The sequence below is a fragment of the Chiloscyllium punctatum genome, chromosome 16 (assembly GCF_047496795.1).
Source record: "Chiloscyllium punctatum isolate Juve2018m chromosome 16, sChiPun1.3, whole genome shotgun sequence".
NCBI lineage: Eukaryota > Metazoa > Chordata > Chondrichthyes > Orectolobiformes > Hemiscylliidae > Chiloscyllium > Chiloscyllium punctatum.
The window spans coordinates 6083171-6227349 of NC_092754.1; the positions used below are offsets into that span (position 1 = coordinate 6083171).

Sequence of the window (144179 nt, forward strand, 5' to 3'; positions counted from 1 at the left end):
ACTGTACAACCTGTGCCCACACCTCCTCCCTCACCTCTATCCAAGGCCCTAAAGGAGCCTTCCACATCCATCAAAGTTTTACTTGCACATCCACTAATATCATTTATTGTATCCGTTGCTCCCAATGCGGTCTCCTCTACATGGGGGAAACTGGGCGCCTCCTAGCAGAGCGCTTTAGGGAACATCTCCGGGACACCCGCACCAATCAACCACACCGCCCCGTAGCCCAACATTTCAACTCCCCCTCCCACTCTGCTGAGGTCATGGAGGTCCTGGGCCTCCTTCACCGCTGCTCCCTCACCACCAGACGCCTGGAGGAAGAACGCCTCATCTTCCGGCTTGGAACACTTCAACCCCAGGGCATCAATGTGGACTTCAACAGTTTCCTCATTTCCCCTTACCCCATCTCACCCTAGTTCTAAACTTCCAGCTCAGCACTGTCCCCATGACTTGTCTGGACTTGTCCTACCTGCCTATCTCCTTATCCACCTATTCACTCCACCCTCTCCTCCCTGACCTATCACCTTCATCCCCTCCCCCACTCACCCATTGTACTCAATGCTACTTTCGCCCAACCCCCACCCTCCTCTAGCTTATCTCTCCACACTTCAGGCTCACTGCCTTTATTCCTGAAGGGCTTTTGCCCGAAACGTCGATTTCGAAGCTCCTTGGATGCTGCCTGAACTGCTGTGCTCTTCCAGCACCACTAATCCAGAAACTAACTACACTGCCACAGAGCAGAACTAAAAATGAATGTATTTGGGTCCCTAGTTTTAAACTAAAGGAGTCTTTTTTTTTTGGATGCATTGCAAAATTCAGTTGAATTATGGTATAGGCAATAGATGGCTTCATAGCCACAAGTAAATTTCTTTTCTATCACGATTGCCACAGGTGGGAAACAGAACCAAACAGAGGCTATATTGCTGCCAATGCAGTTGGATAGCTGCAAATAGATGAGCTTTATGGAATCACATGGAGTTGGGACACACCGGTCACTGATGCAGCTCTCATTTATTAGACTAAGCTTGGTATTCTTCATAAATTAAGGATTGCTGGTTAGGTCACATTTAGGTGAACGCAGCCAGCCCAGTTTTGCAAAAGGGACACCAAATATGCAGTGTAAGTAGGGGCTTGACACATTACAGGCACATGCACCAGACAGCCTTTCAAGATACCAATGGATGTCCGCAAAGCACATCACAGAGCCTTTAAACCTCAAAAGCCCCAACAGCTTTCCTGGGAATTATGGATATTTCCTCCAGAACATTTCGCTCATAAATTATACAGCATGTAATTTCTTTAGTGCTACTGGCAAGTTGTTCCCTATCCCTGACTGCATGGCTCTCTAGGTCATTTCAGAGTCAATCACATTGCTGTGGGTTTGGAGTCACGTGTAGGTTGGAAGATTTCCTTCCTTAAAAGACATCAGTGAACCAGATTTTTTTGGTGACAGTCAACAACCGTCAATGAAAATGGTCAGCATGAGATATGATTTTAACTGCAGATTTTTTTATTGACCTCACCATCTGCCATGGTGGGATTTGAACCCATGTCTTTCGAACATTAATCTGGGGCTCTGGATTGTTAACCTATTGACATTACCACTATACTATTACCTACCACTATACTATTATCTCTCAACACATACTCAGGGATAGTCCATCCAACAGGTCATAAAACGGTGTTAACTTGTCATTACTGAAAAGAAGCAATTTGTTGAAACTTTTCGCCATTAATTCCTCAGGCCACTTGCAAGAGTGCCAAATTTCAAAACCGTTATAACAATTTATAGTACAGGAGAAAAAGATGTTGATTGTTTGGAAGTAAATTCTGATTGAACAAGGTATTCAAAGTATGGCATTCCTGCATTTACCCGAAAAAGTGCAAGAGAAAAAACTTCAACAAAGGCGGCCTTTGTGTGGAGCTGCAGAACATGGGGGAAGATACTAAATGAATATTTTGCACCAGTATTTACTGTGGAAAAGGATATGGAAAATATAGACTGTAGGGAAATAGATGGTGACATCTTGCAAAATGTCCATATTACAGAGGAGGAAGTGCTGAATGTCTTGAAACAGTTAAAAGTGGATAAATCCCCAAGACCTGATCAGGCGCACCCAAGAACTCTGTGGGAAGCTAGAGAAGTGATTGCTGGGCCTCTTGCTGAGATATTTGTATCATCGATAGTTACAGGTGAGGTGCTGGAAGACTGGAGGTTGGCAAACGTGGTGCCACTGTTTAAGAAGGACGGTAAAGACAAGCCAGGGAACTATAGACTGGTGAGCCTGACCTCGGTGGTGGGCAAGTTGTTGGAGGGAATCCTGAGGGACAGGATGTACATGTATTTGGAAAGGCAAGGACTGATTTGGGATAGTCAACATGGCTTTGTGCGTGGGAAATCATGTCTCACAAACTTGATTGAGTTTTTTGAAGAAGTAACAAAGAACATTGATGAGGACAGAGCAGAAGATATGATCTATATGGACTTCAGTAAGGCGTTCGATAAGGTTCCCCATGGGAGACTGATTAGCAAGGTTACATCTCATGGAATACAGGGAGAACTAGCCATTTGGATACAGAACTGGCTCAAAGGTAGAAGACAGAGGGTGGTGGTGGAGGTGGAGGGTTGTTTTTCAGACTGGAGGCCTGTGACCAGTGGAGTGTCACCAGGATCAGTGATGGGCCCTTGACTTTTTGTCATTTACATAAATGGCTTGGATGTGAGCATAAGGTGTACAGTTAGTAAGTTTGCAGGTGACACCAAAATTGGAGCTGTGGTGAACAGAGAAGAGGGTTACCTCAGATTACAACAGGATCTAGACCAGATGGGCCAAGAAGTGGCAGATGGAGTTTAAATCAGATAAATGCGAGGTGCTGCATTTTGGGAAAGCAAATCCTAGCAGGACTTATACACTTAATGGTAAGGTCCGAGGGAGTGTTGCTGAACAAAGAGACCTTGGAGTGCAGGTTCATAGCTCCTGGAAAGTGGAATCGCAGGTAGATAGGATTGTGAAGAAGGCATTTGGTATGCTTTCCTTTATTGGCCAGAGTTTTGAGTACAGGGGTTGGGAGGTCGTGTTGCAGCTGTTCAGGACATTGGTTAGGCCACTGTTGGAATATTGCATGCAATTCTGGTCTCCTTCCTATCAGAAAGATGTTGTGAAACTTGAAAGGGTTCAAAAAAGATTCACAAGGATGTTGCCAGGGTTGGAGGATCTGAGCTACAGGGAGAGGCTGAACAGGCTGGGGCTGTTTTCCCTGGAGCGGAGGTTGAGGGGTGACCTTATAAAGGTTTACAAAATTATGAGGGGCATGGATAGGATAAATAGACAAAGTCTTTTCTCTGGGGTCGGCAAGTCCAGAACTAGAGGGCATAGGTTTAGGGTGAGAGGGGAAAGATATAAAAGAGAGCTAAGGGGCCACATTTTCACGCAGAGGGTGGTACGTGTATGGAATGAGCTGCCAGAGGAAGTGGTGGAGGCTGATACAATTGCAACATTTAAGAGGCATTTGGATGGGTATATGAATAGGAAGGGTTTGGAGGGATATGGGCCAGGTGCTGGCAGGTGGGACTAGATTGGGTTGGGACGTCTGGTTGGTGTGGACGGGTTGGACTGAAGGGTCTGTTTCCATGCTGTACGTCTCTATGACTCTAATTTGGCTCCCCTTTCAGCACGATGTAAGCTCTGTAAAATCAGGCAACAATAAGGTTACTGCTAACTTCACATAAAAATGAAATGATCCTTTTTTTTAATACCCACCAATAATTCCAAAAGGGACTAATTCAAATACAAACAGTTCCCTGCCATAAAGGAAAACAAGGACAAAACGTTCAACTCAAATTGAATTTAGCTAAAAATCACAACACCTGGTTATAGTCTAACAGCTTTATTTGGAAGCACTAGCTTTCGGAGTGCTGCTCCTTCATCAGACAGCCACCTGGTGAAGAAGCAGACCTGTAACCTGGTGTTGAGAGATTTTTAGCTTTGTCCACCCGAGTCAACACTGGCAGCTCCACATCAAATTGAACATGGGTGACAGTTTTCAGTGTGTCATCCATTGTCTCAGAGTTACGGTCCAGAGGATCTCACAACTCAAGCCATTCATAAAACAAGAGCAGTTGTTAATCAGGATAAGTTGATTGAAGTAGCAAACTCTGTGTCTCAAACTGGCATGAGGTTGGGGTAAATGGAGGATAGATTTACTGTGATTTTCAATAGATACAGCATACAACACAAAAGTCAGGTGTATCACAGGTGTTGAATTTGTAGAGTAATCGCACTAAAAATAAATTTGCCCGTGCTAATCAAGATATATGGAGAAAGAGATGACTGCAAATGCTGGAGATCAGAGTCAAAAAGTGTGGTGCTGAAAAAGCACAGCCAGTCAGGCAGCAACTGAAGAGCAGGACAGTTGACGTTTTGAGCATAAGCGGTTTATTAGGAATTCCTGTTAAAGAGCTTGTGCTCAAAATGCCCAATCTCCTGTTTCTCAGATGCTGCCTGACTGGCTGTGCTTCTCCAGCACCACACTTTTTGACTGTGACCAAAGCATAGCAGCACTTCATGAAAGGCAAACATTCCTGAAGCTTTGAAATATCCCCATCAGTTTAGAAACAAGCATTTTACTCAAAAGATTAGCTTGTATTAATCTGAAAATCTTAAGTTTTTATGCAGAAGTTTAATGTATCACTACCTTTGGGGAGGGAGGTGTTAGTCATTCTGGAAAGCAAGTTTTGACAGCATTGCAGCAAGGAATGGTGTTTCCTGAATCAGACACCTCTTAATATTTTGTTCTTTGCTGGCTTTTATTTGTAGGGGTGAAAAATCAATACATTTCCTTAACTGCAACCCAAGTCAAGGACAATACTGCTCAGAGCACAGCATCTGCCAGGGTATAACTAATTTGGAAGCACATAGCTTCAAAAAATATCTGGAGCGATGTGAATGTATTACCAGGCAATGGCATCCCAACATCAATTCAGCTGTCACATTAAAACACATATACACATGCAATACTCGTTTCATTCAGAGTAAGAAATACTAAAACTAAGACAGAGTCAAAATTGCAAACTGCTGGGCAGCTTGACAGGTACGTTGTAAAATATGAATGATTAAAACACAGCAAACTTTTACTTTGTGAACATCCACGCTTCACAAAGGCAATGAAATGGATGCTTGCGTTCTCCCAGGGTTGACGGGATAGGTTTACTCTCTAACTGTACCTTCGCCATTTTGAACGTTTAAAACTACATCTTTCCCTGATGGCCTGCTTCCCAAATGTTGCATAAATCAGTTTTTTGTCTTTGTCCACTCTGTGTGTTTGCAGCTAGTGTTTTCTTTTAGTAAACTGTTAGCCTGTGTGATCATTTTCCTTTAAAAACAGACAGGGGCCAAGAGAAATGAAAGTAAAGCACACAAGCTGTTTGATTACATTTTGGTCATGGCGTAAGATTTTGTTTAAAAATTTGTGCATGCTGCTTAACTGCTGACACAAAAAGAACAGATAACTAAAGCTAGTTTTAGGAGGTCCTACAACTTAAATTAATTTAACATTTCAAATTGTCCGAATGCTCTGAATGCTGCTGTTTCCAGTCTGTTGTGTTTATTATTCTGCTGTAAAGGATGTGCAATGTCAATCAATTCTCCACAGAGTCCACTGGCAAGGCTGGAAAATACTGCATCAGTGTCTACAGTGGGAGTGGATAAGTGATGCTTCAGTGCAGAGCACGAGGGACAGAGACCAGCTTTAATTAAACTGCATTTAGATTGCTCATGGCCTGCAGCACATGTATTTACAAAAAAAAATTAAATCCAACTCAAACAAACAGAAATAAAACAGACGGACAGTGCATCCTGCCTGCCAATCAAAAAAACCAAGTCTTTTTTTTCTGGTCGGTAGAGGCCGTCCTGATGAGCAACACTGGTTATCACAGATACACAGCTGTGATGTTGCAGCACATGAGGAGACTAGCAACTCATGAACACCCTGGAATCTTCACACACATTGTCGATAATCTTGCTGCCTGCTCCCAACCATCAGTAACGATTCCCCTTCACTGTCGCCTGTCCTCACTTTCTTGTCTGGAAAAGGCCATCACGACATCTTCTGCACCTGCAAGGGTTAAAAAAAAATAAGCAAGTTAAAATGGAGATACCAGTTAAAACTATTATTGAAATTATTTGCAGGTTCTATCTTACAGAACAAAGAGCGACCAGCTTGATCATGAAACATTTGGTTTGCACTTCTGAGTGCCTCGGGTTTTGAATTCACTGTCTTAACCTGCCAGCAATATACTGACTGGGATGTCGAGGGCCAGCTCACTTCAAAGATGCATTTAGATGCAGGAGAGTATGAGGAAAAGTCTTCATGATTACACTTTATGAGAAAGGCAACTAAAATTTAAATCAAACCATGATCTGCAATTGACAATAGCTATTCATTTCATCTGGAACAATAATTATCGGAACTCAGGGCCAGCAGTAGAGAATGTTCATTAAATAAGTCTCAATTCCAATGTCACCAATCTGCAGCAATCTTTCTTTCCCATGATTTCCTACAGATAGAAATGTAAAGTCATTGTACATTTATAGTTCACAATGATGCCTGTGCAGAATGACCAAGGCAGCAGCTCACCACTTTCTCTATGACAATGAGGGAATGAGCAATAAACACTGCTGACCTTCCCAATGATGCTCACCTCCCCATGAATGATGAAAAGTAATCGCCAGGGAAGCTTACAGCTGACTTCCATGGAGAGATACTTTAGGTCTACCACATGGTTGTGACAGATACAGGATTATGTTGTGCTGTCCAGCCATTTTATAATGGGTGAGGGGAGGAGGGAGGAAAGATGTCTAAATAAGTATATCATGAGCACAGAAGGCAACTTCGAGAAAAATGTTGGCTTCTGTACTTAAGAAGAAGACTGACTTAATAAGGCATTCAAAAGCAGTCAATTACTTTTTTGTAAAAAAAAACACTTGACATTTTTAAGTACAACTAATGCAGGATTGAGAGAGACGGAGCAAGGAGGGTCCAAGTGCTGAAAGCAAGTTTCAAATTGAACTCAAGTTGAAATTAACCTGAATAAAACTACCTGTTTGAATTGAGAAAAGATCAGAATTTTCAGGCAATTTGGACCATTTCAGATTGAAAGAATGAGTGCAATGTGGTGAGGGATTTTGTGTAAGCGCAATCTTACTGCAGCAAGAGGTCAAGTTTTTGGAGAGGTTCCACAGCCACTAGACTCTGGATTCAACTGCAAAGAAACTACCTTGTTGTTTTATGTGTAAATAGCTACTTATTTGTATTAAAATCTGTGTTTATCTTAGCAGGGTCAGTACCTTTGTGGTTGTCATTCTCTGAAATTCTACTGTAAATCTACATTTTCAATCATGTGATTGCAACTTTAACCCTTCTTATTGTGGTCAATACCAAATGTTTTTTAATAGATTCCCTACAGTGTGGAAACAGGCCATTTGGCCCAACAAGTCCACACCTACTCTCCAAAAAGTAACCCACCCAGACCATTCCCTTACCCTGATAGTCTTACATTTACCCCTGACTAATGCACGTAACCGACATATCCCTGAACATTTTGGGCAATTTCAAATGGCCAATTCACCTAACCTGCACCTCTTTGGATTGGAACATTAAAGAGTCACATTAATTATAAGTAGCGTTCATGTCTTTCAGGTAGAAGGTTGTGTGTGTTCCAGACCTGAAGCTTGAACACAAAGATCAAGGCGGACACTCCAGTCTAACACAGAGGGAATGGTGTTGCCCAAGGTGCCTCTTTCAGATGACGATAAATTTGATGCCCCATCCTGCTCTTTCAGGTGGACATTCTTTGGCAATATTTTGATAAGCTGCACGGGAGCTATCCCCAGCATTTTAGCACATATCCCTCGAACATTGCTAAAGCAGATTGTGTGGCCACATCACGTGGCTGTTTGTGGGAACTTGCTCTGTGCAAATTAGCTGCTACGCTTTCTCCTTTTCAATAGGGGCTTCACTTCAGAAAGTACTTCAACATCTATGTACTTTGGGATGTTCTAAAATGTGCATGAGAAAAGTAAGCCATACTGTTCTTTATAGATTCAGGGAGGCCAAAATAGAGGAAGCAGCTTGCTGGCTTGTATGGGCAGACTGAGAAAAGACATTTTTATAACCAAATGCCAAAGTTAGGAAAGGCTGATGTTTCCAACGTACTTCTGTAGCATCTACCAGCAAGTGCAATTCAAACTTGAACCAGAGAGTCAAAATCCAAATTCAGCATGCAAGTGCTGCCTTTACTGGCAGTAGCAAGCTGAGACTTCTTCAATAATCATTCATTTATATGAGGCCATAAAGGCTAAACTTCTGTAGTATCCTTGATACTCTTTAGAAAACGGAGTCTTCCCCTTAACTTTTTGGAAACTTTAGATTGGATGAATGAAAAAAACTAAAATCTCTCCCAACATGAAATGGAGTCCATTAGTATTTTTACAGCAATTTTATTTCTGCAACTTAGAAACAGTAACCTAATGCTGACAGAATAAGATATTTTCAAAATAGAATGGCTTTGTAAATGGAAGAAATTGTACAAGTGTTATCAGCAAAGCAGTACAGCAAAACAAGTGAAATTATAATCTGAAGGATCACAGCTGACAACCCACAATCCAGTTTTTGTGAATCTGCCATTGCGATATTAGCCAACGTATCATTGAGTCATACAACACAGAAACAGACCTTTTGGTCCAACTCATCTGCGTCGACCAATCATCCAACCTGACCTCGGCCCTTTTGCCTGCATTTGGCCCATATCCCTCTAAACCCTTCCTATTCACATACTCACCCAGATACCCCTTAAAATGTAGTAGTTGGACCAGCCTCCACCACTTCCACTGGCAACTCATTCCAGACACACACCACCCTCCATGCGAAAACATTAACTCTCCGGTCCCATGTAAATCTTTCCCCTCTCGCCTTAAACTTATGCCTTCTCATTTTGGACTCCCCCAGCCAAGGAAAAATACCCCTGGCTTTGCCCCTCATGATTTTATAAATAGAGTCATAGAGATATTCAGCACGGAAACAGACCCTTCAGTCCAACTCGTCCATGCCAACCAGATATCCCAACCCAACATAAGCTTCGATAGGGTCACCCCTCAGCCCCTGATGTTCCAAGGAAAACATCTGGAATTCACATTGGGATTTGAATGCCTATGTTCAATAGTCCAGGCTTCAGTAACATTACCACGATGTAGCGCACATGCACGTGCACACCCACACCCACCTATATTTGAAAAGGAATTGGTAAACGGAAATGACATCCATGTTATTACTTCAGATAATTTTGTTTGATTCTGCATTTCTGACCATTGCTGTACATCAGGCACTAATCCCTTCAGACTGAAGTGTGCCTCAACTTGCTCAACATCTGAACCATTGGTATCAAAGCGAAAGATTGAACAATGAATTCCTTCCTTGCTGCATTTAGAATCAAAATCACGCAGTGCAGATGAGGGCCTTTGGCCCATCAAGTCTGCACCACCAAAAATATACTATCTACATGAGCTCCACTTCCCTGCACTGGCCCCTAATAGTTATGACACTGCAACGGTGGTGGGCAAGCTGTTGAAGAGAATCCTGAGGGACAGGATGTACATGTATTTGGAAAGACAAGGACTGATTCGGGATAGTCAACATGGCTCTGTGCGTGGGAAATCATGTCTCACAAACTTGATTGAGTTTTTTGAAGAAGTAACAAAGAGGATTGATGAGGGCAGAGTAGTAGATGTGATCTATATGGACTTCAGTAAGACGTTCAACAAGGTTTCCCATGGGAGACTGATTAGCAAAGTTAGATCTCATGGAATACAGGGAGAACTAGCTATTTGGATACAGAACTGGCTCAAAGGTAGAAGACAGAGGGTGGTGGTGGAGGGTTGTTTTTCAGACTGGAGGCCTGTGACCAGTGGAGTGCCACAAGGATCGGTGCTGGGCCCTCTACCTTTTGTCATTTACATAAATGATTTGGATGCAGATGACACCAAAACTGAAGGTGTAGTGGACAGCGAAGAGGGTTACCTCAGATTACATCATGATCTGGACCAGATGGGCCAATGGGCTGAGAAGTGGCAGATGGAGTTTAATTCAGATAAATGCGAGGTGCTACATTTTGGGAAAGCAAATTTTAGCAGGACATATACACTTAATTGTAAGGTCCTAGGGAGTGTTGCTGAACAAAGAGACCTTGGAGTGCAGGTTCATAGCTCCTTGAAAGTGGAGTCGCATGTAGATAGGATAGTGAAGGTGGCATTTGGTATGATTTCCTTTATTGGTCAGAGTATTGTTGTGGCTGTACAGAACATTGGTTAGGCCACTGTTGGAATATTGCGTGCAATTCTGGTCTCCTTCCCATCGGAAAGATGTTGTGAAACTTGAAAGGGTTCAGAAAAGATTTACAAGGATGTTGCCAGGGTTGGAGAATCTGAGCTACAGGGAGAGGCTGAACAGGCTGGGGCTGTTTTCCCTGGAGCGTCGGAGGCTGAGGGGTGACCTTATAGAGGCTTACAAAATTATGAGGGGCATGGATAGGATAAATAGACAAAGTCTTTTCCCTGGGGTCGGCGAGTCCAGAACGAGAGGGCATAGGTTTAGGGTGAGAGGGGAAAGATATAAAAGAGAGCTAAGGGGCAACATTTTCACGCAGAGGGTGGTACGTGTATGGAATGAGCTGCCAGAGGATGTGGTGGAGGCTGTACAATTGCAACATTTAAGAGGCATTTGGATGGGTATATGAATAGGAAGGGTTTGGAGGGATATGGCCGGGTGCTGGCAGGTGGGACTAGATCGGGTTGGGATATCTCATCGGCACGGACGGGTTGGACCAAAGGGTCTTTTTCCATGCTGTATATCTCTATGACTAAGTGCTCATCCAAGTACTCTTTAAAAAGGTTGCTAGGTTACCTTCTCTCACAGGATATCTTGGGTGCCTACAGGCAATTGCATTTGATTTTGAAAGCCATCAAAATAAACATTTCGTAAATCTGCAGCTTATACACCAAAATGTTAATTTACTGAACACCCAATGAGGTACAAGAAGAAATAATACGTTAAGTCTGTAACTACTGAAGATCTGTAATTATCCTTCCTCAAAACAAACAAATGAACAGTTGCTACTGCTGTGAACTTGCAACAACAATGTATGTGTCCTCCAATAACATCCACAGTTACTAACCTGCCCTGGAGACTTGCTCTTTCTTTCAGGCTTGTGTTTCTCACGCTAACACCTTCAGACACATTACTCAATTTAAATAAGCCAGCCATAATTAAGGCTGATTTTTCTTTGAACTGTACTTGTCTCAATATTAACTGCCAACATTTAAAAAAAAAGCAGACAAAAGAAACTACATAGCTTGGTTCCTCCCTTGTGTACCTGTTAAGAGATATTATAATCTATAGCAATGTTCTCGAACACACAGCCAACCTGGGCCATTTTCAACAGATGAACCTGCTTTTCCATCCACCCAAATACAAAATGCTTAGGTTTGGTCACAAACACATACCGATTTCGTTCCTTACAGATAATTGCTCATTTTCCAGGATCAGGTTGAGACAACATGGTGAAACCCAGCTTGACCAACATAGCACCGACACTGAACTGTACTCAATACTCCGCAGCCCACTCCAGCTCAGGGAGCCTGTGCCACCAATACCCAAACCTCTCTCCCTGCCCCCGACTGCCTCCCAACAACAACTCTAATTGAAAGCACAGAGTGGAGAGTCAACACTGCAACAACTTGCATTTGTGTAGCATCTTAATCATCGTGTAACATCCCTACGTGCTTAGTCAGTGCAGAGACCTGTCTAACATCTATTTGACATACTGGCTTGGCTCCCTGGCATTCATATCATTTAAAGTATTTTTTAAAGCATTGTTCCTTTAGACTGTGCCGTAGCCAATATAAGTCTGAAGCGGTCTCTGGTCTTTAAGGTATTAGTATGTGCATCTTAACAGCACTCTCTTTATTGGCTAGCTGAGTCTCTTCTTAAAATTTTGCTTTCATTCAGCGATGTGGCATTCTTGGCTCAGCCAGCATTTACTTCCCATCCCTTCGTGCCCTTCGGAAGTTGGTGAGTAGTCTTCTTGAACAGCTGCAATCATTTGGTGTAGGTATGTGGAAGATGTTCCAGGATGTTGACAGAAAGTAATACAACTGGATGGTCAGGCTGGTGAGTGACTTGGATGGGTGATAGTGATCTCATGTATCTGATGCCCTGGTCCTAGTAGATGCTTATCTTAGGAGCCTTGGTGAATTTCTGCAGTGCACGCTGCACAATGTTTTGGAATACTCAGAAGTTGCCAAACTACTCGCACTAACTTTTTCTCATTTGGTGCATTGTTCTGAGACGAAGCTGCTATTTGTGAGATAGTTTCTTCAATTTTGTTCTTTGAAAATAAGCTTTCAAAATGAAGCTAGTCATTGCCTCCACACTAGTATTACTACATCACAATAGGCAGAACATTTCTACGACAAACTAAAGCGCTAAAAACGCCAGTCAACCATCAAACCTCCACGCTGGAGACCAAATCAGGATTAGTACAAGGACTGTGATTTGTTCTTCTTGTTCAACGTCTCATTCTCAAAACACTACACCCTTCAATATGAACACATCATGACAACACAGTCTGATTCAGAGGGTAAAAATCATAGAAATTTGCGAAACAGCAAGAGGCCTTTTGGGCTATTGTGTTCACAACAGCCAACAAAGAACCATCCAGTCTAATCACATTTCCCAGCTCTTGGTCTATAGTCTTATAGTTTAGTCAACTGTATTTTTCTAAGGTCTTTATAAAATGTTATGAGGATTTCTTGCTCTCCCATCTTCTCACCTTATTCCAGGTGAAAAGATTCTCCTTTGGAATCCCCCCTTAATTTTCTATCCTAAATCAATGCCCTCTGGTTATGAGCCCCTCAACCAAAGGCAAGACTGCCATCTGATTGACTTTCTCTTGATCTTTTATAATTGCACAGATTTCAATTAGGTCTCCCCTCAGCCTCAGTTCCAAAGAAAACACAAGCTTTTGTCAACTCTTCAAAAAACACAGTCAAATTAATGAGACATGATTTCCCAAGCATACAGCCATGTTGACTATCTCTAATTAGCCCTTGCCTTTCCAAATACACGTAAACCCTGTCCCTCAGAAACCCCTCCAACAGCTTGCCCATCACTGTTGTAAGGCTCACCAGTCTATTGTTCCCTGGTTTTTCTTTATAGCCTTTCTTAAATAATTAGCCAACCTCCAGCCTTTTAGTATCTCACCTGTGACTGATGATGATGAAAACATGTCAGCTTTTTGTACCATCCACAGCCACGACTGAGGTGTTGGAGGACTGGAGATTGGCTCAACTAGGGGGTGTATTTTTAAAGGTGAGAGGAGGAAGATTTTAAAGAGACTTGAGGGGCAGCCTTTTCACACAGGAAGTTGTTCATATGTGGATTGAATGCCAGAGGGAGTGGTAGACGCGGATACAATTACAACATTTAAAAGGCATCTGGATGGGTATATGAAAGGCTTTAGGTAGGGTTTAGAAGGATACAGGCCAACTCTGGCAAATGGGACTAGGTCAGATTGTTGTCTCTGGTCGGCGCAAACAAGTTCGACCAAAGGGTCAGCTTCTGTGCTGTGTGAATCTGTCCAGTCTTTCATCATAAGTATTCTCCAGTCTATGCAACAACTTCTGTACCCTCTCCTCCATACCCTCTCTAGTCCAACCACATTTTCACTGCAGTGTGAAGATCAGAATGGCACACAGTACCCTAATTGTTGCCTAACCAGTGTTTTATCCAGTTCCAACCTAAGTTATCAAAAAAACCAAGCAATTTGCAAAACATCATAATCAGTGATAAAATAGGGCACATAGTTAAAATTAAACTCCTGACTGCCAAAATCAAATTTTTGTTTTGCTCATACATTTGTCTCAAAGAGCTAACTGTGGCTGGGGTAGGGTTCCATGGGCAATGGGCACCCAAGGGGACATTCGTCAAACGTGAGCAGAGACAGTAAATGTTGCCAAAGTATTTGACAATGAATGATTTCTAAGTTGCACCAGAACCAATGCCTGTGTAAGTAGACCTCTGGGATAAGCTATTGGCTAGGAACCAGGAGAACTGAAGCCTAGCTCATTTTTCCACCTCCACAGTGCAAAGGAACTGAAGCCAGATTTTGGTGATCCATCTGCTACTGCAGATGTGATCAGCTAACTCCATATAAATCGGCCCCTGAAATCAACTTCATATGATATGCCCAATGGCACTCTGCAGGACTGACTCAGGCAATAACCGCTGACCCCGGTCTTCATCCAAACTAACTAATGGACATGGCCTTGGTACCTCAAACAATGGTACAAAGTGAACATTCCTCAATTTGTCTATTATGCACTCCAAGCAGACGTCACTAAGATCCTTAAAATTCTGATTTGAAAAGAATTTTACAAACAAACAATCCTCGTGAGTATGAATGTTTTCTCTAGCCGTTGCCATGACAGAGCTAAATTTATGAAAAAAACCTTTTGCAATCTGGCACAGGCTCAAGCCTTTTGCAGAGTCCAAGATTTCTTCTCCCCCTAGAATAAGTGCAGCATTCTGAACTGTCAATCAAGTCAATCCAAGGATCAATGCTTTCAGAGCAGGCCGTTAAAGTGCAAGAATTTTCTTGTTACCAGGGTTTGATCCCCTTGGTTGAGTGTGTACTTTAGCCAGGAGTAAATAAAGAGAGGCTGGATCGTTTCAGCAGATGAAGGGAATCCAATAACACACAGATTTTCCCTCGAGCCCTGACTCCAAACTTGCCATCACAAGTCGCTCACAGCTGATTCTTTCAGTTCATAAGCAGGATCGACGTACGGAAATCTAATTAAACCAACAGCTCCACCTGGTTCTCCAACTCTAATCAGAATACATACAGCCCTGAGTAGATGCAGTACCCAATATGTTTTTCTGACAAGCTGCCAACAAGTTCCTATGGAGATTGCTGGTAACCAGCTCATGTTGGTTACCTCCTCTCATTTCAAATTTCTAACATGGAGGAAGATGCTCTCATTTTGGAGCACAGATTTGTGACACAAAGCTTGCAATCCACTGAGCCAACAGCTCTCTCAATGCCTCTTGGTGGTCACATCCTCGCTGACCACCTACCCCATCCAGAAAACAATTCTGAATTAACACCATTTTCACAAAACGAATTTCCATTTTGAAGATTAACCCACACTTCCTGTGCTATATATCAGTTAGGAGAATGGCTCACTCAGCACTTCATATGATAGTGGTGTCGCAGTCAAGAAAACTGGGTTGTGGGAGATTGCTCCTCGTTTCTACTAGTCAGTTGTCAGTGCTCGCTCTCTCTCTCTCTCTCTCTCTCTCAGTTCAAGCATGTGTTTGCTCAGGGTTGCAAGTTGCCGTGTCTTTGTGTAACTGTGAGCACGCTGAAGCAGGATGGGTAATGGGATCCAGGGTAAAGGATCTGCTTTCTTTTCAGTCACTGCTCTGCCTCACCATTCAGGCTTTTGGGCTCGAAAGCATATGCAGCTTGTGGGACAGATTGATATCATTTCTGAATGATTACTACTTCAACTTGTGGACATCATGGTACCACCAAAACCTAAGCTGGGAATTATGACCCCAAACCTGTAATGACATACATGGAATACAACAGGGTCCAGCAGAATGACAGCAGAAGCGTTAAACATCAGGGTGGTCACTGGCTGACTGCTCGCCACAATCAGGGTGGTCAGCACCCAGAGCAGTCAACGTGGTGCAGACCCAGGGACAGGCTAATCAGGCAGTGGTTGTGCCCTGTGTATGGGACAGTGCTGTCACTGTGCACTGGAGCCTACTCTACCCGGTGAGTTCAACCTGGCTGCAAATGGCACTGCCACAGCCCACTTCCCAACCCTATTGATGTCTGCTCCTCAGTACAGCCTGGCTGCTAAGGGCTCCTTGCACCTGTCAGTGCGCAGTAAGGAGTGATCATGTGTGACAAAGAGTGCAAGTTGGAATGAGAGGGACTGAGTGCGTGAGACAGAGCATGAGCAAGTGTACGAGTGAACGTGTATGTCAGAGTGAGTGGTGTGTGTGGGAGAGAGTGAGAAAAATGTGTTTGAGAGAAAATGAGTGCAAGTATCTGAAATAGAGTGAGAATGTGAGTATGTTTGACAGTGTGATTGACAGTGTAGTGAGCATGTGCGAAAGAGTTATGGGTGAAAGAGTGAACAAGTGAGAAAATATGTGGCAGAGAAAGTACAAGTGAATTGAGTGTGAGAAAGTGAAAGTGAGAGTGACAGGGCGGGAAGTGGGAACACATGAGAAAGTGAATACCCTGACCTCCAAATCACAACTGACAGAGCAGAGCGAGTAAATTACAATGTACATTATATTATGCTAACACTTGCTCACAATAACCTCCATCCACTCTGACAGCTCTGATTCTGGCCTGACAATTTCAATCCTCCAAATGGGGTCACTGGGAAATAGGCTTGGGAAGTACAGGCCTAAGGGTTCCTTTGGAGAAAACAGCATTCTTAGATTGATGATACTGTTTAGCAGTAGCTCAATGTTTTTCATTCTGGGACCCACCAAGTAAATTACCAAGTTAAATAGCTCCTTTGAAGTCAATTGGGGTACCGTTCAGAGAGAGCCACAGCTTAGAGCCATTTCTCTGGCTTAATCCCCAGTCTACGGTGAATTAGTTGGCCGCAGCTGCAATAATATAATTAACATCAGTGTGCAAGGATGAGGGAGGTGCATATTGGTCATGGTCATTGATTCTGATTGCTATCCAGTGACCCCTGCCTGCACTGTTATATTTATGTGTGTGTGTACATTAATGCACCAGATGAGTGCACTAAACTTAACGTCCCAACATTCTTCAATCTGTGTTTCTGTAGATTTAAGTGGTCAATAAATAATCTGGCATGGTTGACGGCTTTAACTATTCAGTTACTGTGTTTGATGCTTGTAACCTGCTGAGCCAGTTGATTGACACAGGTCAAAAGATGCAACTACAGTCATAAAAATATTCCGGCTGCTGATGTTGGAGAAACTGTAAAAGTCTCTGCAGTATGTCCTTGCAAAGCATCTCCTTTAACACTGGAAGCAAGTAGTTGAAGACACCACAGAGCAATGCTGCAGGGAGCAAAGTCTAAGGGAAACATTAAGATCCATCTGATCAGCAAAGAGGAGTTTTTTTCAATATTGTTCGAGGGACATGGGCAATGTTGGCTGGGCCAGTGTTTATTGCCCATCCCTTGTTGCCTTTGAGGAGATGGTGTTGTGCTGCCTTCTTGAACCACTGTCATCCAGTGGTGTATGCACATCTGTAGGGAGATCCAAGATTTCAATCCAGTGACTCTGATGAAACAGCGATACATTTCCAAGTCAGGATGGTGACAGACTTGGAGGAAACCTTCAGGCATTAGCGCTCTCATGTATCTGCTGCCCTGGTCAAGGGGCTGGATGATGTTATCTAAGTGGATCCGACAGAAGAAGCCAGGAGTCCAAGTCTAAACCACAGAAACATGGGAAGGGAAGAAAAACCGGAATGGAATTCAGAGAGAGATCAAATAATGACAAACACAAAGGGAGACATACCTCTCAGATTCAAACTCTTTGGATGTAAAATAAAAATCCAAACTTGTTGAAATTTTCAAGTCATTATTAGGAGGATAAGGGCTTAGGAAAATGAGAGGGTGATATGTTAAGTAGGGAGACACATGCAATAAATGTATCTTTAAGTCAAAGGAAAAGATAGTGGGCTTGAACAGAACCAAAACTGACAAGGCAGATAAAGGAGATTGGATTACTGAGAGTGAGTGGATATTATTAGATTTGTGGGATAAGCCACAGATATGTAGAAAATGGACTGGTGCTCTTTGAGAATAATCATTAGGGATTAAGACTGAATTAGCCTAATATAGAACCATTTTAATGCTGAAGGTGCAAGGGGTAACTATTAAATATGGACGACCAATAGGTCAAAGGAAGAAAAATAACAGGAAAGTCAGGTCAATTTGATTATTTCACAGTATGTAGGTAGTGCTGGCAAGGCCAACAGTTTTAACCCATTCCTTACTGCCCTCAATAAAGCAGTGGTGACTCACTGTTTTGAACCACTGATGTCCACGTGGTGTAGGGATATCCACAGTGCCGTTAGGAAGAGTTCCAGAGTTTTGATTTGATGACAATGAAGGAACAGCAACATAGTTCCAAATCATGTGGCATGTGGCTTGGAGGGAAATTTTCGAGGGCTGGTGTTCCAATCTACCTGCTGCTCATGCTGCTTTAAGTGGAGAAAGTTGGAGGGCTTGGAAGGTGCTATAGGAGGAACCTTAGTGAATCGGTGATGTGCAAGTGGAGGGTAGACCCTGCTGCCACTGTGCGGTGGAGGTGGAGGAAGAGGAAGGATTTCTCCTATCACAATGAATATTAAAGCACTTCACTGACTGAGAATGACTCTGATGTCCTGGGGCTGTGAAACATTCTGAATAAATGCAAACCTTTTTTTAAAAAAAACTTTACCTCCAGAGCTCACCTTGTAGACCACAGATATTTGAGCTGAAACTAAATATTAAATGGTGTTAGCTGCAATGTAACACCATGAATTGAGGACTGGCTGACTGGCAGGAGAAAGAGAGTGGAGATAAAGGATCTTTTCAGGATGGCAGCTGGTGATTAGTGGAGTTTTGCAGGGGTCAGTGTGGAACCTAGTGGACGGGGAGAAGATGTTTTCACTGGCAGGAGAGACTAGGATCTGAGGACACAGACTCCAAGTGGAGGAACAGACCTTTAGAACTGAGATGAGGAGGAATGTTTCATTCAGAGACTGGTTAATCTGTGAATAAATTGCACACAAATTGTCAGCAGACCCGTAGAGGTTATGACAAATGTAACTGTTAAGAACGGTTTGAACTAAACCTTTCTTTCCTTTACTTCGGATTGTAAACTTAAAAAGAAAGGAGACTATGCTTTGAACTAAGGCTGTGGAGGAGTCAGTGTTGGACTGGAGTGGACAAAGTTAAAAATCACATAACACTAGGTTATAGTCCAACAGATTTATCTGGAAGCACTAGCTTTTGGAGCGCTGCTCCTTCAATGTATCATTTCAGTTGCGTGACATTGTAATCTTTTACTATAAATTCTGTGTCTTATGTTCCTGCTCCACACCTAACCGATGAAGGAGCCGCACAGTGAAAGCTATAGTCCAAAACCTGTTGGACTATCACCTGGTGTTGAGAGATTTTTAACTGAAACTAAAGGAGACTGTGGAAAGAGTTGGCTGCAGCTCTAAGAATCTGAACTGGATTCAAACGCTACCTCTTCCTGGAACATATAGAGCAAAAGCAGACCCCACAGAGCCAATGGCTTCTAACCTTAGTGAGATTATTGCTCGATAACAATGTATTGATTGGCTCCTGATCATCTAATGATAGCTTACGAGGGCCAGTGCAAGACAGAACTACCTAGTCTGCATAGGAGAAATACAGCAGGCGAGGCAGATCCGAGGAAAGCTTATTCCCGAAATGTCGATTCTCCTGCTCCTCGGATGCTGCCTGGCCTGCTGTGTTTTTCCAGCACCACATTTTTCAACTCTGGTACTTCAGCATCTGCAGTCCTCACTTTCTCCTGCATAGGAGAAATGTCAAACAATCTGTCTATCTCCTTCTCTCTGGTGTGAAGGCAACAGAAAGTCTTCAGTAACAGCTAGATGTTTTCCTTTCTCTGTAAATCCCTTGTTGAAGAAGGAATAAAACATCTTCAAAGACAGTGAAAGGACAATTTCTCGAGAGTGAATGAAAACATTGGTGTATAAATAATCTTGTATCAAAAGCACAGAACAAAACGGAATTGGGAGAAATAGGGTAAGACAACTCATCAATTCCTGTGGTCCAGGCCAATGTTATCAAACTGTGCTTCCCCAATGTCTGTTTCTTTTTTCATCCTTAAAATCCATGTCATGTCTGTCAGTGAAGGGGGAATTTAAGAAGGGATAGAATTTAAGTTATTTCACTATAAAAGTTAGCAATTCATAAATCCTAATTGTTATTGCTTAAAGTTAATTTGTTTATATGAAATAGTAATTTCTTGACAAGTACAGAAACCTGACGAGTGTTTTCTAGTAACTTGCTTTTGTCAGTATTTATTCAGTTTGGAAAAGAGCTGGATTCCAGAGCAGAGGTGAGAGCGACAGCCCTTGACATTAAGGTTGCATTTGGCTGAATGTGGCAAAGAACCCTCGTAAAACTGGATCAATGGGAATGAGGACAATTCTCCACTGGTTAGAGTCACACCCAAATCAAAGGAGGATAGCTGTGGTTGTGGGAGATCAATCATCTCAGCTCCAAGATATCTCTACAGGAGTTCCTCAGGGTGGTGTCCTAGGCCCAACCATTGTCAGCTTCTTCGTAGTGACCTTCCGTCTATCATAAGGTCAGAAGTGGGGACGTTTACTAATGACTGCATAATGTTCAGCACCAATCATGCCTTCTCAGATATTGAAGCAGTCCACATTCAAATGTAACAAGACCTTGATAGTATCCAGACTCAGGCTGATAAGTGGCAAGTAGCATACGCCCCACACAAATGCCAGACAATAACCATTCAATGGTGTTACTGTCATCAAATCCCCCACTATCAGCACCCTGAGGGTTACCAATGACCAGATACTGAACTGGACTGGCTATTTAAATACAGTAGCTAGCAATCGTGCAACAACTAACTCACCTCCTGACTACCCAAAGATGTCCACCATCTACAAGGCACAAGTCAGCAGTACGTTGGGATACTCCTCGCTTGTCTGATGGGATGGAGGGTCAACAACACTCAAGAAACTTGACACCACCCAGCACAAAACAGTCTGCTTGTTTGGCACCACATTCACTCCCTTCATCACAAATGCTCAGCAGCAGCAATTTGTACTATCTACAAGATGCACTGCTGAAATTCACCAAGCCTCCTCAAACGGAATCTTCTAAACCCATGACAACTTCCAGCTGGAAGGATCAGGGCAGCAGATACATGGGAACAACGTTCCCTCTAAACTGCACGAAGGCTCTGCTCATGGTGATCACTGTCAGCATGCTGACCACAGCACTCCACTCTGGTTTCAGAGGTTCCTGCTGTGTATGGGACTCAGCACTCACAATCCTGATCTGGATCTATAATCGCTGTTCCCTCAACATTGCTGGATCAAAATCCTGGAACTCTCTTTCTAACAGCATTATAGGTCTACATGTAGCACATGGACTGCAGAAGTTCAAGAAGGCAGCTCTCCATCACCTTCTCATGGGCAACCAGGGATGTGCAATACATGCTGTCTCTGCCAGTGACACCCACATGCCATGAGTGAATCTAAAAGAAAAAGAAGTAATTTGGGACTTTGGAAAGTTTGACAAAATCTTTTCACATTTGTGACGATTCCTGGAGCGGCACAGTGCCTCAGTGGTTAGCACTGCTGCCTCACAGCATCAGGGACCTGGCATCGATTCCCACCTCGGGTGTCTGTTCGTGTGGAGTTTGCACATTCTTCCCTTGTCTGTGTGTTTTTCCTCCAGGTGCTCCGGTTTCCTCCCACAATCTAAAGATGTGCAAGAGGGTGAATTGGCCAGGCTAAATTGTCCATAGTGTTAGGGGTATTAGTCCAAGGTAAATGGAGGGGATTGGGTTACTTTTCAGAGGGTCGGTGTGGACTTGTTGGGCCAAATGGCCTATTTCCACACTGGAGGGCACCTAATCTAATCTAATCCTGGAATATTGGGGTTTAATTCCAGGCGCACTACTCCAGTGAGTTGTTACGGAAGACTTGCATTAAACCTATGATCTATGTGAATCTGTTGAATGACTTCCAGAGAGAAAAAAAAACATTTTTCAATATCAAGTTATGGCAGTTGAACAAAAATGGGAGACAGATAGTACAGAAGATATTCAAACAAAACTCAACATTGAACTCTTCAACACAAGTTGTAAGGATCTAACGCTAGGCTCCTTCATGCTATAATCCTGACTTTCTCTCCTTAATTCTCTTTTGAAGCGTGTGATTTATATGTGTGGTATAGTGTTGTGAGGAGTTTGTGGCCATAGTTATGAGTTAGAGGGTTTTACTGAATTTAAAGTTCTTTCCTGATGCTGTGTTGATGCAAGACAAATGTTTCTAAGTGCATGATCACATACGCCATTGCTATCATACAAGCTATCACATAAGTCAGAGGTGGTTACATAGCCACATGCTTGGCCAGTGTGCCAATAATGAAAGCATCATATAAGCATAGTTGGCAGCAATATGGGAAGATTACTGAATAAAACAAACAGGAGATGCTGCTTCTAATCGATGTTTAACCAAGCTGCTCTAAATCCTTAAACAAGTAAGCTCTAAGTTGTGGTTTTTGGAATGCAATACCAAACCTGTCTGAACTATAAATTTTAGCCAATTAAAGATGCACAGATTTCATACTTTACTTTCATCTCCTTTGTTGCTTCACTTGCATTAGAAGTACGTCTGGTAACAAATGGAACTATTTCAAAACATTACAGCAAGATTAAAAACAAATCCCTAAAAGCTGTCTCTATCCCCCCAAGGGCACAGTAATCTATCAAAGCTTTTACTTTAACCCCTTAGGAGCTGAATGTTAATACTGATGTGAGAATGCAGCAGTCAGTCTTGTTTGGACCTATCAGATATATATCAAAACTGGTACCACAATGACTGCTGCAGTGATGAACTCATTGCTGAAGAGGACAACAAATTGTGTCATCCAGACATGCACCAGTTCTGTTACTTTGACTGAAACCCAGCACTGGGCTATAACCAAACTGGATGAAATGGCACAGTAGATCTGTGATCCAAATTTGTGTCAGTGGAAGGACCCATAATATCTCCCTTTTAAAACAAAACATGGGACGTAATATTCCTTACGTCATGCAGACCCGAAATTTATAAAATTGGGACTTCATTTCCAATTGGTGGAGTCAATGTCTTGAGGTCGAAACAGATTCTACACGAGGGTAAGTGTGTGCAAGGCACTTTAAACAAATATCATATTCATGGCATTTAATTTTGAATTTCAGATTAAATGCATATATGACCAGACTTGAAGCAAGCTAACAGGAAACATTAGCAAGATCAAAAAATATTATTCATTTCAGTACTTAACTCAGCACTGTGATTAAACACAAATTCTTGTCTCTGACACCCCCAACTCTGGCACCCACTCTCCCCTCTGTTTACCATTGGTGAATGAGTCTTCCATCATTTTCCCTCAATTCTAAACTTCTTTCCAAGACCCCTCCCCAAACTGTAAGCTTCACCTCCTTAAAACAACGCCAGAAACCCTGCTTCCCTGACTAACGCTCTGGCCTTCCCTAAATTCTATTCCTTTACAGTTCTGATTGAGAATCAATTTTCCTACCCTTGCCCTGGAAAATGCAACTTGTCTGCATATAAACATTAGAAGGGCAGAGCTCCACACATTACTCCCGCCTCAGGTGACTGTCTGTGTGGAGTTTGCACATTCTCTCGGTGTCTGCGTGGGTTTCCTCCAGGTGCTCCAGTTTCCTTGCAGAGTCCAAAGATGTGCAGGTCAGGTGAAATGGCCGTGCTAAATTGCCATAGTGTTAGGTGCATTAGTCAGAGGGAAATGGGTCTGGGTGGGTTACTCTTCGGAGGGCCGGTGTGGACTGGTTGGGCCAAATGGTCTGTTTCAACACTGTAGGGAATCTAATCTAATCTAATCAAATCTCATTCTGATATTTCAAAGAATGATTTGAGTATGGCAGGTTGGATTGCTACAACAGACCCAATAGACTTGCTGCTTACAAGTGGATGAATTAACAAGCTTCCTCTGCTATTTTCACTGGGACTGTAATTATAGACAGTTTACATGTAGTAGTGCCCCACAAAAGCTTATGCTGGGTTACAGAGGGTTTGTGGCAGCATGGCAATTAAACAAAGGGCACACAGATGAAAGCTGTCTGATTTTCACTCAGATTTTTGGGTCTGCTGATTTGCTGGTAAATGGCTCATAACTAAAAGTATTGCTACTCCTGCACCAAGGTAGGCTCGACACACCTCCAGCATGGAATTCCTACCCGGTGCTATGGTGAGGGGACGGGTGGAAAGCTGACCCCTAGAACTCTAATGTAGGGCTTAACTGCAGAATGCAACAAAATTGGAGGTGCAGTGGACAGCAAGGAGGTTACCTCAGAGTACAATGGGATGTTGATCAGATAGGCCAATGGGCTGAGGAATGGCAGATGGAGTTTAATTTAGATAAGTGTGAGGTGCTGTATTTTGGAAAAGCAAATCAGAGCAGCACTTACACACTTAATGGTAAGGTCCTGGGGAATGTTGCTGAACAGAAATCTTGGAGTGCAGGTTCATAGTTCTTTGAAAGTAGAGTTGCAGGTAGATAGGATCATGAAGGCAGCGTTGGTATGCATTCCTTTATTGGTCAGAGTATTGAGTATAGGAATGGGGGGGGGGGGGGGGGGGGGGGGGGTTGCGGGGAGCTGGGGGCGGGGGGGAAGTAGTATGTTCCAGCTTTACAGGGCATTGGTTAGGCCACTTTTGGAATATTGCATGCAATTCTGGTCTCCTTCCGATAGGTATCACAGAATCTCTACAAGTGTGGAAACAGGCCCTTCGGCCCAGCAAGCCCACACCAAACCTCCAAAAAGTAACCCACCAGACCCGTTCCCCTCTTATTCTACATTGACACTGCCTTTATTCCTGATGAAGGGCTTTTGCCCAAAACGTCGATTTCGAAGCTACTTGGATGCTGCCTGAACTGCTGTGCTCTTCCAGCACCACTAATCCAGAACCCAGACTTATGCACCTAACCTACATATCCCTAAACACTATGGGCAATTTAGCATGGCCAATTCACTGTGGATGGTACAGTGGATCAGTGTTTAGCACTGCTGCCTCACAGCATCAGGGACCCAGGTTCAGTTCCAGCCTCTGGTGACTGTCTGTGTGGAATTTGCACATTCTCCCAGTGTCTGCACAGGTTTCCTCCGGGTGCTCTGGTTTTGTCACACAATCCAAAGATGTGCAGGTTAGGGTGGATTGGCCATGCCAAATTGCCCATAGTGTTCAGGGATGTGTAGGTTAGGTGCATTAGCCAGGGGTAAATGTAGAGTAATAGCAGAATGGGTCTGGGTGCGATGCTCTTCGGATGGTCGGTGTGGCCTTGCTGGGCTGAAGGACCTGTTTCCACACTGTAGGGGTTCTATGATTCCTACCGGAAGGATGCTGTGAAACTTGAAAGGCTCAGAAAAGATTCACAAGGATGTTGCCAGGGTTGGAGCGTTTGATCTACAGGAAGAGGCTAAATAGGCTGAGGCAGTTTTCCCTGGAGCGTTGGAGCCTGAGGGCAGACGTCATATAGATTTACAAAATCATGAGGGGCATGAATAGGACAAATGGACAAGGTCTTTTCCCTGGGTTGGGGGAGTCCACCACTAGAGGGCATAGGTTTGGGGTGAGAGGGGGAAGATTTAAAACAGACAACTTTTTCACGCAGAGGGTGGTGTGTATATGTAATGAGATGCCAGAGGATGTGGTGGAGGCTGGTACAATTACAACATTTAAAAGGCATCTGCATGGGTATATGAATAGGCAGGGTTTAGAGGGATATGGGCTAGATTAGGCTAGGATATCTGGTCAGCATGGACCAAAGACTCCGTTTCCATGCTGTACAACTCTGTGATTCTATGACTCTAAAAGACTGGAGTGAACAAACTTTAAAAAGTTCAATAAAAAGAAAGCACTTCTCAATGTGAGAGACAGTGAATTGCCTATTACTATGGGAGAAAAGGACAGAGAGTAGAATGGAGCAAACAATTGGGTCATTGTGTCTTTTGGTAAATGCCTTGGAATGGAGATGAAACAATGATGACAACCCAACATCCAATTTGCCCCATTTCACTTCCCTAGTATGACCCAGTCCATGGAACTAATGCCCTTGGTAAAATCCCCAACATGATGAATAAACTTAGTATTTTACCTCAGTCGAATTATATAAGCATTTTAAATTTAACTCTGATTTTCCAGGCACTGATGGTCAGAATGAGAGTTTTACAAACATTTATAAAATATAACACACAAATATCAACAATCCAACATGAGCACCAGGATGTGGAAAATAGAAAATTAACTTGAAAATTAGCCAATCTCTTTCTAACAATGGCAACCCGTCTTGCTTACTAAAACACATCCTTGACTGTACTTCCAGTTATTAAGCTGTCAGACAATGCATAGTTACAAAAGCTAAATTTGAAAACAAAACACTTCACAATATCACACAACAAATTCAATATGGATAAAACTATCAGCCTCCTGAGCATACGGAGGAACAGGAGGTAGCCATTCAGCACCTCAAGCACGTTCCATCATTCAAGTAGATCACAAATATCAAGGACCTCAACTCCACTGACTTGCCTTCTTCAGATTCTTTGATATCTTTGACCAGTATAAATCTATCAATTTCAGTTTTGAAAACGTCAATTGACCCAGCATTCTGAGGAAGTGAATTGCAAACTTCTACTACCTATGAGAGAAGGCTCTTCATCATTTAAAAAAGCAAAATTACTCTAAGATGTGGAGGTGCCAGTGTTGGACTGGGGTAGACAAAGTTAAAAATCACATGACACCAGGTTATTAGTCCAATAGGTTTATATTGAAGTATAGGCTTGCAGAATGCTGCCCCTTCGTCAGGTAGCTAGTGCAGTACTCCACTAGCTGTCCAACAAAGGAGCAGTGCTCCAAAAGCTTGTATTTCCAAATAAACCTGTTGGGCTATAACCTGGTGACATGAGATTTTTTAACTTACTCTAATTAAGTACTATTATTCTGGATTCCAAGAGGAATCTGTTCTATCAAACTCAATTGTCATTTTAAATGTGTTTATTGTCATCTTTCAAAACTCAAGGAAATGTTTCCTGTGTAAAAGCAATGTACACAAAATTCAATTATCATCATCTTAATATCATTTTGATCAATTTGCACTGCAAACATTTAGGTCAATCAATATACTTTAACTATATCTGCACTATTTTGCTTTTTAAAAATTCCTTCAGAAGTTTTGTGCTCAACACCAAACTTCTTTGGGGTTGGACCAAGGATGTATACAATCTTAGCCTCACCTCATCACTGAGTCTTTCAGGATAAAGTTGACCAAAATTTGGCAATAACATCTTGTGCAGAACCTTATCAAATGCCACTGGAAGTCACATTAACACCATCTTTAAAATTCCCCTACCTAATTAGCTACCAAGCTCCTCAAAGAGAGCAGCATGTACATAAACAATAAAGGATCTCCATTAACATTACTCACGGATGCTATGAGTTCTACCTTGCAAGTTAGCAGAATTCATTACACGCCTGTTCAAGGGCCCCAACTGGAAGCTGCCGTTACTGTTTAAGTGAAGGGGCTATTTCAGTCTTGCATATCACTGAAGTTTTTACCATTTGGATTTAGTCTGGTGGATCCTCGAGACCATTTAGTGTGCATCGCCTGATGTTAAAAATCCAGAATTTAGTTACGTTTATTTTGTTTAGAGTTCCTCATCAATACCTGAATGTCCTTATGCAACTCCATTTTTTTTCCCCTATACTCCTTCCTTCAACACATTGGTCTCGAATCAAAATTCACTTTAATCAAAGCTGTTGCTGAACTCTTACCTTCTGAAATTGTATTTGCCTGTATCTGCCCTGGGATAATAAAACATTGCAGTGAGTGCTGCTTCTTCCCTAGAGATTCAAGTATGGACTAAAGCTTAGGTCAAGAAATCAAGTGGTAAAGTTGGTTACATTTACACTGAGTTTGTGTGTGAGAACCAATATTTTGGCTTATCCTCATAGTGAAGTAGACAAACACAGCATCCACAAATGCACTCTGGCAGATGCTTCCTGAAAGGAATGCAGATTGCTCTGAATACACAACACCAGGATATAGTGCAGGTTTATTTGGAAGCACTAGCTTTTGGAGCGCTGCTCCTTCATCAGCTGGTTGTCAGGTTGAGAGTGCTCCGAAAGTTAGTGCTTCCAAATAAACCTGCTGCACTTTAACCTGGTGTTGTGATTTTTTTAACTTTGTCCACCCCAGTCCAACACTGGCACCTCCAAATCATGCTCTGAATACTTCATTCATACTTAGTGGTATAATAGAGTCCAAACTAGTAAAACATTCCAAACATAAGAATGATCTGAAAACTCAACCTATTGGATTTAGCATCAGTAAGAGTTACAATGCTTTAAATAGAACTGGATTTGAGAACAGACTCCTTAATGAAGAGTCTACGTTCTGTCAGTCTGCATGATGTGGTTGTTTCCATTTGATATAATACCTCATCTTTCCTTGGAATCATACTACTGGGAGCCAGAATTGTGCTTCACATTGAACAAAACTGGGAAGAGAAACCAGTGGCTGAAAACTGCATTAAGATGGAACACAGAAGCACTTTTAATCAGCATTTATGTAAGCAAAGCTTGATGACTCAATGCAGCAAAGTTGTGATTACCTCAGTCCAGGAAAGGTCATTACTAGAACTTTCTAAGAAAGGATGCCACACCTATTTGACTACTTGGCCACGTATTAATTAATCAGAGTCAGTTATTAAAGGTTAAGCAGTGTCAACAGACAAACCCGAAGGCCTCTAATTGAGAAATGAACAAAAAGATGGATGCAAAAAAATATAGTTTACAACTGGAGACAATTAACAGTTTTAAAATGCAGATACAGAATTTAGGAATTGGATCATTTTGCTTGGCAAAGATGTTAGTCAAGCCAGTAAATGATAATCTGTAAAAGAAGGTAACATAAAACCCAGTAAATACTTAATTCAAAGTAATTTAATTCAGGTTCTCTGCTAATTGACAACTTGTCACTAAATTCCTACTTAGCAGCGTTAATTGCATTGCTAAATTAATATTTTTCAGTTTTAAGTGGAAAAGCAATTTGGATTCCTAAAGTATACTTTAACCCTAAAGTTACTGTCATAATTCTACAAGAAACACTTCCAAACTAGTAAATCCTCCTTTTTCTTATGGACATCATTGATCAGCAGTATCGATTTGATCAGATGCTCTATCAGATTGTTGTCACAAGCAGATACAGGATTGAGACCATGAGAGTAGAAGTAGGCCATTCAGCCCAGTCAATTCATGGCTGATTTGACAAACCTCTTCTCCACTTTCCTGCTTCTTCCCCATAATCCTGATTCCCTTACTTACCAAATCTATTTCAGCCTTAAATATACTTACTGACCAAGCCTCAACAGCTCTCTGCAGTAAAGAATTCCACAGATTCACTATCCTTGGAGTAGAAATCCAACCTCATCTCTGCCTTAAATGGGACCTCTTATTCTGAGATTAAGCCCTATGGTGTAGCCTCTCCCACGAGAGGAAAAACCATCTCGTATCCATCATGTCAAGATCCCTCAGAATCTTGTATGTTTCAATAAGGTCACCTCACATTCTTTTATACCCCAATCTGTACAGGCTCAATCTTCTTAACCTCTCCTTATGATACAGCACCTCCATACCTAACATCAACTTAGTGAACCTTCTCTGGACTGCCCCCAATGTTTAGCTTTCCTTACATAAAGGGCCAAAAACTGTACACAGGATCCCAGCTGTGGTCTGATTAGCACATCGTATAGTCTTAGCAAAAACTCCTTATTTTTATACTCCATTTTCTGTGAAAAAGGCCAACATTTCATGAGCCTACCTATTATCTATTGGACCCAACCGTTTTGTGATTCATGGACAAGGACTCCCAAATCCCTCAGCTCAATGGCTTTTTATAGTCTATTTGAATAACTCCTCTATTCTTCCTGCCGAAGTAACGTCCTATTTCCCCACATTATATTCCTTCTGACAAATTTCTGCCCATATATGTAACCCATCTAGATCCCATATAATCCTTACCACTTGCATTCCAACTTCTTTTTGGGATATCCACAAACTTGACTATAGTACAGTCACCTTTTCGCATCCAACTCATCAGTATAATATTGTCAATAACTGAGGTTCCAACACTGATCCCTGCAGCATACTATTAGTTACAGGTTGCCATCCTGAAAATTCCTCTTATCCCAACTCTGTTTTCTATTAGTTAGTCACTCCTGTATCTGTGCTAATATACTACGTACAACACCATTGGTACCTCTTTTCCACTTTCCGTGTAAAATCAATTTGATGTGCCAGGCACAGCTCTAGTTAATTTGTAATGGCTATAAAACTGAGTCAGTTACTTCCCAATATTCATCACTTTAACCCTTTCTCAACTTTCAGTAGCAAACACAGGAGGGACAAGGATGCCCCTGGTGCTAACAGTGCGTCAGGAGAATCAACATATTGCAATAATCAACAATAATAATCTAATAATCACACATTGCTCTGAACAAAGAAAACAGAATACAGGAAGTATTAGAAGAAAAGCAAGCACTTTTGATGTTAACTCTTGTATGACTCAGGAGGACATTAGTCCTCCCTGACTGGACTTATGCCCACAGATGGATCCTGTATGACTGACTAAATGGAGATAACCCTTTTGTTAGATCAGTTCCATGGGAGACAGAATGGTGAGTCAAAGGAAGCAATAGTCTAGTTAAAAACATTAAAGAGAAACTCCCAGTCTATGGCTGAGTCAATTACAACACACCCTGCAATTACACTTAATGGAAGTGAAATACTGACTGCAGAAAAGACTATTTAAAAACTAAAAATTAAGTTTCATTATAATTAACAAACAAATATTATGGTCCAAACTCATGCGAAAATTATGGCATTTGTCCCCTAAGGATTTTGTTTCAAGTATGTTTCAGACAATAATGGATAACTAATTGAGGCTTTTAAAATGATTACTTTTAAAATTATTTTATGGGATACGGGTGTTGGTGGCAAGGCCAGTACTGTATTTGTTGCTCATCCCTTAACTGCTCTTAAACTGAGTGGATTACTTAGCCATTCCAAACCGCAAATTGGAGGAACAACACCTCACCTCCTGCCTGGGCAGCCTACAGCCCAGAGGACTCAACATCGAGTTCTCTAATTTCAAATAACCTCCCTTCCCATGCCCCGACTCCCTTCCCAGCACCTCCCCCTCCCTTCCACCAACCATATTCATTCCTCCCATTGACCAACCAGGTCGTACCCCTCTGCCTGTCTTCACCCATCCCCACCTCACCACCCTGCCCCTGCCTCCCCATTTATCTGCAACTTCTTCCCCCCCCCCCCCCACCACCCATCCCCAATCCTGAAGAAGGGTTACACCTGAAACACTGACTTCTCCACCTCCTGGTGCTGCCTGGCTTGCTGCGTTCTTCCAGCCTCCTGCCTGTCTACTTTGGCTTCCATCATCTGCAGCTTTTTTTGTCTCTGGCCATTTCAAAGGGCTGATAAGAATCAACCAGGATATTTGTCTGGGCCTCTGGATTATGGTCCAGTGATATTACACCTCCAGGTCAGTGTATCAGTAAACAAGGCAGGAAATTAACTCCCTCACCACCACCATACTGACCCCATGCCCCATAAAAAGTGTTTGAATGCATGTTTAACATGATGGCTAGCTAATACAAAGCAAACAGCTTGAAAAGGAATATAATGGTGAAAACTTGCAGCACGCTGCTGTGCAGAGGACCTGGGTGTCCAAGTGCATGAATCACAAAATGTTGTTTTGCAGCTGTAGCAGGTAATTAAGACGGCAAATGGAATATTGTCTATCATTGCTAGAGGAAGAGAGTTTAAAAACAGGGAGGTTATGCTGCAGCTGTATACAGTGCTGGTGAGGCCACACCTCAGGTACTGCGTACAGTTTGTCTCCTTACTGGCACTGGAGTGGGTGCACAGGAGGTTAATTAGGTTGATTCTATAACCCTGCATTTCCTATGGCTAACCCACCTGCACATCTCTGGACACCATGGGTAATTTAGCATGGCCAGTCCACTTAACTCGCACATCTTTGGACTGTGGGAGGAAACTGGAGCACCTGGAGGAAACCCACACAGACACAGAAAGAATGTGCAAACTCTACAGTCAGTCAGTCACCCAAGGCCACTGTGCCACCCAGATGCGATATCCTTTCCATATCCAACCTGACAGGCCCCCTTGGATCTTTTATGTTGTAATCAAGATGCCTCTTGTTCTTCTAAGCTCCAACAGACACAAGCCTAGTCTGTCCAACCTTCCTTCAGAACATAACCTACCTATTCCAGGAATTAGTCTGTAAATCTTCTGAACTGCCTCCAAATATATACTTCCTCCCTTAAATAGGGAAACTAATGTTGTTTACAGTACTCCAGATGTGTCTTGTTGTAGGAAACACAACAGCCCTACTTATTATTCAACTTCCCTCTCACAATGATCTTTAAAATTCTATTTGCATTCATAATTACTTGCAGTACCTGCACACTACACTTTTGCAATTCATGCACTGGGACACCGAGATTCCTCAGCATCTCAGAACTCTAATCTCTCACCATGTAGATAATATGCTTCTTTTTCTGATCTTCCTTCCAAAATGGAATTTTTTGCATTGTCTTACATTATACACCATTTGCCATATCTTTGCATACTCATTTAACCTATTTCCTTTAGTCACCTCCTTCCGTCGTTTTCACAACATACTTTCCTATCTTTCAATCATCAATAAATTTAACAACCATACCTTCAGTCCCTTCATCCAAGTCATTTATATAATTGTTGCCTCCTTGATTTCCAGTTAGCTAGCCAATCTCCTGACTGTGCCAATAAGTCAGCCTACATGATAAACCTTTATTTCATCAATAACATTTGATGTAATACCCTATCAAATACGTTCTGAAAATCTAAGTTCAGCATAGCCAGTGATTCAGTTTTATCCGCATTGCGCTACCTCTTTGAAGGAGTCCAAAATATTAGCTAAACACAACTTCCCATTCACAAAATCATGTTGACTCAGCTCTGAATGTGTGTGTGTGCCCTGGGATGATATTATTATTAATAGCTTCTAACAGTTTTCATTGTGAAAAATGTCAAACCTATAGTTTCCTGCTTTCTGTCTCCTTCCCTTTTTGAACCAAAGAGTTAAATTAGCTTCTTTCCAATCTAATGAAGTCTTCCCTGAACCTAGAGACTTGTGAAAAATTAAAAGCAACACATCAAGGCTAATGGGAGTAGTTTAGTTGAGAAACTCAGTCAGCATGGATAAGATGGACCAAAAGGTCTGTTTCTGTGCTGTATGACTTAAATGACTTTATACAACTACCTCATTATAACATCTTTTCAGAATCTGGAATGAAAACCTTTGGGATCCAGATAATTGCTGATTAAGTTCTAACAATTTGCAGGGTATTCTTTTGCTGGTGACTGTAATTTCCTTAAGCTCTTCCTTCACTTCTAATTTCTGATTGACAGCTAGTTCTGGGATGTTACATCAATACTGCATTATGAAAACAGACACAAAATACTGGTTAACGTCAACAGCCATCTCCTTATTTTTAATTATTAATCCACAGACTCATTTTCTATGTGATCAACATTTACTTTGTTAGCGCTTTTTAAGTAGCTGTTGAAACTTTTAATATCTGTCCTTATCTTTTTTTAGCTAGCTTTATCTCATATTCTACTTTTTTTGCTCTTTATTAATTATTTAGACATTCTTTATTGGTTTTTATATTCTGCCTAGTCTTGTGACCTGCCAACCATCTTTGCACAATTATATGCTTGGGGGCAGCACGGTGGCACAGTGGTTAGCACTGCTGCCTCACAGTGCCAGAGACCCAGGTTCAATTCCTGCCTCAGGCGACTCTGTGTGGAGTTTGCACATTCTCCCCGTGTCTGCGTGGGTTTCCTCCGGGTGTTCCGGTTTCCTCCCACAATCCAAAAATGTGCAGGTTAGGTGAATTGGCCATGCTAAATTGCCCGTAGTGTTAGATGAAGGGGTAAATGTAGGGGAATGGGTCTGGGTGGGTTGCGCTTCGGCGGGTCGGTGTGGACTTGTTGGGCCCAAGGGCCTGTTTCCATACTGTAAGTAATCTAATCTAATCTTTAATACATTTAGCATTTTTTAGTTAACCATAGATAAATAGTCCTTCATTTGGAATTTCTCTTTCTAGTTGGCATGTTTCTATGCTGTGCATTCTAAAAAGAATCCTTTAAATTTTTACCCTGTGTCCCTATTAACCTAACCCTTACCTTAAGTTGCCTCAACTAAAGTCTGAGTTTGCTGTAAGAGCTCAAACATTCTGCATCGTTGATAAATGAAGCACTTGGGCCACAAGAGTTTGACCATTAAGCCAAAAGCTAGTGGTGAAAACTGCCCGTTGAGGAGCTTGTTATGAGTTGGGTAATCACAGTGGACATCTATGTCTCTGCCATTTAGATTAGATTAGATTACTTAGTGTGGAAACAGGCCCTTCGGCCCAACAAGTCCACACCGACCCGCCAAAGCGCAACCCACCCATACCCCTACATGTACCCCTTTTTACCTAACACTACGGGCAATTTAGCATGGCCAATTCACCTGACCTGCACATCTTTGGACTGTGGGAGGAAACCGGAGCACCCTGAGTAAACCCACGCAGACATGGGGAGAACGTGCAAACTCCACACAGTCAGTCACCTGAGTCAGGAATTGAACCCGGGTCTCTGGCGCTGTGAGGCAGCAATGCTAACCACTGTGCCACCGTGCCGCCCACGGCCTGAGTGAATGTCAAGTTGAGCCTGAGTGAATGTCAGGTTAATAATGTTCACTGGACTTTAAAGCTTTTGACATGGCATAGAATGTGTGTTTTGTTTCAGGCTTTCAGTATTTCATCAAATGAACAATATGGGGTTTGGCAAAATACTTACAGTCAGTTACTATAACAAGGTAGGGCTTTCTAGAAAATTAGTTTTTGGATCTTTCTTGATCAAATATCTGTTCTAACGTCTTCACAAAGCTCACTAACAGAATGGTGATTGGTGAGGAATGATTTATGACAGTTCGGCATTGAATAGTCTTTCCCATTTGCAAACTTAAAATTTTGCACACAGTGCACACTTGGAAATGCCACAGTTAACTCTGCTCATCAGATTCTGTTGGTAACACTGCCAGTTTTAAAATAGCACATCCTCCAACTCACTGTGATCAATGTCACCACAGATCTGTTACTGCAGATTTGGTTGTTTAATAATGGGTTTTTCTGTGCTACTTGTGCAATGCAAAATATAATGCATTTAAAGAAAATAGAATTCTGTTTCCAGCACAACCTCAAAAATAATTCCCACATATTGAATCATTACAGCTTGAGTAGGATCAGAAAAACATATATCATTTGGTAGGGTAACACACAGACAAGACTCAGTAAAAGCTCTTCCTATAGTGAGTGGCTGGCACACAAATTGCAGTAATGGTCCAGAGGGTTAATGGTAACAAAGCAAACTGGCAGAAAAATGAAGAATGTAAAAAATAGTTTCATAAAAGAATACATTAAGGTCATTAATGGACTAATGTAAACCAGTTTCATATATGATGCAAGGCTAATATCAAACTGCTCAGAGCTGGCACTCTATAGCTAGACTGCAACACAGTGTTGATGCTATTAAATGCATCAGCACTGAATTGCCTCAGCTGATTTTCCCCTCTTTCTGAAGCTGGCTACAATACAATGACTACTAGAGTTTTGCTAAAAAAAACACATTGTCTTGCAATCATCAAGACAGTTTCAAGTATGCTGTTGTAAAAGGGAACAACATTTTTATACTGGATGAGAAGAGCATGCTGATTGGCTGGGAAGTGGATAAGTGGTTGACAGGACCATTCATCTTGAGACAGTCAGAAGTCACCCAACACCAGGTTATAGTTCAACAGGTTTATTTGAAATGACAAAGCTTTCGGAGCGCTGCTCCTTCATCATGGGCAGTGCACAGGCTCAACTGTGCCTATGCACTTCCCTCCACTTCACCCAATGAAGGACCATTGCTCTGAAAGTTTGTCATTCCAAATAAACCTATTGGACTATAACCTGCCATCGTGTGACTTCTGACTTTATCCATCCCAGTCCAACACCAGCACGACCACATCATATAGAGTCATAGAGATGTACAGCATGGAAACAGACCCTTCGGTCCAACCCGTCCATGCCGACCAGATATCCCAACCCAATCTAGTCCCACCTGCCAGCACCCGGCCCATATCACTCCAAGCCCTTCCTATTCATATACCCATCCAAATGCCTCTTATCTTGAGACAAACCAACAAAAACATCAAACCCATCAATCTTGTGCATGATTGTTCAATTGAAGGAACTCATAACAGAAAACCTTTGACCTACAAATACTGTTGATATTTTCCTTGGTAAGAAGTGAGGATTTTTTTTGTCATTTTCCTGCTGAAGGCAGCTTCTCTGATTCATTGTGTGCGCTCCTCAAAAGGTCACGAACACTGACTTCAAGCGACTGTCACATTTGGGACAGAGAAAGCAGAACAATGAACTGTTAAAATTCACAAAGGTTCAGAGAGCAGAAGTCTTATTGGCGAAAAATCCTGATAATTTTCCCACTGTATGCAAAATGCTTGATGTCCAGCATTATACGGTCAAATGCAAAACCTTCAAAAAGGAACTGAATTTCCTATAAAAATGACACTTAAATGCAGAGTAAGAACAGAGATAGTCTCTAAAAGGTAAGTGAGACCTGCAAATCAAACTGCACTGCAGGGTGAGTGAGAAGCTACATAATTTGAGTTAACTGCAGTGACATTTTATATTCATGAAGGATATACACCTCACTGAATTTCACATGTAGACTCACGACATGTCAGCATGAAAATTGACAGTTCTGTTGGCAGAAAAATAGTTCAATATTTCTACTGTTATTACACCCACTGGAAAATCTGTGCACACTGTGTGGAGATTGAATGAGCAAAGAACTGGCTTCAACCCACCATTAGGGAACTGTTAGCTGCCACAAAGAGTCAAAGCTCATGCAAGACTAATAGCCACCAGCATGAGATACTGGGGTATAGCCAGTGCCAACAAAACCTTAACCAAGCAGGAATCGATAAAGGGAGAAAATGAGGGCAGTAAAAAGAGTCAAGAGAATAAGTTGTCCCTTTGGTTACACCGACGTGTTTGCCATTTCACTTTTAAGGCTTTGCTGCAACTCGACATTGTTAAGATTGATTCAACAAACATTCCAAATACTCATTGTTCAGATTTTGGCTGTCGCACATTGTCTACGTGGAATCATTCTTAACATCAGGGAAAGACTGTGTGACAATTACTACTGGCAGCAGATAGCTGACGTTTTTGATACCTGAACTTCACACAGCAGTGGAATAGAGACAGCGTTAAGAGGCCCAATGTAAACCTTGAACTGGTTTTCAAAAGTTGAAGGCAGAGGTACAGGAAAAAAAAGGTTTGATATTGTCCTTGATCTCTGGGTTAACCCTGCTTTTGGGCTTCAGAGGGGAAAGGCAACATTATTTAATCAAGATCTGCTTATGGATAGTCAGTTGATCATTCCTTACTTTTGTGTCATCTAGGGATACTCAAGCTTCACTGAGACCAGCTTACGCTAAAGGAAGAGCATTCAAAAACAGGACTTTCTGGTCTCAATAGCTTAATGCAACCCAGATCGTCATCTCATTTCACAGTATGTAACTCTGCCAAGGCGTACACAACATTCAAATCTATTGGCTCAGTCCCTGTCAATTTCTTTTCCTGGACAGGTCATAATCTCCATTCACTTTCCCTTCATCTCTTTAATTGAAATTAGGGGAAAATTCTTTGGGAATAATGAGGTAAACTTTAATTTTGTTACTCTGCCTCCCAATGTGTTGTGTCACAATGCCACCCACAGGATTACACATTCTAGTGAAACGCTATTTGGGAGTGAAAGTGATTTAACTGAAACCTTACACCTGAATCTCACTCAGGCTGTGCAATAAAAGTCATGCTCATTGGAATACTGATTTTTAAAAACCAACCACACTATGTACTCAAAGATTAACTGTTTAGATACTAATTACATGGTGATCAACTTAACCAGAGCCCAAATGAAAAAGCTACAAGCAATTTGTGTGGTTCTGTAGCATCAAGACAGTCTGGTTATGAGAATCTGCAAAAAGTATTTGGATGAACACTTGAAATGTTCTAACATTCAAGGTCATGGACCAAGTGCTAGAAATCGGGGATAGTGTAGATTTGGAGTATTTTTTTTTGCCAGTGTAGATTTGATGGGCCAAAGGGCCTCTTTTGTACTGTATGAGTCTATGATCCTGTAGGCGGCAGCATTTTAGGAGGATACTTGCTTTTATAAAAGGACCAGCAAATGAGAGGAGAGCCTATTGAGAGTTGACTTGGTGATAAAGCCTTATAAGAACTGTAAAATTTCACATTTGGTGCTATTTCCAGGGCTCAGATAATAAATGCGTTTGAGGGTTTTAGTTGTGGATCTTGTCCACAGAATTCCAAAGTAAGTAAAAATTGATTTGGCATTTCAAGTGCACAAGTACTTGACAGCCCAAGTCGGAATAATGAGCTCATTGCTGCAGTTCCTGATTGCTCTAACTGCCAACTTGGAGTTTGTACAACGAAGCAAACCCCAAACCACTTGCAGATTGCGAATGTAGCAGACACAGCAGTTTTTTCTCATCCTCAATAAAAACATAATTGTTTGATAAGAGAGTGCAATGAGGTGGTAAACTACTTCACAACAAAGTAAACTTTTATGGCTAAGTATGCACTGGCTGCCCTCAATTATTTGCTTAATATTCCGGTTGCAGTACTGAACAAAAAAGCTGGGCTCATTCCAATCCATTTTAATTCAGATTTTATTCACTAATGGGACGTGGGTGTCGGCTGGCCAGCATTTATTGCCCGGCCCCAGCTGTCCTTGGGAAAGTGGTGGCAATCTACCTTCTTGAACCACTGCCGTCCATGTGCTGTGGATTAAACAATAGTGTCATTAGGGAGAGAATTCCAGGATTTTGACTCAGCCACATCAAAGGAATAGTGATATATTTCCAAATCAGGATGGTGAGTAACTTGGAGGGCAGCTTACAGATAGTGGTGTTCCTATTAATCTGCTACCCTTGTCCTTCTAGACAAACATGGTTATAGGCTTGAAAAATGCTGTCTAAGAATCTTTAATGAATTTCTGCAGTGTATCTTTGGATATTACACATTGCTGCTAAGGAGGCTCAGTGGTGGATATTTGTGGATGTTTGTGGATGTGATGCCAGTCAAACAGGCTGCATTGTCCCAGATGGTGTCAAGCTTCTTGAGTGTTTTGCTGGAGCTGTCTATCCAGGTATGTGGAGAGAATTCCATCTCTTTTCTGGCTGGTACCTGGTAGATTGTGGACAGGCTCTGGGGAGTCATGTAGCGAGTTACTTGCTGATGTGTTCCTAGCCTCTTGTAGCTTCTGTATTTACATAGCTAGTTCAGTTCAGTTTGTGTCAATGGTAACACCCAGGATATTGATAGCAGTAACATCACCAAATGTCAAGGGGCAGGGGTTAGATAGTATCTTACTGGAGATGGTCATTACCTGGCAGTTGCATGACGTGAATGTTACTTGCCACTTCTTAGGTTAATCCTGGATATTGGTCAAGAATACGGTGCTGGAAAAACACAGCAGGTCAGGCAGCATCTGAGGAGCCCTTCATTAGGAAGGGCTTTTGCCCGAAACATTGATTCTCCTGCTCCTTGGATGCTGCCTGACCTGCTGTGCTTTTCCGGCACCACACTCTCGACTCTAACCACCAGCATCTGCAGTACTCACTTTGCCCTAATCCTGGACATTATCCAGATTTTGTTGCATTTGCAAGTGGACTGCTTCAGTATCTGAGTTGCAAATGGTGCTGAACATTTTGCAATCATCAGTAAACATTCCCACTTCGAACATTATGATAGAGAGAATGTCATTGATGAAGCATCTGAAAATTGGGCCCTGAGGAACTCCTGCAGAGATGACCTAGAGTGGAGATGACTGACCTCCAACGACTGCAACCATCTTCCTATGAGCTAGGTAGGAATCCAACCAGTGGAGAGTTTACTTCTTAATATCCATTTATTCCAGTTTTGTTAGGGGCCCTAGGATCTGTTGAATGCAGCTTTGATGTCAAGCCTCCCTTCTGGAATTTAGAACTTTTGTCCATGTTTGAACCAAGGCTGAGTGGCCCTGGCAGAACCCAAACTGCATCACTGAGCAGGTGCTGCTGGACAGCACTATGAATGAATCTTCCTTCACTTTACTGATGATTGAGAGTAGGTCAGTAATTGCTTGGATTGGATTTGTTCAGCTTTTGGTGCACAGGACATACCTGGGCAATTTTCCACATTATTGGCTAGATGCCAGTTATAAATGCACTGGAACAACGTGGCTAAGGGAGCAGCAGGTTCTGGAACACAAGTCTTCATTACTATTGCCAGAAAAGTGTCAGGGCCCATAGCCTTTGCACTATCCAGTGCTTCCAACCATTTCTTGACATTACTTGGAATTAATTGAATTGGTTGAAGACTGGCAACTGTGATTGATTAATTGATTGATTAATTAACTGATTTATTGTCACATGTATCAAAGTACAGTGAAAAGCTGTTTACAAGTGGTACAGGCAGATAGCAGCAAGCAAGGATGTACAGATCAGAGATGGTTAAATAAAAACTTAGAGGCATACACGTTACACAGGGCATGTGCTAGGTAAGGTCAATGTTAGAAAAATCAGCATTATTTGAGGCTAGACAGCTCATTCATCAGTCTAATAACAGCAAGGAAGAAACTGTTCCTGAATCTGCAGGTGCACGTGTTCAGGCTTCTGTACCTTCTGCCTGACAGAAGAGGTTATCGGTGATTACCAGGGTGTGGTGGACCTTTGATAATGTTAGCAGCCTTTCCATGGCAGTGAGCTCTGTAATTGGAGACCATGGATGGAAGGTTGGTTTCCGTGATGGTCTGGGCTGTGCACACCACCTTCTGTAGTTTCTTATGGTCCTGGGCAGAGCTGTTGCCATACCAGTCCATTATGGACCCAGACAGTATGCTCTCATTGGTGCATCTGTAGAAGTTGCTGAGGGTCCTTCTGGACATCCCAAATTTCCTGAGCCGCCTGAGGAAGAGTCATTGTTGTGTCTTCTTGACTGTCACATCTACTTGGGAAGTCCAAGAGTGGTTGCTGGTTATCATCATTCGAAGGACCATGACACTCTCCACCCTCTCAACCTTACCGCTGTTGATGTAGATTGACGTTGACAGAGAGGTTATTATTGCACCACATCATCAAGCCCTCCATCTCCCTTCTGTATTTTGACTCCCTGGACCTAGAATACCTTACAGTAAAATGCTGTCCTTACTATCTGTCACGAGATCCCACGTCTACCATTCTGACAGCAGTCTACATACTACCCCACATGGATGCGAAAAACAACTCATGTGACTTACACCACTATAAACACTAGAGATGAAATTCCCTGAGGCCCGATTCATTGTAGCTGGTGACTTCAACCAAGCCAACCTCAAGAGAGTGCTGCCAAAGTACCACCAACACATCTCCTGTCCCAGAGGACTGAACAATCTGGGCCACTACAACACAACCATTAAAGATGCCTACTGCTCCATCCCCTGCCCACACTTTGGCAAATCACATCAGAGTGATGTTGGGGACCACTGGAGGAAGCTGAAATCATCTGCTTGGCACTTCTGGCGGATGTTTGCTGTGAATGCTCTAGCCTTATTTTGTACACAGATGTATTGATATCTTCCATCATTGAGGATGGGGGATATCTGTGGAGCCTCTCTCCCTCCAGTCAATTTTTAAAAATTGTCTACCAGCATTCACAAATGGCAGGACAGCAGAGCTTAGGTCTGATCTGGTGGTTGTGGGTTTGCTTAGCTCTATCAATTGCTGCTTATGCTGTTTGGCAAGTTATGCTGCTAGGTAGCCTCACAATGACACCTCATTTTTAGGTACGCCTGGTGCTGCTCCTGGCATGACTTCCTGCACTTTCCATTAAATCAGGGCTGAAGCCCTAGCTGAATGGTAATGGTTGAGTGGGGTAATGCAGGGTAGTGAGGTTGTAGATTGTGCTGGAATACAATTATATTGCTACTGATGGCCCACAACGCCTCAAGGATACACTCAGTGTCAAGTTGCTAAATCGGTTTGAAGTCTGTCTCATTTAGCACAGTGAAAGTGCCACACAACATGATGGAGGCGGGATTTCATCTCCACAAAGACTGTGTTGTGGTCACTTTTACTGATACTGTTATGGACAGATGCATCTGCAGCTGACAGATTGATAAGGATGAGGTCAACTATGTTTTTTTCCTTTTGTTGCTTCCCTCATCATCTGCTGTGGACTCAGTCTAGCAGCTATGTCTTTAGGACCCAACCAGCTTGAATCAGTAGAGCTGCTGCCAACCCTCTCTCGAAATCCCCCACCCAGAATATACCCTTGTCACCCATAATACTTCCTCCAAGTGCTGTTCAACGTGAAGGAGCACTGATTTATCAGAGGGAGGGAACAGGGGAACACGCTAATCACCTGGAGGTTTCCTTGCCCATGTTTAACCTGAAGGCATGAGATTTCAGAGAGTTCATAGTAAATGTTGAGAACTCCCAGAGCAACTCTACACCACTGGGCCAATACTTTGCTGGCTGTTTTTACAGTGATTCCACACTGAACGTTCTGTATAGTTAAGGTATTACAGTACAGTGGTTATGTCCCTGAACTAATGATCTTGACACAAGTTAAAATCTAACCTCTTCTCCTTCTCTCGGCAGCTTTGGTATTTAAATTCAATTAATTTAACTAAATAAATCAGGAATAATAAGGTTAATAGTGATTACATTTTGCAGGTCATGTTTTATAATGTTTTTGTGAGGTTCTTTGAAATGTTTCATTAAAAGCACTATATTAAAAATGTTGTTATATTAATAATGGTAGCCACAGGAAATTGGTTAGTTGTTGTAAAAACCCTTCTGGCTCATCAATGTCCTTTAGGGAAGGAAATCTACCATCCTTACCCAATCTGGCCTACATACAATTCTAGACCTGCAACAATATGTTTGACTCTTAAACATCCCCTGAAATGGTGGAATGAGCCACTAACTCCGTTGTATTCAATGCAGCAGCTCACTTCAAGGACAATTAGCAATGGGCAATAAATTCTGATCCCGCCAATGACATCCACATCCTGTGAATGAATAAAATTCAAGATATGTCACTGAAGTAATGGATATTACTGCCTCCTGTTACTTGTCTTTTTTAATGTAGGGGAATAGAATTACTGCATATTAAATGTATCCCGAAATTGGTGAAACTGCAATACAAATGCCGTCACTCTGCACATCAGAAAACAAGGGAGATCAGTCTGTTAAAACCTCATGCTGCATGCACACCAAACCAGAAGAAAGAACTGTTCAATGTTGCTGTTTGCTTAATTGGCTCTGAAATTGATTGCAGTATAGCTACAAGCAGGTTTCAGTTTCAAACTGCTTTCCAAGCAGTACTCTGAGGTAGGTGATCATCATCACATACGTCAAAGTAACACAGCCAGAAGCCGATAGTTGTGAGTCATTCAATATATTTAAGGCTGAATTTGAAGGATTTTTGACCCATATGGGAGTCAAGGTTATAGTAAAAAGGCAAGAACGTGAAATTGAGACCAAGATCAGATCAGCACTGTTAAACTATCATCCATGTCCTATGACTCTACCAACTCTCTCCTTACCCGATTCTTAGGTTCTGAACTCCAATCATTCAGAACTCTATTGTCTACACATTATTTCACAAAGTCCCACTTACCCATAACTCCACCTTAGTTGACTTCTAAGACCTGCTGTATATTCCATTTCAAAATTCTGCAATCTGCCTACAAAAGGTCTTTGAGCCTCAGCCTTTGCAATTTTCCATGCCCTGGCTCTTTAAAATTGCTCTCCATCTCTTCTCCCTGCGTGGTGATTCCATTTCCTCGGGAATTTGGACATTGCCTCAGTCCTCAGGAGTTAGCGCGGGACCCGGATCTCGGGAGTTGGGACAGTCTCCTGGCCGTGGGGGCTTGATGGATGGCTTCGGAGTCGGCGAGTTGGTGGGTCCTTTCCTTTCTCCTGGCGGCGACGCTTCAGCTCCATTGGTGGCAATTCAGTGGGTCCTTGCGGTGGCAGTGGGGGGACGGCTTCAACAACGGTGGAGGCTTTGTGGATCTGGTCCTTCCTTCGACAGCATCGTTCTGTAGCCACGTGAAAGCCAGGAGCCGTGAAGGGAATAAAAAATTAACTTTGTCTCAATTATTTCCTTTTATAATTTCTGTATTTAAATGTTCCCAGATTATGGCAACTTATATATGTTTCACTGTATTCTCATAAATACAAGTGACAATAAATTACTATACAATACTTATATGCAGCATCAATCCAGCTCAGGAGACAACGGGCTGATCATCATCTAATGTGACTATAAAGGCTGACTTGAGAATGAAAGTCTTTCCATACTTAGCACAAACGAATAGAACTGGCCCAAAGTTGACTGATAATCTTTCCTTGTGCTGGGCTCTGTTTTATGCTTTATGAATGTTTTATGTATGTTTCTTTTAGTCCTCTATTTTTTCCATGATGTTCCTGACTGCTTGTCTTCAGGATCTCTGATCAATAGCGAGGACTACATTACATCCACTCCAATCCCGGTCAACCCGAGACCATACTCATAGACATCCTTGTATCCCAGACCTGGGCAATAGCCAACTCACCATTCGAGCACGTCTTCAGAATGTGGCCAGCCTCCATTCGTTTCACATGATTCAGCCATGCTAAAGCCTTACATAAAGCTAAAAGCTTGATAATTTAGTAAATAAACTTCACAAAAGGTTACTTAGTGTCAAGCCACTGATTTCAGTGCTGCTTGATCTGTGCAATGACTATGTTTTATATATAAATGTCAGGACACAAGGTGATTTATTTTATGAGATCCAGACCCTCAGTATTTCAAGAATGGGTTAAGTGGCAGGGATGCGTGTCTAGCTGACCCTGTGCCTGCTTACTCCTATTTACGACGCTATGATCATAGTTAAGGCATAGGGAGGATCTTTCCAGTGCAGAGTATTGTTGCTTTCAGTGAGAATAAATATCCAAACAAAATCATCAAACTTTCCACGTGCAGGAGTGAAATCCGTTTTGTTTAGCACATGAATAGGAGATGGATGTACTTACTAGGAGGGTGGATAATGTTGAGATGTGGACTGACAGAGGCTTGAGAAAGCCAGAGAAGAAGCAAGCTGACGCCAATCATCTGACTGAGGTGATGATGAGAAACAAATGAGCATACTTACCATATTTACAAAACAGTAATCTCATCTCTATAAACAAAAACTAATTCTTACAAACCTGGTTTCTCAGATTACAAAAATTCCACTTCATAACCTGCCTGTTTGATTTGCTAAGACTGTCGTTCTGAGCTCTTGGAGATGTTTGATAATAACGGGATAATATGATTTCATCGCTGGAACAGTCCCAACTCAAAATAAATACTTTGTCTGCCTTTTGACAGAGAAACCAAGGTCCAGTCCAGATGGTGGTTTGGGTTGTTTGAGATCAGTTACTAGTAAACCTGAAATCCCAGGCTAAAATTGCCTCAAAGTTGGGACATGTCCAAATCAGGATGCTATCCAAGATTTGTGGCAGTAAAGTCTCATCATGACATTGTTGCTTTAGTCCTTTAGTCCTGACAAAGTACAGATGCTGTCAGTTGTTGATATATTGAGATAGTGCAGTGTAATGCAGTCACCTTATCCTACACTGAGCTGCATTCAGCTACCTCTCATTGAGGGCTGACATTGATGCAGAGATTCAACATTACATCCAATCAGCAAGTGCTGCCGTCGGTTACCAAAGGATGAGAGTCTTCTAAGATGTCTTCCATACTGTTCCTAAGATCCTTGTGTAGAAGGCAGTAACGGTTCGGACCTTCCTATATGGTTCCAGAAGTTACGACTATGTACAAATGCCACCTCAAAACCCTTGAGGAGAATTTTCAACATTGCTTGAGACAGATTTCCCGCATCAGCTAGGAAGACAGGTGTAACACCAGAGTCCTTGAAGCAGCTAACAACAACAGCACTGAGGCCATGATCACCCGAAACCAACTCTACGTGGGCCGGCCATCTGCTTTCGATACCGAGTTGCAACTACCAAAATCAATCCAATTCACCCAACTCAAGGAACGCACTCAAACAAGAGGATGACAAAGGAAGTGTTTCAAAGACTCCCTGAAAACTTTCTTCAAGATGTCAATGCTGGGGAGATTCTCACTCAGAAGAAACCAATTTAGAGGAAATTCCTATATAAAGAGACAATTCTTTGAGAATGCAAGGTGGCAGAAGTACAGTAATGGAACTGGAGCAAGGGACACCAGCAATCTCAAGGCCAAGAACCAATCCCCCATCTCCTGGAAACACCTGCCAAGTGTGGTTGGAGATGCAGCTCTATGATCAGGTTCATCAGCCACACAAGGACCCACTGAATCCATGACCAGTGACACAGAATTTCTGAGGTGGACAATCATACGTGTTAGTGTCTTCCCAGCTGATGCTGTAAATCTGTCTCAAGCAATGTTGAAAATTCTCAAGGGTTTTGAGATGGCATTTATATGTAGTAGTAAGTTCCAGAACCATATAGGAGGGTCAGAACTTGACTGCCTTCTACACAAGGATCTTAGTAACAGTATGGAAGACATCTTAGAAGACTCTCATCCTTAGGTAACCGCTTGCTGATTGGAGGTAAAGTTGAATCGCTGCATCGATGTCAGCCCTCATCATGCTGACAATGATGATGTAATGTACGTCTGAATAAAGCCAAAAATGTGAATAAGGTACAGGTAATAGAAAAATACAAGGTTTTTGTTTTCACACATCACAACCATTCTTGCATTTGAACCTAGATTCGGAGATACACCACGGCATGAAGGACAGAGAACCTCAAAGATAAACCCAGCACAGCATCTCGTATGATCCCAATTCACTATTTCTCTGTATCTCAGTGAGAGATATCCACATACAATAGTAAAATAGCTTAAACTATAATGCAATATAATTATGGGGAGATGGTTGTGCAGCAGGCTAGTAATCTAGAGGCCAAACTTGTGGCACTGGAAAAGCACAGCAGGTCAGCCAGCATCTTAGGAGCAGGAGAGTTGAACTTTCAGGCGTATGCCCTTCAACAGTAATTGAAAGGCCCAGGCTATTGCTCTGGGCAAATGGATTTGAATTTCAATCATGACAGCTGGTGAAATTCAAACTTAATTAATCTCAGTAATAACAGCCATAAAATGTGCATGGATTGCCATAAATTCCTGGTTCACTTCCCTTTAGGGACAGGGAATCTGCCATCCTTAGAGAGTCTGGCCTACGTGTGACGCGAGTCTCAACTGTGATTGACTTTTACCTGCTCTCTAAAGTAACCTCACAATTCACTCAGTTAAAGGGCAATTATGGACGGACAACAAATCAGGGATGCATATATCTTATTAAAGAACAAAGAGAAATAAAGATTCCTCAACAGAAATCTAGGTGTACCACCAAGTCATCTCATTGCCAGAGGAATTTATAATGACATTAATCGTATGTCAGATAAAACTAGAAAAGCAGAACATATATGGAAACTAATGTATTCAATCATAGGGGTGGTAGCAGGTTCTACATTCAATCGGATTCCAGTCACCAAACAAACTCCACTTGCATTGTTACCATTCTCCCTTAATTCTGACCTGCTTCAAGATTTATTCTTCCATGCAGATATCCGTGACAGCCATTTACACAAAATAACACACCGAGCACTTTTGAGTAAACCTACCCTGCTGATTACCTTAAATCCAACCGGAGAAGCTTCACTAATCCACTAATTTCATGCAGGATTATAGCAATAGCTTTTAGTACTTTCATAGTGTAGACTAATTATACAGTGAGCTCTGGGTTTAAATACTGCTGGCACTTATACAAGGCCAGTGTGCTGCTAATTGCACAGTAAAATATCTAATTATGCATTAAAACTCTGAATTCTAGATTTACTTTGTCAACTTTCCAAATATAGATCCCAGCAACAACACTTAAATTGGAACTGCCCCGTTGATGTCACATTGTAATTTGTGGCCCTCTTGTGGGGCAGCGGTAGTGTCCCTACCCCTGGAGTGAAAGACCCAGGTTCATCTCCCACCAGCTCGAGAGGTGTCTAATAATATCTCAGAACAGGATGATTTGAAACACAGGTTGATAAAGCAAAAATGTAACTGCATCTTTGCCCAGAGGAAGCATTGTAGCACCACTACTGACTTACAGAGACATCTCCAATGTTTTAACAATCCAAGATCTGATATTAAGCTAAAACAGAGGAATACCTCAGAAAAACAGGTATTTTTCCTCCCAAGGATCCTACGCTGAGAGCAACCATTTTTGGTTTAAACTTAGCTCATTCACTCAGTGCAAGTTAGCATGTAACACTGCTGGTAGAAGTTAAGAAGGTCCCAAAAATATCAACTGTCATTGATTTCTGATCCAGCTGGTGACATTTTGCTAGCTTAGCTCCATGCTCCTTTTTCACAAACTGAGTGTAACCTGAGTACAAACAAAGAGTGTATATGTGAAAAATAACATGGTTTGTAAATGGCAAAGCCGACTTGCCACAATTGCGGAATTGTTCTCCAACATTAATGTTATGTTCACAGAGCGTGTGAGAAACCCCATAAAGGGAAAACAACCAGATGACAAACAAAAGGTTTTACAGTTTACTGTAAAAAAGAATTTATGAATAATCTGAACATGCCATGTGTAGGTGGAACTTCACTGGATGTTAATCACTGCTTTATATTCATAATTTGCTGATAATGGCACAGTACCTCTAAAGGTGACAGTAAACTCAAAATAGCACACACAGTTGCTAAAAGCAGGTATCAAAGCAAGCAGTCTGCCATCCTTCTAAATACAGAGACATAGAAAATAGAAGAAGTAGGCCATTCAGCCCTTGGAGCTTGCTCCACCTTTAACACGATCACGGCTGACCATCCAACTCAGTCCCCTGTTCCCAAATTCTCCCCACATCCTTAGGTAGCAGATATAAAACATTGCTCCATTATACAACCTAAATGCCAGATCAGTATGCTTTAGAGGCAAATAGCAAGTGAATTGCTCCGTACCAACAATCAGATGCTGGTCTTCCTCAATTTGCTGATTTTGGAACAATTTATTGTCTCTATCATAAACAGCAGCACGGTGGCACAGTGGTTAACACTGCTGCCTCGCAGCACCAGAGACCTGGGTTCAATTCCCGCCTCAGGCGACTGTGTGTGGAGTTTGCACATTCTCGCCGTGTCTGCGTGGGTTTCCTCCAGGTGATCCGGTTTCCTCCCACAATCCAGAAATGTGCAGGTTAGGTGACTCGGCCACGCTAAATTGCCCAGTGTTAGGTGAAGGGGTAAATGTAAGAGAATGGGTCTGGGTGGGTTACGCCTCGGTGGGTCGGTGTGGACTTGTTGGGCCAAAGGCTCCTGTTTCTGTGTGCAGTTCTGGTCTCCAAATTTGAGGAAAGACATTCTGGCTATTGAGAGAGTGCAGCGTAGGTTCACAAGGTCAATTCCTGGAATGGTGGGATTACCTTACACTGAAAGACTGGAGTGGCTGGGCTTGTATACCCTTGAGTTTAGAAGACTGACGGGGGATCTGATTGAGACATATAAGATTATTAAAGGATTGGACACTCTGGAGGCAGGAAAAATGTTTCCGCTGATGGGTGAGTGCCAAACCAGAGGACACAGCTTAAAAATACGGGGTAGACCATTTAGGACAGAGATGAGGAGAAACTTCTTCACCCAGAGAGTGGTGGCTGTGTGGAATGCTCTGCCCCAGAGGGCAGTGGAGGCCTAGTCTCTGGATTCATTTAAGAAAGAGTTGGATAGAGCTCTCAAGGATATTGGAATAAAGGGTTATGGAGATAAGGCAGGAACAGGATACTGATTAAGGATGATCAGCCATGATCATATTGAATGGTGGTGCAGGCACGAAGGACAGAATGGCCTACTCCTGCACCAATTGTCTATTGTTTCCACACTAGAAGTAATCTAATACCCCCTTTGAGTTTGATCCTTTGTTTCTGGGCCTCTTGCAGTATTGCGGGATGCAAATGAAGAAAAGATTTTCTGGGTATTTCCTTAAACTGACCTCTGAGATGATGGCCAGTTTTTTTAATCTCCCAAATACATAAGTAAGAGATATTTTCTATCCTTTGTTATTTTATTCAGTTAGATTGTGTCTGAAATCAGTCATCGCCAAGTGCCCCAAAATATCATCTCAAATCACAGCTATGGCTTTTCACCCACATACCATCTTTAAAAATGCATTACTGCATTGTAACAATTCTAACAGTGTACAACTTCCATTGATCCTCCTCTTACCACCCCACTGGAAAGCTTAATTAGATTGGTTAGACAGGAAGCCACATTAATCAGCTTACATTTTTCTAACTGCTCATTTACTCCGTCCCAGATAATTAATTCCATAAAATTTCCCACCATTCCACAATGTGGCCAAGCTTGACAGTGTTCACGTCTGATGCCTGTCCTTGAACACTTTACAGTTAAGGTCATTGGATAAACAATCAGGGACTAGACCTTCAGCTGATTATTCCTTACAGCTGAGAGATCTTGAATAGAATTGCAGCAATTCAGCTGGTATATATAAAAAAGCACCCCCTCTTGGGTATGCATGGTTCAGCAGCACAGAGCTTGGTCCAATTATTTGCCACTTCATAGGGTGCATGTGTGAAAGAAAGCATATGGTGACTGATTTTTAAGGAAATAGACTTTGATAATCATACCAGTTTTCTCTTATTTTCCTACCCTACCGTTCTCTACTCAGTAATAATACAGAATTAGAATGAAGGATATACTTGCACTGCTACGGGACAGAACAATCCATTCTAACCAAAATATTTTTGGACACAATGCCAAAATGTGCCTGCAAGCACTGCATGAAAAAATTGCTGACACTGAGCACAAAATGTACTGTCCTGAACCCCGGGTAAGTAGGCTTGGAATGTTATCACCACTATAACACACAAAAAGAGCATTGTCAATATGAATTTCTAGTTTACTGTTTCAGCATTGCTGACAACCTGAAGGTAACAACTCTTTGTTGCTAGGGTAACTGGATTAATTTTCTGAAAGTCAAGCACAGCTCATTTGAACATTAGCTACACCCAGTTCTCAGGTGTACACACTTTTTGATTTGGAATGATGGAATCAATTCGGGAGAACATTCAAATAAAATAAAAAACTACAAAAGATAAATGAAAAAATGCAATTTTTCTCAAGTACTCTTCCTTCAGCCTTTTTTTACCTCCTTTCCATTTCTCTCTTCTACCTCGTGTTACAGATCCGTGCTGAGGCAATTTCACAGGTAGTATTTACATTGTGTTACCTCACCTTAGTGCTCACTCTTCATGTGTGATTCTTGACAGAAAAAGTCAGCAAGCTCATTCATTGTAGAGGTGGATATCAGAAGTTAGTCTGACCTGGTCTCATTCAAATTGGAGCAGATTTTATTGATATGCAAATGAAACCCAGAAACAGCACGGAAACAGACCCTTCAGTCCAACTTGTCCATGCCGACCAGAAATCCTAAATTAATCTAGTCCCATTTGCCAGCACCCAGCCCATATCCTCTAAACCTTTCCTATTCATATACCCATCCAGATGTCTTTTAACTGTGGTAATTGTATCAGCCTCCACCACTTCCTCTGCCAGCTCCTTCCATACACAGAACACCATCTGTGTGAATAATTGGCCCTTACATCCTTTTTACATCTTTCCCCCCCTCACCGTAAACCTCTACTCTCTTGTTCTGGGCTCCCCCATCCCAGGGAAAAGATTTTGCCCATTTATCCTATCCATGCCCTTCATAATTTTATAAATCCCTGTAAGGTCACCCTTCAGCATCAGGGAAAACAGCCCCAGCCTATTCAACCTCTCCCTATTGCTCAATTCCTCCAACTCTGGCAACATCCTTGTAAATATTTTCTGAACCCTTTCTCGTTTCACAACATCGTTCCGATAGGAGGGAGACCAGAATTGCACGCAATATTCCAATAGGGGCCGAACCAACATCCTGTACAGCCGCAACATAACCTCCCAACTCCTGTGCTCAATACGCTGACCAAGAAAGGAAAGCATAGCAAACACCTTCTTCACTATCCTACACTAGGAATACTGAGATTAACTTCAATAGTCCCATAGTCTATCCAGCAGATCACAATCCTGGATCTGGCACATGAAGGAGTGATATTCTGTATTGTACACTTACCTACCAAGTAATTAAAGAATGCCCTCAGTAATTCCAGTCGAGATCTATCACCTGGAATCCACACCTGATTATACCGAGCATCAAGTATGTCAATGTAAGAAGTGAACACTGATTAACTGCTTGCAAAATCCAATCAAGGGCCAGAGGTCCTGGGTTCAAATCCCACTTACTCCAGGCATGTGTCGTAACACATCTGAATAGGCTGATTAAAAGTATGTACTGAATCAGAGAACCCTTACAGTGCAGGAGCAGGCCATTCTGCCCATCAAGTCCACACTGACCCTCCGAACAGCATCCCACCCTGACCCACACCCCTATTCTATCCCTATAACCCATGTCTAATCTACCTAGCATGCACATCTCTGGACACTATGGGCAATTTGGCATGGCCAATTTAACTAACCTGCACATCCTTGGACACTAGGAGAAAACCGGAGCACCCAGAGAAAACCCACACCGACATAAACTCCACACTGTGGGAACATAGACCGTCACCCAAACTCAGGGCAACTCCGATTTTAGTTGGTAACTGTTTCTACTCACACTTTAAGGGTGCTTCTGGCATAGTGGTAGTGTCCCTACCCCTGAACTGAGAGGTCTGTGTTCAAGTCCCACCTGCTCCAGAGGGGTGTAGTAACACCTCTGAACAGGCTGATCAGAAAGATAGGTTAAAATTAAAAGAAAGGCTCTGGTGGTGCAGTGGTAGTGTTCCTACGTCTGAGCCAGGAGGACAAGGGTTTATGTTCCACCTGCTCCAGAAGTATATAATCACATCCGAGCAAGATCATTACAAAATAACTTTAAAGGGTCTTGTAACACACTACTAGCGTTCCTATTTCTGAGCTGGAAGGCTTGGGTTCAAGCCTGGCAGCATCTGTGAGGAGAAAGCAGACTTAATATTTTGGGACCCTTCCTCAGGAGAAGGGTCACTGTACTGGAAATGTTAACTGTGCCTTTTCTCCACAGATGCTGCCAGACCTGCTGGGTTTCTCCAACAATTCCAGTTTTATGTTTCAGATTTCCAGTATCCCTAGATCATTGTTCTTTCTTTTTGGGATTCAAGTTCTACCTGTTCCAGACGTGTGTCATTATGTGTCAGAACTGGTTGATTAGAAATATCTCAGAGCTCTTGTGACTGTGTTCCTAACTCTGAGCCACACAATCTGGGTTCAAGTCCCACCTGATCCAAAACTTGTGTAATAGCATCGCTAAACAGGTTGGTTAAAGCATCGAGAAAATCTCCCTTTGATAAGACGACAAGTTATGTTGCAGCGGCATGCCCCCACCTCTGGTCCAGGAGACCAAGGTTCAAGGCTTGCTCATCCCAGAGATGTGTTACGTATCTGAATAGGCCAACTGAAATATCTATAACTGACACCAGGGTCTTGCAACTTAATGTTTTTAACATTGAAAACATTCCTGCAAATATGCACATTAGCAATTGGGCAGTCCAGTGAGTTAGGCTACATCCTTTTCATTTTAACACGGCATAATAAATAGTGATCTTCATTGGCCACGACTTCATATCCTGAGGTTTGATTATCCTTTCATTCTCCTCCCCATCCCCCCAAACATCATTAGAAGAATTATCCCTAATTACCAACAAACAATGCTTGTGGAAGCATGCATGTGATTTATAACAGCAGAACTATTAGTCAGTGAATCAAAATTATTTACAAATATACTCAAGTGAAAAATACCAGCAACAAACTTAAGTTACAGAAGTCATGATTTGGAGATGTCGGTGTTGGGCTGCGGTGTACAAAGTTAACAATCACACAACACCAGGTTATAGTCCAACAGGTTTAAATGGAACCACACTAGCTTTCGGAGTGATGCTCCTTCATCAGGAGGTTGTGGAGTACACGATTGTAAGGCACAGAATTTATAGCAAAAATTCTGTGTCTTACAATTGTGTCCTCCACAATCACCTGATGAAGGAGCAGCGCTCCGAAAGCTAGTGTGCTTCCATTTAAACCTGTTGGACTATAACCTGGTGTTGTGTGATTATTAACTAAAGTTATAGAACACCTTTAATGTAGGGAAATGTCACAAAGTGAAAATAGATAACAGGAATGAAACCAAGAATAGTTGCAAACAATAGGTGGAGATGGTGCCCAGACATATAAGAGTTGAGTGAAGGAATGGATAATGGCGAGTTGAGAACAAAGAAAAGTGAGCCATTAGTGGGTGAAAATGGGTTGGCTATGTTCAAACCAGCAATGTGATGACTAGACCTGGGGTGTGGAGGTAGTGGGACATGGAAGGTGGTGCTCAGGTCATAAAATTATTGAATTATGAATCCTGAAGGCTGCAGGGTCCCCAAGCGGAAAATGAGATGCTGGCCAGGGAACAGAGCGTTGAAATAGCAGGCAACTGGAGGCTCAGGGTCACTTCTGTGCTCAGAATGTAAACATCCTGTAAAGTGGTCACCCAGTCTACATCACATTTCCCCAGTGCAGAGCAGACCACATTGACAGCAGCAAATATAGTATACTAGATTGAGTGGAAGTGCAGGTAAATCACTGCTGCACCTGGAAAGTGTATCCAGGGTTTTGGATAGTGAGGAGGGAGGTAGTAAACTAGCAGGTGAGACTCCTTCCACGATGGCATGGGAAGGTACCGGGTGGCGTGGGGAGATATTGGGAGTGGAAGAAAAGAGGACCAGGGTGGCCCAGAGGGAACTGTCCCTATAGAAGGCTGACATGAGAGAGGAAGGAAACATGTGTTGGAGGTGGCTTATGATCCTTTGGATGTGCATGGTGGTAAGATGGAAGGTGAGGACCAGGGGGGTCCAACAGTTTGTGTGAGGGAAGAGAAGTGTTGATGCCAGCAGTGTGGGGAATGGGTCAGACACGGCTAAGGGTCCTGTCAATAACGGTGATAGGGAATCCTCAAATCAGGAAAACGGTAGATATTTCTGAGGGCCCCCATCTTGTGCAGCTTTGGAAATAGAACCAATCTGATTCAAGAGTGGGATACAGACAGACTCTAACCTCAGATCTTTAACGCATTGTCTGAGCTGAGATGTCACTTATTTTTTATAAAACCTTAAGTTATCTTGAGAATGCGACTTAAAAGTAGTTCTGGAATTTATATATTAATGAAACCTGCAAACCATTCTAAAAGTAGAAAGACTCTACACGATTTGTTCAATATATACAGTTGCACGTCACTGTAATCTTTTGCTATAAATTCTGTGTTTTATGCTTTTGGTCCACAGCTCCCTGATGTTGGAGATGCACTCCAAAAGCTAATGCTTCCAAATAAATCTGGTATGTGATTTCTAAACTTAGTCCACCCCAGTCTAACACCGGCAGCTCCACATGGCTGTCACAGATGATGTTCAAGTTGTAAAGTTATTGAACTCGATATGGAGTCCTGAATGCTGCAGGATCCTAAGCAGAAAATGAATGTCATCAGTGTGACAATGCTGCTCCTTTAACAAGGTTATGTTGTCCTAGGTCTTTTTCAAGAGGGGTTGTAAAAGGCAGAGGTTCCAATTTGGAGAAGGTGAGGACTGCAGATGCTGGAGATCAGAGTCGGGTGTGGGGTGCTGGAACAGCACAGCTGGCCAGGCAGCATCAGAAGAGCAGGAGAATCAACATTTTGGGATTTCTGGTGAAGGGCTTATGCCCGAGACGTCGATTCTCCTGCTCCTCGGATGCTACCTGGCCCGAGAGGTTCCAATTTGTCTGGGATTTGGGGGTCTTCGCTAATAGCTAACAGATACTGCCCAAGGCAACAATCAGGGTTAGGTTTTTTTTTACAAAAAGCAGTTGTACAATGAATGGGGAGTGGTCAGATCTCCCAGTTCAGGGATTTTTCTAGTTTGGCATAGTTTTAGCTGGGGACCCAAAGAAATGGCTCCAGCGGAGAGAGGTTCCATGCCGATTCTCTCTCTGGCATCTCTGTTGTAAGAACCTGCGTTTGAATTTACCTTTTTGCCAACAGGTGTGTTTATGGGGATGTTGCAGGAAATTGGAACAGCTTCATTAAGTTGCTATAGGGTCGGATGGGTTTTCAGATAGTTTAAGTTATTCTATATACTGTTCTCTTTTGCTCGTGCTTCATTCAGTAGTCTGTAAATAAGTTTGGTTTTGTTTAAAACTGACCAACTGCATCACTCCTGGAATATCCACCATACACCTGCTTAAAACAATTAGAAAAGTTAGGGTCTGGGCTCCTTTCTTGAAATGTTTTGAGGGGGTCAGGCCTGGTCCACAACAATCGGTAATAATTTAACACCTTTGGCCTATGACCAGCTAGTGTACTAAGGACCTTGGGCAAAATAATGGCAGAGAACTCTTTATCTTCACCATGAGAGGCATCCTAGGCAAAATGGACAGCAACAGCAGTAACATCCAGTTCCTGTACATGAGGAAATACCACATTTAAAGATGGAGGAGAGTCCCAATTTATAAACAGCCATATGCACAGGGTCAAAAGGGTATCAGCTGCTTACAGGAAACTATTCAATATTCATTCTGAGGGCAGATATTGGGCTGGGAGGCTGATAAAGCCAGCAATGACCCAGTTTGTCTCTGGTAGACAATGGTAGGTCAGTATTGTTAGAAAAGCCTCGATTAATAATCCAGAGAACCAACATTCAGACCCCAGTCTCAGTTTGAGAATCCAAATTCAGTTAAGAAAAATGGAAATAAAAGCCAGTATCAGCAAAAGTGACTGTGGAATTGGTGTAAAAGTCCATCTATTTCACTAATGTACCTCAGGGAAGGAATTTGTCATTTGCACACCTCTTGATGTAAACATGGCTCGAGTTCCACACTAATGTGAATGCCTCTTACGTGTCAGCTGAAACAGCCTAACAAGTCATTGGTGTGTTCTAAAGCACTACAAGTGGCAAATAGGGAGGGGCAATAAATAGTAGGCTTGCCAGCAATGTCCACATCCTGAAAATGAGTTTTAGAAATTTAATTACCCATGAGTCATCTTACAAGGCTCCTTGGGGAATTTTGGACCTGTTTCCTTTAATGCAGTCTTTCTTTGAGAAGAGCTGCGATTTATGAAAATAAGCAAATGCTAACAATTAATTTAAAATGATTTAAAAATTATAGCACATTTCTACTCACCCCATCTCTGCACACACCACTAATTCATCCCCATTCTTGGCACGAAGGGAGGACGAAGTCAGCTTTCACTTTTTTTACGCCTACATTTCAAATTAGCTAGCTTCTATGGAGATCCAATAAGTGGCATCATTGCCCTCGGGGAATGTTCCACCTGATAATGAGCTAACTCCACAAGCAAAAATATCTACTCTTCCCCCAAGTGCTATTGTCAACTTACACTCTCTCAGTAGCATCCCACCAATCTACATAAACCAGGACAACAGAGATCCCCCCTCACAACAATCTGTATTTATATAGCATCTTCAACATAACAACACATACCAAGCTGCTTCATGGCAACATTATAAATCTGACAGAGCCACATGAGATATTAGTCAGATGGCAGAAAGCTTAAAGATATAGGTTTTAGGAAGTATCTTAAAGGAAGAAAGTGAGGTAGAGAAGCAGAGAGAATAGGGCACAGAAATACAGAGTCTAGAGCTTGGGTAATTGAAGGCAGCATCAACATGGTGGATTCATTAAAATTTGGCAATATTGAAGAGATCAAGTTTAAATGCGTGCAGATACCTTGTGCAGCTGGAGAATAGGAATGGCTGTGGTCATGGACAGCTTTGGTAAGAATTTAATAATCAATACATCGCTCAATAAGTCAACAAGTCATTTCCTTCAACAGTATTTAGGAGTGAAGTCTCAATGCATATTTACAGCTCTGTATTTTAAGATTGATCTAATTTACTTTAATCTATAAAGACACTTTTCAAAAACAATCGCTTTGACAAGGCTTCAGGACATCTGTTGTACTATCTCCTTGTGCTTGAATGTCTTTTTAAAATAATGCTCATGTTAAACACTGTATTCTGTCAAAAGTGCTATATAAATATTGGCCTCAGGTTTAAGTCTGAACAACTTGTACTTTTGGCAGATTAAATTGTAATAGAATGTCTAATGTTATCTCAAAACATACAAATCCTACATAAATTGAAAAACTGAAATACAAGATTAAGCAGCAGGGCATTTAATCCATATGGGGAAAGACTTAACCACAGAAGCAGAGATGTTCAGCAGCTTTTCCTGATCAGAAGCAGACATTAATTGTAATGAATTAGAAACTCAGGACCAATGTGTTTTAGGCAAATATATAAAAGTCAAGGAACAAATGATTAGAAATAACATTGTACAGTACCCTCTGTCAAGTAGTAAAGCACAATTTGAAATGTTGTAGGGTCACTATAATCATTCTATCATATCATATAGACTAGCTGAGAGAAGTAGAAGCGAGTGCACGTAAGGAGCCTTGCATCTCTATTCTGCAAGGAATAAGGGCAAGGTTTGAGATCCCAATGTGTTCTTTACTAAGGCAGGGAATAGAACAACAGATCTCCCAGCTGTTCCAGATTCATAAACAGTTGCAATATTCTACGATCATGCAAGGATGGTAGTTCATATTATGATTCTGCAATACTCAGCTCTAGCCATTAGAAGCCCTCAGTAAGCTAAGTAAATAAGGCAGCCTCAACTTGCTAACATTCAGTGCTTGATTTACCACATGCGACTGAAGATTTATCCAGCATCAGGCCCTGGTTCTGACAAAATAAATCTGTACATCAAATATAAATATGCAACACTAAGAATTAAAACCAACTGCCACGAATGCACACTCAGAACAATAAAATATTGTGGATGCTAACCTGAAACAAACAAAATGCTGGAGAAACTCAGCAGTTGGTCTGGCAGCATCTGTAGAGAGAGAAGCAGAGTTAATGTTTTGAGTTTTCTTCATAACAGAAGGAGTCATCATAATAGAGCTGAAGCATTAACTGTTTCTCTCTCTGCAGATGCTGGCAGATCGGAGTTTCTCCAGCACTTTCTGTGCTGGTTTGCTCATTCTTAATTGATCTTTCACTTACCTTGATCAATCGGATGCTGTGGAAGTTGACTAAGCTGGCTGTTCACTACTCCTGCATAGGTTCGGAGAAATGCTTCTTCACTTGGAGTGAGCTATTAAAATAAAGATCCTGTTTTACTTTCAAACGTTGATGAGCAGCTTTTGTGATAGTAAAAGTCCATTTAAATGATCTTCTTAAGCAGTAAGTTTAAGTTCTTTCAAAACTCTAAGCATTGACATAAAAATGACAGAACGAGATGACAGAAATGATATAGTAATCAAGAAGTAACCAATAAACCCATCAACCTAGTTTGCACCATCTTTAGGTAAAGTGGGAGCATGCCAAGTTGAAACGAATTTTGATGTAAGTATTTGAGCCAAAACAGACAGAAAACATTGGAAAAAGACTCACTGTTTACCCAGCTCAACAGTTAATATAACTTGTGGGACAAATGCAGCCAACGTTACCGCAGGAAATACAAAACTCATCCTCAACTCTCTTTAACATGATTGATTGGTTTATTGCCACGTGTACCTTATTTATGAGCAGTACAGGCAGATCATAGTAACAAGGATGAACAGATCAAAGGTTGTAAAAAAAATTACACAGAGGCATACAGGTTACATTGCATAGGGTGTGTGCTAGGTGAGACCAGCTTTAGCAACAGCAGCATTATTTGAGGTTGGAGGGAGGGAGGAAGAGAGAGAGAGAGAGAGAGAGAGAGAGAGAGAGAGAGAGAGAGAGAGAGAGAGAGAGCGAGCGCGAGAGAGCGAGCGCGAGAGAGGGACAGACAGAGAGTGAGAGAGAGACACACAGACAGCAAGAGAGAGGCAGACACAGACACAGACACACACACACACACAGACACACACACAGAGTGAAGAGAGAGACAGACAGACAGACAAACAGAGAGAGAGAGAGAGTGAGAGACAGAGTGTGTTCAGAGTTTCTGTATCCTTTGCCTGATGGAAGATGTTGTAGGAGATCTTTACTGGGGTGTGGTGGGTCTTTGATGATGTTGGCAGCCTTTCCACAGCAATGAGCTGTGTAAATAGAGTCCATGGATGGAAGGTTGACATCCGTGATGGTCTGTCCTGTGCATACCACCTTCTGTAGTTTCTTACAGTCCTGATCTGTTAGGCTACAGTTCTATTTCTTGAACAGCATCAGTACTTGATGTAGCCGATCATCCTTCATTTTATGTACCTCAACCACCTGAAAGCGTGATTAGAACAAGTAGGAGTTGCTATTACTCAAGGGTCAGCATTTTCCCAAGGATTGCTATGCTGCCTAGGCTGATACATTGAGGTGTCATATCCAAGGTGTTTCACTGTGTGTCCAAATACATAAGCAGTGTGTTTCTGAGCTGACTTTGTTCTTCAAAAGGAACTGAAAATTTACAAATCTTGTTAATAACTTACCTTGTAGGATGGTGGATTAAATTAATTTCAATGATTTCTCTTTAGTTGTTAGAAACATCCACTGGAGGGAACTGCTAAGTAATCTCATTGAAATACTCAAGGCACAAAGGGGCACAGATAAAACAAGCATGAATGGAACTGAAACTGCTAGGCCCCTATGATAAGAGGGCAACATAAAGATCTGGCTGAATACTGGCAGAAAACCAGACATCAGGCTCAGTCTGCACAGAGTTCCCTACCAAAGGCCACTGAGACCAACGGGGCAGAGGACAAGAGTTCAGAGCTCATGAGCCAGGAGATGCCTCAGTCCTGATCTTTTGCTAACTTGGCATCACTAGACACCTGCACGTAGAGTGAGGTAAGACATGACAGTCTTCCAATTGCAGTAATTTGGTCCCATTTTTGAAGATGAAACAGGCAGAGAAACTGTCTGGATGTCACCCTTGATGATAGTAAAGTATCTCCAGCAGCATAGGGGAAGTGGACATCTTTTGAGAGAGGAGCCCAGGAGCCACATATAAATTAAATGCCTTTCTGCTAACATTATCAATTCCAGCAGGATCAATGGTGAAGGACAATGGCAAGCACAAATTCAGAATAACGTAACTGGGGTTGAGACCAACATCATTATCATGGCCATGGATTCTGCTAGAGAACAAAGGGAAGCAGGGTAAAAATAATAGTTCTGTTTTAATTAGTTTGTGCAGAAGTTGGTCAACATGTATGGGTAGTCACAATTATGGACTGAATCAGCAAAGTTACAAGAGTTAAGCAGCTACAGGCAAAAAATAATAAAGGGGAGAGAAATATTACATTACCCTATATTTCCTAGACATTGCAGTTAGGGAGATAGACTGCAACGGTCTTATCCAGTTATCAATGTACTATGAACCCATCCAAAAAAAAAAATCAATTCCTCTTTTATGCTAATTAGCTGTGGATCACCATGTTGTAGCAAATAGCCAAACTCAGAGTCCTGAGAGAGGGTCAATGAACTAGGAATGTTTACTCTTTCTCTCCACAAATGCTACCAGACCTGCTAAGTTTCTCCAGCAAATTCAGTTTTTGTTTCAGATTTCCAGCAACCATTTTGTTTCACCCAGAACAAATAATAGATATATATTAGGTTGATTATCATTTGCTCCTGTGCTGCCTCAATTATTTCAGCTTTCTTTCCTTAGGAAGTGTACCATTTTCCCTTCAGAATCTATACAAGCCTGCCTAGTTATGCATAGTCAGGCTTACTTTGGATAGCACGTTCCTAACTCTTGCATCAAAGGGGTTAATTTTGTGACTGGTTTCACTGTGTTGTAGCAATGGCAGGAAAACCACCACAGGAAATTTAACTTTCCTCTGTAATCCTCTGCAGGAAAACAGCACAATTCAGAATTCAGAAGAGACTTATGGTACTGACTATCATGACTGAAGTATGACACTGTACAACACTACTGCTGTTGCAAGCAAGCATATGTCATGGTCTATCCTCGTGGAGTTGTATTCAATTTTATTTTACAACAGCAAAAACGCCACACAGCAATTATGCTGAAAACAAAATATTAAAGGGGCTAAATAAATGAATCTTCAAGATTGAAAATCTACGTCATGGTCCAAACAGACCAATTGTTACTCTCCCTGACTGCTGACTCTGAGCATGGGAGGATGGGAAGGAAATCAGCCAAGGTCACTGGACAGTAATGAGCTACACAGGCACCTTCAGATATGTGGACAGGATGTAACTGGGCTTTACTGTGATCCACCCTGGTTTGGCTCTTGTTTACAGAATGGTCACCCCAACAAGACAGAGATGATTCAGTACCTGGGGAACAAAGGCTCAGCGAGACACAATGGTTGGAGGAAGTGCCTTTTTTTCTGGTGAATGATACAGATGCCAGTAAATAATTTCAATTAAACTAATTTTGCTGTGGTATGTCAGATTTAAAGAAGCTGCACAAAATTAATTATTTTTGCTTTGGGTATCATATGAAGCTTCTGTTGAGACTATTTCCTTCGATTCATGGTAACCCACCAACTCTCCACCTCAAATTCACTGCAAGCTGGTAAGCTACAACTTTCCCTTGGACTCAGCAATTCCCTGAGAGAAAACATTTGCCAACTCTGGTTGGAAGTATTCCTGAAGGTTTCCCAGCTCCCCACCCACACCTTCAATATTTTTGTAACTAATAAACTAACACCCAAACAAATTGCTTTTGGGCTTTCTCATGAGTTTTCTCCCACATTGATCACAGCAGCAGCAAGGAGTTTCAAAAGCTCTAGGCTAACTCTAGAGGGTTGACACTCTGGCAGCTCGCCTCCATGCAGTGTATTCCTGAGAGACAACACGTGGGCACTCAGCCAAACAGGACTTAAAGCCATTATCAGGCAGAACTCTCTGCTCTCCCACAGTCAAACCTACCAAGTTGGTGAAGGACGAGGGTTATCTGTCATCACCTCAGGAACAACTCAATAGTGATGCCACATCAATGTTATTCTAGTAAGTTGTATGTGCGTAGATCTTGTGTTTATGTTAAAATATCAGAGACTGGGCTTTGTAACCTTTTGTAATTAAATCGATCAGCTTGTACACCATGTCCCTGTGAATACAACTCACCTTTTCTGACACTAAAGGGTCAAAGGCTGGAATAAGTACACAATTCAGTCTTTTGTTTAAAGCTAAAAGATATTAAAGCAAAACTTCTAACTAATTCAGACTTGCTTATGACTTGATTTAACAATTAAGTGCCTATTTTCAAAGGCAGTTTGCATACTGGGAAAACATAGGGAGAATGAAGCCAGTTTCAACCAAATACGCTGGAAGCTCCAGTGCTCTCATCCAATTACTGGTGCACCAACAGGCGCTTAAAATACTAGATAGTTCTTTCTATGTTCAGAAACCTCGCACTGAAATGTTCCATATAGAGTCATAGAGATGTACAGCAGGGAAACAGACCCTTCCATCCAATTCTTCCATGCTCGCCAGATATCCCAACCCAATCTAGTCCCACCTGCCAGCACCCGGCCCATATCTCTCCAAACCCTTCCTATTCATATACCCATTCAAATGCCTCTTAAATGTTGCAATTGTACCGGCCTCCACCACTTACTCTAGCAACCACCCTCTGCGTGAAAACGTTGCCCTTTAGGTCTCTTTTATATCTTTCCCCTCTCACCCTAAGCCTATGCCCTCTAGTTCTGGACTCCCCTAACCCAGAGAAAAGACTTTTGTCTATTTATCCTATCCATGCCCCTCATAATTTTGTAAACCTCTATAAGGTCACCCTTCAGTCTCCGATGCTCCAGGGAAAACAGCCCCAGCCTGTTCAGCCTCTCCCTTTAGCCCAAATCCTCCAACCCTGGCAATATCCTTGTAAATCTTTTCTGAACCCTTTCAAGTTTCACAACATCTTTCCAAGAAGAGGGAGACCAGAATTGCACGCAATATTCCAACAGTGGCCTAACCAATGTCCTGTACAGCTGCAACATGACCTCCCAACTCCTGTACTCAATACTCTGACCAATAAAGGAAAGCATACTAAACACCTTCTTCAATATCCTATCTACCTGCAACTCCACTTTCAAAGGAGCTATGAACCTGCACTCCAAGGTCTCTTTGTTCGGCAACACTCCCTAGGACCTTACCATTAAGTGTATAAATCCTGCTAAGGTTTGCTTTCCCAAAATGCAGCACCTCACATTTATCGGAATTAAACTCCATCTGCCACTTCTCAGCCCATTGGCCCATCTGGTCAAGATCCTGTTGTAATCTGAGTTAATCCTCTTCGCTGTCCACTACACCTCCAATTTTGGTGTCATCTGCAAACTTACTAACTGTACCTCTTATGCTCACATCCAAATCATTTACGTAAATGACAAAACGTAGAGGGCCCAGCACCGATCCTTATGGCACTCCATTGGTCACAGGCCTCCAGTCTGAAAAGCAATCCTCCACCACCACCCTCTGTCTTCTACCAAAAGAGAAAATGCTGGAAAATCTCAGCAGGTCTGGCAGCATCTGTAAGGAGAGAAAAGAACTTTCATTTCATGTCTAACTGACCCTTTGTCAAAGCTTTGACAAAGGGTCGGTTAGACACGAAACGTCAGTTCTTTTCTCTCCTTACAGATGCTGCCAGACCTGCTGAGATTTTCCAGCATTTTCTCTTTTGGTTTCAGATTCCAGCATCTGCAGTAATTTGCTTTTACCCTCTGTCTTCTACCTTCTATCAAAATGGCTAGTTCTCCCTGTATTCTGTGAGATCTAACCTTGCTAATCAGTCTCCCATGGGGAACCTTGTCAAACGCCTGACTGGAGTCCATATAGATCACATCTACTGTTCTGCCCTCATCAATCTTCTTTGTTACTTCTACAAAAAACTCAATCAAGTTTGTGAGACATGATTTCCCACGCACAAAGTCATGTTGACTATCCCTAATTAGTCCATGCCTTCCCAAATACATGTACATCCTGTCCCTCAGGATTCCTTCCAACAACTTGCCCACCACTGACATCAGGCTCACTGGTCTATAGCTCCCTGGCCCGTCTTTACCACCTTTCTTAAAAGCGGCACCACGTTAGCCAACCTCCAGTCTTCCGGCACCTCACCTGTGACTAGCAATGATACAAATATCTCAGCAAGAGGCCCAGTAAACACTTCTCTAGCTTCCTACAGAGTTCTAGGGTACACTTGATCAGGTCCTGGGGATTTATCCACCTTTATGCATTTCAAGACATCCAGTACATTTTCCTCTGTAATATGGACATTTTGCAAGATATCACCATCTATTTCCCTACAGTCTATATCTGCCATATTCTTTTCCATAGTAAATACTGGTGCAAAATACTCCTTTAGTATCTCCCCCATTTTCTGCGGCTCCACACAAAGGCCGCCTTGCTGATCTTTGAAGGGCCCTATTCGCTCCCTAGTTACCCTTTTGTTCTTAATGTATTTGTAAAAACCCTTTGGATGCTTCTTAATTCTATTTGCCAAAACTATCTCATGTCCCCTTTTTGCCCTCCTGTTTTCCCTCTTAAGTATACTCCTACTGCCTTTATACTCTTCTAAGGATTCACTCGATCTATCCTGCCTATACCTTACATATGTTTCGGTTTTTTTCTTAACCAAACCCTCAATTTCTTTAGTCATCCAGCATTCCCTATACCTACCAGCCTTTCATTTTACCCTTACAGGAATATACTTTCTCTGGATTCTCGTTATCTCATTTCTGAAGGCTTCCCATTTTCCAGCCGTCCCTTTACCTGCGAACATCTGCCCCCAATCAGCTTTCGAAAGTTCTTTCCTTATACCATCAAAATTGGCCTTTCTCCAATTTAGAACATCAACTTTTAGATCTGGTTTATCCTTTTCCATCATTATTTTAAATCTAATAGAATTATGGTCGCTGACCCCAAAGTACTCCTCCACTGACACCTCAGTCACCTGCCCTGCCTTATTTCCCAAGAGTAGGTCAAGTTTTGCACCTTCTCTAATTGGTACATCCACATACTGAATCAGAAAATTTTCTTAAGCACACTCAACAAATTCCTCTCCAACTACACCCTTAACACTAGGGCAGTCCCAGTCTATGTTTGGAAAGTTAAAATCCCCTGCCATAACCACCCTATTATTTTTACAGATAGCTGAGCTCTCCTTACAAGTTTGTTTCTCAATTTCCCTCTGACTATTAGGAGGTCTATAATACAATCCCAATAAGGTGATCATCCTTTTCTTATTTCTCAGTTCCACCCAAATAACTTCCCTGGATGTATTTCCAGGAATATCCTCCCTCAGTACAGCTGTAATGCTATATCCCTTATCAAAAATGCCATTCCCTCTCCTTTCTTGCCTCCCCTTCTATCCTTCCTGTAGCATTTGTATCCTGGAACATTAAGCTGCCAGTCCTGCCTATCCCTGAGCTATGTTAAATCTTCAGAATGCACTAGGTTTATAGAGAAATGGAAATCAAACAAGACATTTCTTAAAATGGCAGGGTTGATCTACAGCAAATAGGACCATTTTCATTCCAGAGTACATCTATGACTTTCTTTTATCGAAATGATTTAATCTGGAGCCTCTGCTCATAGTTTAAGAGTTTTGCAAAGCTAAACATATATAAGTGCCACCTTCAAATAAAAATCATAAACAGCACCAAGTCAAATAACCCACAGTCTAGGCTGTTGCATGACAAACACCCATTCTGATGAGAAAATGGAGGGTTTGAGTGAATCATTTTGCAAGTAGGAGTCAAAGCTTTAAAACAAAATGAGATAATGAAGATAATGTGTGAAAAAGAGAGGAATTAAGTTTACTTTAAACAGGGCTACCTTCTTAAAATTAAGATGTAATTCTGTAAACATTGACAGCCATCTGCAGCTCGCTGAGCGCCCAGGGGATGCTCTTCCTCATTCTTATCTGCATATTTTGCAACCTTTCCATAATGCTACTCTGCTGCATTATTAGGTGATATACATCTTCATACAATGTTGGAGAAGCTCCAGATCAGAAAAAAAATCGCCTTAACTGGGGCACAGACAAGGGATACTCATGAAGTTCCTTCGCAGATGCACTGTAAATTTAGAGAACTACAAGTCAATTAGAAACAGCTCATTGTTATAAAATAGAAGGACCAAAATATTTGAAAATCACAAATTACAAACTTTTATTTTGCTGGGCACATCTAATGTAAAGGTGGACAGTTTATACGGGTTTCTGAGGGGTTGTATCAACAACCTCAGAGGTTCAAATTGACCAAAAACCTAACTATGCCAATTCTCACAATTCATTCACAAGATGTGGGTGTTGCTGGCTGGGCCAGCATTTATTGTTGCTTGAAAAGGGTTTCTTAAGTCACACACTGGTGAGCTGCCTTCTTTAACAACAGCAGTCCATTTGCTGTAGGTATACCCACATTACCATTAAAGAGGGAGTTCCAGCATTTTGATGCAGCGACAAAGAACGAACAGCGATATATCCCGAAGTAAAAACTGCGACTGCAAGATCAAGACATTGGGAATTCAGCCATAAACAACCTGCCTTCTGATTCCCCAAAGCCTATTAATCTTCTACAAAAGAACAAAGTAGGGAGTGAGATAGAATACTGTCCTGTCTGAATGACTGCAGCTCCAAACAACACTCAAGCAGCTTGACATCAAACAGGACAAAACAGCTGGCACTTACACAGTGGATGGGTGCACCATCTAGGAGCTGCTGCAAAGCTGGTAAAAAAACTCTCAAGACCCTGAAGAGACATTATTTTGACCCCCCACCTACCCTAGTCAAGACCCCCAGTAAATCCAGTGAACTGGAGACTCACTGCCCTTTTACAGTTACATGCACAGTCTAGTGAGTTTGCCCCGTTGAATGCAAAATTCATTTCAAAAACGAGGGGTAAAGAATAACCAACAAGCAGTGTGGTTATGATTAGGTGTCTAGCTCTCACGAGGACAATAAAATCCACATTTATTGACTTACCATTTAAGATCCGGTTTGTTACACAAGAATAATGTTTTGTTGCATGACTATATCAAATGCATTTCACTCTGGAGTACCATAAACCCTGAAGGGCTTTAATACCAGACAAGTTGTTGCATGAGTGACTTCTATTTCTCTCCATATCAAAAAGCACACAAAGGAGAGATTAAAATTAGTTTCATGGGTTGTCACTTAATTTAAGCATATATTTTAATGAGGTTTCACAGAGCTGGCTAAAATTCCTAGCTCCCTGTGTTTTGGTCCTTTGAATTATGAATTAGGTATTTAACAAATATTACTGTCACCTGAATATAGTTTTGCAGCTAACTGCTGGTAACAGAGACCGAATTTCTGACTTCTCCAACTGCCAGTTCTTAAGTATTTATATCCAAATTCAGAATTGGTCAGAGAATGGTTGAATAGTCACGTGTTGTGTTATCCCTATGGTTTTATTAACAAATGCTCATTTAACACCCATACTCACAAACATATTTCTAGAGCATGAATTGGTCCAAACATAGACAAAAAAAATCTGAATTTAAGAGGGAAGTAAGGGTGACTGCTCTTGACAACAAGATTAGTATTTGACTTAGTGTGGCATCAAGGGACTTAGCAAAACTGGAATCAATGGGAACCAGGGAGGAATCTCTCTGGAGTTGTTGCCAAATTCAAAGGCCAATGGGTGTGGTTGTTGCAAGTTAACTATCTTAACCACAGACATCTCTGCAGGAATTCCACAGGGTAGTGTCTTAGGTTCAACCATCTTCAGCTGCTTTATCAATGACCTTTCTTCCATTAGAAGGTCAGATGTGAGGATGTTTCCTAATAATCGCATAATGTTCAGCATCAACTGTAATATCTCAGAGAGTGAAGCAGTACATGTTCAAACACAGCAAGACCTGGATAGCATTCAAATAAAGGCTGATAAGTGGCAAGTAAGTTCTGCCCTATACAACTGCCAGGCAATGACCATCTCCAACTACAGGGAATTCAATCATTGGCTTTTGACATTCAGTGGCATTACATTTGCTTAACTGTGATTATCAGCCTAGGGGTTACCATTGACCAGAAACTGAACTGGATCAGCCATAAAAATACTGTGTTTGTAAGGGCAGGTCAGAGGTCAACTTCTGTGACAAATAACTCACCTCCTGACTCCTCAAACCTGACTACCAACACCAAGGCACCAAATCAGGAGTGTGATGGAATCATCTCCTCTTGATTGCTTGAGTTTACCTCCAATAACATTCAAGAGCTTAACACCATTCAGGACAAAGCAGCTCACTTGATTTGACACCTCAGCTTTCAACATTTATTCCCACCATCACCAAAGTACAGTGACAGCAGCGTGCATCTGTCTACAATTTGCTGTGCAATACCTCACCAAGACGCCTCAGACAGCACTCTAACCCTACAATATCTACCACCTAGAAGGACAAAAGCAGCAGATACATGGGAACACCACCAGGTTCCTATCCAGGCCACACACCACTGAGTTAGAAATATATTGCAATTCCAGTGTCAAAATCTTGGAATTCTCTAACTGTGCCATGGGTGTAACTATAGCTATGGACTGCAGAGGTTCAACACCAACACCTTTTCAAGGCAATAAATGTTGGCCTTGCTAGTGATACCCATATCCCGCAAATTTAAAAAAAATTAAGACTGCGCAAAATATAAAGTCAGATTTTGACCACCTTCACCTGAACAGACTTATGGAAAAGGTAACATTATATGTACAGGGCTATGGGTAAAAGAGGTGAGAATGCTATTAATTGGTTAGTGCTAAATTATTAGACTACTCATCTCTAATCCAATACTTGATATCTGAAATTGCCTCCAATTAGAATTGAGAAGACTGAAGCCATTGTTTTAAGTCCCTGCTCCCAACTTCATTCTGTAACTGCAGATTCAGCCTTCTCCCTGGTGACACTCAGATTAAACCAGACTGATCACAACCTCGGTGTCATGTTTGATCTTGAGTTGAGCTCCCTACTCATATTCATGCCATCACCTATTTCCAGCTCCATAACCTCATCTGACTTCACCCACCTCAATTCATCTGCTGCGGAATCCCTCATGCAAGCTTTCCAAGCCCAACTACTCTAACCTGCTCCTGGCTGGTAGACCATCTTCTACCCTCCTTAAACTGGAAGTCATTCAAAACTCTTGCTACCTGTGACTTCGCATGCGACAAAGTCCAGTTCCGAGATTTTAAAATTGTCATTTACAAGTCATAGACTTGCTGTATGTCCAGCCCAACACACCCCTTCCCACCTTAAGATATCTTCAGTCCAGTAATTTTGGTCCTAAGTACATCCCCAATTTTATTTGCTATACTATGCCATGCCTTCGGATGTCAAGGCTCCAATCTCCAAAAAGCCTTCCTATGTCTCTCCATCTTTCTAGCTTGTAATTGTTCCTCAAGACATTTCTCAAAATCAGCCTAATATCTATTAAGTGGCTCAGTGTCATGATGCTGCTCTAAACTACCTTGGGATGGTTCATTTCATTAAAGCTGCTATATAAATACAAGTTGTCAACAGCTCTTCCAAACACCCAGTGCAGATATGATTGGTTGTATAGCCTCCACCCACACTATGCCATCCTATTATTCTATTAACAGCGATTTATTAAATATTAGAAATAACATTCAGACGAGGTTCATCACTCACATTTGATCCCATCTTCCTCAACATCAGCAGCACTCGCACTTTCTGCTGGATATACATCTCTTCAGGACTCTTCTCCTGGGCACCTTCACGGTTCATCTGCTCAGCTCCAGCCGCTCTGTTATCACTTAAATGAGAAGAAGAAAAAATGTTCTTTAAGTACCATATTTTTGAACCTTTTCTTCCTTCACAATATCATAGAGTCATACAGATGTACAGCATGGAATCAGACACTTCGGTCCAACTTGCCCACACCGACCAGATATCAAATAAGTCTACTCCCATTTGCCAGCATTTGGCCCACTTCCCTCTGAACCCTTCCTATTCACGTCCCCATCCAGAGAACCATTAAAATGTTGTAATTGTACCAGCCTCCACCAGTTCCTCTGGCAGCTCATTCCATACATGTACTACCCTCTGCATCAAAACATTGCCCCTTAGGTCTCTTTTAAAATCTTTTCCCTCTCACCTTAAAGCTATGCTCTCTAGTTCCCCCACCCTGCGGAAAAGACTTTGGCTGTTCACCCTATCCATACCCCTCATAATTTTATAAACCTCTATAAGGTCACCCCTCAGCCTCTGACACTTCAGGGAAAACAGCCCCAGCCTATTCAGCCTCTCCCTAAAGCTCAAGTCCTCCAGCTCTAGCAACATCCTTGTAAATCTTTTCTGAACCCTTTCAAGTTTCACAACATCTTTCCCAGAACTGAATACAGCATTCCAAAAGTGGCCTAACCAATGTCCTGTACAGCTGCAACATAACATCCCAACTCCTTCACTCAAAGCACTGATCATTAGTGGTAAGTGTACCAAACACTTCTTCACTATCCTATCTACCTGCAACTCCACCTTCAAGGAACTATGTATTTTCATTAACCAAAAATCAGGGTAATGTATATAATTTAAAAATTGCTTTGGTGTAGAAAACATGAAATTGACACCTTTAATTAGGAAACGAAAGTATTTTGACACCAAAGCACTATATCTCTTGTAGATATGAAGCCCCAGGGTCAATCCCCAAATTTGGAAGTGTTGTAATGATTATACTTTCCTCTGGAAAGTGTACTCCCCCGAGTCAAAATGGTCTAGAGACTGGAACATAGGCTAACACACTAGTGCAGTGTGAGGTAATGCTGCATTAATCAGAACGACACTACTTCAGAAGAGAAGAGATGTTGAACTGAAGTGGAGTCTGCCCCTCAGGCATGTGTAGAGAACCCATAGTACTATTCCAGCATGGAACAGTATTTACTTCAAATATTTTCCAGTATTTATCCTGAATAAGTAATATTACTGAATTAAAGTACCCTGTCATCCCCACATTGCTGTTTGTGGTGTCACAACCCAGATGGGAGGGAGCACTGGGAATCAAACCCCATGAGTCGTCATTAACTTAAACAATAGCCTCTTTAAATCCAAACATGCACGCACTCGCTCACAAATGGGTTGAACAAGACTGACAGCTTGGCAGAAATATTGAGATTAGAAAATATAGGCAAAAAGGAATAAAAATTATGTAGATCATGAGTCCAAACCACAAGGGGGCACAAAGTGACTTGCTCACTGTTTTGTTTCGGTGGTGATACCACTGCTGTCAACCAACCACTGGCAATCCTCAATTCAGCAGCTAATCAGTTGGATCTAGGTTTTGTTCGAGTTTGGAAGAGTCTTTTCCTTTCAGAGTCTTGTAGAGGTGGGTAAGAGGAGATCTGGATTGCCTGTAGGCTTTTGGGGGGAGGGGTGGGGGGTCTGAATGCAACTGCTTGCTTCTCTGTTCTGTGACAAATGGCTACTTAAAACCAATACTGATGGGCAATTTTGCCTTCCAACCCAAAAGCATCCCATGTCAGCTAGCCTCATAAAAGTATCAAATCCAAAAGTCTCATGGTCATGCAGGCAATGAGTGAACACCAGAAGGTGCAGTTTCTGTTTACAGTTATTAAAAAAAAACTGGTTCAGTCTCTGCAAAACAGTTCAAACTTCCATTTTTCAGTTTAGATTTCAAATAAAATATATGTAGTCCACAGAGTCAGATCTTTAACAAACTGACTTGTGATAGAGTCATAGTCATAGAGATGTAGTGCATGGAAAGAGACCCTTCGGTTCAACTTGTCCTTGCCGACCAGATATCCTAATCTAACCTAGTGCCATTTGCCAGCACTCTGCCCATATCCCTCTAAACCCTTCCTATTCATATACCCATCTAAATGCCCTTTAATGTTGTAATTGTACCAGCCTCCACCACGTCCTCTGGCAGCTCATTCCCATACACGCACAACCCTCTGCATGAAAAAGTTGTCCCTTAATTCCCTTTTAAATTTTTCCCCTCTCACCCTAAACCTATATCCTCTAGTTCTGGACTCCCCCACCCCAGGAAAAAGACCTTGGCTATTTACCCTACCTATGCCCCTCATGATTTTATTTACCTCTATGAGATCACCCCTCAGTCTCCGACACTCCAGGGAAAACAGCCCCAGCCCATTCAGCCTTTCCCTATAGCTCACCCCCTCCAACCCTGGCAACATCCTTGTAAATCTTTTCTGAACCCTTTCAAGTTTCCGATAGGAAGGAGACCAGAATTGCACGCAATATTCCAACAGTGGCCTAACCAATGTCCTGTACAGCTGCAACATGACCTCCCAACTCCTGTATTCAATACTCTGACCAATAAAGGAAAGCATACCAAATGCCTTCTTCACTATCCTATCTACCTGCGACTCCACTTTCAAGGAGCTATGAACCTGCACTCCAAGGTCTCTTTGTTCAGCAACACTCCCCTGGACCTTACCATTAAGTGTATAAGTCCTGCTAAGCTTTGCCTTTCCAAAATACAGCACCTCACATTTATCTAAATTAAACTCCATCTGCCATTCCTCAGCCCATTTGCCCATCTGACCAAGATCCCATTGTAATCGCTGTCCTCTACACTTCCAATTTTGGTGTCATCTGCAAAATTACTAACTATGCCTCTTATACTCACATCCAAATCATTTATATAAATGATGAAAAATAGTGGACCCAGCACCGATCCTTGTGGCACTCCACTGGTCACAGGCCTCCAGTCTGAAAAAATATACTTCCACCACCACCACCCTCTGACTTCTAACTTTGAGCCAGTTCTGTATCCAAACGGCTATTTCTCCCTGTATTCCATGAGATCTAACCTTGCTAACAAATCTCCCATGAGGAATGCCTTACTGAAGTTCATGTAGATCACGTGTAGAGGTTAGGCTAAAAGGAAATTGCTTCAATATACTTTCTGGACATCAAATCAACGTAAAAAAGCTACTCAAATATTAGAGAACAGGCCTTCTGAGCTGACAGTCCAGTCAGAATTCAATATCTACTGAAGTCAAGTTTAATCACCTTGAATCTGCAAAGTGCAGGTTACATGAATCGATTGTATATTTCGTACCATGGGTGACAGGGTAATAATCTTGTCGTTGGACAACACACTGACTCAGGAAGAACCAGCCTTGGTTCTATCCCATTCATCATCCACACATTGACTGCATTGGCGCCACCTCATGCTCCCGCGAGGAGGTTGAACAATTCATCAACTTCAACACATTCCACCCTGACCTTAAATTTACCTGGACCATCTCTGACACCTCCCTCCCCTTCCTGGACTTCTCCATCTCCATTAATGACGACCGACTTGACACCGACATTTTTTACAAACCCACCAACTCCCACAGCTACCTGGACTACACCTCTTCCCACTTGCAAAAATGCCATCCCGTATTCCCAATTCCTCTGCCTCCGCCATATCTGCTCCCAGGAGGACCAGTTCCATCACAGAACACACCAGATGGCCTCCTTCTTCAGAGACCGCAATTTCCCTTCCCATGTGGTTAAAGATGCCCTCCAACGCATCTCGTCCACATCCCGCACCTCCACCCTCAGACCCAACCCCTCCAACCGTAACAAGGACAGAACGCCCCTGGTGCTCACCTTCCACCCTACCAACCTTCGCATAAACCAAATCATTCGCCAACATTTCCGCCACCTCCAAACAGACCCCACCACCAGGGATATATTTTCCTCCCCACCCCTTTCTGCCTTCCGCAAAAACCGTTCCCTCCGTAACTACCTGGTCAGGTCCACGCCCCCCTACAACCCACCCTCCCATCCTGGCACCTTCCCCTGCCACCGCAGGAATTGCAAAACCTGCGCCCACACCTCCTCCCTCACCTCCATCCAAGGCCCTAAAGGAGCCTTCCACATCCAAAGTTTGACCTGCACATCCACCAATATCATTTATTGTATCCATTGCTCCCGATGCGGTCTCCTCTACATTGGGGAGACTGGACGCCTCCTAGCAGAGCACTTTAGGAAACATCCCTGGGACACCCGCACCAATCAACCACACCGCCCTGTGGCCCAACATTTCAACTCTCCCTCCCACTCTGCCGAGGACATGGAGGTCCTGGGCCTCCTTACCGCCGCTCCCTCACCACCCGACGCCTGGAGGAAGAACGCCTCATCTTCCACCTCAGAACATTTCAACCCCAGGGCATCAACGTGGACTTCAACAGTTTCCTCATTTCCCCTTCCCCCACCTCACCCCAGTTCCAAACTTCCAGCTCAGCACTGTCCCCATGACTTGTGCTACCTGCCTATCTTCTTTTCCACCTATCCACGCCACCCTCCTCCCTTACCTATCACCTCCCCCACTCACCTATTGTACTCTATGCTACTTTCTCCCCACCCCCACCCACCTCTCATTTATCTCTCCACCCTTCAGGCTCTCTGCCTGTATTCCTGATGAAGGGCTTTTGCCCGAAACATCGATATTACTGCTCCTCGGATGCTGCCTGAACTGCTGTGCTTTTTCAGCACCACTCTAATCCAGAATGCCATTCTCCAATGTCATAGGAGGAAAAGATAGATTTAAGTTTATGTCGCACCTTCCAAAATAATTGGTTGCCCCAAAACACTTTCCAGTCAATCAAGCAGTTTTTGGCTTGGAGATGAATCTGCAGACACATATCCAACAATAAGACTGTCTACTTTAAACTGCATAAGTCTACCCAAATGCAAGCCTGCCATTTGACTACTCCAATGCTGCACTGCCATGCAGGCCCGTTTTCCGCACTCTATGAATTTGAGATTATTCAATTCTCTGCTGCCTGTAACCTATTAAGGTCGCATTAAGCGACACTCATCAATGCTTGGTATAATCATGGCAGCTTCTGCTCCAGCAAAATTCCCTTTCTTGTATTTCCTTCATTACAATGATTACACTTCAAAAGTTCCTCATATCTGGGACATTCAGACATCAGTAAAAACACTGTACAAATGGAAGCTAGTTTTTTAAAAAACAAACCAAAACAAAAATTGCAGGAGAAACTTAGCAGGTCTGGCAGCATTTTCCCTCCATTGAGTCCATCTGCACTTGCTGCTGCCTTGGGAAAGCGGCCAATATAATCAAAGACACCTCCCATCCCAGTCATACTCTCTTCCACCTTCTTCCATTAGGCAGAACATACAAAAGTTTAAAAACATGTACCAACAGATTTAAGAACAGTTTCTTCCCCACTGTTATCAGAGTTATGAACAGACCAGTCGTGTATTAAAGTTGATCTTTCTCTGCAGCTTTTCTGTAGCTGTAACATATTCCGCATTCTATTCTATTACCCTGATGTACTTATGTATGGTATGATTTGTCTGGTTAGCATGCAAAACAATTCTTTTCACTGTATCTCATTTTGTTAAAATTTTGAGTTCTATGACTCTTCAGAACTAGAAGCAGTGAGGAAAAGGTGGTATTTGAACCGATGTGGAGGATATGGGAGAAAGCAGCGGGCGAACAGGTAAAGGAGGTGAGAGAGAGAGAGAGAGAGCGCGAGCAATAGAAAAGGCAGGCAAAGGGATTGGTGATCATAGGCTAGTGAAGAGAAGCAGTTGAAAATGGGTTGGCATTGCTGAACACAAAACATTTCACTGACATGACCTGGGATAGTGTAGGCAATCAATAGAAAGGAAACTGATGTTCATGCTCTAAAACTGTTCAGTTCAATTTGAACAGCTCCTGAGGGTTGTACAGTACCCAGGTGGAAGGCGAGATGTTGCTCCTCCATCTTGTGTTGAGCTTCACTGGAGCACTGCAACAATCCGGAGACAGAAATGTTGATATGGGAACATGGTGGCGTGTTGAAGTAACAGGCAACTGGAAACTCAGGGTCATATTTCTGGACAGAACATTTATTTTTAATCTTTGAATTAAACAATGTGATGTTCAGTAAAAATAAATAACCACAAAGACGGCAACAGATTATCATGTTGAATTAGCTAAGGATATAAGAGTTACATTTGTGACTGTGGATCAGTAATCAATGGAAACAGACTGAAACTTAATAAGTCTGCAGCAAATGGGATTAGTTTAGTTTAAGTAACATGGACAAGTCGGACAAAACAATCTGTTTCTGACTCTAAGTCAATGGAGTATGAATGATGGGATACTATGCTGGAACTTTACATTGCTGTATTTGGACAACATCTTGAATACTGCAAGCAGCTTGGCTACTGGGCTATGCAGGAGATATTCAACCCCCATAACTGATACAATGAAGAACCGTGAGGTCTGATGCTCATGTCCATGATTTAATAAAATTGGGTTCCATCAACACAAATTGGTGACACTGGTTATGAAGCAAGGCTAGACTAACTTGGGCTCATGGAGCAACCTAAGATTTTCCACCCTTTCCAATACATTATTCAATTGTTCTCTAAATGAATCGAAGTTATTTGCCATCACGATAGTCCATTCCAGTTGTTAAGTACTTTTTGCATAAAGCCCTTCTCAACACAGTCCTCAATCTGTATTTTACCAGTGTGAATCTGCACACTCGTCCCAGTCAATCTGCATCAATAGCTTCTGATTTTAAAGTTAGAATTACAAATTAGTGCACATTATAAGCAGGTTTCCAGTGCAGACAAATTCACTTGAGGAGTGGGGATCTAGTGGGCAAAGTCATCCACCTGATCAAACACTGTACTACAAAACAACTGTGGGCAACAGTTCAATTCCCGTTTGTGCTGGAGCAGCGATCAGGCACAATAACTAAGCTGTGCATCCATAGGGGAGGGAGAAGAAATTAGTCAGCATTCCTATTCCAGATCACTATCCAGTGACCTCTGCTGGAAAGCAGCGCCTGCCTGCACTGGCACAATACTGAAATGTCAATGACACTGACCCCAGACGGTAATCGTTAATAAAATGTCAAATGGTTAAGGTGACAAAGGGAGATTGGCTTACACAAAATTTAAGCAAGAGTTAGTGTCCAAGGTTTTCTTTTGGGGAGATCAGGGGAGAGATCGAGAACTGTATGAAAATAATTTAGAATAAACAAACAGCTACATTTTGAAATCCCGTGCTATTGCTGCAATATGGGCTCGAAATTCTGACCCATTGTTCAAGATTGCATCAGCTGCCGCAGGTGAAATGACATGGGATACTGCAACCCAAACCCCTTCTTTGTTTTGGAGTTTTTCAGGAGATTGGATGCAGCAGAACAGACGACACGCAAGGACATGTTTCTGCCTTTGGCAGAAGTGGAATCCTGTTTGCAAGATGCCTGCCAAGTTACAAACCTCTGCAAACTAATGTGTCAGAATTGATGCTGTGTATTCAAGTGTCATGCATCAAGCAGAAACCATCAGCTTTAATACTGACCACCTTAAACCAACAGGTGCGAATACTTCACCCTATCTGTTCTACTGTTAACAGATTGCTGACTTTCAGCTGATATTGGCAAGGTATAAAATTACTGCCTGGCGAAAGAGACTTCATTATCTTTAGAATTTGCTACAAAAACTTTCAGCCGGACAATGGTTCTCCGTGACAACATAATGAGATGTGTAATGCCACAAAATCAAGTCTGTAATAAAAACTCAAACCATTTATGTGCACCAGAATTTGCAAATGCATAAGTTGATTCTATGCATCATTAAAAAGGAGACTAATGTATAAAAGCGCTCCCCTAACTTTAGGGAGCATTAAGGCATTCCATTTTCAAATGCAATTCACACATTTTGCCCTGGTCAATATTTATCTGACAAACAACATGAATAAAAGGAGATTAACTGGTCATTACCACACATTTGTTTGTAGGTGTTTAATGTAAATTGACTTCCACAGTTCTTACTTTACAACAATTTCAAAATGTGCTTCATTGGCTGTAAAATGGCCACAAATAATTCTATGACTTGAATGAGTAAAGTGAATGTATTATAGCCAAATTGTGAATGGCATAAAAATAGGTGAGAAGGTAAGCAGCGAGGATTACACAGAGTCTGCAGAGGGATTTCGATAGGTTAAGCAAGTAGGAAAGAACTTGGTAGGTGTTATATAATGTGGGAAAACATGAAAATGTCTTGGCACAAAGAATAGAAGAGGTGAATAGTATTTAGTTGGATGAAAAACTGCAGAAAACAATGGAACAGAGGGATTTGGGAGCCCTTGCCCATGAATCACAAAACGCTAGCATCCAAGTTAAGCGGGTAAAAGGGAAGGCAAATGGAATGTTAGCCTTTACTTCAAAGGGAATAGAAAAATACAAAAGTAGGGCGGTTTTGCTAAATCTATACAAGTCACAGCTGGAATACAATGAATAGCTTGTGACCTTTACCTGAGCAAAGATACACTGGCATTAGAGATAGCCCAGGGAAGGTTTAGTAGACTGACAGCTCTCTTTTCAAATTTCACTCTGGTGGCTTATCTTCAATAAAAGGGTACATGCAAATTATTTAAGAGTGCAAATGTATTCATGCAAATATATTCCTGAAGAAAGGCTTTTGCCCAAAACATCGATTTTCCTGCTCCTTGGATGCTGCCTGACCTGCTGTGTTTTCCAGCACCACTTTAATCCAATATCACAACTATGGCAATCCTGCTCTCACTCAAAAAATACCCTCTAGTGGGAGATCAGCAGAAGTAATAGGAACACCCCAAAACATGTGAGTTATTTCTTCATTAGCACAGTTTATTTGAAGCACTATGATACTTCAACTACAGCCGTCCCAGCTACAATCAGCGAATGCAGCATATCCTAAGGATTGGATCTAGAAAGCATGCAAATTCTCCCTGATCTCTGAAGATTACATTGAATTTACAGCACAGAACAAGCTGTTCAGTCACTTCCTTTGGGCCAGCAGTTTATGTCCTGCATGAGCTTCAACTCACCTTAGCAACACCACCTTCCTCTTTTTCTCCCATGTGTTAATTTAGATTCCTCTTAAATGCATTTTATGCTCCAACTTCAAGCTAATTGTTTCTAAATAAATGTGCTTGGTCAGAAATGAAAATGTAATAAATAGGCACATCTTATGCCTCCTATAATGGAAAACGGCCATTATGGGATCAAGGCTGACTTTATACTTTAGATAGCTTGCACTTGCTTTTAGAGAGCACAAAACAACAACATTCACTACACTACGCTGCTTAACCCATACTGCTTCACACACTGTACTTCAAGAGTCTGGGTCAACTTAAATGACTGTATGGAACGCCAACCAACCACTACTGAAATGCCAGTAAAACATAGGCAAGCTGATAGTTTAGAGTAATGTCACTGGACCAGTAAACCAAAAGCCAAGGCTAATGCCCTACATGGGTTCAATTCATCGCCCAATTAATAAGAATTTTTAAAAAACTCACTTCAGTAATGTTGTTAAAACCCAAGTGGTTTACTAATGCCCTTTAAACGAAGGAGAGCTACCATCCTCACTCATTGTAGACTCCCTGTGACTCCAGATCCTAGCAACATGGATGACTCTTAACTGCTCTCTGAAATTTGGTTGACGCTATGACACGAAGGATCAAGCTTATTGCAATTAACTGAGACAAGTTCGAGACAGCACTGTGACATACACTGTAGAAGGACCTACTGTGCAAAAACAGCTTTAACAAGCCACATTGGCAATAAGGGATTAGCAACAAATACTGATCTGGTCAGTGATGCCCACATCCCAACAATAATTCAATATTTAATGTTACAGAGGATCTCTGCTTTACTACCTCTCTCTTACTTTAAGGAGGTCCTTAAAGCCCACCTCTTTAACCAAGCTATTCATCATCTCACCCAGGTGTTACAAAGTTTGCTTGATAACATTCCTACAAAATTCCTTAGGAAGCTTCACTACACAAAAAGGTGCCATTGAAATTCAAGTTGTTGTCAGAATGATCAAATTACCTTCCATTTCTGTGTTAATGTAAACTAGGTGACCTGGTAGGCTGCCTTGGGTTTAATAGGGCTTTTGCCCGAAACATCGATTTTGCTGCTCCTCGGATGCTGCCTGAACTGCTGTGCTCTTCCAGCACCACTAATCCAAAACCTGGTTTCTAGCATCTGCAGCCATTGTTTTTACCTAAATTTTTAAAAAAGTTTTGCGCTGTTTACAGATCCACTGCGGCCAGAATAAAACCCAAGTTAAACAAAACGCAGCGTGGTTTCATTCTATTTGCCAACATTTGAATTTAGAACATAGAACAGTACAGCACAGGAACAGGCCCTTCGGCCCACCATGTCTGTGCCAACCATGATGCCATTCTAAATTAATGCCATCTGCCTTTGGAACATAGAACTAAATTTATTGAAAGTCGGTTTGAATTGTAAGACCAAAAGGTTCAGTGACATGTGTCTCTTGACAGAAAGATTTAAATTCAAACACTTAGAAAATGTGAATATTGAAATGGTTAGAAATGTGAGCTTTGGTATTAGAAGCTATTGTTGTTTTTAAAATTCCAGAGAGTGATAACCCGTCCTCATTGGAGTTTTGGACATGTAGTGCAATGAAAATTATACCTACTGTGCTTTAAATACTATGGATTTCATATGCCTGGAGAGAGAAATCTTTTCATTTTAAATTTTCTTTCCTGGAATTATCTTTTATTTGATGATCAAAACTTGTGGTTTGGAGAACTGTCACAATGTGGTTGCGTTCTCTTGATGTACTCCTTCTGAAGGCAAAGTGATTTCTTCTGTACACACCGTTTGATTTAGTGCAATTGTAGCTAGAAAGTGGGTACTCTAGTCTGGAATTACAAAGATGCAATTCTGTTAAAGAGTGTAAATCTTTAACAGCCTTGACTACCTTTGGCTTTATGCCAGTTGCAGATGTTGTATTTTGTGTGTGTATATGTTTCAAACGGTATTAAAGGACAGGTGTGCAGAGTGCACTTAAAATTTGGTTAAGGCTGTGACATGAAGGACCAAGGTTATTGCTACTAACTGAGATATGCTTGAAAGGACACAACAGTGAGACACACACAAGGACCCATTCTGTGAGAAACTGCTGCTTACGAGCTTGTGTATTGTGTAGCTTGTTTAACAAAATGTAGAAAACGCTGGAGCCTACAACATTTGGAAACTTGTTTGCGTTTCAATTGGTTTGGATTTCTCCTTGAGACACAATGATTAGTCTCTCAAATGGGGATATACACTAAAGCAGCACTTCAATGCTTTTTTTTACAAAAAGGAACAGGAAAGAATGCTTAATGTTGAGCTGATCTACCTATTTTAAATATCTAAAATCCCAGATCATTTCTTGCACTTGAGTGTGGCAATGCCGTGCTTAAAATGTTCTCATTTCAGAGTAACAGACCACTTTAAAATAACAGTTACTGCTCCTGAGCAATCTATATCCTGTGCTCGGCAAGAACAAATTTACTCAGCACAAAAGAACGCTGTGGCGACCACATAATTTTACACCAGTGCTGGTTTCAACAGCTGAGGCAGCACTGATCAATTTAAACTGTGCTGGAAAGCAAATCAGCCTACAGGAATTGTGCATAGTGGCAAGTTATTTATTGTATAAACTCCTATTTATTTTTTCCCCCAGCCCTTTTTGTCTCTCACCACATATCCTGCTTACCTGCATGGATCCATGGTTTTTCTTCACTGAAGCTGCTGTGCGCTCAACTGACAGGAATCTGTCACCCCTCCCCCCCTACCCCCACCGCCAATCCACTCACCACCAACGCCCCCACCCCAACTCGGGGAGAACAGCTTAGCTGAGAACCAAGAGAAATCACTGCACAGTTTCTGGCTGGTGCAAAAAGAGCAACAGCACCACATTGACATGACAAAACCATCCTGGAGACTTCCATTCTCGGGAATACAACACTTTCATTTTTTTTCTCTAAGTGTGTCATTATGGACCACAAGAAAGCAAATCCAACACATTTGCTTGGTGAACTGACTGATAACTCTTCCAGGTAGATTATTCGTTTTAATTTAATAGGGCAAAGAGTTAGCATATTTGATGCAGCCGAGCTGCTGTCAATTCCCAAAGCTGAGACTGAACTTGACAACAATGCCCTGAGTTAAGACAACAGTTAGCATATGCCTGACAAAATTAACTATTCAAGAAGATCTGCACACAATTACCTGAGTTGACATAATATTTTTAACAACAACATTTTGTGATCAAGACTACTGCTTTTCATCTTATTTAAAACAATGGAATACAAAAACAGAAAAAAAAATGCACATTGCTCAATTACTCAACTTTTCCAGTAATGACAAAGACATTATATAATTTGGGATGTTCTTATCCAACATTTTAATACAAGGTATGCCAGAAAGAGAAAGAAATGAACTCTCAACAGGTCAGTGAGGCTGCAAGCACCAGTCTGAGACAGGAAGCATTATCACTTACTGTATCTGAAAGTGTTATCGGGTGGCTGAGGGTCTGGGAGTACATGCATAGGGGTGGGGGAGTCCATCACAGGCATTTCAGTGATTTGAAGCAAAGAGGGAAAAACAAGAGGACATCAGCAATGATTTCTGAGTAATGGGAAATGCATTTTCCCCTTACTGCATCTTGCAACCCCTATCCCCCACGTACATTGTCTTAGACATAAGCAGACATAGCGTTAGAATTGTAGTCACAATATTGTACTAGGTCTTACATCTCTCACTGAGTAACACAACACAGGTCTGTACATTACAGCTACATTTTAAGAGAGAGGGGGAGAGAATGAGCAAGAGAGAGACGCACACACAGTCTATTCTTGCTAACATGAAAATCGAGTTTAAATTTAGATTTGCACTTGGCTCCAGTTATCCCCACCTGCTGGAGGTGGTCTCAAGCTTCTTGCCAGAGATCGCTTCGGGTAACCAGAAATGCTGTATACAAGTGGCACTGGTGCAAAGATATTCAGGTCTGCACCGACACAATCTCGGTAATATAATTGTCCCGTAAAACACTTTTGAGGAAAGCAAGCTAGAACGGAGTTTATATTTTTTAAAAACACACATTTCCTGGTCTATGTTCTCATATGCTCACATGCTATTCAAAAAATGTCTTGGCTCTGAATTGTGAAAGGATGTCTTACTTCATCATGACCTATTTATGGCACTGTGGAAGAAAAGGACGCTTTGTTTTTCAATTACAAGACATGTGTTTGCCAGTCAGCAGTCTATATACAGGCAGAACAGGCTAAATCAGGGTAAATGCTGCTACAATGGCTGAAGGAATGTTTAACATGCAAAATAAAACCAACCTTCATATTAACGTATAGAATTTTTGTTTTTTTAAATGTATTTACATGCCAAGGGCGGTCAGATAAATATATAAAAAGCTACAACTCAACCACAGTCTCAACATTACATTCCCTCCCCACACCCCTATCAGGAAGTGGGCAGTGCTGTTCTAACGCAAGCTCATTGGCCTACAATAATTGTTTTTCTCTCTCCCCAGAAGCCGCCTGATCTGCTGAGTATTTCCAATACTTTACTACGGTGTTACTTCAGATTCCCAGCACCTGATTTCCTGTCAGGAGTGAGGTTAGGAAATACTTGCGCATGCAAGGAATATTCGATGTTTGAAACTTTCTTCCACAAGAGCCAGGTTATCAGGAGTTAACTATTAATTTTAAATCCAAGATTAAGTGACATTTTTTAAAACCAAACTTTTAAGGGGATATGGCAAAGATGGACACATCGTGTTAGACCACAAATGAGCTATATTCTCATTGAATGGCAGAACAGGCTTGATGAGATTAAATGGTCCACATACATATTCTTCACCCTAACTCAGACAACAAAATGGTCAAGTTTTCATTATTTTACTTTAGATCTTTGATAATGATTAATTGACCAAAGTCTTGAATTTATTTCCATAATGCTACATTCAGAGAGATTATCCATACCAGATTATTGTCTTCACTGCAATTTTAACAGAAATGAACTGACATGTGTGCGTGCACGTACAGAAATGTTGGGTCCAAATAACAGGATATTAAGAGGTCAAATGTTTCAAAGATCTGTGTTTTAAATGGCATGGAAAGGAAGAAGGAAGAAATTCCACAGCTTGTAGTCTAAGGAGTCAAAAGGAGAAAGTGAGGACTGCAGATGCTGGAGATCAGAGCTTAAAAATGTGTTGCTGGAAAAGCACAGCAGGTTAGGCAGCATCAAAGGAACAGGAGAATCGACGTTTCGAGCATAAGCCCTTCTTCAGGAATTGCAGTGAAAAAGGGCTTATGCCCGAAATGTTGATTCGCCTACTCCTTTGATGCTGCCTGACCTGCTGAGCTTTTCCAGCAACACATTTTTAAGCTAAGGAGTCAAAAGCACCATCATAAATATCAGGACAAAGGGAATAAAGAATGGATAAAAGAAGCGAGTCAGAAAAACAGACTTGTTGAAATGAGCTTAGGACTGCAGAAGGTTGTAGGGGTAGGATGAGGTGAGACATAGGAACTGATGAACTTGCTATATAGCTCCTTAATAGACAGGCAGGAGGCTGGAAGAACACAGCAAACCAGGCAGCATTAAGAGGTGGAGAAATCAACGTTTTGGGTGTAACCCTTCTTCAGGATCTGTGGGTCCGAACTCCAATAAAAGATTGATGAAATTTGATGCTTTGAGAAGCAGGAGCAATGCAGACTATTGGGAACAAGTACAAACTGAATATGAGACACAATGAGGGTAGTAAAATTTATGGTGAGTTGATGTTTAAGGAGGATGCAGATGACAGATCAGCCGGTAGAACATTGAAACAACCAAGTCAGAAGTTAACAAAAACACTGACAAAGGTCTCAGCAACAGGTGGGTTTTTGGCAAAAATGGAGGGAGAGAATAATGTGGGACAATGTAGGTGGTGTGTATTGGAGAAGATAAGGAATTGTATTCAAACTCATGCTGAATTAACATCAGGGTAAGCATGGGGCAGAGACATAGAAAAGTGGTAGAGGTCTATCCAATGCTGAAGGCACAATTTATTCCATTCCGAATCTATGCAATTATTCTTTAATGGAGTTCAATCTTAATACTAACTTGTAAAACCCTACATTATTGAACATTTAATTCTATCATCCTCCATTTCCTATGAAACAAGAAAATCTCTCTTGCCATATCATTATAATCATCAGATATTCAAATCCATTTCTCTTTTAAAGATTTCAATTTAGTTTATGGCAATTATTTTATGTAAAAGTCCATTATCTTGTGGGAAAAAGCATATGATCAAATTTACATACTTGCTTGAAGCTTTCGAAGTTTAAACTGCATGCTTGAATTCTATGTTCATGGGCCAGGATAAACAGCTCTGAGGGTTCCAGGCTTATCTGCATCTCTTTATTTCAAAGTGCTTTATCATGTCACTCCACAATTTTCTTTCCTCAAGTGAAAGTTGACTCAGTCACTCAAGTCTATTCTTCTATAATACCTCAAAGATTAGTCAGTCTACTCCAAACTATTTCTAATACTCCAGAACTAACATTATCTTCAATCAGTACAAAATCCACTGTTATCAGTTTATTCAGATTTGCAATCCAGTGTGCTAAGAAGTATCCAGATCCCCAATCTGTTTTGCTGATAACTGTCATGTTACTGGATATATTCTCATGGTATGGTGAATGATCACTGAAATTCTTTCCACTGTCTACCAACTAATCCTGTCTTATATTACATCTGTATGTTATTACTTCACCCACATACACTGCCGTCCAATTAACTCCATTAAAATCCATCTGCCCACCCACATAAAGTGGTACAAGTCTTTCTCGGGATCATCAATCTTCTTTCTACAGTTGAATGCTTTTTATAAGTTTAATACAACTGGAGCAATTGCCACTGCCATTCCTCTGCTATAGTTCACCCATCAGGAAAACCTGTCAGCTATTTCATGAGGTTTAATCTTCCTCATTAGTTCTGCTTTGCCAAACATATTCTTGAAATCCAAGTAATTACATTTGCTGAATTAGTTCTGTTAACAGAACATTAACCTGAACTGTTAATGATTTCTTGTTGCACAGATGTTTCCGGATCTGCTGAGTATTTTCAGTAGGTTCTGATTGTTTTTCTTTAAATTCATTCGCAGGATGTGGGCATGGATGTTGCTGACTAGGCTAGCTTTCATTGCCCAGACAGCAATTAAGACTTAACCTCATCGCTGAGAGTCTGGAGTCACATGTACGCTGGCCCAGGCGAGGAGGGCAGGTTTCCTTTCCTGAAGACATTTGCAAGGCAGATAGCTTTTTATTGGATTAGTGGTGCTGGAAGAGCACAGCAGTTCAGGCAGCATCCAACGAGCAGCGAAATTGACGTTTCGGGCAAAAGTCCTGATGAAGGGCTTTTGCCCGAAACGTCGATTTCGCTGCTCGTTGGATGCTGCCTGAACTGTTGTGCTCTTCCAGCACCACTAATCCAGAATTTGGTTTTCAGCATCTGCAGTCATTGTTTTTACCCAGATAGTTTTTTATGACAATCGATAATGACTTCACAGTCATCAGTAGATTTTTAATTCCAGATATTTTTAATTGAATTCAAATTCCACCATCTACCATGGAAGGATTTGAACCCAGGTCCCCAAGAACGTTAGCTGAGTTTCTGGATTAATTAGAGTCTAGCAATTATACCACTAGACCATTGCCTCCTCAAATACTGAACAGGTTTTGTTCATTAACTTGGTTAACTTCTCAAATATTCTAATAAGCCGGAATCGGATCAAATTCAAACCCAAGTCGACTATTGCCTGTCATATACTTATGTTTGCCAAATTTTTTTCTTCCCTTTGCAACCCCCATTTTGAAGCTGATTTTCCTGCTCCTCGGATGCTGCCTGACCTGCTGTGTTTTTCCAGCACCACTCTAATCTTGACTCTGATCTCCAGCATCTGCAGTCCTCATTTTCGCCCTGGCTCTCAATGAGCCTCTGGAGTGCAAGGTGGCCTAGCTGGCCTAGTCAACAAATTAAAAATAAAAGCACAGCTCTTATAACCCTGAAAGTTCTACATCAGCCATTGCTGCTTCAGAGCTCATGACTCCAAAGTTTCAACTCATCACTCCACTAGGAGTCCTCATTCATAGTTTGGGAAGCTTGTTTCTCAAGTTCGCTTTAAATGTAAAAATAATTATACAGCTTGCATTCTTCAAAACTTCACCAGAGTCAATGTTAAACAAATAAACTACAGTTAGTTCCTTTGTAGAAAGAGCAGTCATTTCAACAGAATACTTCAGTCTATGTCTTCAAAATATCCATTAATCACCTCTCTTGTCTTTTCTCCTGCACTATTATCACCTGCTCCTTAAAACTGACTCATTCTACAGAAAGTTTCACGAACAGGTATCATGATTCCCTTCATTAAGGAGAGGCCATGCCTAACAAATCGGTTCGAATTCTTTGAGAAGATAATCAGCAAGTTAGATGAGAGAGATAGTGCATGCAGTATATTTGGATTTGCAGAACGTCTTTGACAAGATGCTGCACAGGAGACTTGAATCAGAGACCATGGTGTTAGGGGCAAGGATAGAGGACAGGCTGGTTGGCAGAAGGCAGACAGTGAGGATAAAGGGGTCTTTTTCAGGCTGACAGCCAGTGACTAGTGGAGTTTTGCAGGGGTCAATGTTGGGACCAAAACTGTTCATATTATACATTAACAATCTGAATGAAGGAAAGAAGAGCATTGTAACTAAACTTGCAGATGACACAAAGATAGGAGGGGGGACAGGTAGCGTTGAGGAAGTAGGGACATAGCAGAGGACTTGGACAGGTTAGCAGAGTGGGCAAAGAAGGGGCAGAAGGAATACAATATGGCAAAGTGTGAAGTTATGCACTTTGATAAGAAGGGCAGGCGTTGACTATTTTCTGAACAGGAGAAAGACTTCAGAAATCTTTCTTGAGAGTCCTAGTTCAGGATTCTCTTAAGGCTAAGATATAGGTTCAGTTTGTAGTTAGGAAGACAAATGCAATGTTAGCATTAATTTTGAGGGGGCTCTAGAATGCAAGAGCAGAAATGTACTGCTGACGCTGCAGAGGCCTCATTTGGAATATTGGGAGCGGTTTTGGGATGGATGTGCTGGCCTCGGAGGCAGCCCAGAGGAGGTTTACAAGAAAGATCTCAAGGATGAAGGGATCATCACATAACGATTGTTTTGAGGACTCTGGGTCTGTACGTGATGGAGTTTAGAAAGATGGCAGGGGATCTCATTGAAACTTACAAAATACTGACAGACCTGAATAGAGTGGACATGGAGAAGAGGTTTCCACTAGTAGGAGACAAGGAGTCCAGGGCATAGCCTCAGAGTGAAGGGACACCATTTGGAACCGAGGTGAGGAGGCATTTCTTAAGCCAGAGAATAGTGAATCTGTGGAACTCATTGCCACAGAAGACAGTGGAGGTCAAGACATTAAGTGTATTTAAGACAGAGATAGATATGTTTAGATTAGATTACTTACAGTGTGGAAACAGGACCTTCGGCCCAACAAGTCCACACCGACCCGCCGAAGCGCAACCCACCCACACCACTACATTTACCCCTTACCTAACACTACGGACAATTTAGCATGGCCAATTCACCTGACCTGCACATTTGGACTGTGGGAGGAAACCGGAGCACCCGGAGGAAACCCACGCAGACACGGGGAGAACGTGCAAACTCCACACAGTCAGTCACCTGAGGCGGGAATTGAACCCGGGTCTCTGGCACTGTGAGGCAGCAGTGCTAACCACTGTGCCACCATGCCGTCATGTTCTTGATTAGTATGAGCATCAAGGGTTACAGGGAGAAGGCAGGAGAATGGGGTTGAGAAACATCAGCCATGATCGAATGGTAAAGCAGATTCGATGGGCCAAATGGACTAATTCTGTTCCTGTATCTTATGGTCTCAACCAAATGGCTATTCTCGACATGCAAGTCTGGTTGTGACCTAGTTAATTATGTCACCTATTATCAGCAAGGCCAACCTCTCTTCACAAACAATGAATGATTCGGAAGGTCACTTTGAGATTCCTTTTTTTAATATAAGCTACCTATTCATTAGAGAACCAAAAAGAAAAACTTGCATTTATATAATGCTTTAGATGGCTTCAAATGCATCTCATGGTGAGTCTACTTTTCAAGTGTAGCAATTGTCGTAGAAAACATTGCAGTCAACTTATGTACAACGATCTCCCCATAAATAACAATGTATTACGATCAAATAACCTGTTTTGGCATGTCATTGATTGAGGTATAAATCTGGGTGAGTGAACCAGTAATACCCTTGTTCTTCTTTGAAATAGTTCAGTGGGATCTTTTACTTGCTATTCCAATCAACCTGTTCAGAGATGTTAATACACACCCCTGGAGCAGGGGAGACTTCAACCCAGGCCTCTCAGTCCAGGGGCAGGGATACTAACACTGCACCACAAGAGGGCTCCTATGTCCACCCAAGATAGCACACACTGCTTTGTTTTAACATCTGATCCAAAAAGTCACACTTCCAGCAGTCTGACATGCGCTCTGTTCTCTGCTGCCTTCTTAGCTTAGATTGTTGTGCTCAAGTCTTCAGAGTGAGACTTAAACTGACAAGCTCTGACTCAGGACAACGATAAAAGGCAATTTTTGCTGGCTCCTAATCCAGAAACACAAAATCCAATTATTGCGATCTGTCGACAAACCCATAAGAAAAAACAAAAGGTGCACGGCCTTTTCCAACATATTGCTCAATGTCACACAAGAGAACTGTCAATTTTTTGGGGGGGGTACGGTCAACAGTAAGAAGAGGCAAAATTTTTTGCATCCAGACAAATCAATTTCAAATCCAGTATCACATTTAGACTTGAATATTTTTATTCTGGATTATTTCACATTGGCTTCTCCACAGGATTACAGAAATAATTATACCAGGCAATGGATTAGTATGCTAAATTGTAAGCAAGTTAAATCTGGATTTAATTTCAGTACTTAGAAACTTAATGTAATTACTGATTATACATACTATTCAAAAATCAGATGTGAAAACCAAATCCATTTTCATTCCAACACTTATTTCAAGTCTGCAAGCGTTACAAATTGCTATCAATTTACTGCAACACCAAATACTGATTTTGAAATAAATTCAAGAGAGAAGCACAGGATCAGCAGACCTTCAGACATTAGGCAGCTGAACTTGTTGCAGCCACAGCTCTGGCTTCAGACTGCTTTAAGACTCTCTTGCTCAGCTGTCAGTATAAAGGAGATTTCAGCTAGGGGAACCTGGTACCAAGGCAGACTTCCATTGCATTTTCATGTCTGAAATGATTGGGACTATCTACTGTTTTCTCATCCTCAGCTCAGATTTCAGTTGTAACTGTATTAAAATAGATCCTGCTTCGTTCAAACAACAGCACTAATGACCACTTTTTCTTGATGCTGCAACACAAAGGTAAAAACAGAAAGATCTCCAATTACTCGTCCATCATTCAGGGTCACAACGCAAAGAACAAACTAATGGTTTTAAAATTATATTGAGTCACAAGGCAATACATTTCGCTAAAATATTCTGTCTTGAAAATACAATATAACCTTTTTAATGAGCATTACACGATAGAGAGGCCAATGGCATCAGTCAAATTAAAGGGATTTTAAATTGTCAGCTTTACAGTTTAACTCAGCTAATATTTTTATTCATTTTCTAAATCAGCACAAATAATGCACAATGACAAGTCATCTCCAAAACTGGTTCTCCAGAGGCAGTCAGCTAATTTATTATAATACAATGAACTATACTCAACCAGGGATACACCCAATATAATTCCCCTAAATTACCCGATCTCAGCTGGGGTAACAGCAAGTGCTCTACATTAATTCTGATGGTTCTGGCAGAAGGACAAGCGCTCTTATGGTGCAGTGATAGTTTAACCAACTCTGAGCCAGGAGGCCCAGGCTCAAAAGGTGTATAATAGCATTGCTAAAAAAATTAAAACACATACATGACTGGTGAATTTACATGAGAGTATGGTTATGTAAAATATATTGGCAGAAGGCAAGGGTTCTTCTGGTACAGTAATAGTGCCCCTACTTCTGGTCCAAGAGGCCTGGGTTTAGGACCCATCTGACCTGAAAGTGTCTAATAGAATGCCTGGACTGGCAGAATGGTTCAATGATTGCGCCCTTAGCTCCCGAGCTAGGAGACCTGGGTTCAAGTCCTACCTGCTCCAGAGGTGTGTCACTATGCACTCACTCTTTTAAAAATTGCTTTTCATAAAATGTTAGTAAGTTAAAATGCAGATCAAGCTTTTGAGTAGTACTATGTGATGGGATTTTAGATACATGTGAACAAGTGGAGTAGTTTTAACTGATACCCCATCTGAAAGGATGTTTGATTTTAAAAAAATGCAGAGTTATAGCAAATCTACAGTGTAAATAATTTTAATTTTAGTATCCAAATCATTAACAGAATTATAGAATCTTAAAATATAGAAAAGCCCAGTGTGTTCATATTTCTGAAACAGATATCCAATTAATCTTATTCCTGTGCTTTTTCCCTGTTACTATCGTTCACTCTCAAGTACATCTTTTGGTTTGTATCACCAAAAGCTAACTACAATATCTTACAACACCAAAAGCATCAGCACCCATTCTAGTGAGTAAAAGCAATGCATGCTTAACATGGCACCGAGCCATACATAACTGCACAACCAACCATGACTCCTAGTTTGTGTCGACTTAACTGAGTGGCAACTGAGTCACTAAGATTAACTCAGAGTAAATGATCATTGGGATTTAAACAAACCAGCCAGGGGCTCCCTGCATACAGTCATTACATACTCTTCTGCTGCAAAGCATATGGATATCAAAAGCTGTATAGATAAGACATGGTTGTGATAATTCCTATTTCCAAACAGAATGCTGACACCCATTATCCAACTTTCCATTTGAGTTTGGTAACGGCTTGAGTTTGAGAGCGGCTGCAGCTCTTCATCCCAGAGGATCGGGCGGCACGGTGGCACAGTGGTTAGCACTGCTGCCTCACAGCGCCAGAGACCCGGGTTCAATTCCTGCCTCAGGCGACTGACTGTGTGGAGTTTGCATGTTCTCCCCGTGTCTGCGTGGGTTTCCTCCAGGTGCTCCGGTTTCCTCCCACAGTCCAAAGATGTGCAGGTCAGGTGAATTGGCCATGCTAAATTGCCCGTAGTGTAGGTAAGGGGTAGATGTAAGGGTACGGGTGGGTTGCGCTTCGGCGGGGCGGTGTGGACTTGTTGGGCCGAAGGGCCTGTTTCCACACTGTAAGTAAGTAAGTAAGTAAGTAAGGATCGATTGGTAAGGAAAAATCATTAAGGTGCAGTGGGGATGAGGTGGGGTAGAATAGCAGGTAGAGATCCAGTAAATGTGCAAACACATTCCACAACTGTGATAAAGACCTTGAATCCAGTTGCAAACAGCTATCAAAAATTACAGTTTGATTAAGCAAAACTCTAATAATGCACTACCAAATTCACAACGTACAACCTCAGAGTTGAAAATAAAGCACAAAGGCAATGGTTCAGCATCTTACTGCATTTTAAAACGTCTGGCTATCTTAGAAAGGCAAGCAGCTGCATGCTGAATTGACACCACTCTGGGGGAATCAAAACAGAGAGGATCTATAATGGCTGCCTATTTCAAGAGCAGGAGATGAGAGTTAAGAAATATGTGTGGATCATGGTATTGGATCAGTGTGGTTTAGAGATCACACACGTACCATGATGTGTAGCCCAGAAGTGGTCGTTTTCAACTAGAGAGAATATGAAGATACAGTTGGACAGAAAAGAAACTTAAAAGTGAAAAAAATCCATAATGGAAAAGATAATCTAATATATCTCTGAAAAGTAGCAAGGTTTATAGCAGCATCACAAAAACTCTCAAAGTAACCATGCTTACAAAACCTCTACTGCAAATGCTTTGACAGAAAAGGTTTATAAATCAGTGACATATGCAAGGAAACATACAAATAAAGCTAAAATCACATAACCCCAGGTTATAGTCCAACAGGTTTATTTAGAAGCACTAGCTTTCAGAGAGCTGCTCCCTTATCAGGTGGTGCTCTGAAAGTTAGTGCTTCCAAGTAAACCTGTTGGACTATAACCTGGGGTTGTGATTTTTAACTTTGTACACCCCAGTCCAACACTGGCACCTCCACATCATGACTACAAATAAAGCTGACTGCTTTTAATTGAAGGTTTTAGACGGCTGCTAATTTTTAATGAAATACCAAGGAAAGGTGATAAAAAATACATCTAAATGTACAACATCCCATTACTTCTACAAAGAAAAGGAGCCAAGATTTTTAGGGGACATAAATGCATGTGCTTTCGATTCAAAGCTCATAGCTGCCCCTGAATCAGTCTGAGACTCAGGATTTTAGAGAACACTTAGCAGATGTCCCAACCAACACCCGGCTGCATGGGGAGCTGCCACATCAGATGTCACACTGCAGAAGAGGATGAAAAGAGGACACTTCTTACACATCTGCTGAAACCAGAAATGCTGCCTCTCCTTGTATCTGCAGAAGGTCTACAACCTGAAATCTATGAATGGAGAAAGGCAAGAGATTTTGTGGCTCCTCCCTGCTTTTCACACTTGACAGCTATTGAGAAGGCTCACCACCACCCCTTCAATGGAAACTAGGGATGGGCAATAAATGTTGCCCAAGTTAATGATGCCCACATCTCAAGAACGAATAAAAACAAATTAGTGATGTTTTTCAGATTAGCTGTTACAGCAAGGCCTGCCTACTAAGACTTAACACTACTCAAAGAGGAACAGGGCCTTCAAAATCAAAGACAACAGACTACCAAATCATGGGCAATCTCATCTGAGCCTTATTCTACTAGCGCCAATTTTTGTTGTTCCATTCATTCACAGGGCATCGCTGGTCTTATGACATCGGAGCACCACCACATTGCAAGCTCCCCTCCAGGTTATGAATCATCCTGACGTGGAAACATGTCTCCTTTCTTAACAGCACTGTGGGTGTCTCTACACTCCATGGATTGCAGTGATTTAAGGAGGCAGCTCATTACCACTTTCTCAAGGGCAGTTTGACATGGACAATAAATTCTGTCCCAGTTACATCCCATGAGTGAATAAAAAGAAATCACACTAATAGCCAGATGATGGGCATTACAATTTTAGCTGTTTACATGAACTGAAAGACTAAATGTTACTGGATAAGAATTGAAGAAGTGAGTTTATACTTTCTAAAGTATAGTGCCAAAGTATAAGATACTGGCCAAAGAAAATAGCAAAAAGTATTTTTGAAAATAAACTTAAATCCACTCAAACGATAAAATAAATAGTATCTTTGTCCCTTAAGTTTTACTTGGTGAGTCATTGTGCATTTGCACTGACTTTTGCCTTGTCTGATGATTTTTGTCTCAATTCTTTGCAACTCATCAGGATGAAGGATGTCACTGTTGAGAATGGAATGATCCAACTTTGGACAGCCATTTCCAACTCAGATTTGTCACAGGCTACGTACAGAATACAACACACTCCTAATTTAACAAGATAGAAGGGCCTACTACACAATTCTGGTAGAATATTAGGCCATTAGGTCAGATTCTCAACCATCTGCCATCTGTCCTCCCAAGGAACGTGTTTTATGATCAACAACCACATCATGTACTCAAAATTCTACAACCCAAGCAATTCAAACAACCATTGCTCAGGAGGTACAAAAGCAGTATTGCTGGATTTTGAACCAGTTTTGACAGATCAAATGGAAATAGTCAACAACTCTGCAACATTACACTTCAGCAGAATCAGAGGAACAAACTTACTTTCTGCTATGTAATTTGTATGAATTTGTCGATCCTGTTTGAAATATCTCAGTTTCGCATGTGCACACTATGTATTTTCTCAAATGGGAAGGAGGTGCATAACTACTTCATTCTACACAGATGATAGCAATAAAAGTCACCTTTCATCTCACAACTAACAACTAATTCTATCAACATGTGGATGGCTTCTATTTGCAATCCACATGACATTGCTGTAACGTTTGCCCCTCCTTCATCGATGGGTGTTCATTTTCACCTAACAAGCTAATTGCTGATATCCTATGGCACTTTAAATTTTTGAAATGCGTTTGTCACTTTTTTCTGATGGAAATGTAAAAAGAGCTGACTAATAAGATCTGCACAGGAAGCGCAGCCATATGGTACTTTACACCAACAACTGAATGCTAAGTAACTACATTATAAATTTGTTATCTCTTTAACATGTATTTAAACAGACACTTCACAGTAAAGGAAACAATTAGAGATGTACCAGTATAATCTAAACTGTCAAGGAAATTTCAGATATGAGATGATGGTATCGATATTCGTTATGCAGTAACAACTACAGATACCCTATCAGTCCATTTTCGGAGTCTCGGTCTTCAATGTTCTTTAGGGTCAGGAGGCTTGCACTCAATGCTCTACCCACCATAACTGAGCTGCTACCTCATTCACAATTCCTCCCTAATGAAATAAAATTACATGAGAAGATTCATAAAATGTGGTTGTTTGATTTTTTTTTTTCCTTTACCTTCATCATGCTTCAAAGTATTTCTGGCATGTTTGAGAACACCCTCAAATACAGACTTGTGTCCTGACCAAGAATTATCCCCCACTAACATCTCTAGATGAGATTTACCTGGTCATTATCTCTTTGCTGCTTGCAGGGTCTTGCTGTGTGCACATTGGCTGCCATATTTTCTAAGCCACAGCAATGGCTGCACTTCAAAACTATTTCATTGGCTTTAAAGCATTTTGAAAAATCCTGTTGCAGCAGGTTTAATATTTTGTGAAGGCAAGAGGAATGATGTTTTAATAACCACGAGTTGTCATCTTTGTTATCTCATTCTAATTGCAATATTAAAATTTAATTAATGCACTGGAACTTGAAGATTTTTCTTTAAAAAGTTGGGCCTGCAATAATTAAAGTGCTGACCTCCACATGAAAGTTTGAGCAATATAATTGCTTCTCATCCTGACTCCGGCACCTTGCATAATTCATTAAAACAACGCTTGTGGCACACATTCATAATAAACTCAAGATTTTTGCTTTGAATATTTATGAGAAGTCACGCAAAAAATGAGTACTGCAGTGGGAGAGATTAGTGATTTCCAAAAGTCTGTGTGGGCGACATTTTGTGAAGACTGATATGTTCCCAATCTCTCTCTCAAATATTGACTCACTCCCACAGACCCCCTGCCTAACTTCTGAAAGACAGTGACAGCTTTCTGAATAGAGCAGTCATAATTTGAAGGAAATATTCTACTTGGCAAAAAAGGCTCAGCTAACAATGCAACACACAATAAAAATCAGAGAGCATTGACAGGTTAGTGCCCGAAAACCTTTGGAGATTGAAATGTTCCTCATTTGGGTATATTACACGTGCACAAAGAACCAGTCTTGGAGCTCAACGTCCCAAGTCCCAAAGTGGCTGAAACAATGCCACATTAAAAATTGCTACAAAGTATTACGAGGTAAACAACCTTCCCCTTCAGATCTTTAGACTCCAAACTGAGAAAACTCACCAGAATCCTACTGAAACATAAGGCTGCTCTCTTTACAAGGAGAGATAACTGGTGGTAGCTTAACCTGAGGGTCACCACATCACAGACAAGGGGAGAGCTTGAGAAGGAAAATCCTTCATGGCAACCTCAGCCAATGTGGGAACTGAACCCACACTATCAGTATCACAAACCAGCTGTCCAGTCAACTGGGCTAAACAAAAGCTCTCAAAATGACAACAACCACAGTCCCTCAGGACCACAGAGCTACACTCTCATCAGACAGAGACAACTGATTGTGAGTTTAACCTAAGGGTCACCATGCCTCAAGAAAGTAGGGTTGAAAAGGCAGGACCTTTGGGGTGACCTCAGCTAGGATGGGAATTGAATCTGCAATGCCTGCATCACAAACCAGCCATCCAGCCAACTGAGCTAACGGACCCTTTGTCAGAGGGTCGAGGGTTAAGAATGAAAACCTGAGCAAGCGTAAGCTCCATTCCTAATAAAGAATAAGCCAGTTTTGGCTTACAATCACTGACATTTCTGTTTAGAATAGATGTTTAATTCAGAGACACCCGGAAGATTGTGATGTGGGAAACATGAATTCACATCATATTAGAACTTGGGACTCCAATCTCTAGGTCTTTATTAGAGGCACATAACTGCACACCATGGCGCTAAAGGAGCAAAGTGTGAAATTCAAATCCATGCTCCAATAATTTCCGTATTTCTCAACAAATAGTTTTGGAATTTACCCATAAGTCAACAGTCACTTCTAAATACCCAAGTCCATAAAATTCAAACATAATAAAGTAGACATTAAGGAACAGCAGTCGAGTGTGTGTTGCTGGAAAGCACAGCTGGTCAGGCAGCATCAGAGGAGCAGGAGAATCGACGTTTCAGGCATAAGCCCTTCATCAGAATTCTCCTATTCCTCCGATGTTGCCTGACCGGCTGTGTTTTTCCAGCACCACACTCTCAACTCTGATCTCCAGTATCTGCAGTCCTCAATTTCTCCTAGCCAATTTTAACCTTACATTAGGGAACAGCAACCTAACTAAGGTGGAGTTACCCAGGCTCAAAAGCTGAAAGAGGTGCAATGGACAGGGAAACACATAAAAGGTACCCAAGGGCAACCTTTTCTAGTAGAGGGTTGTGCTTGCATGGAATGAGCTGCCAGAGGAAGAAGTGGAGGCTGGTATCACTGCAGCATTTAAAAGGCATCTGGATGGGTATATGAATAGGAAGGGTTTAGAGGGATATGGGCCAAGTGCTGGCAAATGGGACTAGATTAAGTTAGAATATCTGGTCGGAGAGAGTGAGGTCTGCAGATGCTGGAGATTAGAGTCAAGAGTGTGTTGCTGGAAAAGCACAGCCGGTCAAGCATCATCCGAGGAGCAGGAGACTCGATGTGTCTGGCCGGAGCCCTTCATCAGGAATGAAGCGGGGAGCCTCCGGGGTGGAGAGATAAATGGGAGGGGGGGTGGGGCTAGAGAGAAAGTAGCTGAGAGTGCAGTAGGTGGATGAAGGTGGGGATGAAGGTGATAGGTCAGAGGGGAGGGTGGAGTGGATAGAAGGGAAGGAAGATTGACAGGTGGGACAGGTCATGAGGACGGTGCTGAGCTGGAAGGTTGGAACTGGGGTAAGGTGGGGTGGGGAAGGGAAATGAGGAAACTGGTGAAGTCCACATTGATACCATGGGGTTGAAGGGTTCCAAGGTGGAAGATGAGGCATTCTTCCTCCAGGCGTCAGGTGGTAAGGGAGTGGCGATAGAGGAGGCCCAGGACCTGCATGTCCTCAGCAGAATGGGGGGGGGGTTGAAATGTTCAGCCACAAAGTTGTGGGGTTGATTGGTGCAGGTGTCCCAGAGATGTTCTCTAAAACACTCTGCATGAAGACGTCCAGTCTCCCCAACGTAGAGGAGACTGCATCAGGAACAACTGATACAATACATGACATGTGTAGAAGTGCAGGTGAAAGTTTGATGGATGTAGAAGGCTCGTTTTGGGGCCTTGGGTGGTGGTAAAGGGAGGTGTGGACGCAGGTTTTGTAATACCTGCGATGGCAGGGGAAGATGGCTTGTTAGGGGGCGTGGACCTGACCAGGCAGTCACAGAGGGAAATCTTTGCGGAAAGTGGATAGGGGTGGGGAGGGAAATATATCCCTGGTGGTGGGGTTCATTTGTAGGTGGCGGAAATGTCTGTGGATGATGCAGTTTATGCGGAGGTTGGTGGAATGGACGGTGAGGACCGGGTGGGGTGTGGGTGTGTGGATAAGATGCATTGGAGGGCATCTTCAACCACGTGGGAGGGGAAATTTCAGTCTTTAAAGAAAGAGGCCATCTGGTGTGGGTGTGTTCCATGGCAGAAATGGTCCTCCTGGGAGCAAATACAGTGCAGGCGGGGGATTGGGAATACGGAATAGCATTTTTGCAGGATGTAGGGTGGGAAGAGGTGTAATCCAGGTAGCTGCGGGAGTCAGTGGGTTTGTAAAAAATGTTGGTGTTCAATCAGTCCTCATGGCTGGAGATGGAGGGGTCTAGGAAGGGTAGTGAGGTGTCAGAGATGGTCCAGGTGAACTTGAGGTTGGGGTGGAATGTGTTGATGAAATTGATGAACTGTTCGACCTCCTCATGGGAGCACGAGGTGGCATCAATGTAGTGAAGGAAGAGGTGTGCTGGTGGAACTCTGGAAGATGGACTGTTCTATGTAACCGACAAAGAGACAGGCATAGCTGGGGCTCATGCGGGTGCCTATGGCTACCCCTTTTGTCTGGAGGAAGTGGGAGGATTGGAAGGAGAAATTGTCGAGGGTGAGAATCAGTTCAGCCAAACGAATAAGAGTGTTAGGAGAAGGGTACTGGTGGGGATGTCGGGAGACGATGAAACGGAGGGCTTGGAGGCCCTCGTCATGGCAGATGGAGGTGTAGAGGGATTGGATGTCCATAGTGAAGATGAAGCTTTGTAGACCGGGGAAACGGAAGTCTTTAGGTGGAGGTGGGTGTGGGTGGTGTCCCGAATGTATATGGGGAGCTCTTGGACCAGGGGAATAGAACAGTATTGAGGTAGGTGGAGCAGGACTTGGTGGAGCAGGAACAGGCTATGATAGGTCGGCTGCAGTGGTCAGGCTTGTGGATCTTGGATAGGAGGTAGAATCGGACGGTGCGGGGTTCCTGAACAATGAGGTTGGAAGCTGTGGGTGGAATATCCCCTGAGGTGATGAGGTGGTGTACAGTTTGGGAGATGATGGTTTGGTGATGGTGGGAGTGAGGTCATGGTCGAGGGGTTGGTAAGAGATAGTGTCTTTGAGTTGGCACTTGGCGTCAGCGTTGTAGAGGTCAGTGCACCAAACTACCACTGCACACCCTTTGTCTGCTGGTTTGCTGGTGAGGTTGGGGTTGGAGCAAAGTTGAAGTTGGGCCAAAGTGTCTGTTTCTGTTCTGTAAATCTCTATGATAGCACTAGAATAACCTTTGTAACTTTCAATTAGATACAGATCACTGAGATAACTTAGGGGGAATTGTATTCTACATTTAGATGGGATAATAATGCTGACAGTATATCTTATATTAGACCGTCTCCTTAAAAAGGATTTGCATTCGTGTAGCTCGTGAGCTCAGGACATCACAAATTTACCATTACTTCAGTCACAACTGATTTTTAATCTAGCTACTTATCTTCATATAGAAAAGCAGCAATCAGTTTGTGTACAGTGAGCTCTAACAAACAGCAATATGAACTAATCGCTATCTGTTTTAGGTGATGCTTATTAAAGGATAAACTTTGTCCAAGATACTAGGGAAAACTTGCCTGCTCTCTTCTAAACAGTGCCATGGAATCTTTTATATTTACTCGCACCTGAAGAAAGTGGGTGAAGCCTTAGGATAGGAGTAACCTTTTTACAGAGAGTGTAATTTCATGTGTAAAATGAAGCGCCAGAGGAAGTGGTGGATGCAGATACAGTTACAACATTTAAAAGACATTTGGATGAGTCCATAAATAGGAAAGGTTTGGACAGAAATGGGCAAAATGCAGGCAGGTAGCTTGGGAACATGGCCAGTGTGTTCCAGTTGGACTGAAGGTTCTGTTCCCATGCTGCATAAGTCTCTGTCCCCCAGCAAATCCAACAGTACATCATTCAATACAGCAACGGAATATCAGCTCAAGCACCTAGAGTGAGACTTAACATCTGATTTGGTGACAGTACTATCTACCAAACCCATAGTTGAAGTAAACATAATTCAAGCAAAATTCATTTAAGCGGTGGAACACCTTGCAATCAATGAAAAAAAAAATAAAATGAAAAGCCTCTGCATCATGTGATTAAAATATCCTCGTGGCACTGTAGGTTTCCATCCATCAAGAATGGCTGGCCTCCTTTATAAAATTCAAGTCCCAGCATGTGCTGACCTTCTGGAATAGGCATGACTGGAGGATCAGAAAGCAGGCAGCTTACCACCCAGCTCAAAGACAGCTATTTGGGGGTTTGCCTAATCTCCTCCTCTTAAAACGAACGATAGGCAGGTAAGTCTCCACTCAGCTAACATGAGATTTATTTGACCAAACATGGAAAAACAATCAAAATCTCATTGACCACTGTTGTGGACTCAATGCTTGACCAGAAACAGCTAAATTCTCCAAGTTCCTACCCAGCAGAAGCTCTTCCTAAAGTGATTCATCAACGCAACTGTGTCATTGTAATGTTAGAATGTAGGTCAATCATTTTACCTTTAATTGGAGGACACAATCGTTAAGTAATGAGAAACAACAAATTAATGGAAGCATAAAATTTAAATCTATATGGCATACTTTAGACAAGAGCCCCATTGTTCACGTGACACTCTGGAAGACATTGATTAAAAATACATTGCACACATATGCACTAAATCTTCTCATTTTACGACAGGTCTCTGGGGCAAGAGGGTCTTGACTGCGACCTACTGCTCTAGAAGTGGGAACAGTACCACAGTTCCTGCTGATGTACATCAATTCACAATTAATTCTTTCAGCTTGAAGATTATCATATCAAGACATTAGAGGAGGGCATGATTCAGTACCTTTGCAATTCATTGCAAACATTCTTATCAAGGTGTACATGCAAAGACAGATAGAATTGGAGTTTTTGTAGCATCTTGCACAGTTTAGAGGACTAAAAAGGCAATGGATTACTTTGGAAATATAGGCATTGTTTATCAAGGTCAACACAGCACTCAATATGTCTGCAGCAAACTCCCAAAACAAAAACAAATGAGACTAATGATCAGTCAGTTTATTGTTGTTGGTACTGGTTAAGGCACACTGGTTGGGCGGCACGGTGGCACAGTGGTTAGCACCACTGCCTCATGGTGCCAGAGACCCGGGTCCAATTCCCGCCTCAGGCAACTGCCTGTGTGGCGTTTGCACATTCTCCCCGTGTCTGCGTGGGTTTCCTCCGGGTGCTCCAGTTTCCTCCCACAGTCCAAAAATATGCAGGTCAGGTGAATTGGCCATGCTCAACTGCCCGCAGTGTTGGGTGAAGGGGTAAATGTAGGGGAATGGGTCAGGTGAATTGGCCATGCTAAATTGCCCATAGGGATAGGTGCATTAGTCAGAGGGAAATGGGTCTGGGTGGGTTGCTCTTCGGAGGGTCGGTGTGGACTGGTTGGGCCAAAGGGCCTGTTTCCATACTGTAAGTGATCTAATCTAATCTAATCATACACGCTGACCAAGGCTCATGACCATTTGTAATTGGGAAAACAGTGCCCATCATGTTGCACCTAGCAAAATTTCAGCTTTTTTTCCCCAAGAGGTGGGAACTCAAAATCTATCAAAAACCATATCCATAAGTAAAATCAAAAAAGATTGCAATTGTTCAGGTTGACAATGAAGGTAACTGTGAACTTTTGTGCCATCCCACTCCAGATATGTAACATTGTGCAGAATTCCACGCAAGTAATAAGCATTTTAGACTAAGCGATTAATGCAAGTGTCCACAAAATAAATGATTAGATTAGATTCCCTACAGTGTGGAAACAGGCCCTTTGGCCCAACCAGTCCACACTGAGCCTCCGAAGAGTAAGCCACCCAGACCCATTTCCCTCTGACTAATGCACCTATCCCTATGGGCAATTTAGCACGGCCAATTCACCTGACCTGCATATCTTTGGACTGTGGGAGGAAACTGGAGCACCCGGAGGAAACCCATACAGACACGGGGGGAATGTGATTACTCCACACAGACAGTCGCCATGAGGCGGAATTGAAGAGCCACTGTGCTGCCCCTTTCTCCTCACTTTTGATAAACTATTGCTCTGCAAATGAAAAGTATGTAAATTATCAGTCGATCTCTCCCTTTAGGAGTGTTAGTGGTGAAATTACTATTATAGTAATTGGAGAGGTATAATATATATTTCATGCAAAATTAATTAGTTTGATAAGAAAGCATTATAGTCGCAACATTATTTTCAAATCCAGTTCCCAAGATTAAACACACAATTATTTAACATTTCCATAATTTCCTACCTCTTGTTCACACTGACTGTGTCCAGCATATTCCCATGTTTTCTGAATACAGATCTGGTCTGCTATCACGTGCGTTTCGTTAATTTGCTATAACATTATTGATGAATTGGGTGACCCTGTTTCTATAGCGCCAAAATGTGTGGCGCTGGAGAAGCACAGCCAGTCAGGCAGCATCCGAGGAGGAGTGTCAACATTTTGAGCATAAGCTCTTCAACAGGAATGTGGGGGGGCCCAAGGGGGGGGGGGGGGGGGGGGTGGAGAGATAAATGGGAAGTGGGGAGGGGGAGAGAAGGCAACTAGGTTTCTATCGCGTGACCTTTAAAATGTGTATTGGTTATAACACAATTCCGGCCCCATTGGTTTTAACGGTGCTGCTATTATGCAAATTTTTTTTATAACACAGAATTGCATGAGAACGGAATTACCACGTTATAGCGGAACTGACTGTACTGCCTAGAAGTGAATCATTGATGTTTACCTTCCTTTAGTCACCCAAAAGTGATAACTTAAGGCGTGGGACTGCCATCTGAAGCAGATGTCCCATTTGCTGGGTACTATTTGGTGATATTAGAATCACTGTGGAAAATCAGCCTGGTCGTCCTGCTAAAAATTGACAATGACTGCTCCCAACAGCAACAAGGATTCCAGAGACTCAAGTTCACTGTCACCTGTTTGTAGCTCATGCATTATTTTCAAATGCCTTCCAAGCCAGTTAACAGCACTTTTATCAACGCTTGAAACATTCACATTTCCATAACATTCAATTCTTAAATGCTAATTCAATCCCTCAGTTGTTTTGACCACAAGTTCTGTAACCTCAGGAAAGTAGGCTGACCACTCAAAGGCACTGGTGACCGCTATTTTACAACTAGCTCGCAATGTGCAAGTGTTGTGCCAATGAGTCCCCTTTCTCTTTCTTTGATCAGATGTGGACAGTATTTCCAAGGCAAGTATGTGCTGCCCTTCCCTAATTGTCCTCGAACTGAGTGGCGTGCTGGGTCATTTCAGAGGACAATTAAGAAACAATCAGGTTGCCACATATCTGCAGCCACATGGAGGCCTGACCAGCTGAGTAGAGCAGGTTTCCTTCCCTGAAGGATGCGAACATTCGAGAAGCAGGAGGCGGCCATTTGGCCTCCAAAGCCTGCTCTGCCATTCAATAAGATTATGGCTGATTGGATTACTCCATATTCCCATCTGACCCAAATAGCCTTTCAATTCCTTAAAAATATTCAAAGACTTTGCCTTTTGAGGGAGAGGGCTCAGACTCATGACTCTCCATGGGAAAAGATGACTTGTTGGTCATAACTGGATGATCCCTTAGTTATAAATAAAAACCCCAATGACTCCTCGTTATCAATTCTGCTACAAGAGGAACCATCCTCACTCCCCTATTAAGACCCTTCAGGATCTTATGTTTCAAGCAAGTCCCCTATTTCTCTTCTAAAATCAAATAGATACAAGCCTAGTCAGCCCAACCTATCATAACACAACATGCCCACTTCAAGTATTGGCCTCCTCTAAACGACTTTTCACATATTTATATCATTCCTTAAATAAGATGATCAATATTGTACACTGCACTCCAGATGTAGTCTTACTAATACCCTATATAACTGGAGCAAAACTTCCCTAATTTAGCTTTATACAGTCATAAAGTCATACAGCATGAAAACATAACCTTTGGGCCAACTTGTCCATGCTGAACAAATTAGTCCCATTTGCCTACATTTGGCCCATATCCCTCTAAACATTTCCTATTCATGTACCCATCCAAATGTCTTTTAAATGCTGTCACTGTACCTACATTCACCACTTCCTCTGGCTGTTCATTCATGCAAACCACCCTGTGTATGGAAAAAGTTGCCCGTCAGGTCCTTTTTAAATCTTTCTCCTCACCTTAAAAATACGCCTCTAGTTTTGAATTTCCCTGCCTTAGGGAAAAAGACCTTTGCTATTCATCTTATCTATGCCCCTCATGATGTTATAAAGCTCTTAAAGATAACCTCTCAATCTCCTGCACTCCAGTGAAAAGTAGTCCAGCCTCTCCTTATTACTCAAACCCTCCAGTCCCAGTCACATCCTGGTAAATCTTTCCAGCAACTTAATAATATCCTTCTTATAGCAGGACTACCAGAATTGCACACAGTATTCCAAAAGTGGCCTCACCAACATCCTGTGCAACTACAACAGGATGTCCCAAGTCATGGTCTGAGCAATGGTCTCAGCAATGAAGGCAAGTGTGCCAAATGCCTTTTTTCCCCACCCTGTCTACCTGTGACACAACTTCTAAAGAATTATGTACCTGAACCCCGAGGTGTCTCTGTTTGACAACACTCCCCAGGGCCCTATCATTAACTGTATAAGTCCTGCCCTGGTTGATTTATCAAACCACAATACCTTGCATTTATCCAAATTAAACTGCATCTGCCATGCCTTGGCTACAATGATCAAGATCCAAGAATAAGAACAAAGAAAATTTACAGCCCAGAAACAGGCCCTTCAACCATCCAAAGCTGTGCCAATCTAAATCCATTGTCTAAGCCTATTGCCTAATTCCTAAGGATCTGTATCCCTCTGCTCCCCACCTACTCATGCATCTGTCCGAACACACCTCAAAAGAATCTACAATACCTGCCTCTGCTGGCAACTACCAGCAGGCACCTACCACCTTCTATGTAATGTATCCCCCTTAAACATTACTTTCACCTTGAACGCGTAACCTCTTGTTATTGAATCCCTCACCCTGGGGAAAAAGGTTCTCTCTATCTACCCTGACTATACCTTTCATGATTTTGTCGACCTCAATCAGGTCCCCTCTCAATCTCTTTTTTCCCCTAATGAAAACATACCTAACCTACTCAACTTCTCTTCGTAGCTAGCACCTTCCATACCAGGCAACATCCTCGTAAACCTTCTCTGTACCCTCTCCAAAGCATCCACACCCTTTTGGTAATGTGGCACCCAGAACTGTACATACAGTTTTTTAATATGGCCGAATCAAAGTCTTGTACAATTTTAAGATGACCTGCCAGCTCTTATACTCAATACCCGGTCCGATGAAGGCAAGTATATCACATGCGTTCTTAACCACTATCCACCTGTGCAGCCACCTTCAGGGTGCAGTGAACCTGAACTCCCAGATCTCTCTGCTCGTAAACTTTTTCCAAGGCTCTTCCCTTTACAGTATAATTCACTCTAGAATTAGACCTTCCAAAATGCATCACCTCACATTTGCCCAGACTGAACTCCACCTGCCATCTCTCTGCCCAACTCTCCAGTCTAGCTATATTCTCCTGTATTCTTTGGCAGTCCCCAATACCTTCTGTTACTCCACCAACCTTCATGTCATCTGCAAACTTACTGATCAGACCACCAAAGCCCTCTTCCAGATCATTTATGTACATCATACACAGCGGCCACAGCACTGATCCCTGTGGACCACCACTGGTCACCTTTCTCCATTTCAAGAAACTCCCTTCAACTACTTCTCTGTCGCCTGTTGCTCAACCAGTTCTTTATCCACCTAGCCAAACACCCTGCACTCCATGTGACTTCATTTTCTCCATTAATTTACCATGGGAACCTTATCAGATGCCTTATTAAAGTCCATGTATAGGACATCTACAGCCCTTTCTTCATCTATCAACTTGGTCACTTCCTCAAAGAACTCAAGTTAGTGAGGCATGATCTCCCCCGCACAAAACCGTGATGCCGATTACTGATAAACCCATTTTCTTCCAAATATAAATTGATCCTATCCTTCAGTACCTTCTCCAGCAAATTTACCACCTCTTACGTCAGGCTCACTGGTGTGTAGTTACCCGAAATATCTCTACTACCCTTCTTTAACGGGGGACAACATTTGTAACTCTCCAGTCCTCCAGCACTTCACCTGTGTTTAAGGATGCTACAAAGATATCTGTCTGGGCCCCAGCTATTTCCTCTCTCGCCTCCCTCAGCAACCTGGGATAGATCCCATCCGGTCCTGGTGATTTGTCCACCTTAATATCCTTTAGCCTACCCAACACATCCTCCCTCCTTATGTAAATGCGATCCAGAGTAAACAAACCTCTATCTCTAACGTCAACATTCATTATGTCCTTCTCCTCAAAGAACACTGATGCAAAGTAATCATTGAGAATCTCACACGTTTTCTCTGGTTTCCTTCCTTATCCTTTAATGGACCAACCCTTTCTCTAGTCACCCTCTTACTTCTTATCTATGAATAGAAGGCCTTGGGATTCTCCTTAATTCTGCTCGATAAACTTATTACATGACCCCTTTTAGCCCGCTTGATTCCTTGTTTAAGATTGGTCCTACTCTCCCAACATTCCTCCAAAGCCTGTTCTCTTCTTAGCTGTCTGAACCTTACGTATGCTTCCCTTTTCCTCTTGGCTAATCGCACAATTTCTCCTGTCATCCACATTTCACGAATCTTGCCTTTCCTTTCCCTTGTTTTCAAAGGGACATGCCTATCCTGCACTATCTTTGAAAGCCTCCCAGTCAAATGTGGACTGCACTTCAAATAGCTGCCCCCAATCCACATTTCCCAGCTCCTGCTGAATTTTGATATAATTGGCCTTGGCCCAGTTTAGTACTCTTCCCTTTGGACCACTCTTGCCTTTGTCTACGAATATTCTAAAACTTATAGAATTGTGGTCATTATTCCCAAAGAAACCCCCCACTGCAACTTCTCCCACCTGGCCTGGCTCATTCCACAACACCAGGTCCAATATGGCCCCTCCCCTAGTTGGACTATTGACATACTGTTCTAGAAAGCCTTCCTGGATGGTCCTCACAAATTCTGCCCCATCCAGACCTCTGACACTAAGTGTATCCCAGTCACTGTTGGCAAAATTAAAATCTCCCATCACCACCACCCTGTTGCCTCTACATCTTTCCATAATCTGTTTACCTATTTGTTCTTCTACCTCACACTCACCATTGTAGTACAGCCCCAACAATGTAACTGCACCCTTATTTCTCAGCTCTACCCATTATGCCTCACTGTTCAAGCCTTCCATAGTGTCCTCCTTTAGCACAGCCATGATATCATCCCTGACAAGCAATGCAACCCCTTCCCCACCCCCACCCCCGTTTTACTTTCCTCCCTGTCTGTTTGAATCATCGATATCCTGGAACATTTAGTTGCCAATCATACCCTTTCTTCAACCAAGTCTCTGATTGCAATTACGTCATACTCCCAGACCCTAAGATCGTCTGCCTTACTCACTATACTCCTTGCATTAAAGCATATGTACCTCACATCACCTATTCCTTTGCATTCACCTGCTCTCTGCTTACTCCTCCCCTTGGTACAGCTGAGAAAATGGTCATTTGGCTGATTTGGGCAGCTCGTGCAGACACAAAGCACATTGTGACTTAGTACCAACAGATTGAAGAACAGCTTCTTCCCTGCAGTTATCAGACTAATGAACGGACTGCTCATATATTAGAGTTGATCTTTATATTGCGCATTCTGTTCTATTACCCTGATGCACTTAAGTAAGGTATGATTGTCTGGCTAATATACAAAACAATACTTTTCATTGTAACTCTGTTCGAGTCAATAATAAATTAAATCAAAACTCTCTTCTCTTTTCCCAATTCCTTGTTACACTTTTTCTGTTCAAACAATCATTTAATGCACTCTTGAATGCTTATTATATCCATTTGTCGCTCACCAATCTCCCCCTCATAACTTACTTTCCTACCTACGTTTGTGTTTCAGCAAATGTAGCAACCATCCCTGGCCCAGCACTGACTTCTGGGACACAACACACATTATATCTTGCCAACCATAAAATGAACAAGATGATGAATGAATACTTATGGTTACCATTATTGAGACTGGCTTCAATTCCAGATTTAACTAATTGAATTTAAATTCCATCAGCTGTCATAACGTGCTTTAAAACATCCCCAATAGAAACAGGAGGTGGCCTTTCAGTGCCTTGAACCTGTTTTGCCATTCAATGAGATCACTGCTGATCTGTGGCCTAACTTCATCTACCTGCCTTCGGCTCATATCCCTCAATACCTTTGTATAATAAAAGCTTCTAGGAGAAAGTGAGGACTGCAGATGCTGGAGATCAGAGCTGAAAATGTGTTGCTGGAAAAGCGCAGCAGGTCAGGCAGCATCCAAGGAGCAGGAGAATTGACGTTTCGGGCATGAGCCCTTCTTCCTGAAGATGGGCTGATGCCCGAAACGCCGATTCTCCTGCTCCTTGGATTCGGCCTGACCTGCTGCGCTTTTCCAGCAACACATTCTCAGCTATAATAAAAACTTATCTATCGCAGATTTAAAATGAACAAATGATCCAGCAACCCCTGCCCTTGGCGGAAGAGAGTTCCAAACCTCGATCACCCTTTGTGTAGAAAGGCTTCCGATCATCTCTCCTGATGGATTAGCCTGGGCCTCTGCATTATTTACCCACTGACATTACCACCATCTCTCCCTTGCCTCTTAACATTTCGATAGATACATCTCAGAGCCAAAGGATATAGCGTTGGGGTTTGAGAAGGTGCAGCTCATCACTTACCAATTATAAAACCATTAACTTAGCTCAGTTGCTAGCACTCATCTACGGGTTAGAAGATTCTAGATTCAATTTCCACATCAAGATTTAAACTTACACAGTTAGTTAATACCACAACAAAGACAGGGTTGCCGAGGTGCACCCTTCAGAAGTTGTCACAGCATGAGACATTTTTCAAGATGGCGGTGGGGGAACAGGGCAACGTGCAGGTTTTTCCCTGAAACTCACCTGCTCTCATCTGTTTTTGTTCTTATTTTCACTTCTGCTCTTTTTCTTATTTTTTGTCTTTGGCGGGTTAGTTGGCAGCATCGGCATGGCAGTGAACAGGCCATGCACAGAGTGGCAGCGGGTTTGCTGGCAGTCAGAGGTGGCAGCAACAATGGACGCGTCATCTCCTGGTGATCAGAAGTGCCAGCAGAAGGCAGCAAACTCTTCCTCCTGGCACTCGAGGCCGACAGCAGCGTCAGTGGCAGCAAAGCTCCTCCAACATTCGGAGGTGTCAGGAGCGGACTCTTCAAGATGGCAATGACATCTGTTTAAGAAGCGGTTGTTGCGAGTGATGCATAAGTTTGTTCCTCTGAGACAGGCAAGAAGGGGTAAGATTAAGGAGCCTCGGATGATGAGAGCAGAGGAGCTTCCTGTCAAAAGGAAGAAGGCAGCTTACGCAAGGTGGAGGAAGCAAGGATCTAGCACAGCTTTAGAGGATTACAGGCTTGCTAGAAAGAAGCTCAGAAATGGAGTGAGGAGAGCCAGGAGGGGGCACGAAAAAGGCTTGGTAGGAAGGATTAGGGAGAACCCAAAGACATTTTACTCATATGTGAAGAACAATAGAATGATCAGGGAGAAGGTAGGGCCGATCAGGGATAGCAGGGGCGAAGTTGTGCGTGGAATCTGAGCAGATAGGGGAAGCCCTAAATAAGTTTTATGCTTCGGTTTTTACTAAGGAATATTGTGAATGAGAACTTTGAGGAGTGGGAAAACAGGCTTGAACAGATCAAGATTGAGGAAGTTGATGTGCTGGAAATTTTGGCAAACATTAAGATTAATAAGTCCCCAAGGCCACACCAGATCTATCCTGGCTTGCTCTGGGAAGCAAGAAAGGAGGTTGCTAAGCCGCTGGTGAAGACCTTTGCTTCCTCACTCTCCATGGGATTCGTAGGATTCGAGGGAGGCGAATGTCGTTCCTCTTTTCAAGAAGGGGAATAGGAAAATCCCTGGCAATTACAGACCAGTCAGTCTTACGTCTGTGGTCAGTAAGGTTTTGTGAAGAGTTCTGAGGGATAGGATTTATGACTATTTGGAAAAGTATAGCATGACTAACAGCAGTCAGCATGGCTTTGAGAGGGGCAAGTCATGCCTCACAAATCTTATTGAGCTCTTTGAGGAGGTGATGAGACAGGTCGATGAATGTCAAGCAGTGGATGTGGTGTACGTGGACTTCAACAAGGCATTTAATAAGGTTCCCCACGGTAGGCTCATAAAGTCAGGAGGTATGAGACACAGGGAGATTTGGCTGTCTGGATTCAGAATTGGCTGGCTGACAGAAGGCAGCGAGTGGTTGTAGATGGAAAGTATTCTGCCTGGAGGTCAGTGTTGAGTGGTGTCCCCCAGGGTCTGTTCTTGGGCCCCTGCTCTTTGTAGTTTTATAAATGACTTGGATGAGGAGGTTGAGGGGTGGGTTAGTAAGTTTGCCGATGACACAAAGTTTGGAGGTGCCGTTGATAGTATCGAGGGCAATTACAGGCTGCAGCGTGACATCGACAGTATGCATAGCTTGGCTGAGAAATGGCAAATGGAGTTCAACCTGGATAAATGCAAAGTGATGCATTTTGGAAGGTCAAACTTGAATGCTGAATATAGGATTAAAGACAGGATTCTTGGCTGTGTAGAGGAACACCAGGATTTTGGTGTTCAAGTGCATAGATCCCTCAAAGTTGCCATCCAAGTGGATAGGGTTGTTAAGGAAGCATATGGTGTTTTCGCTTTCATTAACGGGGGATTAAGTTTAAGAGCCGTGAGGTTTTGCTGCAGCTCTACAAAGTCCTGGTGAAATCACACTTGGAATATTGTGTCCGGTTCTATAATAGGGTGACCAGAAAAAATGTAGAGGCTTTGGAGAGGGTGCAAAGAAGGTTTACCAAGATCTGCCTGGACTGGAGGGCTTGTCTTACAAGGAGAGGTTGACTGAGCTCGGACTTTTCTCTCTGGAGAGGAGGAAGAGAGGTGACCTGATCGAGGTGTATAAGATAATGAGAGGCATGAATAGAGTCGATAGCCAGAGACTTTTCCACAGGTCAGGATTGACTGCCACGAGGTGTCATAGTTTTAAGTTGTTCGGAGGAAGGTATAGAGGAGATTTTAGAGATAGGTACTTTATGCAAAGAGTTACACGTGCATGGAATGCTTTGCCAACAGTAGTGGTGGAAGCAGAGTCTTTAGGGACATTTAAGTGACCACTGAATATGCACATGGACAGCAGTGAATTGAGGAGAGCGTAGATTAGGTTATTTTGTTTTAGATTAGGATTAATCCTCAGCACAACATCGTGGACTGAAGGCCTGTTCTGTGCTGTACTTTTCTATATTCTATCTCGGAGGGGGGCAGCCAGAACAGGGCACTCTTAGCACACTGGCGGCCTGGCCTGGCTGGGCAGCAGAACAAGGGAATCCTAGCTACATTTGGCCCAGAGCAGGGACTCCTAGAACTGGTGGGGCAGCAGCAGAGCCAGAGACTCTTGGTCGTGGAGCAAGTATGGGTTCAAGCATGGGACTCAGCAGCTTCAGCAAGGTGGGCTCAATGAAGAGATGGCACAAAGAGTGGTGACTCCTACAATGGCCGGTCCAGCACAGGCAGAACGAGTCAGTGGACAATGGGTGGCGGTGATGTTTCACTGGTGAGTGACACATGGCAGAGGCAGCAGAATAAAGATAGACGCTCTGAGTTATTATCGTTTTACTCTTAAACTATTCAAAATGACGGCAGACTAGGGCAACAGTTGAAGTTTTAACTGTATTTTACTGAACCAGTCACTGTAAAACTGACAATAAATCATTCAAATCTTCTGGGGCTTCAGATGAACATTAAGAATCTCATGACACCATTTGAAGATGATGTTTTTTTCTAGTGACTTCAACATTCCTCCCTCAGTCAACCCTTCAAAATACTACACAAGTACTGATCTTGTTGCTCTATTTGTTTTGCTTGCTTTGTTTAGTCAGGCACACAGTGGACTCAAATGCAATATGCTTAGCTTGTATTTTTATTGAAATCTGATTTACACATGAAGAGACTGTCCTCGAACTGGTCATTTTAGCTGTCAATTCATGTTTAAAATCAAGTCTTTAAAACTCCTTCTGCCTACATCCACCTACCAAAGGGCAGCACGGTGGCTCAGTGGCTAGCACTGCTGTCTCATGGTGCTAAGGCTCTGGGATCGATTCCATTCTTGAGTGACTGTCTGTGTGGAGCTTGCACGTTCACCCTGTGTCTTTATGGGATTCCAAAATGTTTTGGTTTCCTCCCCCAGTAAAAAGATGTGCAAGTTAGGTGGGGATTGGTAATGCTAAATTTCCCTACAGTGACCATAGAAGGGGTGGGTTAGCTAGAGCTGAAAACGTGTTGCTGGAAAAGTGCAGCAGGTCAGGCAGCATCCAAGGAGCAGGAGAATCGACTTTTCGGGCATGAGCCCTTCTTCAGGAATGAGGAAAGTGTGCCCTGCAGGCTAAAATAAAAGGTAGGGAGGAGGGACTTGGGGGATGGGCGTTGGAAATGCGATAGGTGGAAGGAGGTCAAGGTGAGGGTGATAGACCGGAGTGGGGGTGGGGGCGGAGAGGTCAGGAAGATGATTGCAGGTTAGGAAGGTGGTGCTGAGTTCGAGGGTTGGGACTGAGACAAGGTGGGGGGAGGGGAAAATGAGGAAACGGGAGAAATCTGAGTTCATCCCTTGTGGTTGGAGGGTTCCTAGGCGGAAGATGAGGCGCTCTTCCTCCAGCCGTCGTGTTGCTATGGTCTGGCGATGGAGGAGTCCAAGGACCTTGGTGGAGTGGGAGGGGGAGTTGAAGTGTTCAGCCACGGGGTGGTTGGGTTGGTCCAACAGTTAAGCACCAAAACATACTAACATTCCAGCAGAGTACCAAGAAAGTGCATTTTTGCTAGGTGTTGTTGTTTTTCAGATGTGATGTTAAACTGAGGACAAGTCTGTTCTCACAGAGATGAAAAAGATCTCAACAAAAAGCAGTAGGGGAGTCATCCCACAGTGCCCTTCCAAATATTTACCCTTCAATCTACATCGCAAAAAGTAATGATTTCCTTAGTTAACATCACACTCGGACAGCATACTGTGCTTGAATTGATCAGCACGTGCATTATGACAGTGACTACACTTTGAAACATACTATTTTAATGTCTGTTCTTTTTAAAATTCATTCATGCAATCAGGTGTCACTGGCTGTGTTCCCTGAGAGCACTGAAAGAGTCAATCACATCGCTGTAGGTCAGGAGTCACATGTCGGCCAGACTGGGTAAGGACAGTGGATTTCCTTTCCTAAAGGACATTAGTAAACTAGGTGGAGATTTTTGTCATAATAATGTTCTCCCCTTGTCTGCGTGGGTTTCCTCTGGGTGCTCCAGTTTCCTTCCACAGTCCAAAGGTGTGCAGGTCAGGTGAATTGGCCGTGCTATATTGCCCAGTGTTAGGTGCATCATTCAGAGGGAAATGGGTGGGTTACTCTTCGGAGGATCAGTATGGACTTGTTGGGCCGAAGGGCCTGTTTCTACACTGTAGGGGATGTAATCTAATCTGACAGTGGTTACACATTGCAACAGCAATTTATTCCAGTTTTGATTGAATTTAATTGAATCTACCATGGTTGGATATAAAGCTATATCCACTAAACATTGGCCTGGGACTGCCACAGTGCTGAGAGACGAGCGGAGGTTGTGAAGGGCGCTATAGCAATGTACGTCTGTCTCTCAACACACAGCAGTCTCTCAGACACAGGAAACCTTTTGTATCAAACTCTCAGCTGAGGTTTTACAATGTCACGGAACAGGGGCACTAGTTGCCCTGCTGGTTTGAACACAGAGAGTTTTGTTTGAGTGATGTTTAGATTGATTTAATGTGAGGGCTCGAGGCTCCAGGGGAGACAAAGCGGTGGCTCTGTCCGTGCTCAGAGAGTGGAGTCCGGCCCAGAGCCACCAGCCCCTCCCCCGGACACTCACACCGTCCACCAACAACACACACAGCGGCTCCTTACCCGGTCCAGCTGACCCTCCCCTGTGAAGGTGCCTCTTCCTCCCGGCCTGGCACTCACACACAAGGCGGCTTCTTCGAGCTGATAATCCGAGCGGTATGAGGCCCTGCCGGCGGCCGGCACCCCGGAGGCTCTGCGCCTGCGTGCGACCGGCACCCTGGCTGGCTTCACGGCTGTGGAGCTAACTGCGCCTGCGCCGGTACGGCACTGTTCCGGCAGTCGTCACTCCGGATGGTGCCACATGAGTCTGCGCCTGCGTTCAGCCGTCGCTGTATGGTCGGCCGTCTCGCCTCAGGCCTCGCCTCCCGATGTTTGCGCGTGCGTCCTGCCGGCAACGTCCGTCACTTAGAGTCCCGCCTCCTAGATTCTATTCCTGCGCCGTCACCGCCCCCCGAGCCTGCGCCTACACGGCACTGTGCCGGCGGTCGGCATTCTACGCTTGCGCCAAACCGTCAACTGGATGAAAGACTCAGGTTGGAGTAGATCTCCGATCCCAGGGTCAGGGTAATGAGGGGGGTCTGTGACCCCAGGGTCAGGGTATTGAGGGGGGTCTGTGACCCCAGGGTCAGGGTAATGAGGGGGGTCTGTGACCCCAGGGTCAGGGTAATGAGGGGGTCTGTGATCCCAGGGTCAGGGTAATGAGGGGGGTCTGTGACCCCAGGGTCAGGGTAATGAGGGGGTCTGTGACCCCAGGGTCAGAGTAATGAGGGGGTCTGTGACCCCAGGGTCAGAGTAATGAGGGGGTCTGTGACCCCAGGGTCAGGGTATTGAGGGGGGTCTCTACCCCAGGGTCAGGGTTTTGAGGGGGGTCTCTACACCAGGGTCAGGGTAATGAGGGGGGTCTCTACACCAGGGTCAGAGTAATGAGGGGGTCTGTGATCCCAGGGTCAGGGTATTGAGGGGGGTCTCTACCCCACGGTCAGGGTAGTGAGGGGGGTCTCTACCCCAGGGTCAGGGTAATGAGGGGGTCTGTGATCCCAGGGTCAGGGTATTGAGGGGGGTCTCTACCCCATGGTCAGGGTATTGAGGGGAGTCTCTACCCCAGGGTCAGGGTAGTGAGGGGGGTCTCTACCCCAGGGTCAGGGTAATGAGGGGGTCTGTGATCCCAGGGTCAGGGTATTGAGGGGGGTCTCTACCCCACGGTCAGGGTATTGAGGGGAGTCTCTACCCCAGGGTCAGGGTAGTGAGGGGGGTCTCTACCCCAGGGTCAGGGTAGTGAGGGGGGTCTCTACCCCAGGGTCAGGGTAGTGAGGGGGGTCTCTACCCCAGGGTCAGGGTAATGAGGGGGTCTTTGACCCCATGGTCATGGTATTGAGGGGGGTCTCTACACCAGGGTCAGGGTAATGAGGGGGGTCTCTACCCCAGTGTCAGGGTAATGAGGGGGTCTGTGATCCCAGGGTCAGGGTATTGAGGGGGGTCTCTACCCCACGGTCAGGGTATTGAGGGGAGTCTCTACCCCAGGGTCAGGGTAGTGAGGGGGGTCTCTACCCCAGGGTCAGGGTAGTGAGGGGGGTCTCTACCCCAGGGTCAGGGTAGTGAGGGGGGTCTCTACCCCAGGGTCAGGGTAATGAGGGGGTCTTTGACCCCATGGTCATGGTATTGAGGGGGGTCTCTACCCCAGGGTCAGGGTAGTGAGGGGGGTCTCTACCCCAGGGTCAGGGTAATGAGGGGGTCTTTGACCCCATGGTCATGGTATTGAGGGGGGTCTCTACACCAGGGTCAGGGTAATGAGGGGGGTCTCTACCCCAGTGTCAGGGTAATGAGGGGGTCTGTGATCCCAGGGTCAGGGTATTGAGGGGGGTCTCTACCCCATGGTCAGGGTATTGAGGGGAGTCTCTACCCCAGGGTCAGGGTAGTGAGGGGGGTCTCTACCCCAGGGTCAGGGTAGTGAGGGGGGTCTCTACCCCAGGGTCAGGGTAGTGAGGGGGGTCTCTACCCCAGGGTCAGGGTTTTGAGGGGGGTCTGTGACCCCAGGGTCAGGGTAATGAGGGGGGTCTGTGACCCCAGGGTCAGGGTAATGAGGGGGTCTGTGACCCCAGGGTCAGGGTATTGAGGGAGGTCTCTACCCCAGGGTCAGGGTTTTGAGGGGGGTCTCTACACCAGGGTCAGGGTAATGAGGGGGGTCTCTACCCCAGGGTCAGGGTAATGAGGGGGTCTGTGATCCCAGGGTCAGGGTATTGAGGGGGGTCTCTACCCCATGGTCAGGGTATTGAGGGGAGTCTCTACCCCAGGGTCAGGGTAGTGAGGGGGGTCTCTACCCCATGGTCAGGGTATTGAGGGGAGTCTCTACCCCAGGGTCAGGGTAGTGAGGGGGGTCTCTACCCCAGGGTCAGGGTAGTGAGGGGGTCTGTGACCCCATGGTCATGGTATTGAGGGGGGTCTCTACCCAGGGTCAGGGTAGTGAGGGGGGTCTCTACCCCAGGGTCAGGGTTTTGAGGGGGGTCTGTGACCCCAGGGTCAGGGTAATGAGGGGGGGTCTCTACCCCAGGTTCACGGTTTTGAGGGGGTCTCTACCCCAGGGTCAGGGTATTGAGGGGGTCTGTGACCCCATGGTCAGGGTATTGAGGGGAGTCTCTACCCAGTGTCAGGGTATTGAGGGGAGTCTCTACCCCAGGGTCAGGGTAGTGAGGGTGGTCTCTACCCCAGGATCAGGGTATTGAGGGGGGTCTCTACCCCAGGGTCAGGGTAATGAGGGGGTCTGTGACCCCATGGTCAGGGTATTGAGGGGAGTCTCTACCCCAGGGTCAGGGTAGTGAGGGGGGTCTCTACCCCAGGATCAGGGTATTGAGGGGGGTCTCTACCCCAGGGTCAGGGTAGTGAGGGGGGTCTCTACCCCAGGGTCAGGGTAGTGAGGGGGGTCTCTACCCCAGGGTCAGGGTAATGAGGGGGTCTATGCCCCCATGGTCATGGTATTGAGGGGGGTCTCTACCCAGGGTCAGGGTAGTGAGGGGGGTCTCTACCCCAGGGTCAGGGTATTGAGGGGGGTCTCTACACCAGGGTCAGGGTAATGAGGGGGGTCTGTGACCCCAGGGTCAGGGTATTGAGGGGGTCTCTACCCCAGGGTCAGTGTGTTTTGGGGGGGTCTCTCCCCCAGAGTCAGGATAGTGATGGTGGCTTATCTCCCTCAGGGTCAGGGTAGTTTCGCGGTGGGCTCTCTTCCCCAGGGTCAGGTTAGTGAGGGGTGTCTCTTCCCCCATTGTCAAGGTAGAAAGAGGGGGGGGGTCTCTCCCCCAGGGTCAGGCGAGTGAGGGGAGCACCAGAATTATCAGCAATTCACAACTGTTAAATGATGATGCATGTCACCAAATTAAAATGTTCTTAAATGCAAATTAACTTTTTATTAATAACACGATCATGAGAAATAGTCAATAACAATACTGTTCATAATATGAAAGCTTTCAGTGGTAAAACTGTAAATAGAGTCATAGGGTTATACAGCATTTCGATTCAACTCAGAAGGTAAACTAGTCCCTCTCGCCCGCATTTAGCCCATCCCCCTTTAAGTCCTGAATGTTTTAGCTCTAATTTTAATATATTGTCACTTTTATTCTGCACAGCCCTGCCAGGGGAAACAGTTTCTCCTACAAAATCATTTCATCGTCTGAGTTTGATTATCTTTAAATGTTCTTCACTCAAAGAAATACAAATACTGAGCTGCAATCTGCCCTCATTATTGCAACCTATTAGCGCCATCAACTGCAAACCATTAACTGTGAATCTCAGCAACCTTTCCAAATACATCTTTTAGCTTTTGCTGACATTTTAAACAGTACGTACAAATCTGTCAATTCTCTACTGATGGCAGTATCATCAGTTAAGAACCGACTCATTGAAGTTAAGGAGAAGGATAAAACTACAAACATATGTTTTGGAAAGAAACAGGAAATCTCTTACAATAAAACAAAGACAAAATACTGCAAGTGTTGATTTTATGAAATAAGAGCAGAAAAAGCTTGAGGAAGTCACCAGGTCCAGTAGTACCTGACTTGAGAGAAACAGAATTAAGGTTTCAAATCCAGTATGACTCTCCTTCAGAATTGAAGAGAGAGGTTAAAAAATGAGGGGCTTTATCCTGTCAAAAAATGGGAAGGAGCAAATGGAACAGAAGGGAAAGTCAGGGGTAGGTTTCACAGAATAAAAGACAACATGAGTGCTAATGTTTCTAGAGAAGTGAGATAGATCCAAGCTAAGTGTTAATAACAGAATATGGATTAGTTCTGCTGGAGACAAAATCAGAAAACCATTCACTGGGTGGGGCGAGTAGGGATGTGGTGTGGAAGAAAATTCGGCACAGAGTTCAAGGTCTAAAATTGTTGAAATCCAGGTAGAGTCCAGAAGGCTGTCAAAGGCTTAATTGGAAAATAATGTTCTGCTCTTCTAGCTTGTTTTGAGCATCATTGGAACACAACACCAGACCTAGGACAGAAATGTGAGTATGAGAGTAAAATGATTGATTAAAATTGCAGGTAACCAGAAGGTGCAGGGGAGTTCTGCAAAGTAGCCATTCAAGTCTGTGTTTGGTCTCCCTGAGGTAGCAGAGACACATTGTGAATTCAGTCGACTAGATTAGAAGAGACACGTGTGTAAGTCACTGCTTTCCCTTGAAGTAGGTTCTGGACACTGAGCCAGGCAGAAGTAAAAGAGTGAGTGTCCCACTTCCTGTGATTGCATGGGAAGGTGGCATGAGAGGAAGATGAAGTGTCGGGGTGATGGAGAAATGGATGAGGGTGTCATGGAGGAAATCGTCCCTTTGGAATGCTGATAGGGAAAGGGAAGATTTGTTTGGTGCTGGAAACCTTTTGGAGGTGGCAGGAAATTATCCTTCAGGTTCAAAGACTGGTAGAGTGTAAAGTGAGAGCCCAGAGAAACCCCATTGTGGTTCTGGGAAGGAAAGGAAAGGATGAGGGCTATGCAAAGAGCAGAGTGGAAACCTATCAGTGAATAATTCTCCCATGACCATGTTAGAGCTTCTTCATTCCTATGGATGGGGTACAACCACATTAATGCTTGAAAAGTACAGTAATGTCCAGACGAAAGCATTCTATTTGGCAATGGCACTCAGCATTTGTTCCCTGGACCAATGGTGCACTCTGGCTATGGTACATCAAGGAGCAGACCAATGCTTCTACTTCCTCAGGAGGTTAAGGAAACTTGGCATGTCCACAATGACTCTTATTGGTTTTCAGAGATGCACCATAGAAAGCATCCTATCCCAATGCATCACAGCTTGGTATGGCAACTGTCCTACCCAACAATTTACAGAGAGTTGTCAATGCGGCCGAGTCCATCATAAAAACCAGCCTTCCTTTCCTCCATCTACACTTCTCACTGCCTCAGGAAAGCAGCCAACATCATCAAAGACCTTTCCCATCCTGGTTATACTCTCTTCCACCTTCTTCCATTGGGCAGAGGATACAAAATTTTGAAAATACATACCAACAAATTTAAGACCTTAAGGCTGTACAGGACATTGGTTAGACCACTTTTGGAAGACTGCATTCAGTTCTGGTCTTCCTGCTATAGGAAGGATGTTGTGAAACTTGAAAAGGTTCAGAAAAGACATAAGGATGTTGAGGTTGAAAGGTGTGATGCTGGAAAAGCACAGCAGGTCAGGCAGCATCCAAGGAGCAGGAGAGTCGATGTTTGGGCATAAGCCTTTCATCAGGAATGCCAGGGTTGGAGGATTTCAGCTATACGGAGAGGTTGAACAGGCTGGGGCTGTTTTCCCTGAAGCATCAGAGGCTGAGGGGTGACCTTATAGAGGTTTATAAAATTATGAGGGGGCATGGATAGGATAAATAGACAAAGTCTTTTCCCTGGGGTGGGGGAGTCCAAAACTAGAGGGCATAGGTTTAGGGTGAGAGGGGAAAGATATAAAAGGTACCTAAGGGGGGGCAACTTTTTCACGTAGAAGTTGGCATGTGTGTGTATGGAATGAGCGGCCAGAGGAAGTGGTGGAGGCTGGTACAATTACAACATCTGGATGGATTTATGAATAGGAAGGGTTTAGAGGGATATGGACCAAATGCTGGTAAATGGGATGTTAAATGGACCAAGCCAGACCCCCTCAAAACATTTTAAGAAGGTAGCCCAGACCCTAACTTTCTATTTTTTTGTTAGGCAGATGTAAAGTGGATATTCCAGGAGTGATGTAGCTGGTCAAATCACTCAGCTTTGAACAAAACAGTATTTATTTAAATATTACAGATGAAACATGAACAAAAGAAAACAGAATTTAGAATACTTATACACTTTATGGTAAGGTCCTAGGAAGTGTTGCTGAACAAAGAGACCTTGGAGTGCAGGTTCATAGCTCCTCGAAAGTTAAGTTGCAGGTAGATAGGATAGTGAAGAAGGTGTTTGGTATGCTTTTCTTTATTGGTCAGAGTATTGAATACAGGAGTTGGGAGGTCATGTTGCAGCTGTACAGGACATTGGTTAGGCCACTATTGGAATATTGCGTGCAATTCTGGTCTCCTTCCTATCGGAAAGATGTTGTGAAACTTGAAAGGATTCAGAAAAGATTTACAAGGATGTTGCCAGGGTTGGAGGGTTTGAGCTATAGGGAGAGGCTGAACAGGCTGGAGCTGTTTTCCCTGGAGCGTCGGGGCTGAGGGGTGACCTTATAGAGGTTTACAAAATTATGAGGGGCATGGATAGGGTAAATAGGCCAAGTCTTTTCCCTGGGGTCAGGGAGTCCAGAACTAGAGGGCATAGGTTTAGGGTGAGAGGGGAAAGATATAAAAGAGACCTAAGGGGCAACTTTTTCATGCAGAGTGTGGTACGTGTATGGAAAGAGCTGCCAGAGGAAGTGGTGGAGGCTGGTACAATTGCAACATTTAAGAGGCATTTGGATGGGTATATGAATAGGAAGGGTTTGGAGGGATATGGGCTGGGTGCTGGCAGGTGGCACTAGATTGGGTTAGGATATCTGGTCAGCATGGACGGGTTGGACCGAAGGGTCTGTTTCCATGCACTATATCTCTATGACTCTATAACTTATTTGATAACCCAACCAACACAATATCACAAATTAACAAAGCTGTTCCAATCTTGCAACGTCCCATAAACATACCCCTTGGCAAAATGTAAATCCAAATACAGGTTCTTACAGGCGGGAGTTTTCCGAGAGAAAGTTTAGGCAAGACCTCTGTTGAAACATGGAACCCTTTTTCATTGTAGCCGTTTGTCTGGGTTCCCAGCAGTTTCTGGCTGCGTGTTAAAATTAAACCAAACTAAAAAAGAAATCTGAATTGGGAGAAGTGGCCAATCCCCTGCCATTGTTCAAAATAACCATTTCCAGACAAGTTGGCACCTCTACCTTTACGACCCTACTTGAAAATAAACCAATGATACCATAACCTTGTTAAAGGGCAGCATCATCACAGGGTCTAGATTAATTTAGGATACCTGGTCAGCATGGATGAATTGGTGCGAAGTGTCTTTTTTTGTGTTGTACATTTCTATGGCTCAGTGGTTAGCACAGCTGCCTCATAGTGCCAGGGACCCAGTTTGACTCAGGCTACTGTCTGTGTGGAGTTTGCATGTTCTCCCCTGTCTGCATAGGTTTCCTCCCACAGTCCAAAGTTGTGCAGGTTAGATGAGTTGGCCATGCTAAATTGCCCACAGTGTCCAAGGATGTGTAGGTTAGGTGCAGAAGTCAGGGGAAGTGTAGAGTAATAAGGTAGGGGAATGGGTCTGGGTGGGATATGTTTTGGAGGGTTGGTATGTACTTGGGCCAAATGGCCTGTTTCCACACTGTAGGAATTCTATGATATTTTATCTGCTTCCATGCTGCATGTCTCTATGACTCTAAATCAAATCAAATCATCTACAAAATGCAGTCCTATATCCTGTGACCTCCATCACTGAAATAAACAGAAGCCTCACCATGTAATGGGGAACACCACACAGATAAGTTCTTCTCCACAGCAGCACATATTATCCGAACCTTTCCACTGTCACTATTCCTTAAATGTCTCTAGATCACATTCCTGGCATTCCATACTAGCAACACCATAGATGACTGCAGCTCAAGAAAATTCACCAGTACCCGTGGTAATCAGGGATGGGCAAATAATGTGATATTGTCAGCAAGGCCTGTATCCCAAGAGTAAACTTTAAAAATTGGCATCGTGCTGCTGTTTGAAAAGCCACTGACCTGAGGAAGGGGCCATTGTCAGTATCAATTGGTGACTATCTGAGTAAGTAAATACATTAGTGAAACGTTCACATGGGTTTCTTTCTGGGGTGAACTCAGAGGTCAGTTAAAGTTCCACTCTCATACGTTCCAGTTGAAAGAAGGACTGTTTTATCAATCGGGAACATTTACCCAGCAGTGGGACCTTTCAATCATCACATAATGGCTGAATACATTCTATGGCCAAAGTAACCTCATTTCGAAGGAAGTGTCGTTACTTTGAGCTGGTCATTCCTTGGAAGTGGCCATTCAAGTGTTATGCTTTGATCACAAGGATAGAATCATATTTGAAGTGTTATCAGAAAGGTTATCCCTGAGACCCCCATCAACACCCCTTCCACCCAAATTTTGAATACTTCCTTATTGCCGCTACACATGCAATGTTTGGACAGCACCTCTTAATTTCATTCACCAAATTTTTGTGTTAAACATACATAACAGAAACAGGGGAGCAGAAATCTCTTGTTTATTTCTTCCCTTGTGAAATTGTACTTGATATCAAAAAAACTGATTTTGAACTTACTAGCTGGAACCCTAATTGATTTTCTTTTGAGAAAAGACTAAACTATGTTCCTGTGTAATGGAATCACAGTCAAAGATGGCTGCACATTTGCATCACTGTGTCTTCTAGATTACAAGCCCATTGAATGGAGGCAACTTGCCTGCAAAGTCTTTGAAGGAACAAAGACCTTGAAAGGGAATGAATGGCAGCCATCTCCAATTTTGTTAGCAAAGCATCGAGACCATCGCAACAATATTCAACTGAATGGAGAGAAACAATTAGATATTCAGTTCAAGTTGCCTATTGTAATTGTCCAATCAATTTGTCTTCCCACTTCCATAACAATCACATAACATAAGATAGTCTTGTATTTTTGAGAAGGGAACAATGGATTTTACCTGGTGTTATGTACCAGTTTTAAGCTAGTTAAAAATCATCCAATACCAGGTTATAGTCCAATAGGTTTATTTGGAAGCACTAGCTTTCAGTGTGCTGCCTTTTCTTCAGGTGGTTATCTGACTACCTGATGAAGGAGCGTCGGTCCGAAAGCTAGTGCTTCCAAATAAATCTGTTGGACTATAACCTGGGGTTGTGTGATTTTTAATTTTGTCCACCCCAGTCCAACACCGGCACTTCCAAATCAGCCTTAAGCTAATGTAACTGTTATTTAATTATGATACAAAAAGGCGACACGGTGGCTCAGTGGTTAGCACTGCTGCCTCACAGTAGCAGGGACCCAGGTTCGATTCCAGCCACAGGCGACTGTCTGTGTGGAGTTTGCACATTCTCCCTGTGTCTGCGTGGGTTTCCTCCCACAATCCAAAGATGTGCAGGTCAGGTGAATTGGCCATCCTAAATTACCCATAGTGTTAGGTGCATTAGTCAGAGGGAAATGGGTCTGGGTGGGTTACTCTTCCAAGGGTCGGTGTGGATTTGTTGGGCCGAAGGGCCTTTTTCCGCACTCTGGGGAATCTAATTCTCAAAGCATTAATGTGTTACTCAAGTATCTGCCTGTTCTACAGAAGATGTATTCATGGTTAATCCTTCACCACATAATATGAGTAAACTCTGGAGATGAGAGTGACAAAGAGGATTGGAGATTGATCTCTAAATGATGAAATTATCTAGCTCGAAACATTGGTTTGTTCTGTCTCCACGGACGCTGTCAGACCCGCTGTGATCTTCAGTATTTTGTGTTTTCAGTGAAGATTCCAGCATCTGCAGTAATTTGCTCCTATCTTGGCAGTGGAAAGAGAATAATGCTTGTGGTAAAGTGGTAATGTCCCTACCTCTTGGCTAGAGAGTCAAGGTAGTATCCCATCTGCCATGGAGTTGTGCTTTTATGAACAGTAGATTAAAAATATTTTACTGGAAGTATTGATTAGATTCCCTACAGTGTGGAAACAGGCCCTTTGGGCCAACAAGTCCACACTGACCCTCCACAGAGCAACCCACCCAGACCCATTCCCCTAACACTAAAGGCAATTTTGCACAGCCAATTCACCTCACCTGCATATTTTTGGACTGTGGGAGGAAACCCACGCAGACATAGGGGAATGTGCAAACTCCACACAGACAGTTGTCTGAGATGGGAATTGAACCCAGGTCTCTAGCACTCTGAGGCAGTGGTGCGAACTACCGTGTCACCAGTGGCATATATTTTCCCAAAAGAAAACTCCAGTTGTAATAAGCGCTGCTACTGCCCTCTCTTTCCACAAGTGGAGCTACAAGGTAATATCTCATAAGACCATAAGATACAGGGGCAGAAATAGGCCATTCAGCCCATCTTTGCCATTTGATCATGGCTGAAATATTTCTCAACCCCATTCTCCTTATAACATCTTGCTGATCAAGAGCATGTTTTTGTCACCTGAAAGACAGCACCTCTGATGACAGTACCTCGCCAGGTAATGAAACGTCTGGATATGAAACCTACAGCTCAGCGAGCAAACCTACACCCTAAATACTGGTTGACTTTCAAATTTTCCAACTTTTAAAAGTAAAATTGGTCCAAGATCTTTCCTTTGTTTATTTGAATGGCCTACTCCAGGCACAGACCCAAACTCAAATGTGTGCTTCACTGACACTGGAGAAGGATCATCATCTGTTCCCTTGAATTCACCATAAATACGCAGAAATTGTGTCCCAGTCCTCCAAAAGTCTCTCTTAAAACACTGTTGAGCCTTTAAGAGCAGAACCCATATTGTATTTTGATCGTTATGTTGAGTGGGAATTTTCTTTTTATTCAGACACAGGATGTGGTTTTGCTGCCTGAGCCCAGCATTAATGCCCATGTGCCCTTATAAAAGTGTGGGGGGAACTGCCTTCTTGAGCTGCTGCAGTCTATGTGCTATAGGTAGACCCACAATGTTGTTGGGGGGGAGGGAGGTAGGAATTCCATGATTTTGACGCAGCAACACTGAAGGAACTGTGGCATATTTCCAAGTCAGGATGGTGAGTGGTTTGGAAGGAAACTTTCAGATGGTGGTGTTCCTATGTATCTGCTGCCCTTATCCTTCTAGATGGAAGTGGTCATGAGTTTGGAAAGTACTGTCTAAGGAACCATAGCAACCTTTTGCAGTGCATCTTGCAAGCAGTACACACTGCTCTGACTGAGCGTCAGTGGTGGGGGAAGGAGTGGATACTTGTTGGGAAGAGTGCCAATCAAGTGGACTGCTTTGTTGTGAATATTGTCAAGATTTTGAATGTTGTTTAAGCTGCACCTCTCGAAGTAAGTGGGGAGTACTCCATCACACTCCTGCATGTGTGTGGATTCATTTGCTCTTGATTATGTTCCAACTGGTATCTTCATTATTCATCCTCAGAATATTATAAAATCATGAGGGGCATGCATAGGATAAATAGACAAGTCTTTTTCTTAAGGTGGGGGAGTCTAGAACTAGAGGGCATAGGTTTAGGGTGAGAGGGGAAAGATATGAAAGAGACCTAAGGGGCAACGTTTTCACACAGAGGGTGGTATGTAATTGGAATGAGCTGCCAGAGGAAGTGGTGGAGACTAGTACAAGTGTAACATTTAAAAGGCATTTGGATGGGTATATGAATAAAAAGGGTTTGAAGGGATATGGGCCAGGTGGGACTAGATTGAGTTGCGATATCTGGTCAGCATGGACGGGTTGGACCGAAGAGACTGTTTCCATGCTGTACATCTCTATGACCCTATGAGAACATGGCTATAGCAACAGCCACTTGCATTTATACAGCTGTTTAATGCTATAAAACACGTGAAGGGTGTTAAAAAGTGAGAAAAAAAATGAAGCCAAGCCACATAAGGAGATAATAATTCAAATGACCAAAAGCTTGGACAAAAAATTGGATTTTAAACGGCATTATAGGAAATAGAGAGTTGGACGATTTGGGAGAGGCAGGTTCAGAATTGCTGCTGGTAGAGGTGACTGAGACTACAACCGCCGATTACAGAGAAATTAACCGGTTTGGGATAGACAAGCTGCCAGAATCGCAGGAATGCAGCGAAACAAAAGGTTAAAGAGATGGGGACAAGTGAGGCAAAGGTGGGGTATAAAAGCAGGATTGGGAATTTTAAAACTGAGCCTCTGCTTAATCAGGAGTTGGTATAAGTCAGTGAATCCAAGGGTAATGGGTGAACGGGTGGTGTGTACATGCTAGGACTCATACTATAACAAATCAATTGGGAAGAGTGCATTGACAATTAAGTTGTCATACATACGTGTAATTCCCAATATTCCCTCTAATTTATTTTGTGCCGACTATGTATTGATGAGCAGCATCAACATCCGAAACTGGAATACCTTGCAAGAACTGTAACAAACACTACATTGGACAAATAGGCAGAAAACTAGCCACCAGGATACATGAACATCAACCAGTCATAAAAAGACATGACCCTCTCTCACTAGTACCCTTACGTATGGATGAGGAAGGACACCATTTCAACTGGGACAACACATCCATCCTAGAACAAGCCAAACAGAGACACGCATAAGAATTCCTAGAAGCATAGCATATCAACAAACACATTGACTTGGATCCCGTTTACCACCCCCTGAGAAAAGGAACAGGAAATGACATCACCACAGGAAATGACATTACCAACCCAAGAAAACCTAAACACATAAATAGAAAGTGGGCCATGCCACCAATGCTTCATCTGGAGGCTCACTGATGATGTTACCGAGTAGGGTGATGAAAACATCTGAAAACGAACCTTTCAGCTCAGTGGGCAGGCCCACATCCAGAACCTCAACCTGAGCTACAAATCTTCCCAAAACTCACTGGAAATCAAAGTGTTGACAACCCGATCAATATGCCTGGAACTTCAAAACGCTAAGCAGTTCCATAGCTTAGCAGGAACATTGGTAATTAAAATGATTACTTTATCTGAATGACTGCTGCCCAGGAGAAAAGCAATTAACGCCAGGTTTCAGCATTAACATCAAATACCTATTTATTTTAACTCACTTGACTTCAACAAGTGCCAGAGAAAATACATTTCTAAACAACTGCTAAACAACTTAAACGATACCCCCTTTAAAATGGCAAATACACACAATCATTCACATATAAAACAGAAAAAAGACAGGTGGTTTGACACAGATTATAGGGGGAAACATATAAACTGGGTCCAGGGTGCTGAAGATTAACTGTTGAGATCAAATGAGTGGGCTAAATTGTGTCTTACAGTTCCTTTTGGTTTTAGCAATGATGACACATTACTGGCTGTAATATGATGGTCCCACTTCACTGTCATTGTGATCTGGGCTTTGATCGATCTTTCACTGTATCGGAGTTCTTTCTTTTCCCTTTCTTGGGTTTTCCACCTTTTCACTCACTCAGCGAGATGGAAGAGAGGGATGTGTTCAGTTTGTTGACCTTGGATGTGTAAATAGAATAGAATAGAATAGCCTTTATTGTCACATGTCCTCAACGAGTACAGAGAACAGTTTCTATGTTGCCAATTACAGCACCAGCTGAGATACAACAGTGCCTAGGCACAGCTTCTTTGGTACAATACAGAAATAAAATGCCCAGCATTTACAGGGCTAGTCAGGGGTTGGGTTGGGTAGGATGCTTAATGCAGATCCAATGGGGCTAAATGACCTCTTTACACTCTGTAGGGATTCTATGATTCTAGGCAATGGTGAATGTAACTCATACTTTGGAACAGTGAAATATAGCAAATGCTTGGAAATCTCTGTTCCCTGAATGTTATAATATGCACAGATTGCTGGCTTGTACAGTACAAAATGGGTAACACACACAAAAAAGGTTTTCATTGCAGCCTCTATAGAGTGTCAGGAGGAAGGATGTCACCTTGAGCTGAGGGGAGTATCTCGAAGCAATGAGCACAGATTGCGAACAAGAGGCAAATCCTTTTGGATTGAGATCTGGAGGAATTTCTTCATTCAGGGCATGGCAGAGCTTTGGAATTCTGTATCGCAGAGGGCTGTAGAATTTATGTTAATCAATATGTTCAGGATAGAAATTGATGAACCTCTGGATGGTAATGACGTTAGGGAATTTAGAGATAGCTTTGGAATATGGCATTGAGGTGGATGATCAGCTGTGATCTAGAATGATGGAGCTGGTTTGAGGAATTGAATGGTCCATTCCTGCCTCATGGATCCTATGTTCCACACATTGGAAGGCATCACAGCAGAGTTTGCTCTGTTTCTATCTATCACTTATACATAGTATTTCCAGCATTGTTCACTTATAAATTAACAACAGCGTAGAATCAGGCCATTTAGCCAAACGGTACTGGTGTCATGCTCCACTTCAGAAATTCTTCTTCATCTAATCCCATCAACATAGTCTCCTATTCCTTTCTCATTCCTGCACTAATCTAGCTTCCCCTTGTAGCTCCACTTATTTTACTCATTTCAAGCTCACAAGTACGGTGGCTCAGTGGCTAGCACTGCAGCCTCAGAGTGCCAAGGACCTGGGTTGGATTTCAGCCTTGGCTGACTGTCTGCATGGAGTTTGCACAGTCTCCCCGTATCTGTGTGCGTTTCCTCCCACAATCCAAAGATGTGCAGGTCAGGTGAATTGGCCACACTAAATTGCCCATTGTGTTAGGTGCATTAGTCAGAGGGAAATGGGTCTGGGTAGGTTACTCTTCGGAGGGTCAGTGTGGACTTGTTGGGCCGAAGGGTCTGTTTCCACAATGTAGGGAATCAAATGGAGTACTGAGGCCGATTGCAGCATCCACACCGTTGACTTGCAGTTAGCTCAGCACAACCCGACAACTGAGATCGGAGCCTTTGTGGTCTGAACAGAGTAGTACCAAAGTGGTTGTTCCATTTACAGACAGGCCATCAGGGAAAGCACTGAGCCATGCAATGTCGATGCTTATTAGCTACAATGGAATTGACCTCCTGTTGATTTGATTGCAATGGACCCAGTCAAACAGACAGCAATAACACCACATGCAGCTGTCCGAGACTATCAACTGTGTTAACATGGTTTAATAGCTCCTTCCCCCTCCTTCCAATACATTATCTTTATTTATTGGAAGTTGTATCTGCACGTTTCATAAGAGAGTGGATATTGCGTTTTGACAAGTGACAGTCAGCCTGGAAGAGCTGAGTTTTAAGTGCTGCTTTGAAAAGTCACAGAGTACCTGTGTTGCTCTGTTTTGTTTACACTAACAGCAGCAGGGAATGTCAATCTAGGAAGGCCATTGTATAATCAGTCAGCCATAGGGTCAAGCACAAAGACCAGAGACAAGAGCAGATTGTGACAGCTCCCAGTGTGGGGCCAGTTGTCAAACATGAGGTTTGAATCCTGCAGTAAGTTCCCCACCATTTCCGTTAACATCCAAACCTCTTAAATGAATTAAAGATGCCTTCTAACACAAAAGCACCCAGGCTGCCTTAGCAAACAGTGACTTCCATCTCGAAAACAGGTTTGTTTTTCAAAAGGACAGTTAGGCACCACTTACACAGAATCAACATGTGCAGAAATTACTGATCACCGGTTTAGTATTTGCCGAACAATGGCACAAAAGAATATTCCACCTTCTGTTCCTGTCTCTCAGCCTAGTTAGTATTCTGAGTTCAAAAGCTGTGCAGTCTTTTGCAGACACCATCACAGACGATCTACTTCAGAGCAGCAAAAGGGATTCAGCTTTGAAGATTCTAATTTGTCAATTTTTTTGTAAAAAAGACAGAGGTAATGGGAAAGATTCAAAGACCAGAGAGGACAGTTTCAAGCTTCTGATCATTTTGCTGAAGGAAATTGATCCATTCTTAATGCAGTGAAAAACGATGCTGAAGGGACTCCCTCACCAAACTTGTTAAAATCACAACAGAAATCAATGAAGTGGATGAGGAACATTCCTTTGAATAGAATCATTAAAGAAGAACCGGGAACATGGGTTGACAGTTGCAGAGCAACGAACGATAATAATTGAATTTCTTTTCCTTTGGGTCCAATGCGGCTATCACAGCATCTATTTCACAGCGAGCGAACACGAGTGATGGGGGAGGGTTGTGGCCTGCATTTCAGTGACACCTGAAAATCATCCAACACCACATTTGCCACAGTGACTTCACTAATGGCTGTCACAGCCACTCGGCTCCTCACCAACCACTTATCACCCACAGATACAACCTTTCGACACTCTTGCGATGGACCAGACAGATGAAATTTAACCCTGCTAAATGTGAGGGGGAGCACTCAGTGAATGGCAGGACACTAGGAAGCTCAGAGGAACAGAGGGGTCTTGGGGCGCTTGTCCACAGATCCCTGAAGGTGGCAGGACAGGTTAATAGGGGAGGTAAGAAGGCATATGGGACACTTGCCTTTATTAGTCATGGCATAGATTGTAAGATCTCGGAGGTCATTTTGAAGCTGTTTTGTTCTCAGGTTGTTCTCTTTGGATCAGAGAAGGCTGAGAGAAGACCTGATAGAGGTGCATAAGATTATGAGGGGTGTATAGAAAGCAGCTGTTCCCCTTGGTTGACTGATCAATAACAAGGGTCAAATTTCCAGCAGCACTTCAGGTTATCTAATGTAGTTTGAAAATCAGTTACACAAGTTGTGCACTGCTCATTCTTGTTGTAAAGGTTTGCTCAGCTCAGCAGGGTTCCAGTCAACAGAGGAAAACCTCAGAGCTGGGAACTTATTGCTTGTTCATTGGCTGCAACTTCTGTTTTCTCCTCCTTGCTTATGATCGCTGTTCCCTTCTCAAATGTTCTCAATCCCTGAGGTTTTGAGAATCTTTGATGGTGTTTTCATCAGACACGTGACATGTCCCAATGTGTATCAGGTCTTGACATAGGTATTAATGGCATCAAGGATCTGAGGGCTGGCATGGGGATATGGCATTGAAGTAGACCATCAGCCATGATGGAGAATGGACTCCATCTGCTCCCATGTCTCCATCTGTCACCATGTAGGGAGGGGATGGCTCAGTGGCATTATCACTAGACTTATTAATCCAGCGGAGAAAGTGAGGACTGCAATGCTGGAGATCAGAATCGAGTGTGACTAACCACAGACATCTACTACAGGCCCACCAACTCTTGCGGCTGTACAGGACATTGGTTAGGCCTCTGTTGGAATATTGTGTGCAATTCTGGTCTCCTTCTTATCGGAAAGATGTTGTGAAACTTGAAAGGGTTCAGAAAAGATTTACAAGGATGTTGCCAGAGTTGGAGCATCTGAGTTGAAAAGTGTGGTGCTGGAAAAGCGCAGCAGGCCAGGCAGCATCTGAGTAGGAGAATCGACGAATCGGGCATAAGCTCTTCTTCAGGAATGAGACTGGTGTGCCAAGCGGGCTGAGATAAATGGTTGCGGGGGTGGGGGGTGGGGGGGGGGGGGGGGGGGGGGGGGGGGTGTGGTGGAGGAGTTTGGGGGAGGGGCGCTAGGAATACAATTGGTGGAAGGAGATGAGGGTGATAGGTTGGAGAGGGGGTGGGGGCGGAGAGGTCAGGAAGAAGATTGCAGGTCAAGAGGGCGGTGCTGAATCCGGGAGTTGGGACTGAGGTAAGGTGGGGGAGGGGAAATGAGGAAGCTGGAGAAATCAACATTCATCCCTTGTGGTTGGAGGGTTCTTAGGCGGAAGATGAGGCGCTCTTCCTCCAGGCGTCGTGTGGCCAGGGTCTGGCGATGGAGGAGGCCAAGGACCTGCATGTCCTTGGCGGAGTGGGAGGGGGAGTTAAAGTGTTCAGCCACGGGGCGGTTGGGTTGGTTTGGTTGGTGCGGGTGTCCCAGAGGTGTTCCCTGAAACGTTCCACAAGTAGGCGGCCTGTCTCCTCCATCGCCAGAGCCTGGCCACACACTTGATTAATCCGGAAATTCAGCTAATATTCTCAGGCCTGGGTTTGGATCCTGCCACAGCAGATGGTGGAATTTGAATTCAATAAATATCAGGAGTTAAGTGTCAAATAACAACCTCTTCTGTCAGATAGAAGATACAAAAGCTTAAATACATGTACCAACAGATCCAACAACAGCTTCTTCCCTGCTGTTATTAGACTTCTGAATGGACTGCTCACATTTCAAATCCTATGTTGATCTTGCTTTTTGTGCACCTTCTCTGCAGCCGTAACTTTGTCTTCCTCGCTCTGTTCCATCACCCTATGATCTTTGTATGGTATGATCTGCCTCTACTGCACACAAAACAGAACTGTGCACTGTACCCTAGGTACATGTGACAATAATAAATCAAATTAATTCAAAAACTGAATGGGAGAAGAGTTACATAGACGTGAACTCTATTTGCCCAGCATAAACCAAGTGGAATCACCCAGGTTTCTTGCACTGGCTGGATCACTGTAAACAGCTCCTTAGCTACTGGTAGTTCCTGCAATGGCAGGACTGACATATGGAGAGAGACTGGATTGATTAGGACTCTGCATTGGTTAGGGTTCTGAGGAAGGGTCACTGACTGGACCTTAAACATTAGCTCTGTTTCTCTCCACAAATGCTGCCAGACTTGCTTAGTCTTCCCAGCAACTTCTGTTTTTGTTGTTGTTGGTTAGGGCTTTATTCAGGGTTAGGGATTTATTAGAGTTTAGAAGAACAAACGGGAAATCTCATAGAAGCCTATAAAATTCGAACAGGACCAGACAGAGTCAATGCAGGAAGGAAGTTCTTGATGACTGGGTACTCCAAAACCACAGATCATAAACTAAGGATAGAGGGAGGACCATTTAGGACTGAGATGAGGAGAAATGTCTGCACCCAGAGAGTGGGGAGCCTGTGGAAATCTCTGCCACAGAAAGCGAGGGCAGCCAAAGCATTGAATGTTTTTGAGGAGGAGTTAGGTGTAGTTCTTAGGACTAAAGGGACCAAAAGGTATGGGAAGAAAGTGGGAACAGCAGCCCCTGGGCTGAGTGATCAGCCATGATCATACTAAATGGCAGAGCAGGCTAGAAGGACCAAATGGCCTAATCCTGCTCCTATTTTCTATGCTTCCAATGACATTTGCGATATCTGCACAGGCTGCACTGACGGTATCCAAAGAACTAACTGTCTACGGTTACATAGAATGACATAATGGGGGTGGGGAAGGATTTCCATATCACAGCAATAGCCAGTTCTGCCAAGAGAGAATTGGAACAAAATATATTGTTGGAAATATTACTGCATTTATAATTCAATATATTTAACATCTCTGGCAGTAGAATACTGCAGCACTGCGGAAGACTAATTATTATGTGCTAAGTATCGTACCTCCTGTGCAATGCCTCCTCCTGACTTCCAAATTTCCAGTTGTGTTGCCATGGAAAGATGTCTGAGTAGAGGCCAAGTGCCTGGCTCTGGGGAGAGAGGTATGTGTGAGAAAGAGAGAGAGAGAGAGAGAGAGACAGATACACACACAGAGACAGACAGACACAGAGAGAGACAGACAGACAGAGAGAGAGAGAGGCAGACAGAGAGAGATTGACAGACAGAGAAAGAGAGACAGACAGACAGAGAGAGACACACACACACAGACAGAGAGGGAGAGAGAGAGACACACACATAGAAAGGGAGAGAGACACAGAGAGAGAGAGGGAGAGAGAGGGAGTGTGTCTGTGTGTGTGTGTGTGTGAGTGAGTGAGTGAGTGAGTGAGTGAGTGAGTGAGTGAGTGAGTGAGTGAGTGAGTGAGTGAGTGAGTGAGTGAGTGAGTGAGTGAGTGAGTGAGTGAGTGAGTGAGTGAGTGAGAGAGAGAGAGAGAGAGAGAGAGAGAGAGAGAGAGAAAGGCCAGTTTCACACACCATCTAGTGGCTGATTCCCAACCAGCACCAACACTACGATGTTATGTTGAACAATGGACAAAAGACAAAAAGCTCACTTCGAACATTACCATCTCAAAACAATTAGCGATAATGAATGAACATTTGTAACTATCTTCCTTGCCCACAAGAAAAAAGTCATTTTTAAAATAAACATGAGGAAATTCAAAAGCCCATAATTTTCTATATCAGCATATTACTGCAGGTGCTGGAATCTTCACTGGAAACAAAAACGTTGGTAATCATAGCGGGTCAGGTAACATCCGTGGAGAGAGAGTGAGCTAATGTTTCGAGTCTAGATGACTCATCACAGCCATAACGTTCTGGCTGGGTATATGAATAGGAAGGGTTTAGAAGGATATGGGCCAAATGCTGGTAAATGGGCCTAGGTCAGATTGGAATGTCTGGTTGGGGTGGACGGGTTGGAGCGAAGGGTCTGCTTTTTGTGCTGTATGAATCAATGACCTGATCAAATTTTTGTTATCCCAAAGAACATTTTTTAAAAATCTTTCACAGGCTGAGGGTATTGCTGGCTAGGCCAGCCCCTGGAGAAGGTGCCTTGAAATGCTGCAGTCCATGCCTTGTAGGTACAGCCACAGTGCTGTTAGGGAGCTCCAGGATAGTGATGCTACGACTTTAAAGGAACAGAGATCTTCAAGATGGTCTTTGGTTCAGACAGGAGCTTTATAGGGGGTGAGGTTCCCATGTATCTGTTGCCAAAGAAAAGTTGGTGAGTTTCTCCCTTTTAAATCAAAACCTGCACAAGACTGGGCAGTGAAAGATTTGACATAACCTTTATCATCTCTCGATTGTGAGTAAACCAACGATGGAATGGTATACATGGAAACGAGAATTTTATTTTATAAAGGATGACATTCAAAATGTTAGTGTTTAAAGTTGAATACATAGAGAAAGATTTGGAAAGGCTGTGCATACAAAGAACATATTTACAAGTACTATTCTGATTTTACATTTCTTCAGATTGAAACAAAAGAAAAACAAATGAGACATTAAAATGTAAACAATAATAATCGGGATGGTATCTGGAAAGCTAGATCTTAAGTCACTCCTCACTTCTTTGTGATTTCCACTCCCGAACTGGCAAGAGCAAGGACTTTATCACCAGTTCCTGTAGAATTTTAAAAAAACACATCTTGTTATTGCACTGACTGTAGCTTCTTCAAAAAGCTCTCGAACAGTAAAGGGAGAAAAACAAGGCTTGCATTTTTATAGCGACTTTCACAACCGCTGCTTGTCTCAAAACACTTTACAGTAACTGACGAATCCACAAGGGGCTGTTGATCTGCACACAGCCAGCCCTCACAAGCACCAGTGCAATTATGACCAGACAAGCTGATATTTTTGATGTCGATTGAAGAGAGGGATATTGACCAGAGATAACTTCGACAAAGCAAATTGCTACAGTTGGACATCTGAAATAGACACAGAAAGTGCTGGAGAATGTCCTTCTACAGGGGTAATTTCCTTGCTCCTCTTCCGAATAGTGTCATGGATTCATTTATGCCCAACTGAAAAGGCAGAGGGGGCCTTGGCTTTAACATCTCACCTGAAGAACAGAATATCTAGCAGTGCAGTACTCCTCGTGGACTGCAGGGGGATTCCTGTGCATGAGTCCCCGGGGTGGGTCCTGAACTTGCAGACTGGTGAAGCAGAAGTGTACAGTCTACTAATTGAGTCAGATTCCCTAGAATCCCTACAGTGTGGAAACAGGCCATTCAGCCCCTCAGGTCCACACCAACCAGACTCCCTTCTCTGAATCTCTGCATTCCCCATGGCTAAATCCACCTCACCTGCACATCCCTGACACTGTGAGCAATTTAGCAATCTACTTAACCTGCACATCTTTGGACTGTGGGAGGAAACCGGAGCTCCCGGAGGAAACCCACGGGGAGAATGTGCAAACTCCAATTAGACAGTCACCCGAGGGTGGAATCAAACTTAGGTCCCTGGTGCTGTGAGGCAGCAGTATTAACCATTGAGCCATCATGCCACCCTTTCCATTCCATAGAGTTAAGCTATTTCCCCCAACGGACTCCCCATGTTTCAGTGACCTGAACTGTTTTTATCTTTTTCCATTCCGTTTTCACATTCCCACCCGTTGAGGCCAGAGGAATGGCTGGGTAAGCTGAGGCCTGCTGCTGCCTTAGTGTTCGAGCTGACAGCTCACAGCTCTGCAGAACGGCAAAGGGCGTGGCTCAACCTGACCATCTATTCTCGGCTTGTCAAGTGTCCGAAAGCTGTCCCTCAATGGAGATCAAGCTTAAACAGCAAATACAAAACCTTACACATACTGAGAGGGCTTTTTCTTTTCCTCTACCAGATATAGATATGGTTCCATTAGCATTGTGACCATGATATTACAAGTTGCAAAACAAAACTGGATATGGGGATAGCACAGAGGAATGGAATTCAGGTAGATGATCATCCACGATCTAAAATGATGGAGCAAACATGAGTGCCTGAATGGCCTACTCCGATTCCTTTGGTGAAATTTCAGTTCTATAATTCTAGCTAATTTGTAAATATGTCCAACAAAATTTAGTGCTATTTTAATGTTTTGGCCTATTCAATGTATTTTCCATCTTCATAAATGTGTTTACATAGTTGAGAGAAGTCTATGTCCACGTAAATAAAAAACAAAAGAACTGTGGGTGCTGGAAATTTAGAAACCAAAGCAGAAGCCGCTGGAGAAGCCCAACAGGTCAGGCAGTGTCCGTGGAGAGAAACCAGAGCCAACCATTCTGAGGAAGGGTCACTCAACCTGAAACGCTAACTCCAATTTCTCTCCACAGCCACCCCCAGCAATGTCCACTTCTGCTCCTATATCCACATAGTTATATATTATTGTTAATAATTGGCTTAACAAAAGCAGGAGTCAATATGTGACATGCCCCTGGCAGGTGGTTCTGGGCAGGGAGGGCCAAACTAGGGGATACCAGACCCACATGATTTCCCATCAGTCCTGACGAGAGAGGGCGGCACAATCTAAAATCAGTAGCGTATATGAAGGGTTGGCTGAGCTTGTCAAAAGCACCAATGGTGCCAATGTGATGCTGCCCTAGCCTTAATTTGGTCGCACGGGCAGTCAGACAGGAATGAGATTCATGTTTTTTCAAAACAGTGCTTAAAAAGGTCGGAAAGGGAAGTTGCTACAATTAGAGTGTGTCCCTTACCCATAGGGGGCAGCACCACCACCCCAGTTACTTCCTGCCGCATCTTCAAATCTCCTGCCCAAGTTTCCAGAAGCTCACCAAAATCTCAAAATTGGAATTGCTTATTTCCACTGCGCTTTGATATTCGTCAGAACGGATCTTATCGAGCTGGAAAGTTTAACAATACGGCTCCGGAAGGCAGACACATATTCACTGGGACTTACCAAGGCCTCCAGAAACTTTCTCAAACTGACTGAGTGCAGCACTGACATTTACTGAGAGAAAAACTTCTTCTTCAGGTGTGAGCTGAATAAAGGAGCAGAACACTAATTAGTGCCTACGTTCTTAAAAAGCAGCCAAGAATCTCATTCTGTGAAAGCAATGTTCGCTAACGTTGCCCACCACACGGTAAATAGTCGCTCTAAGATAGTTTGCTGCATTGCTGGTCAATCATCTCATTTGTCAATTTTTGCTCTATCGCTAGATATTTCTTAACATTAAAACAGTCATCCAACTGACTTGTAATGTCACTTTATTTTGAAAAACACATCCTTACCTTCTCTTCCAGCTTCCTCAGCGCTGTGAGCACCTCAACTTTCTGCTGGGTGTAGACATCTCTCGGCAGTTTTCCGACTATTACATCTCTGTCTATCTGAAGGAGAACAAAGCTAGATTTTTAAGAAATACTTTAATTTTTTTTTAAGTCATTCATGGGACGAGGGCATTGCTGGCTCGGTCACAATTTATTCCCTATCCTAAATGCCCAGAGGGCAGTTAGAAGTCAATCACATCTTATTTATCCTCAAGCAAATGGGGGATGAGCTGTCTACAACTAAGTGAGTCACCCTGTCATCTCAGAGGGCAACAAAAGGTCCATCGCCTTGCTGGGATCCGGCCCAGTTAAGTAAGAACACCAAGTTTCCTCCCTCGGAAGGATATGAAACAGATGGGAATTTAGAACAATCCGTCTGCTTTGTGATTATTAATCAAATGAGTGTCTTCAACCAGTTCCAATCCCAGCACAGCGACTGAAGAATTTAAATTCAAGCAACTTAACAAATCCAGAATAAAAAGTTATCAGTTAGATCATAGAACTACCAGATTGACATAAAACCCCCTCTGATTGACTAATGTCCTCTAGGGAGGGAAATCGGCCTTCTTAACCCTGACTGGCCTAAATGTGACTCCAGACCCACAGCAATCTGGCTAATTCTTAACTGCCCTCTGAAATGGCCCAGCACACCAGTCACTGTCAAGCTGCAATTAAGGACAGACATTAACTATTAGCTTTATCTTCACTTTCTGTGAATGAACAAAACAAAAAATATCAAATTAAAATTGGTGTTATCCAGACTTCTCAAAGCAATCCTCAACCACTTTAATTGAAAGAAAAATATGTAATATATTTTATAATGAAAGCACCCTGATCCTTTAATTGGAATGTAATCCTCCAATATTACTCTGAGTGTAAATAGGTATAGGGCTGAAAGGGTTAAAACAATAACACGGTGAGCTAGTAGTGTACAACCGTCATCTGTCATACCATCTGTCCTGAGTCTAACCTTCAAGCTTCGCACTCACAAATGCCAACAGCATGACTGAAGCATTCAGCAGATTAATCAGAAGCACTGTGGGGGTGTTTACCTCGGCCAGCCTAGTCCGCAGCTGTCCAGGCTGCTTCTTCGCAAACATTTGGATAACCTCTGGAGTTTTAAAGGCCTGGCTAATGGCTGCTTGGATCGCCTGCCAAAGAGAAGGGAAGAAAATAAAGATTAAAAGCTTCCTTAGAGGCTGAAAGAAGATACAAATGTTGGCACATCCACCAAATCCAATTCTCTCAGAATAAGAGCTCAGGGAAGCCTTTATGCTGGGTATTTCAGCAGAAGACAGATAATCCACACCTAGTTGTGAAATTGATGTGATGCAGTTATTCTCCAGCAGAAGTGTTCCACCATTATATCAAGGGATGTTCTATTCAGGAAGGTTTCCTCACTAACCTGTGCAGCACTCAGCTGAAGGCCATAAAGCTCACACTCTAAGTGTGTGATTTTTTAAAATGATTAATTCAGAGGTTGTGGGCATTGCTGGCTAGGCCAGTATTTATCGCCCATCACTAAATGCCCAGAGGGCAGTTAAGCATCACCAACTTTGCCATGGATCTTGAGTCAAATGCTGACCAGACTGGGTAAAGATGGAAGATTTCCTTTTATAATGTACATTAGTGAACTAGTTGGGGTTTTTACAATAACTAGTGATAGTTTGTGGCCTAGTCTCTAGATTACTGGCCCAATATCACACCCTCTATGCCACCACACTCTCTCCCCACTTAATTTCACTCATCATAGAATCTGACAGCACAGGAGACCATTCAGCCCTCGGTGATTGAGCCAGTTGTTTCCCATTAGTCCCAATCCTCAGACAGTATTGACACTGGACTGAAATCAAATTTCAGCAACCGCCTTCCAGAATGGGATTTGAACCCAGGTGGCCAGAACATTAAATCAAGATTCGAGAATGACTGGCCCAGTGACATTACTTCTACATTACTGCCTCCCTCTGACAGAATCTGAAAATTTCACGCTCAGACGCTATCATTGAATCTTCCATTTAACTGGCTGCCTTTCTGCATTTCAGGGGCAAGATCTGACAGTACATCCCTTGTTCAATTCTCCATTTTATTTCCCCCTCTGCCTAACGTCGGCCTCTCACAGCTGGAGCTTGTCTATAGAACATTGTCCATGCTGTCCCAAGACTCAATGAGTAAAGACAGTTGGATAAGTGCATGAACGTGCAATGTTTGGAGAGATATGGGGGTCAAATTCAGGCAAGTGGCACTAGTTTAGTTTGGGATTATGGTCAGCATGGACTGGTTGGACAGAGGGGTCTGTTTCTGTGCTGAATTACTCCATGACTCTATAAATTCAACAAGATGTTTTGATAGACTAATCCAATACAATCTTAACTAAAACTACAATTTTACTGGAAGGTCTATTACAGTTTGGCAAATTTACTTAATGCTTAGCTGTGTTGTATCAGCAGAAAATACATGCACTCACTTAATCTCATGCTTGAGAAAGCATAAGTGAATCCACTTGCCCGTCTCTAAGCTACTGTGCTGTATAAAGTCAATAATACAGAAGACTGTTCGTAGCCACCAAAACACAATATTCAAGGCAGACAATGACTAAACAGTCTGCTTCCTGTTTATGGCACATTATGTTTGGGAAGAAAAGCCCAAGCACAAAACATTAAATGAGCTCAGTAACTGCAGTGCTAAAGAATTGACTGGGAAGAGTGAATCTAAAACCCAACTCAGCCAAATCTCTGGCTCAAGAGAGTATTTCTGACAAAGCTGTTAACCATCCTGTCTGGTTATCGTTAAGCCTGGGCTTGGGAGAAATTAGAGACATTTCAAGTTGACAATTTGCATTTATGCTGCACCTTTAATGCAGGAAGTGACACAAGATACTTCCCAGGAATGTCTCAAAACTAAAACTGGTATCAGGTAAAAAAGGAACTATATAAAAGCAGGATACTGCAAATTCTGGAAAAGCAGAATGAAAGGAAAATACTGGAAGTGTTTCACTTCCTGCCTGTGTTCAATCATTCATTTCTTCCAGCTCTGATGAAAGATCAATGACTGGAAAGATCAACTCTTTCCCATGCTATAAACACTGGAAAACCAACTCAGTTTTCTTTTCTCTGTATCAACAGGTATCGCTGGCTGGGTCAGCATTTACTGCCTGTCCCTGGCTGCCTGGGGGGAACAGAATTTTCTGTTTCTTTTCCATTGAGAGGATTTAAATAAGTTGATCCAGAAAGGAAATCACTTTGACACAGCCACAGTTCAATTCTTGCTGCCCTGGACAGTCCCAGCTTAAAACAAGTACAAATTTGTCAGCTCCATTTCTTACGAGCTGCATCCCGCTGAGTTCATCAACTAACGTCATATCTCCAGACATGATTTTCTTCAGTGACTCATTGAATTCATTCAGCTGTTCCAAAGTCTCCTGTTTTGTTTCTTCATATTCTTCTGGCTCAAGGTCCTCCCTGAAAACGGTTTGTGCAGGAAAAAAGGGACAAATAATCAATAAACATAATTAAATTCTTACGGGACAACTGCCAAAAAATACATTTAAACAAGCAACATTAATTTAAATTGCAATGGAATTTTTATGTTTTTCCACATCGAGCCAATTTGGAACATTTGTAACTTCCTGCAACTTCCCAATAAAAGGATTATGAGTTCAAAATGTCAAAATCTGTGCAATGTTCCCATTCCCAAGCCCCAGGTACACAAACATTGCAAATTTTTCATAACTAAAAGGTGACTCTGGTTTCCCATAAAATATACACATATATAAGTAGGACAAGCAACAAATTATGATTTCAACATCCGATGCTGCATGACATGGAGTTAATGACTTTCACCTTCACAAAAGAGAGAGATAAGGACAGACATTCACACACACTGGGAAAATAACTGGATTTTGCTTTCATTCTAAGTCATACTTATTCCTTTCTCACAGTTTGAACTAATTCTACTGGCTGTTAAACATATATCATTACCTCTGAGCTCCTACACAATCTTAAAACCATATTCTTGGTACAGAAGCTGAAAGTCTAATTGATGGTTTCTTTTTTGCTTCTTAAAACACCCCCGCAACACTCGCTGATGTTTTTGAAACATTAATTCTCATGATTTTTAGCTTCTTGAAATTTAGTTATGGCTGGGCTGACGTTCAGGTTAATAATATACTGCACAATGCCAAAGCAGTTGTATTTTTTTTCCACTTAGCTCCAAATCTTGAAACTACTGGTCACTGTTAGGTTCTTCTAGTCCTCCACCTCCCCAAAGGATCGATCTTCTCGAGATGCATGGTAGTGGAACTTAAAAATTCAAGATTCTGACCTTCTCTCAAAAAGCATTCTCTCTCACTGTTCTGCTGCAGCAGAGTGTTAGATTTAAAGGGAATGGTGGGGATGTACCCCTTTCAGGTATGGACGTAATTTGCAGCTAAACTTTGTTGCAAATTGGTTTTACTTAGACAAGGTCTGGACAAGTTTATTAAATTCTCAGACAGACTGTGTCAACAAACTCGGGTAGTGACTGATACAGAAATATAATCCATTTCAATTATTTTTGACTAATTAGAATGGTTTCTA

General features: G+C 42.8%; 2 protein-coding genes across 3 annotated transcripts in view; both read right to left on the reverse strand.

The window, feature by feature from the left end:
- Positions 1-4788: 4788 nt before the first annotated feature.
- On the reverse strand, positions 4789-116072 carry ctnnbip1 (catenin, beta interacting protein 1). 2 transcript variants are annotated; one of them, XM_072586118.1, is made up of 5 exons: positions 115916-116072; positions 70887-71010; positions 59349-59439; positions 59130-59178; positions 4789-6114 (listed from the first exon to the last, which is right to left on the reverse strand). In XM_072586118.1, the coding sequence occupies exons 2-5, from the start codon at positions 70980-70982 to the stop codon at positions 6072-6074; spliced, it is 279 nt and encodes a 92-aa protein (XP_072442219.1). In that variant the 5' UTR covers positions 70983-71010; positions 115916-116072; the 3' UTR covers positions 4789-6071. The 2 variants fall into 2 exon arrangements, with proteins under 2 accessions (XP_072442219.1, XP_072442220.1); XM_072586119.1 differs by lacking the exon at positions 59130-59178.
- Positions 116073-136677: 20605 nt separating this feature from the next.
- The window catches only part of lzic (leucine zipper and CTNNBIP1 domain containing), a 9815-nt gene continuing 2313 nt past the window's right edge, over positions 136678-144179 (reverse strand). The window contains exons 3-7 of the mRNA XM_072586120.1: positions 142928-143063; positions 140658-140756; positions 139570-139665; positions 139238-139319; positions 136678-136969 (exon numbers count right to left, since the gene is read on the reverse strand). Of these exons, the coding sequence (XP_072442221.1) occupies positions 136911-136969; positions 139238-139319; positions 139570-139665; positions 140658-140756; positions 142928-143063 (472 nt within the window). The 3' untranslated portion in view covers positions 136678-136910. The remainder of the gene's footprint in view (positions 136970-139237; positions 139320-139569; positions 139666-140657; positions 140757-142927; positions 143064-144179) is intronic.

Excerpts from the sequence above, each read along its gene's own strand:
- ctnnbip1 (XM_072586118.1), bottom strand. The coding sequence starts at position 70,982 with ATGAACCGTGAAGGTGCCCAGGAGAAGAGTCCTGAAGAGATGTATATC. Across the intron at positions 59,179-59,348 it reads ACAGCATCCGATTGATCAAG|ATGCTGCCAGACCAACTGCT; the intron begins GTAAGTGAAAGA and ends CTCTCTCTACAG. Across the intron at positions 6,115-59,129 it reads CAGCATTTTGTTTGTTTCAG|GTGCAGAAGATGTCGTGATG; the intron begins GTTAGCATCCAC and ends TAACCCTTGCAG.